General features: G+C 42.7%; 2 protein-coding genes and 1 pseudogene across 4 annotated transcripts; 2 read left to right on the plus strand and 1 right to left on the minus strand.

Annotated features, from left to right (window-relative positions):
* Positions 1 to 13224: 13224 nt before the first annotated feature.
* On the minus strand, positions 13225 to 117473 carry LOC148152280 (WD repeat-containing protein 54-like). The gene is made up of 7 exons (XM_087992203.1): positions 117407 to 117473; positions 115481 to 115537; positions 108181 to 108308; positions 55942 to 56042; positions 54080 to 54242; positions 53051 to 53125; positions 13225 to 13245 (listed from the first exon to the last, which is right to left on the minus strand). Exons 1-7 carry the CDS (start codon positions 117471 to 117473, stop codon positions 13240 to 13242), a joined length of 597 nt encoding a protein of 198 aa, XP_087848329.1. The 3' UTR covers positions 13225 to 13239.
* LOC148152281 (interferon-induced very large GTPase 1-like) lies at positions 14378 to 52160 on the plus strand. Of its 3 annotated transcripts, none has more exons than XM_087992189.1 (2): positions 14378 to 14395; positions 26556 to 36834. In XM_087992189.1, exon 2 carries the CDS (start codon positions 26791 to 26793, stop codon positions 33640 to 33642), a length of 6852 nt encoding a protein of 2283 aa, XP_087848315.1. In that variant the 5' UTR covers positions 14378 to 14395; positions 26556 to 26790; the 3' UTR covers positions 33643 to 36834. The 3 variants fall into 3 exon arrangements, 2 of the variants coding, with proteins under 2 accessions (XP_087848315.1, XP_087848321.1); XR_015758688.1 differs by lacking the exons at positions 14378 to 14395; positions 26556 to 36834 and adding exons at positions 20989 to 21046; positions 51718 to 52160; XM_087992195.1 differs by lacking the exon at positions 14378 to 14395 and adding an exon at positions 20995 to 21046.
* Positions 117474 to 125930: 8457 nt separating the features above from the next.
* The window catches only part of LOC148152282 (uncharacterized), a 24984-nt pseudogene continuing 6735 nt past the window's right edge, over positions 125931 to 144179 (plus strand).

The following is a 144179-nucleotide window of genomic DNA, read 5'->3' on the forward strand; positions in this document are numbered from 1 at the left end:
TAGTGAAGGGGTTAAAGCATTCCGAAAATACTAAATAGTGAAGGATTAAAGCATTCCGAAAATACTAAATAGTGAAGGGGTTAAAGCATTCCGAAAATACTAGATAGTGAAGGGTTAAAGCATTCCGAAAATACTAAATAGTGAAGGGTTAAAACATTCCGAAAATACTAGATAGTGAAGGGGTTAAAGCATTTCGAAAATACTAAATAGTGAAGGGTTAAAGCATTCCGAAAATACTAAATAGTGAAGGAGTTAAAGCATTCCGAAAATACTAAATAGTGAATGGGGTTAAAGCATTCCGAAAATACTAAATAGTGAAGGGTTAAAGCATTCCGAAAATACTATATAGTGAAGGATTTAAGCATTCCGAAAATACTAAATAGTGAAGGGTTAAAACATTCCGAAAATACTAAATAGTGAAGGGGTTAAAGCATTCCGAAAATACTAAATAGTGAAGGGTTAAAACATTCCGAAAATACTAAATAGTGAATGGGGTTAAAGCATTCCGAAAATACTAAATAGTGAAGGGTTAAAGCATTCCGAAAATACTAAATAGTGAAGGGTTAAAACATTGCGAAAATACTAGATAGTGAAGGATTAAATCATTCCGAAAATACTAGATAGTGAAGGATTAAAGCATTCCGAAAATACTAAATAGTGAAGGGTTAAAGCATTCCGAAAATACTAAATAGTGAAGGGGTTAAAGCATTCCGAAAATACTAAATAGTGAATGGGGTTAAAGCATTCCGAAAATACTAAATAGTGAAGGGTTAAAGCATTCCGAAAATACTAAATAGTGAAGGGTTAAAGCATTCCGAAAATACGAAATAGTGAAGGGTTAAAGCATTCCGAAAATACTATATAGTGAAGGATTAAAGCATTCCGAAAATACTAAATAGTGAAGGGTTAAAACATTCCGAAAATACTAAATAGTGAAGGGGTTAAAGCATTCCGAAAATACTAAATAGTGAAGGGTTAAAACATTCCGAAAATACTAGACAGTGAAGGGTTAAAACATTCCGAAAATACTAAATAGTGAAGGATTAAAGCATTCCGAAAATACTAAATAGTGAAGGGGTTAAAGCATTCCGAAAATACTAAATAGTGAAGGGTTAAAACATTCCGAAAATACTAAATAGTGAAGGGGTTAAAGCATTCCGAAAATACTAAATAGTGAAGGGTTAAGCATTCCGAAAATACTAAATAGTGAAGGGGTTAAAGCATTCCGAAAATACTAAATAGTGAAGGGTTAAGCATTCCGAAAATACTAAATAGTGAATGGGGTTAAAGCATTCCGAAAATACTAAATAGTGAAGGGTTAAAGCATTCCGAAAATACTAAATAGTGAAGGGGTTAAAGCATTCCGAAAATACTAAATAGTGAAGGTTTAAAACATTCCAAAAATACTAAATAGTGAAGGATTAAAGCATTCCGAAAATACTAAATAGTGAAGGGGTTAAAGCATTTCGAAAATACTAAATAGTGAAGGGATTAAAGCATTCCGAAAATACTAAATACTGAAGGGGTTAAAGCATTCCGAAAATACTAAATAGTGAAGGGGTTAAAACATTGCGAAAATACTAGATAGTGAAGGATTAAAGCATTCCGAAAATACTAAATAGTGAAGGGTTAAAACATTGCGAAAATACTAGATAGTGAAGGATTAAAGCATTCCGAAAATACTAGATAGTGAAGGGTTAAAGCATTCCGAAAATACTAAATAGTGAAGGGTTAAAACATTGCGAAAATACTAGATAGTGAAGGATTAAAGCATTCCGAAAATACGAGATAGTGAAGAATTAAAGCATTCCGAAAATACTAAATAGCGAAGGGTTAAAGCATTCCGAAAATACTAAATAGTGAAGGGGTTAAAGCATTCCGAAAATACTAAATAGTGAATGGGGTTAAAGCATTCCGAAAATACTAAATAGTGAAGGGTTAAAGCATTCCGAAAATACTATATAGTGAAGGATTTAAGCATTCCGAAAATACTAAATAGTGAAGGGTTAAAACATTCCGAAAATACTAAATAGTGAAGGGGTTAAAGCATTCCGAAAATACTAAATAGTGAAGGGTTAAAACATTCCGAAAATACTAAATAGTGAATGGGGTTAAAGCATTCCGAAAATACTAAATAGTGAAGGGTTAAAGCATTCCGAAAATACTAAATAGTGAAGGGTTAAAACATTGCGAAAATACTAGATAGTGAAGGATTAAATCATTCCGAAAATACTAGATAGTGAAGGATTAAAGCATTCCGAAAATACTAAATAGTGAAGGGTTAAAGCATTCCGAAAATACTAAATAGTGAAGGGGTTAAAGCATTCCGAAAATACTAAATAGTGAATGGGGTTAAAGCATTCCGAAAATACTAAATAGTGAAGGGTTAAAGCATTCCGAAAATACTAAATAGTGAAGGGTTAAAACATTCCGAAAATACTAGACAGTGAATGGTTAAAACATTCCGAAAATACTAAATAGTGAAGGATTAAAGCATTCCGAAAATATTAAATAGTGAAGGGGTTAAAGCATTCCGAAAATACTAAATAGTGAAGGGTTAAAACATTCCGAAAATACTAAATAGTGAATGGGGTTAAAGCATTCCGAAAATACTAAATAGTGAAGGGTTAAAGCATTCCGAAAATACTAAATAGTGAAGGGTTAAAACATTCCGAAAATACTAGACAGTGAAGGGTTAAAACATTCCGAAAATACTAAATAGTGAAGGATTAAAGCATTCCGAAAATACTAAATAGTGAAGGGGTTAAAGCATTCCGAAAATACTAGATAGTGAAGGGTTAAAGCATTCCGAAAATACTAAATAGTGAAGGGTTAAAACATTCCGAAAATACTAGATAGTGAAGGGGTTAAAGCATTTCGAAAATACTAAATAGTGAAGGGTTAAAGCATTCCGAAAATACTAAATAGTGAAGGAGTTAAAGCATTCCGAAAATACTAAATAGTGAATGGGGTTAAAGCATTCCGAAAATACTAAATAGTGAAGGGTTAAAGCATTCCGAAAATACTATATAGTGAAGGATTTAAGCATTCCGAAAATACTAAATAGTGAAGGGTTAAAACATTCCGAAAATACTAAATAGTGAAGGGGTTAAAGCATTCCGAAAATACTAAATAGTGAAGGGTTAAAACATTCCGAAAATACTAAATAGTGAATGGGGTTAAAGCATTCCGAAAATACTAAATAGTGAAGGGTTAAAGCATTCCGAAAATACTAAATAGTGAAGGGTTAAAACATTGCGAAAATACTAGATAGTGAAGGATTAAATCATTCCGAAAATACTAGATAGTGAAGGATTAAAGCATTCCGAAAATACTAAATAGTGAAGGGTTAAAGCATTCCGAAAATACTAAATAGTGAATGGGGTTAAAGCATTCCGAAAATACTAAATAGTGAAGGGTTAAAGCATTCCGAAAATACTAAATAGTGAAGGGTTAAAGCATTCCGAAAATACTAAATAGTGAAGGGTTAAAGCATTCCGAAAATACTATATAGTGAAGGATTAAAGCATTCCGAAAATACTAAATAGTGAAGGGTTAAAACATTCCGAAAATACTAAATAGTGAAGGGGTTAAAGCATTCCGAAAATACTAAATAGTGAAGGGTTAAAACATTCCGAAAATACTAGACAGTGAAGGGTTAAAACATTCCGAAAATACTAAATAGTGAAGGATTAAAGCATTCCGAAAATACTAAATAGTGAAGGGGTTAAAGCATTCCGAAAATACTAAATAGTGAAGGGTTAAAACATTCCGAAAATACTAAATAGTGAAGGGGTTAAAGCATTCCGAAAATACTAAATAGTGAAGGGGTTAAAGCATTCCGAAAATACTAAATAGTGAAGGGTTAAGCATTCCGAAAATACTAAATAGTGAATGGGGTTAAAGCATTCCGAAAATACTAAATAGTGAAGGGTTAAAGCATTCCGAAAATACTAAATAGTGAAGGGGTTAAAGCATTCCGAAAATACTAAATAGTGAAGGTTTAAAACATTCCAAAAATACTAAATAGTGAAGGATTAAAGCATTCCGAAAATACTAAATAGTGAAGGGGTTAAAGCATTTCGAAAATACTAAATAGTGAAGGGATTAAAGCATTCCGAAAATACTAAATAGTGAAGGATTAAAGCATTCCGAAAATACTAAATACTGAAGGGGTTAAAGCATTCCGAAAATACTAAATAGTGAAGGGGTTAAAACATTGCGAAAATACTAGATAGTGAAGGATTAAAGCATTCCGAAAATACTAAATAGTGAAGGGTTAAAACATTGCGAAAATACTAGATAGTGAAGGGTTAAAGCATTCCGAAAATACTAAATAGTGAAGGGTTAAAACATTCCGAAAATACGAAATAGTGAAGGATTAAAGCATTCCGAAAATACGAGATAGTGAAGAATTAAAGCATTCCGAAAATACTAAATAGTGAAGGATTAAAGCATTCCGAAAATACTAGATAGTGAAGGGTTAAAGCATTCCGAAAATACTAAATAGTGAAGGGTTAAAACATTGCGAAAATACTAGATAGTGAAGGATTAAAGCATTCCGAAAATACGAGATAGTGAAGAATTAAAGCATTCCGAAAATACTAAATAGCGAAGGGTTAAAGCATTCCGAAAATACTAAATAGTGAAGGGGTTAAAGCATTCCGAAAATACTAAATAGTGAATGGGGTTAAAGCATTCCGAAAATACTAAATAGTGAAGGGTTAAAGCATTCCGAAAATACTATATAGTGAAGGATTTAAGCATTCCGAAAATACTAAATAGTGAAGGGTTAAAACATTCCGAAAATACTAAATAGTGAAGGGGTTAAAGCATTCCGAAAATACTAAATAGTGAAGGGTTAAAACATTCCGAAAATACTAAATAGTGAATGGGGTTAAAGCATTCCGAAAATACTAAATAGTGAAGGGTTAAAGCATTCCGAAAATACTAAATAGTGAAGGGTTAAAACATTGCGAAAATACTAGATAGTGAAGGATTAAATCATTCCGAAAATACTAGATAGTGAAGGATTAAAGCATTCCGAAAATACTAAATAGTGAAGGGTTAAAGCATTCCGAAAATACTAAATAGTGAAGGGGTTAAAGCATTCCGAAAATACTAAATAGTGAATGGGGTTAAAGCATTCCGAAAATACTAAATAGTGAAGGGTTAAAGCATTCCGAAAATACTAAATAGTGAAGGGTTAAAGCATTCCGAAAATACTAAATAGTGAAGGGTTAAAGCATTCCGAAAATACTATATAGTGAAGGATTAAAGCATTCCGAAAATACTAAATAGTGAAGGGTTAAAACATTCCGAAAATACTAAATAGTGAAGGGGTTAAAGCATTCCGAAAATACTAAATAGTGAAGGGTTAAAACATTCCGAAAATACTAAATAGTGAATGGGGTTAAAGCATTCCGAAAATACTAAATAGTGAAGGGTTAAAGCATTCCGAAAATACTAAATAGTGAAGGGTTAAAACATTCCGAAAATACTAGACAGTGAAGGGTTAAAACATTCCGAAAATACTAAATAGTGAAGGATTAAAGCATTCCGAAAATACTAAATAGTGAAGGGGTTAAAGCATTCCGAAAATACTAAATAGTGAATGGGGTTAAAGCATTCCGAAAATACTAAATAGTGAAGGGTTAAAGCATTCCGAAAATACTAAATAGTGAAGGGTTGAAACATTCCGAAAATACTAAATAGTGAAGGGGTTAAAGCATTCCAAAATACAAAAAATGAAGGGTTAAAACATTCCGAAAATACTAAATAGTGAAGGGGTTAAAGCATTCCGAAAATACTAAATAGTGAAGGGGTTAAAGCATTCCGAAAATACTAAATAGTGAAGGGTTAAAACATTCCGAAAATACTAAATAGTGAATGGGGTTAAAGCATTCCGAAAATACTAAATAGTGAAGGGTTAAAGCATTCCGAAAATACTAAATAGTGAAGGGTTAAAACATTCCGAAAATACTAGACAGTGAAGGGTTAAAACATTCCGAAAATACTAAATAGTGAAGGATTAAAGCATTCCGAAAATATTAAATAGTGAAGGGGTTAAAGCATTCCGAAAATACTAAATAGTGAAGGGTTAAAACATTCCGAAAATACTAAATAGTGAATGGGGTTAAAGCATTCCGAAAATACTAAATAGTGAAGGGTTAAAGCATTCCGAAAATACTAAATAGTGAAGGGTTAAAACATTCCGAAAATACTAGACAGTGAAGGGTTAAAACATTCCGAAAATACTAAATAGTGAAGGATTAAAGCATTCCGAAAATACTAAATAGTGAAGGGGTTAAAGCATTCCGAAAATACTAGATAGTGAAGGGTTAAAGCATTCCGAAAATACTAAATAGTGAAGGGTTAAAACATTCCGAAAATACTAGATAGTGAAGGGGTTAAAGCATTTCGAAAATACTAAATAGTGAAGGGTTAAAGCATTCCGAAAATACTAAATAGTGAAGGGGTTAAAGCATTCCGAAAATACTAGATAGTGAAGGGTTAAAACATTCCTAAAATACTAAATAGTGAAGGGGTTAAAGCATTTCGAAAATACTAAATAGTGAAGGGGGTTAAAGCATTCCGAAAATACTAGATAGTGAAGGATTAAAGCATTCCGAAAATACTAAATAGTGAAGGGTTAAAGCATTCCGAAAATACTAAATAGTGAAGGGGTTAAAACATTCCGAAAATACTAAATAGTGAAGGATTAAAGCATTCCGAAAATACTAAATAGTGATGGGTTAAAGTATTCCGAAAATACTAAATACTGAAGGGGGTTAAAACATTCCGAAAATACTCAATAGTGAAGGGGATGAGGGAGGAATTAAACACAATAACTATCACTAGACTGGACACTGAACAAATCTTGACACCAAGGTGCTGTGGGCCATCAGCAGCAGCAGAATCAAACTCCAACCCAATCTGGCCTCTTGGCCCGGCATACTCTCAACTCTACTATTACCAGCAAGCTGGGGATCAATCCTGATTCAATCAAGAGTCCAGTATGGCATGCAATAAGCAGTATTAAGTTCACCTAAAAATGAAATGTGAACTTGGTAAAGCTACCAAACAGGACTACTTGCATAAACAGAAAGTAATAGATGGGACGGAGAGATCCTGCAGCCAATGGATCAGATCTATACTCCACAATCCTGTCACATCCAGTTGTGGACAAATTAAAACTCACATAATACCAGGTCACAGGGTGGCACGGTGGCACAGTGGTTAGCACTGCTGCCTCACAGCGCCAGAGACCTGGGTTCAGTTCCCGCCTCAGGCGACTGACTGTGTGGAGTTTGCACGTTCTCCCCGTGTCTGCGTGGGTTTCCTCCGGGTGCTCCGGTTTCCTCCCACCATCCAAAAGATGTGCAGGGTCAGGTGAATTGGCCATGCTAAATTGCCCTTAGTGTTAGGTAAGGGGTAAATGTAGGGGTGTGGGTGGGTTTTGCTTCGGCGGGTCGGTGTAGACTTGTTTAAAAAAAATACCAGTTCACAGTCCAACAGATTCATTTGCAAATACAAGCTTTTGGAGAGCTGCTCCTTTGTCAGCACTCTGAAAGCTTGTGATTTCAAACAAACCTGGTGGACTATAACCTGATGTCATGTGACTTTTAACTTTTTCCACCCCAGTCCACGCTGGCACCTCCAAATCATGACATCCAGTTGTGAACAATGCTGGAGGAGGCAGCTCCGTAAACATTTAAAAGTGCTTACCGGTAGCGGGCAGCGGTGTTTTTTTTTCTCTTTCTCTCTCTCTTCACAGAAAGAGCGGGAGCACCAGGGGGAAGTGACGACGACCAGAGGGGCAGCCGGGAAGGAAAGCGGTGAGTATTTATACTCACCCTTCGAAGCCGTCGGTCATTTCCAGTGCGAGCAGCAGCGAAGGTAAGACCGTTTGGTTTTAAAAGTGCTTACCGGTAGCGGGCAGCGGTGTTTTTTTTTCTCTTTCACTCTCTCTTCACAGAAAGAGCGGGAGCACCAGGGGGAAGTGACGACGACCAGAGGGGCAGCCGGGAAGGAAAGCGGTGAGTATTTATACTCACCCTTCGAAGCCGTCGGTCATTTCCAGTGCGAGCAGCAGCGAAGGTAAGACCGTTTGGTTTTAAAAGTGCTTACCGGTAGCGGGCAGCGGTGTTTTTTTTTCTCTTTCACTCTCTCTTCACAGAAAGAGCGGGAGCACCAGGGGGAAGTGATGACGACCAGAGGGGCAGCCGGGAAGGAAAGCGGTGAGTATTTATACTCACCCTTCGAAGCCGTCGGTCATTTCCAGTGCGAGCAGCAGCGAAGGTAAGACCGTTTGGTTTTAAAAGTGCTTACCGGTAGCGGGCAGCGGTGTTTTTTTTTCTCTTTCACTCTCTCTTCACAGAAAGAGCGGGAGCACCAGAGGGAAGTGATGACGACCAGAGGGGCAGCCGAGACCCGGAAGCAGTTAGTGTAAGCTTACCTGGGTAGGTTTTTTCCCCCTTTAAAAGCGCGAAGGAGAGGAACCCGAGGCACTACACGGGTAGTGCTCCCACCCGCCCTCCTCCTCTAACCTAATAATAACATCTGTTGTGGTAAGTAGGTAAGTGCTGAATTTTGCTTGTTGTATTCTTTAGACCCAGTTTTTTTTAAAATAAAAGTTAGCTTTAGAGGGATGGCAGTGAAGGCAGTGCAATGTTCCTCCTGCAACATGTATGAGGTGAGGGATGCCATCGACATCCCTGCCGATTACACTTGCAGGAAGTGCACCCATCTCCAGCTCCTCCAAGACCGTGTTAGGGAACTGAAGCTGGAGTTGGATGAACTTCGGATCATTCGGGAGGCAGAGGGGGTCATAGATCAGAGTTATAGGGAAGTAGTAACTCCAAAGATGGCAGATAGATGGGTGACAGTGAGGGGGACTGGGAGGAAGCAGCCAGTGCAGGGACCCCCTGCGGCCGTTCCCCTCAAGAACAAGTATACCGTTTTGGATACTTGTGGGGGGGATGACTTACCAGGGGTAAGTAACGGGGCTCAGGTCTCTGGCACGGAGCCTGTCCCCGTTACTCAGAAGGGAAGGGTGAAGAAGAGCAGAGCAATAGTTATTGGGGACTCGATAGTTCGGGGCACAGATAGGCGGTTTTGTGGGAACGAGAGAGGCTCACGTTTGGTATGTTGCCTCCCAGGTGCAAGGGTACGTGATGTCTCTGATCGTGTTTTCCGGGTCCTGGAGGGGGAGGGGGAGCAGCCCGAAGTCGTGGTCCATATTGGCACCAACGACATAGGTAGGAGGAGTGCCGAGGATGTTAGACAGGCTTTCAGGGAGCTAGGTTGGAAGCTCAGAGTTAGAACGAACAGAGTTGTTGTCTCTGGTTTGTTACCCGTGCCACGTGATAGAGATTCGAGGAATAGGGAAAGAGAACACTTAAATGCGTGGCTACAGGGATGGTGCAGGAGGGAGGGATTCCGGTTTTTGGATAACTGGGGTTCTTTCTGGGGACGGTGGGACCTCTATAAACAGGATGGTCTACACCTGAACCTGAGGGGCACCAGTATCCTTGGGGGGAGGTTTGCTAGTGCTCTTGGGGGGGGTTTAAACTAACTCTGCAGGGGCATGGGAACCCAGATTGTAGCTTCAGGGTGCAGGGCCTGGAGTGTAGGGAGGTTAGGAACATGGCATCAATTTCCAAGGAGGGTGCCTGTAAACAGGAAAGTGGCTTGAAGTGTGTATACTTCAATGCAAGAAGTATACGAAATAAGGTAGGTGAACTTGCAGCGTGGGTTGGTACCTGGGACTTCGATGTTGTGGCTATTACGGAGACATGGCTAGAACAGGGACAGGATTGGCTGTTGCAGGTTCCAGGATTTAAATGTTTTAGTAGGGTCAGAGGTGGGGGTAAAAGAGGGGGAGGTGTGGCATTGCTTGTCAAAGATAGTATTACAGTGGTGGAAAGGACGATGGATGAGGACTTGCCATCTGAGGTAGTTTGGGCTGAGGTTAGGAATAGGAAAGGTGAGGTCACCCTGTTAGGAGTCTTTTACAGGCCTCCTAATAGTCCTAGAATCATTGAAGAAAGGATAGGGAAGGTGATTCAGGAGATGAGTGACAGTAATAGGGTGGTTGTTATGGGGGACTTTAACTTTCCTGATATTGATTGGGAAAGCTATAGCTCAAGTTCGTTAGATGGGTCAGTGTTTGTTCAATGTGTGCAGGAGAGTTTCCTGACACAATATGTAGACAGGCCAACAAGAGGTGAGGCCATACTGGATTTGGTTCTGGGTAACGAACCAGGCCAGGTGTTAGAATTAGAGGTAGGTGAGCACTTTGGGGATAGTGACCATAATTCGGTGATTTTTACTCTCGTGATGGAGAGGGATAAGTGTGTACTACAGGGCAAGAGTTATAGCTGGGGTCAGGGAAATTATGATGCGGTAAGGCATGACTTAGGATGTGTGGCTTGGAAAAGTAGACTCCAAGGCAAGAGTGTAAATGATATGTGGAGCTTGTTCAAGGAGCAACTATTGAGTGTCCTTGATAATTATGTACCTGTCAGGCAGGGAGGAAAGGGTCGTGCGAGGGAGCCGTGGTTTAATAAGGAATTGGAATCCCTTGTTAAATGGAAGAGGGCGGCCTATCTCAAGATGAGACGTGAAGGTTCAATTGGGGCGATTGAGAGTTATAGGGTAGCCAGGAAGGACCTGAAGAGAGAGCTAAGAGCAGCAAGGAGGGGACATGAAAGGTCCTTAGTTGGTAGGATAAGGGAAAACCCTAAGGCTTTCTATAGGTATGTTAGGAATAAAAGAATGACTAGGGTAGGAATAGGTCCAGTCAAGGATAGTAGTGGGAAGTTGCGTGTGGAGGCGGAAGAGATTGGGGAGACACTGAATGAATACTTTTCTTCAGTATTTACTCAGGAACAGGGCATTGTCGTCGATGTGAATACTGAGTCACAAATAAGTAGAATGGATGGCTTTGAGGTATGTAGAGAAGAGGTGTTGGAAATCCTGGAAAAGGTGAAAATAGATAAGTCCCCTGGGCCTGATGGCATTTATCCTAGGATTCTCTGGGAAGCAAGGGAGGAGATTGCAGAGCCATTGGCCTTGATTTTTATGTCCTCTTTGTCTACAGGAGTAGTGCCAGAAGACTGGAGGATAGCAAATGTGGTTCCCTTGTTCAAAAAGGGGAGTAGGGATAACCCTAGTAACTATAGGCCGGTGAGTCTCACTTCTGTTGTGGGCAAAGTCTTAGAGAGAATTGTAAGGGATAGGATTTATGCACATCTGGATAGGAATAATGTGATCAAGGATAGTCAGCATGGTTTTGTGAAGGGCAGGTCGTGCCTCACAAACCTTATTGAATTCTTTGAAAAGGTGACGAAGGAGGTTGATGAGGGGAAAGCGGTAGATGTGGTATATATGGATTTTAGTAAGGCGTTTGATAAGGTTCCCCATGGTAGGCTACTGCAGAAAATACGGAGATATGGCATTGAGGGTGAGTTGGAGGTTTGGATTAGGAATTGGCTGGATGGAAGAAGACAGAGGGTAGTAGTTGATGGCAAAGTTTCTTCATGGAGTGCCGTCACTAGCGGTGTTCCGCAAGGATCTGTTTTGGGACCATTGCTGTTTGTCATTTTTATAAATGACCTGGAAGAGGGGTTAGAAGGTTGGGTGAGCAAGTTTGCGGATGATACGAAAGTCGGAGGAGTTGTTGACAGTGAGGAAGGATGTGGCAGGTTACAGCAGGATATAGAGAAGCTGCAGAGCTGGGCAGAAAGGTGGCAAATGGAATTCAATGTAGCTAAGTGTGAGGTGATTCACTTTGGGAAGAATAACAAAAAGATGGGGTACTGGGCTAATGGTCGGATACTTGGTAGTGTGGATGAGCAGAGGGATCTTGGTGTCCATGTACACAGATCTCTGAAAGTTGCCACCCAGGTAAATAGTGCGGTGAGGAAGGCATATGGCGTACTGGCTTTTATTGGTAGAGGAATTGAGTTCCGGAGTCCTAAGGTCATGATGCAGTTGTATAAGACTCTGGTGCGGCCGCATCTGGAATATTGTGTGCAGTTTTGGTCGCCATACTATAGGAAGGATGTGGAGGCACTGAAACGGGTGCAGAGGAGGTTTACCAGGATGTTGCCTGGTATGGAAGGAAGATCGTATGAGGAAAGACTGAGACACTTGGGGCTGTTTTCATTAGAGAAAAGAAGGTTTAGGGGTGACTTGATTGAGGTGTACAAGATGATTAGGGGGTTAGATAGGGTTGACAGTGTGAACCTTTTCCCACGTATGGAGTCGGGTATTACAAGGGGGCATAGCTTTAAATTAAGGGGGGGTAGATATAGGACTGAAGTTAGGGGTAGGTTCTTCACTCAGCGAGTCGTAAGTTCATGGAATGCCCTGCCATTAGCAGTGGTGGACTCTCCCTCTTTATGGGCATTTAAGCGGGCATTGGATAGGTATATGGAGGATAGTGGGTTAGTATAGGTTAGGTGGGCTTGGATCGGCGCAACATCGAGGGCCAAAGGGCCTGTACTGCGCTGTATTCTTCTATGTTCTATGTTCTATCCCAGCCTCAATACTGGGGGAACCAGCATAATACAAGGCTGAAGCATTCAGAACAATCTTCAGCCAACGTGCCAAGTGAATGAGCCAGCTCAACCCTCTCCAGTGGTCCATTGCATCACAGATGCCAGACTTCAGTGAACTTAATTCAACATGCATGATATCAAGAAACAGATGGAGGCACTGGATTTGGCAAAGGCTGCAGGGCCTGACAACATTCCAGCTAAAAGGACTGGAGACATTCTTCACACAAGTGCCAAGCAAAGATCATCTCCAATAAATGAAAATCAAACCTTCTCCCTTTACATTTAATGGTATCAACATCCAATCTCAACATAGTGCAGGTATGCCAGAGGAAAGATCACAGAAGCGCTTCACAGAAATAAAGGGGAGATGAGGATGCTCCCAAGCACTGAGGATGTCACCTAGACAGGGGACGAAATGTCCGCAACACAAATTCCCAGCTTGGCGAACAGAACCACAACAATGAGCACCCAAGCCTCACACCTTCACACAAACAAAGTACCTGCCAGATCTGCCTCTGCCAGTGCCTCTTCCTCGACCTCTTTTTCTGCAGCAGCTTTCTCCAACAGCTGGGTGACCATCTTTTTGGCTATTCCATTCTTCATTCCATTGATGAAGCTGTTCCTCTGGTGTGCTTTTTACGGCGTGATTTCTGCTGCCATTATGTCTTCAGGTTCAACCCTGCCAAGTGTGAGGTTGTCCATTTTGGAAAGACAAATAAGAATGCGGAATACAGGGTTAACGGTAGGGTTCTTAGTGAGGTGGAGGAACAGAGGGATCTTGGGGTCTATGTTCAAAGGTCTTTGAAAGTTGCCACTGAGGTGGATAGAGCTTGTAAGAAGGCCTATGGTGTATTAGCGTTCATTAGCAGAGGGATTGAATTCAAGAGTCGTGAAGTGATGTTGCAACTGTACAGGACTTTGGTTAGGCCACATTTGGTGTACTGTGTGCAGTTCTGGTCACCTCACTTTAGGAAAGATGTGGAAGCTTTGGAGAGGGTGCAGAGAAGATTTACCAGGATGTTGCCTGGAATGGAGAATAGGTCGTACGAGATAAGGTTGAGAGTGCTAGGCCTTTTCTCATTGGAACGGCGAAGGATGAGGGGTGACTTGATAGAGGTGTATAAGATGATCAGGGGGCTAGATAGAGTAGACAGTCAGAAACTTTTTCCCTGGGTACAAGAGAGTGTTACAAGGGGACATAAATTTAAGGTGAAGGGTGGAAGGTATAGGGGGGGATGTCAGGGGTGGGTTCTTTACCCAGAGAGTGGTGGGGGCATGGAATGCACTGCCTGTGGGAGTGGTAGAGTCGGAATCATTGGTGACCTTTAAGCGGCAATTGGATAGGTACATGGATTGGTGCTTAAGCTAGGGCAAATGTTCGGCACAACATCGTGGGCCGAAGGGCCTGTTCTGTGCTGTATTGTTCTATGTTCTATGTTCTATGTTCTAGGTGGTCTCAGTCCACTATGGACATTATGGATTTCAGTGAGACGCATAAGGTACTGGGACACTGTCTCACCTTCCCGTTGTTTGCACATTGCTATTTTGGTCATGTCCATTCGCACTGGGAATGCCCCCTACAGGCGGTTGCCAGCGCTGCAACAAAAGCATTAATGTCTCCGTTCTCTTCTGCTTGCGGGTTGGCTACTCTGGCATGGACACTTATGGCTGGCCAGTTATACTCCTCTTGGCCTTCTTGCTATGATCTGTTGTGGGTACGAGATGCTACCGGTGATTCAGCAGACCCTGAGGCAGCGGCCGCTGACTTGGGAACCTTCGTCAGGCGGATCGCGTAGGGAGGCTGCAGGTCTCGGAGGGCAGTCATCAAGGTCAGGGTCTGAAACAGACTTAAGACACTGTACAGCTTCGTTAGGGTGTTTGCCGTGCGCGTCTGCATGTGTGCTGGTGTTTGCACGTGTATTTGATTTATCGTTTACTTGAGATTTCCTTTCTCTGATATCAGCCTCAGCCTTGCACATATTATAAGCACTCCAATTCACAGGTTCTATTTTTCCCTTCCTTTTCTCCTTCGCTCTCTCCTCCAACCTCGACCTCAATATTTCCAGCTGCCTTTTCCTAAAACTTCCTCCCTCCGGAATACCACATTCCTTGATCCACAATTCTAACTGCTTCACAGACTCTGGGCCGTAATTATTGAGCATGTATTGTAGTTTTGATTGGCCATTCCAAGTCCTGTGTGGACTCTCCCTTTGTTTGCTCTTGCCAGAGCCCATTTTTAATGTAACTGGAAAAGTGTTCAGCTCTCTCTCTCTCTCTCTCGCTCGCTCTCGTGGTACCATTACCTTTTCCCTTTGACTTGCTTTTACCGCCGGAGGTCCCCTTTCACATTGGGTGTGTCCGCCTCAATGCCTTGGTTTTCGTAAACCAAGAGACCACGTACCTGGGACATCTTAGGCGAGTCTAACTCAGCCAGTGGTGGTTCCAAGTCTAAAACCACACTTAACCTTGCTGTCTCCTAAACACTCTTGAGAGGGCAAGCCCCTTCCCTTGGGGTTTTACTCTAATAGCATGCGAGAGTTCACTGAACCCTTTTCCTGCTGTATTTATTCTCTTAGAATGAGTCTCTATGCAGGATTACTTAACCCACGATTCTTACCCCGACCTTATTTGATTCGAAACCCCGGCACTAGGGCGATCCACAGATTCCCAGTCCTCTCACACAAAAGGGCCAATTCAGCGCTCAAGATGAAGTGAAAGACCTTCAAGGCGCTGGCACATGCGCCTCCTGGGAATCTTCAGAATCTCACCCAGTCACGGGGTCCCCAACCGAGCCCCCAGGTTTTCTGTCGTGGAAATTAAATCGACTTGACTCAATAATTAGCAAGAGCAAAGCAAGGGTCTTTATTAAAAATCTTGCAAGATTGACTCATTACACTAAGTCAGATGCCTCAATGCAATGAGTACCAAAAAATTACACAGATGCCTGCCTTATAGCGTTCCTTATCACACTCTCAAGGGCAGAGACTGGGGAAACTCAAGTTGTTATCCCCTCATCTCTAGGCCTAGACATAACAGTTCTTCAGCTTTCGCTGAGTTTGACTATCATAGGTCGAGTTGAATGCTTACAGAATTCAAACAGAGATAAGCTAACTGCAAACCTTCATCAAAGCATCGTTTACAAAGCTCAGGGTTGGAGGATCTGAGCTACAGGGAGAGGCTGAACAGGCTGGGGCTGTTTTCCCTGGAGTGTCGGAGGCTGAGGGGTGACCTTATAGAGGTTTACAAAATTATGAGGGGCATGGATACGGTAAATAGACAAAGTCTTTTCCCTGGGGTTGGGGAGTCCAGAACTAGAGGGCATAGGTTTAGGGTGAGAGGGGAAAGATATAAAAGGGACCTAAGGGGCAACTTTTTCACGCAGAGGGCGGTACGTGTATGAAATGAGCTGCTAGAAGATGTGGTGGAGGCTGGTACAATTGCAACATTTAAGAGGCATTTGGATGGGCATATGAATAGGAAGGGTTTGGAGGGATATGGGCCGGATGCTGGCAGGTGGGACTAGATTGGGTTGGGATATCTGGTCGGCATGGACGGGTTGGACCGAAGGGTCTGTTTCCATGCTGTACATCTCTATGACTCTGTGACTCTGTCTGTGCTCGACAGTGACAGAGGGTCTTTTCCTCACCTTTACCTATCTCTGCCTTTGTGTGCTTGACACTAATTGGGGAGGGGGCAGGGATGGGGTGAGGAGAGAGGGTGAATGGAGATGGGGAGAGGAGAGTGAAGCAGGGAGAGTGAAGGGAGCAAGAGTAGTGGGGGAGGTAAGATGGTAAGAAATCAAACAAACAATCCCAAGACAACTCAGCCTAACCTCCATAGGGAGCAAATTATTGGAATCTAATTCGAGAGATCATGCAAAGCTGCCAATCAGAAAGGCAAGGAATAAATCAATATCAAGCCGCATGGATATGTTCGAAGATGGTGTTTGATATTGATCGAACTAACTTGATCGAACTGTATGACGAGGTCACGATGAGTATTGATGAGGGTGATACAGTTGATGTGTTCTCTATGGATTTCAACAAGGTTTCTGATCATGTCCCACATGGCAGACTAGTTTAAAAAAAACACTTTAAAATCCCCCATGGGATCCAGGGGAATGTAGCAAGCTGGAAATAAAGTTGGCAAGTTGGTTTCATGGCAGAACGCAAAGGGTGTTGTTGATTGTTTTAGCAACAGGACGACTATTTCTAGTGGATTTCTTCAGGACTCACTCCTGTGGAATGGATTAACAATTGGCCTTAAACCCAGAGGGTATGATCATGACATTTGCAGGCAACACAGAACCGTGTGGTTGATGGTGATGAGGACAACTGTAGACTCCAGGATGAATCTGTTCTGCCCCGATCTGTGTACGCCATACACTCAGCCCTACCCTGTGCATGTAGATTATATCACTGAAATGAAAGGGGAACACAGTGGCACAGTGGTTAGCACTGCTGCCTCACGGTGCCAGAGACTGGGTTCAATTTCAGCCTCAGGTAAATGTCTGTGTGGTGTTTGCACATTCTCCCCGTGTGTGTGGAGGTTTCCTCTGGGTGCTCCCGCTTCCTCCCACAATCCAAAGATGTGCAGGTCTGGTGAATCGACCATGCTAAAATTGCCCCGAGTGTCCACAGATGTGTAGAATAGGTACATTAGTCAGGGGTAAATGTAGAGTAATGGGAGAATGAGTCTGGGTGTGTTGTTCTTCAGAGGGTTGGTATGGACTTGTTGGGCCAAATGGCCTGTTTCCACACTGCAGGGATTCCAAGTAATTCAATTGACTTCTTACTAATCACATGATTTCTGTGAATATAACTCAGTTCTAATCTATTCATACACTGGCATTACTGATTGGACATGGAGAAACAGAAAGTGAAAGTCCTCCTGTTTATATAAAGCCAAATGCATCTCAATGGAAAGGTCATTCCGACATCAAGAATCATCCGGTTCAGATATCATTGGGTAATTCTGCATCTTGTTCTTTACCATTTTCTGTTGTCAATTTCTGTATTTCCAATCCACCCTCTGTCTCATCTCTCCTGCTGCTTCCTCTTGCTCTTTCTGTGTGTGCTCAACTGTGTCTGAGGGTCTTTTTCTGATCTCCTCTTCCCTGTCTCGGTCTTTCTGCATTCGACTTAGCCTTTGGGAGCAGAGGGCTAGAGGGTGTGTGGAGAGAGGAAGGACAGAGATTAGGGGCAGATGGAAGAGAGGTGGGGAAAAGGGGGACAGAAAGGGGGTGCTGGGAGAGAGAGGAGGCAGTGTGCAGGGGAGAGAAGGGGCAAGAGGGAGAGGAGGAGAGAGAGGAGGGACAGGGATAGGGACAGAGAGGAGAAAACAAAGAGGAGAGCAGGGTGAAGAAGGGGGAGATGGGGAGAGTGCCGGGGATGGGGAATGGGAATGGGAGACGGGGAGGGGGCTGGTGTTCCTGGCCTGTGTGTCACTCCACTTCCCAACCTCCATGCCTGTGTTTCCCTTAATTTTCTGCCCATTCCATCCCACGTAGAGAGGGAAGCCAGAGGACAGAGAGAAAGGAAGGAAGGGAGGGGAAAGGAAGGTATGGGGGAGAGCATTTAAGGGGCTGGAGAGCTGAGAGGAGATGGAGAATGGGGAGAGAAGAGATAGATCAACAGAGGGAGAGAGGAGAGGATTGAGGGGGAGAGAAATAAAGGGGAGAGGAGGAGGCGGCTATCAAAGGAAGCTATGGATTATATCAGATTAAATGAATACATATTAAGTTGTTGGATTTAGTATTAAAGCTGATAATTATGATGTATATTGAATTCAGCAAAGAAGGCCCAGTAAACTGATCAATCAAAATTTGAATATAAATGGGGAAATCTAAATGAGACAATATTTAAAAAACTGCATAAGAGTCTTTGGGTAACAGGAAAATATTTTCTAAGATGAATGTGGATCCATCATGTGCAGAAACAGGAAATGTTATAATGGGGAATGAATAAATGGTGACTGAATTGATGGAGTGCCACAGAGGCTAGCACTGCTGCCTTACACCCTCAGGAACCCAGGTTCAATTCCACCCTCGGGTGATGCCTGTATGGAGTTTGCATGTCCTCCGTGTCTGCATGGGTTTCCTCACACAGTCTAAAGATGTGCAGGTTAGGTGGATTGTCCATGCTAAATTGACCTAACAGGATGGTGTTACAGGGATAGGATATTCTTCAGAGGGTCAGTGCAGATCTAAAACAAATGTAGGACAGATGTCCTTTATTAGAGGAGCCACACACCTTGGCAATACATCATAAACTAATTCATGGGGCTATGCACGCTTGAGCAACGAAGCTACGTGCTCAAAAAATGTGGCACACTGCTGCCTCACTGTGCCAGAGACCCGGGTTCAATTCCTGCCTCGGGTAACTTCTGTGTGGAGATTGCACATTCTCCCTGTGTCTGCTTGGGTTTCCTCTGGGTGCTCTGGTTTCCTCCCACAGTCCAAAGATGTGCAGGTTGGGTGAACTGGCCATGCTAAATTGCCCGTAGTGTTAGGTGAAGGGGTAAGTGTAGGGGAATGGGTCTGGGTGGGTTGCTCTTCAGAGGGTTAGTGTGGACTTGTTGGGCCGAAGGGCCTGTTTCCACATGTAAGTAATCTAATCTAAAAAAAATGCTCACAGTTGGGAAACACTGAGCAGGCAAACAGAGGCACCTTGAACAGATAAGCTACACTTTACCATTACCTCCTAGTGAGAAAGGAACTTAGCTATGTGCAGGAGGCTGCAAAACAGCACCCCCACTGCTACATGGAGAAAGTGAGGATTGCAGATGCTGGAGATCAGAGAGTGTGGTGCTGGAAAAGCACAGCAGGTCAGGCAGCATCCGAGGAGCAGGAGAATGAATGTTTCAGGCATAAACACCACACTCTCGACTTCCATAGCTACATGCCAAGCACTATAGTTCTTCTGGATGAGGGGCACTTCAACAAAATGATTCCTTAACTGGGAGGGAAGCCATGACCAAGAAAATGGCTTCCACAGAGTTAGAAAACACATTAGAATTCTGGGAGATGATGAGTAAAGATTCCTGAATAGTTACTGCAGATCCAAAGGAAGCATTAATGTCACCCCATCATTTATGAGGGTGGGAGAGAGGGAACAGGGATTGACTGATCTATTGGTCTTTCAATAACAGCAGGGGAATGTTGGAATCTATTAGAAGTGACAGGATTGGACAGAGTCAGCATGAATTTACAAAAGGAAAGTTGAGCTTGAAAATTTCCTGGAATTTTTTGACGATCCAACTAGAAGAATGGATGAAGGGACCAATGAATGTGGTTTATTTGGGCTTTCAAAAGATAAAGTCTCATATAGGTGGTGAGCGTGCAGTTAAAGGGCATGGGATTGGGATGCAGTGTGCTGACATGGATAGAGAACTTATTGGCAGACAGGAGAAAAAAGAATTTGGAAAAACAGACCTTTTTTCTGAGTGACAGGCAGTAACTAGTGGGGTACCACAGGGCTCAGTGCTTCAACTCCAGCTCTTCACAGGATGTACTATTGATTGGGAAAGGATTGGTGCAATGAGACACAGGTTGCTGAAAGTAAGCATGCAGATGCAGCAGGAGGTGAAGAAGATAGATGATTGTGACAGGGAATTCCAGGATTTTGACCCAGCGACAATGAAGGAAAAGCGATATATTTCCAAGTCAGAATGGTGAATGGCTTGGAGGGAAACTTACAGGGTGTAGTGTTCCCATGTATCTGCTGCCCATGTCCTTCTAGATTGAAGTGGTCGAGGGTTTGGAAGGTGCTGTCTAAGGATCTTCGGTGAACATCTGCAGTGAGTCTTGTCCAGTTGAAAATATATAACAAGTTGTGGTCAGTATGGATAATGGTCTCTCTCTGTTCCCATTTCAAACATATATATCAAAGTATATGATAGCCAGAGAAGCAATAGCCTCATGGTATTATCACTAAACTATTCATCCAAAGACACATCAAATATACCTGCATCAAATGTTGCTGCAACAGATGATGAAATTTAAATATAATTCTTTTGGCATTTAGTTTGGCACAACATCATAGCCAAAGGCCCAGTCCTGCACTGTATCATTCTATGTTGTATGTGATCAGAACTAAGAAGTTAACATTCAATAATTTTGATTTTTTGAAAGACAGAAGAGGTGGAAAAGTTGATGGGGCAGCACTGTTAATAAGAGATGAAATGAGAACAATTGTGAAAGATGACCTCGGCTCAGATAATCGAGGTATTTGGGGGGGAAGTAAGAAACAGAAAGGGAAAGAGCATTTTGGTGGGAGTAATGGACAGACCCCAAACAGTAGCCACTTTGTAGGAAAAGGCAATAAATAAATAAATAATAGACGCATGTGAAAAGAATAGAGCACTAATTATGGATGACTTTAATCACAGAATCCCTACAGTGTGGAAACAGGCCATTTGGGCCAACAGGGGAGGCAATGGCCTAGCGGTATTATCACTGGACGCTTAACGCACAGGCTCAGGTAATATTCTGTGAACCTGGATTCCAATCCCACCACTGCAGATGGTGGAATTTGAATTCAATAAATATCTGGAGTTAAAAGTTTATGATGACCAGGATTCCGTTGTTGATTGTTGGGGAAAAACCCCATCTGTTTCACTAATGCCCTTTCGGGAAGGAAACTGCCATCTTTGCCTGGTCTGGCCTACATGTGACTCCAGACCCACAATGATGTGGTTGACTCTTAACTGCCCTCAGGGTAATTAGGGATGGGTAATAAATGCTGGCCTAGTCAGTGATGCCCTCATTCCATGAATGAATTTTTAAAAGGTCTACACTAACCCTCGGAAGAGTAACCCACCCAGACCCATTCCCCTACACTATTACTCTACGTTTCCACTAACTAATACACCGAATCTACACATCCTTTAATACTACATGCAATTTAACATGGCCAATTCACCTAACTTATATATCTTTGGACTGTGGGAGGAAACTGGTGCACCAGGAGGAAACCCACACAGACACAGGGAGAATGTGCAAACTCCACACGGACAGTTGCCCGAGGTTGGAATCAAACCCAAATCCCTGGTGTTATGAGGCAGCAGTGCTACCCACTGAGCCACCAATCGTCAAGTTGCCTGGGCCAATCAAGTTGGAAAGGGGATCAATGACAAGAACTTCATAGTGAATCAGGGATTGCTTCCTCGAGCAATATGCAAGGGAGCCAAGTAGGGAGCAGGCTATCTATGATCTAGTAATGAGGAATGAACCATGTTTCAGAGTGAAAGGTCCCCTCAGAAGTAATGATATAATTTAATCCTCTGTTTGAGCATAAGAAACTAAAGTTAAATGAATGGAATTACAATGAAAGGAGGATAGAGTTAGCGAAAGTGAACTGGTTGGATAGATTAACAGGAATGACAGTGAGGATAAATTCAGAATCCAGGAAAGGAGGACTAAAAAGATAATAGAGAGTAAACTACAAGAGCAAACCAGCGAGGAGAATAAAAATTGTCAACAAGAGCTTCTTTATGTTGACAAAAACGAAGAGAGAGGTCAAAGTAAACATAGTCCTTTTAGAAAATGAAGCTGGTGAGACAATTTTCAGGGACATGGAGATGGCAGAGGAGTTAAATAGATGCTTTGAATCAGTCCTTAAGGTGGAAGATATACTTAAATTGATTTATTATTCTCACATGTATGTCGATACGGTGAAAGGTGCTGTTTTGCATGCTCTACGGGCAGATCATACCATACCAAGTACATCACGTTAGCAGAACAGAGTGCAGACTTCAGTATTACAGCCGCAGAGAAGGTCATAATCAGACAGCACAGAAACAGACTCTTTGGTCCAACCAGCCCATGCCAATCATGTTCCCAAACTAAACTAGCCCCACATTCCTGTGTTTGACCCATATCCCTCCAAACCTTTCCTATTCAGAAGCATGGCCAAACATCTTTTAGACATTGTAACTGTTCCTGCATCCATTAGTTTCTCTGGCAGTTCACTCCACACACGAACCACTCTCTGTGCAGAAACATTGCCCCGCGTGCGCCTTTTAAATTTCACCTTAAAAATAAGCCCCCAGTTGTGAACGCCCCACTTTAGGGGAAAAGACCCTTGTTATTCACCTTTTCTATGACCCTTATGATTTAATAAACCTGAATAAGGTCACCCGTCAACCTCCTACACTCCAATAAAAATTGTCCCAATCTGTCCTTTCTATTTTTATTATCTTAAGCCCACCATTGCTCACAGACTAGTCAAGCAACAGCCTGACATAATCATTCTTACAGATTCATACCTTATGGATAACACCCCAGACGCTGTCATTACCATCCCTGGATATGTCCTGTGCCACTGGCAGGACAGACCTAGCAGAGGTGACAGCACAGGGGGATTCAGTCAGGAGGGAGTTGCCCTGGGAGTCTTTGACATTGACTCCAGACCCGATGAAGCCTCATGGCTTTAGGTTAAAGGTGGGCAAGGAAACCTCTTACTGGCTCAGCTGATGAGTCAGTACTCCTCCATGTTGAACAACACTTGGAGGAAACACTGAGGGTGGCAAGGGTGCACAATATTCTCTGGGTGGGGGTTTTCAATGTCCACCACCAAGAGTGGCTTGGCAATAGCATTACAGATCGAGCTGGTCAGGTCCAAAAGGATATAACTGCGAGACTGGGTCTGCAGGTGGTGGTGAAGGAACCTGCAAGAGGAAAAAACATACTTGACCTCATCCTTACTAATCTGCCAGCTGCAGAACCATCTGACTATGACAGTATTGGTAAACGTGACCACCGCACTGTCCTTGTGTAGATGAAGTCCCACCTTCACATTGAGAATAACCTCCCTCTTGTTGGGTGGCACTATCATTGTGCTAAATGGGACAGAGTTTGAACAAATCCAGCAGCCCAAGACTAGGCATCCATAAGTGCTGTGGGTCATCAACAGCAGCAGAATTGTACTCCAGCACAATCTGCAATCTCATGGCCCAGCATGTCCCCCACTTAACCATTACCATCAAGTCAGGGGATTAACCCTGGTTCAATGGAGAGTGCAGGAGGGCATACCTGAAGGTGAGATATCTACCTGGTGCCAAAAAGCATAAAGAGTAAATGATAGATCTGAGCAATCCAACAACTAACGGATCAGATCTAAGCTCTGCAGTCCTTCCACATCCAGTTGTGAATGGTGGTGAACAATTAAACAACTCACTGGAAGAGGCAGTTCCACAAATATCCCTATCCTTAATGATGGAGGAGCCCAGCACATCAGTGCAAAGATAAGACTGATGCATTCGTAACAATCTTCAGTCATATCCATCTCAGCCTTCTCTGGTGGTCCCCAGCATCACAGATACTGCAAAGGCTTCCGGCCTTCTGGCAACAGTATTGAAGATGTGTGCTCCAGAACCTGCTGCTCCCCAAGTCAATCTCTTCCAGTACAGTTACAACACTGGTATCTACCCGAGAATGTGGAAAATTTGCCCAGGTATGTCCTGTACACAAAAAAACAGGACAAATCCAGCCCGGCTAATTACCACCCTTTAGGGTGAGAGAGGAAAGATTTAAAAGCATCAACTTTTCCTTACAGAGGGTGGTGCGTGCATAGAATGAGCTCCCAGAGGAAGTGATGGAGGCTGGTACAATTACAGTAGTTAAAAGGCATCTGGATGGATATATGAATAGGAAGTGTTTAGAGATATGGCTAAATGCTGGCTAATGGGACTAGATTAATTTAGGATATCTGGTCGGCATGGACAGATTGGACTAAAGGATCTGTTTCTGTGCTGTATATGTCTATGACTTTAAATATTAAGGAAATAAATCCGAACATTTGGAAAATCAAAATCTAATCCAGCAAAGTCAGAATGGAAATAGTGTCTTGACTAATTAAATTTTGGTGAACTTTCAACCAAAATGGATTGAGGGTAACCAATAAATATGTTGTATTTGGTCTTCCGCAAGGTATTCAACCAAAGTACCTCACAACATGTTAAACCATAAGAGCCAATGATGTTGCAGATAGTAAACCCACCTGAATAATGAATTGGTCAATGAGCAGGAAACAATGAGTGGGGATAAGGGGCTGTTTTTCACATTGGTGACCTGTGGCTGGTGGAGCTGCACAGGGACCTGCATTGTGAGTGCAGTTGTTTACAATCTCCATCCATTGACTTGGAGCATGTGAATGTACTGTCGTCACATTGGCAGGCAACACAAAAATATGTGGAAATGCAAGTTGCAAAAGGAATGAAAACAGTTTACAGAGAAATGTTGATTGTTAAAAGTCAGTGGGCAAAAGGTTGGCAAATGGAATATAATGTGAGAAAATGTGAAGTTGTTCATTTTGAAAGGGAGAACAAAAGAATACTTAAATGGAGAAGAATACAGAAATTTGCAACAGTGTTTTTGGGGGTACTCGCGCACAAAACACAGAAAGCAAACATGAAGGTGCAGGAGGTAATCAGGAAGGCCACTGGCATGTTGGTCCTTATTTCAAGGCGGTATAAGAGTGAGGAAGACTGACTGCAACTGTACAAGTTGTTAGTCAGACCAGATCGGGAATAGTAGGTCCCCCTTTTTAGGGAAAGGTAATGTTTCACTGGAGGCATTTCAAAGGATGTTCACTTGGATAATCCTGGTTTGGAGGGATTGTTTTATTAGCAAAGGCTAAACAGGTTGGGTCTCTACTCATTGGAGTTTAGAGGAATGAGAAATGATCTCATTGAAACACACAGGATTCTTAAGGGGCTTGACAGTGTCAATGCCGAGAGGACGTTTCCCCTCATTGGAGAGTCCAAGACCAGGGAGCACAGTCTCAGAATAAACTGGTGCCTACTTAGAACTGAGATGAGGAGGGATTTCTTCTCTCAGAGGGTTGACTGTCTTTAGAACTGTTTGCCTCAGAGAGCTGTGGGGGGCAGAATCCTTGTGTATATTTAAGGCTGCAATAGATTCTTGACCAGTTGGGGACTCAAAGGTTACAGGAAAGTGGATGTGAAGAATATTGATTCCTGAAGAAGGGCCTGTGCCCAAAACGTCGAATCTCCTGTTCCCTGGATGCTGCCTGACCTGCTGTGCTGTTCCAGCAATAAAGTTTCAACTTTGATCTCCAGCATCTGCAGACCTCACTTTCTCCGTGAAGAATATTGGGTCAGTTGTGATCCTATTGAATGACAGAGCAGGCAGTTTTGTGGGAGGGGGGGGGGGGGGGGCATGGTGGGGGGGAAATAGCCTCCTTTCCCTATTTATTATGGTCCTGTTGGATAAAAGAATCCCATTCTGTAAGAAATAAAAGCTCCCATGTCCTGTGAAAGCTCTATACGTTGACTAGTGACTTCAGAATTCATGCAATAGATACAATCCCATGCACATTACCTGTAATTCAATCCCTCTTCCAAGGGTTTCATGCACACCTAGTACTCATCATTGAAATGGTTTCAGAACTGGCAAATAAGAATTATTTTCTTTTCTAATTCAACTCTTAACTGTGTCTGACTATAGGTGTAAGAGTTGTCAAAGAAGATTGGGTTAAATATCGATAAAATTAGATTCTTTATAGTTTGTCTGTGTCCTGTTGAAGTTGAGATCTTAGTAACAATTTGTTAATTTTTGTTTAAGTTTTTAATTGTTGTCCAAAATGTGTAATTTGTCAACTCTAACAATTGAATAATTTTGAGTGTCTTTGAATGTTTGAATTTCACTGTGTTGTGAATCCAATGAGGGGGAGGTTGATTTGGTTTGGCTTGCTGTTCCCGTGTCATAACAATGTGGAAATTTATACGATATCTGAATGGGAGAGAATAGAGAAACGGGGTTTCGAATGATACCTTAGGGGTAACACTTAAATGGTCACCTATGGATCTTTTTAACTAGAAGCAATTCAGAAAATATTACATTTGACTGGATAAACAAGAAGCAGCCTCACACGTCTAACAATGAAATATTAACGTATTTCTGATCTTCTCAATGACAATTCAGTCCAGCCTGTTATTTTTGATTGTTCCATTGTTACATGTCCACAGCTATTCCCAAGCACTTGAAGACTCATTGTTCTGAACGTGTGGTAAGAGGAAAGGAGCAACCTACAAAGTGCACCAAAGAGAAACCTCAGACATGGAAGCAATGTTGAGCAGCAGGTCAATTTCACAATAAATTACAGGACAGGAAGTCAGACCAGTGATAAAGCACAGGACAGGATCCTGAATCTCTGGAAATCGAATTTCACCTCTGATCAAAAGGAAATTTATTTAAAAGGAAATGGGAGAGACTTCAGAATGTGGTAACTGGTCTGCAACTCAGCTGCTTGAAAAGGCATCTGGTGGACTGGCACTCAAAGGAATTTTTGTCAGTAAGAATGTGAATGATCTGTTAAAGACGCGGGAAAGACTGCTGGAAGTCCCAAAGACATGCTGTCTATTGGGTCCATCCATGAATCCTACTGAACACACTGAGAGTTTCACGTCTCACACTCATGCCGAAAATTCTAAGAAGTGTGTAGAACAGTTGGGTCTTGGTATCAGAAGCAGTGTTGAGACTAAATTCTGGAGCTTTGAACTGGATGTTAAGGGAGAGCATAACACTTCCAGCAGCAGTTCTAACAGCACAAAAACTACATATGTCTCTTTTTATAAGATGATCATTGTACCTATGGCCAGTGTTGAGTTAAACTGCAAGGATCTGAAACTGTCAGAAACTGCTGTCAACTCTCTGAAAGATGTTGAAATGAATCTGCGCTATCAGGAGTCAGATCATGTGAAAGATATTTTGTGCGAGCAATTCCTGGAACGATTTGGGTCACATGTAAACAGCAGCAATATTCACTTTGGGGGAAATTACTTGATAGAAACAGAAAGTGATAAATTGAAAACTCAAGAGAAAGAAGATGCTGAAGAAGTCATGAAAACATTGGTCAACACAGATTTACAAACTAGCGCGTTAGGCTTCGTCAGTGCCAGTGTTTCAGCGTCTGCGTCTCACTTTAAATCTAACGTTAACTCTACCTGCAAAAAGACTCTATTGGATAAAATAAGTGTCCGCATTACTAAGATCGGTGGCCCTGTTGAAGCATCATCGCTTCTAGACTGGAAGAAAGGCTTACAGGAACAGGATAGCACTTGGCGAGTCATTGATCGTGGCTCTGTACACAGCCTAGTTCCTGTCTGGAAAGTAATTCAACAGAACCACAGGACAGACTTTGACAATTATCAATTACTAACTGAAAGCTTGCAGAGATGCTGGGAAAGGAAAACTGGATTACAGGCTGAAGATACAGAAACTGGAAAAGTGACGGAGGTTAATACCAGTATTCAAGATCTGGTGCAGGAAGTAAGCAAATGGAACTCCATCTCAGAATCAGAGTTTGTTGCAGACTGTATTAGGAACATTTCCCAGTGTGCACACATTAAAGCCTCTTTGGGAAAACACTTCCCGATAGACACAGACAGACTGTGGTATTGTGAATTTATTTGTAAAAGCCCCGTTCAGGAATTCTTCAGTAAAGTTTTAAAATGCATTGCAGAGAACAGAATTGTGGGTGTGGATAAAATCTATCTAAAGGTTCAACTGGCACATCTGCTGCAGCCTCAAGAAATAATAAACAGCTTGGATTTTCCAAACATCTCATCAATCTTGCAACAACTGACTGACAATATCAGTGATGAGAAAGAATTAATCTTCTCCAGTTTTGAGGAAGCAAAGGAATACATTAAGAAACTGGAGAAAATATTCCAGGGGCCAGATGTTGGGAACAAATTTCAAAGTAAAGTTTGCAGTGAGCTGGGAAAATCATTGTTTCAACTACAACAAAGTAAAGATCAAGAGACATCTTTGCTCTTGACTGCACTTCTGCACCCACTATTCCACCAACCTAGTGGAATACTGATTCAGCCTCTAACAGAGGATGGCTGTAAATACCTGATCTCTCAGTTAGATCAAATCGAAACCTTCAGGCATGAAATGGAGACAATGCAGAAGGCACAATGCCAAGCCTTCCTGCTCCTCAAAGCACTGACTGCCAGAGTCACTGAGTCAGAATATAAAGATCCCAGAATAGTACTCGAAACAATGTTTGCAAAAATGGACAAAGAAGTATCGCTTCAAGTCCGTGAGGCAGTGATGACTCAGAATGGAACCTTTTTATCTGACATGGAACTTCTAAAAGAAACATTACTACATTTATCAGCCAACAAAGATGGACTGGAAGAAAACACACCATCAGAATATAGTGAAACATTGGAAAGATTCACATTCAGTGATGACAGAGAAAAGAACATCAACAAGCTCCCAGATTCTTTCTGTGAGTGGACTGAGCAATCAGGCATATCCCACAATGAGACACCACCTCAAATTGTGAATGACTTGGGATTACAAAATTACTATCCTCATAAGCTATCCCTAAATTTCACTCGGGAGATGAGCTGGGATAAACTGAGTGACAGTAAGCTGACTGAGTTAAAAGATGTCCCTTTGCGTTTCCTCCAAAAGATCCTCTCTGCCAATTCTGTTGCAAGGAACCTTGAATGGCCACTTGCTCAACAATCAGAAAGTGAGATCGATGCTGATGAAGATTTCAATGGTTTCTTTGAAGGAAATGAAACTGAGATTTCTGAGATTAATCCTCAAGATATCATTACTACTATCTTCCTTTGTGCAGATTACTTTCTACAACAGGAGCTAATGCTGAAGATGTCTCTATGCCAGTTTGCATTACCCTTTCTGCAGCCATATAGGGATAATTATTCTACAGAAAAGAAGAGGGATTCCACAGATGAACCTGGTGGCACCCTTCTCCTGTGGGCAATGCGATCTATTGTTAAAAAATGGTGCCCACAATCCCATATATCAAGTAACAGCTTTGTGCAAGAGCCAATTGTAACTGCAGCCATGCCAACCATTTCCTTCATCAGGATTGGAAGATGCAGTATCTCCAAATCCAAAATTCTCAATTTCACCTTGAGCCAGAAGCAGCAACAACAGAATATCTTCCTGCACTCGGGGATGGACTGTGGCCATGTTCCACGTGACATATCTGATGGACTAGCCGAGATTAGCTGGTACCTTCCATCTGGCAAAAAGAATTTGGACGTATTCCCCGAGGCTGCAGCATTCATTAACCTCCGAGGAGATGCTGAAATTTATCAGAGAAACACTCGGTTTCTTGCTAAAGTCTCTGCTGCTCTCTTTATATTCATTGATATCATTGGGGAAAAGGAAAGAAAATTCCTTACTTCTCTTGCACAGTCACCAGCCAAATTCTTTCTCATAATCAACTCACACAGCAATCAGCAAAAGATAACCCAACAGCAAACAAAGGAACTGTTCAAAGATCTACAGTTAAAACCTCAACAATGCATTGTTCGGACAAATTTAAATGATGCAAAGCTTGTGGAAAACCTTTGTTCGAGAATTGAACAAATGATTCTAACTCAGAAAGAGAAGACCTTTCTAAACCTGGAGCAAATGGCTGAAATTGCACGAGAAAGTGGGATTCAAATCGATGAACATCATCCCAAAATACAAAATGCTAAACAATTGGCCTCCAAAATACTGGAAGGGCTTAACCCTGAAGCCATTATTGAATACAAACAGAGGGTGTTACCCTTCCATGGGAAGCCCTGGCAAGATTGGTCTAAAGCTGAGAAAGAGAAGTCTCGCATGAAACTCCGTAAGAACAAGACTACAGAGGTATACAAGTATGAGCTGGAGCAAAAGCAGAAAAAAATCCAAGGAGATCTGATCAAGCAGAACTTGTCGAAAGAGATGCAACAATTCATTACAGAACTGTTTTCAACTTGTGCAGAAGAGAGAGCGCTTTTCCTACAATGGCTGAAGTTCAATCTGGACAGTAAATCAAGGGAGATAATGTCAAACTTATGCAGCGCTTATAAAACGTTTTTGAAAGACTCAAAGCAGAAGACAAGTGAGCTGAAAGATTTGGATCAGAAAATGTCTGATAGTTCTCTTGGACTTGAGCATTTCATGAGGGAACTGGGTCAGGTTTATGAGATTTCAGTGACAGCAAGTAATATTGGCTCCGAGAGAAAAATGAACAGGAATATATTGGAGTTACCAATAGTTGCAGCTGAACTGTTGCTGGAAGGGTTCCCGCTGGAGCTCATTGATGGAGATGTTTCCAACATACCGGTTCAGTGGGTCACTGCTGTACTGAAGGAAGTAGCTAAGAAGGTGGGCACTGCTTCCCGTGTGTTTGTGGTGACAGTGCTTGGTGTCCAGAGTACAGGGAAGTCCACACTCCTAAATACAATGTTCAGTTTGCAGTTTGCTGTGAGTAGTGGCAGATGTACACGAGGAGCCTTCATGCAGTTTCTCAAGGTCACAGGGCAACTGAAAAAAGATCTTGGCTGCGATTTCATGCTGGTGATTGACACTGAGGGCCTGAAAGCTCCAGAACTCGCAACCCTTACAGACAGTTATGAGCATGATAATGAACTAGCAACATTTGTCATTGGATTAAGCAATTTAACTTTAGTAAATATAGGGATGGAAAACCCCACCGAGATGAAAGATGTTTTGCAGATTGTTGTGCATTCCTTAATCCGCATGAAACTAACTGGAAAGCGGCCAAGCTGCCAATTTATCCACCAGAATGTTGGAGATGTGTGTGCATATGATCAGAACCTGAGGAGTCGTCAAAAACTGCTGGAACAACTGGATCAAATGGTAGAGGCTGCAGCTAAACTGGAGAAGGTGGACAAAATGAAATTCTCAGATGTGATGGAGTATGATGCTGATCAGAGCAACTGGTACATCCCAAGTCTGTGGCATGGCACTCCTCCAATGGCTGCAGTTAATACTGGTTACAGTGAGCAAGTCTTTGAGCTGAAGAAGCACATCATTCAATGTTTAGTAAAACGTAGCAAATCTGAAAGAGCTTTAACAATTCCAGACTTTATCAAGTGGATGCCTGGGCTTTGGGAGCAGGTGAAAAATGAGAACTTCATTTTCAGTTTTCAGAATAGTCTGGTTGCTGAAGCTTACAATCAGCTCTCCATGAAGTACAAAGAGTGGGAATGGAATCTCCGCAAGTTTGCACATTCCTACACATGTGAAACTGAAAATACAATAAAGAATGAAGATGGTGATCTCACCCAACTGCTCCCAAAATTGGAACTGGAGATCAGGAATACGATTGATGACAAAAAGCAGGACACACTCAATAATCTAAAAAGACATTTTGAAAGTGGTGCTGATAATGTGCAGCTGATGGAGAAATACAGGGAGCAATTCAAACAAAGCATTTCCATGTTATGTAGACAACTCCAGGATAATTTACTACAGAAATGTAAAGATACTATCACCAGGCAAGTGGGATTATCGAAAGTGGATGCTATCTGGGAAGAATTCAACAACAAGATTGAAGAACAAGTCAAGAAACTTTTACAAAATTGTAAAGAAATTCAGCAAGTGTTACATGATGAAGAACTAAAAGCTGCCTTTGAAAGAATGTGGCATGATACGCTCTCTAAATTGAACTATCAGCCCTGCAGTAAAAAAAACATTGAGGCCGAGATTGAAAATCTTCTGAGAGATGACATGGAAACACAAGGAAGAGTGATAAATGCAAGTCTGAAAGAGAAATGCCTGTCAAAGCACGGGAAGCAAACCTTTAAGATTCTGGAGAAACACATTAATGTGTCGAAGTGGAGGTTGATTAAAAACCTTGGTACAATTAATCCATCAGATTTAGAACAAGCAGGACTGATATCAAATACACTTGAGACCGAATGTAGGGAACAGATCAATAACATTGCAAAAATGGACATAGATTATGATATCAAATATTGTATTGAACTTTTGGACAACATAAACAAAAAAATCAACGATAATGATTCAGATTCAAAGTTTAGAATGAGTGAGATTTTCAGGGCAGAGTTTAAACTTCACATGTGTGGCTACGCTGCACCAAGATTCATGGAAATGCAATCCAAATTTATCAACAAACATGATCCACAGAAGCGGCTGGAAAGCAAAAAAGATCAATACTTTGAACTATTCATGGCGATTTACAAGGAGCAGGATCAGAATCAGCAACAAGCAGAACGATTTGTAAAATGCTGCTTTATGCCAGCTGTCAGAGATGCCACACTCAACAGCCTCAGCCTGAAAATAGTGGACGATATGAAAAAAAATGATCCTGAGGGGAAGTACACACTCCGCAATAACTTCATTGTCGCACTTCTGATCTATTTAAAACAAACTAACAGCTTCGAAGAATATTACCAGTATATTAATAACCTTGAGAATTTTGCATCCAACTGGCTTCACAAGCAGGTTATTGCACACTGCAAAATGCAATTTAAAGGAGAAATGAAATTTATACATCTAGCTAAGGAAATTGTCAAAGAAATCACTCAACAGGCCATTGAATTTGTCAGAGATGTATCACAGCAGAACATTTCTGGAAATGTTCAGGGCTTCCTTGATCTGTTTGTTAATAAGTTCAAAACAAAAATTGCGATGCCCAAAGAGGAGTTGAAATTTGTTTTATTCCAGACTGACAGCAATGCCAAGAAATTTGCAGAAGCAGTTCTACTGTCTATTGCAGAGGCAGAGATGCTCCTCCTCCATGAGGTGACAGGCTGGAATGTTGAAGCAAAGGTGAAAGAATTATCTGTAAAACCAAATAAGGAACTCTTTAAAGGCTTATTCAGTTGCACAAAGAAATGCCCTTTCTGTGGCGTTTTCTGTGATGCAGAGAGCCCTGAGCACCAGCAGCATTTCAGTAAACAGCACAGGCCTGAAGGATTAACTAGTTGTCAATGGACAGACAGCCAGCGTCTTGTGGTGGATGTTTGTACAACTTCAGTAGCAACCAATGCACAATTCTGCAATGGTGACACAAATGGTAAGTACGTACCCTACAAGGACTACCAAACAGTCAATGATTACTATAAATCCTGGACTATTCAAAAGGAACTCACTGCAGAGGCAACTTCCTACTGGAAAAAAGTTTTTTATACTTACAATGAGAAATTTGCTGAGAGATATGGAGCAAAATGTGCAGAAATTAGCAAATCCTGGGACATTGGATGGGATGAAATAAAGAAGCAGCTGATCAAAACATATAACACAAATATCGAATCCCTGTAGGAGCCTTTTCAATATCTTAGCAATGCAAACACCTTAAATCAATCAGAAATTAGAGAGTATATATGGAAATGTCAAGAAATGCATTACTGTAAAATTTCAAATGCCACAATGCTAAATTAAAACTTAGGAGAAATGTTTTCACTCACGTTTTATTAAGTATAATTAAGTTATGGAATGTTATTAGGGAAAGGAACTGGAGAGGACATTAGAAATTAGGTCAAGAAACAGCCAGATATATTTCTAACAGGAATTTGGGATATGACGAAGAGGGATTGAAAGATGTAGAGAGAAAGTGTTGAGGGATAGGGTGAGAGAGACCGAGGGACATGGAGAAGGTATTGAGTGACATGGACTGAGTAACTGAGGGACAGGGTGAGAAATATGTTAAAATTGTGGATTGGCCACGTCAACATTTGTAAGAAAGGTTTAATCTCACTGCCAATTCCTGATTCTCTTTCTTAAGAATAGAGCACTATATCAGACACACAATCAGCTTCCAGGTCAGTTTCTTCTCAGTTATGTATTAAATAGCTCTGAATGCATCAGTCTAAAGTGTAGGGAAATGATAGTTGCTTATGAATCTCTACCAAGAAAAGCTTACACAATGTAATTATATACTTAAATATTGTTAATATGTTGCAGGCTCTGCAAAGCCACATTATTCATATTTTTTATAAGTGAATTTGAAAAGATTCACAAATATTCAAACTGAAGCAGTAACAGGCATCTGCAGGTACAATGTGAGGCAGGAATCTGAGTAGATAGTTTCAGATTAGAAACCATTTCTAGTACAGAATGGGCTGAATAGCCAGTTTTGGTGCTTTAATTCTGAGCATTCAATGATTTATGTCAGTTCTGCCTGTAACCTCTATCTCTGAAACTGAAGAACCAGAGGATGCATGACCTTAATGGGCAGAGTTGGTTTTACTTCTGTTGACAACTAGAGACAAGGAAATTGTCACAGTGGGACAGGAACAAGTTCCTTTAGGAACTGCAACAGAACAAACACATAGATAAATTACTTCACTAGGAAATGCACCTTCGTGCCATCTGAATTCTCCCTCCACAGAAACTCTACAATCTACAAATCCACACACAGTATCTGACTTAGACAATAAGACCTTGGAGCAGAAGTAGACTATTCAGACCATTGAGTCTGCTCCATCATTAAATGGGATTATGGTTGAGTTGATAATTGTCAACTCCACTTTCCTTCCTTTTCTCCATCGTAATTAAAATAAATCTATCTCAGCTTTGAATATACTTCATAACCCAGGCTTGAGTGTCCTTTATGGTAAAGAATTTCACAGATTCACGACCCATTGAAAGAAAAAATGCCTCCACATCCTTGTCTTACATTTGCAATCCCTCATTCTGAGATTACGACTCTGGTCGTAGACTCTCTCGTAAGGGGAAGCATATCTTAGAATCATAGTATCATAGAATCCCTACAATGTGGAAATAGACCATTTGGCCCAAAACGTTCACACAGACCCTCCAAACAGTATCCCACCCTGACCCTGTCACTCTACATTTACTAGATTAGAATGGTGCTGGAAAAGCACAGCAGTTCAGGTAGCATCCGAGGAGCAGTAAAATCGACGTTTCGGGCAAAAGCCTTTCATCAGGAATACAGGCAGAGAGCCTGAAGGGTGGAGAGATAAATGAGAGGGGGGTGGGGTACATTTACCCCTGACTAATGCACCAAACGTACACATCCCTGAGCACTATGGGGAAATTAGCATGGTCAGTCCACCCAGCCTGAACATCCTTGGACTGTCATGTCTCAGCAGAATAATCTCTGAAAGGAATTTCTGCAAAGGTAGAGTCCGATAAAGAGGATAATAAGTGAAACCTGACAGTACTTGCTCCTCCTTATGTCTCCATTGTCTGAGTAGAATTGTGTGAAACAACCCAAGAAACCACTGGGGCCATTACAGCTTTGGATCATCTTCATACAGAAGGAGAAACAGCAGAACTAACATTGGGTTAACTGATGAGCAAGGGATTTGAACCAGGAAAGTGCTGATTCCTTGATGAGATGGCAGCACTCACAGTGAAATTGGAAGAACGTATAACGAGACATGTCATTTGAATAATGAAAAAGCGCTGCTTGCAATTGTCATTTTAACTGTGTGTTCTAATGACAATCTAGGTGTACTTTGTGTCCTCTGCTAATTACTGAGTACAATAACTCAACAACAGTGAAGATAGTCATTCGGCTAAAAATGTGTAGGTGCCTTCAAGTAATTAATAGTACTTTTAACGTTAATCATCAATTATTTTTAAAAATCACATAACACCAGGTTATAGTCCAACAGGTTTAATTGGAAGCACTAGTTTTCGGAGCACTGCCCCTTCGTCAGGTGGTTGTGAAGGAGCAGCCAGCGCTCCGAAAGCTAGTGCTTCCAAATACACCTGTTGGGCCATAACCTGGTCCTATGGGATTTTTAACTTTGTACACCCCAGTCCAACACCCGCATCTCCAAATCATCAAGTAATGATTGGTTACAGTGCTTGCAGTAAAATAGTAAATTTGATAAAGTTAAGCATTCTGAGTTAGTTCAGTCCATAGCTGGTTTGTAATAAAATAGAATAATGCAAAGTAACAGTATAACTCAGACAACTGTTGGTAGAAGTTTAAGACATTATAATGTATCACTGCAAGTTGGTGCAAAAAGTAACCTTGAATTCATGGAAAGACGGAGGGAGAAGAATAGTTAAGATTCAGAAGTTAGACTCCAGATCCTTGAAGTAATACCAGAGGCTAACTACTTACACTTTTACTTGGTTACAGTCATTGTATCAACAATAATAAATGATTTAAAACTGAAAGCTCAGAATCACAGCTATGTTACAGAAGAGGAGGAGGTTATTCAGCCCATCAAATCTACACCTTGAGCGCTTTATCCACTGCCAATCTCCCACTTTTTAGAATATTTTTGCAGTTATATTTATCAAAATAATCATCCAATGCCTTCTCCTGTTACCGTGGTGTATAAACTGAAGCCCAGCTCCTCAATACAAAAGCACCAAGAACTCAATGTTTATTGTTCTGGTATGTGTATTTGCCTTCAGGCATTACTGTGATGCTTTAATCTGAACTACAGTTGCATTTCCATGATATGATGTGAAATTAACATAGTGAACTGTTATTGCTTGAGTAGCTGTAATTGAATAAAGTAGATTTTAGCTGTACATGAATGGTGTCCTGTCAAATCCTTCACTGAGCTGAGCAAAGAATTCCCAGTTCCACACTATGTTTACAAAGGATTGTCTGTGCAGCTGAATCTTATTCCTTGATCCAGTTTATTTAAACATTGGTCATTATCAAAAATGCCCAAAATCCTGAAACCCATTTGCATTCTCATATCCCCCAGTCCATTACTGACTTGATATGCCCAAAACATCGATTCTCCTGTACCTCGGATGCTGCCTGACTAGCTGTGCTTTTCCAGCACCACACTCTTTGACTCTGATCTCCAGCATCTGCAGTCCTCACTTTCTCCTTCCTCTATTCCCTGCCTGTTCATGTGTCTGGCTAAATGTCTGTTAAATATTGCTATCATATCTGTGTCTACCAGTTCCCCTAGCAACATGTTCCAGGTCCCTCAGCCTCTGGGGCTCTAACAAAAACAAAGTTTGTCCAATCTCTTCTTATTTGACAATGGGTCCACCTTGATCTCCTCTGCAGTTGGGGTGAGTGATCCACCTTCCAGAATTCACCTCAGTCACTTCTCACTATTGCCCTCTGCTCATTATAATGCTGAGTCTGGGATCTACCAAGCTTCATTGCAGCGTTGACTCAAACATGGACCAAAGGGCTTAACTCCAAGGGGTGAGGAGAGAGTGACTACACTCCACTGAATGGGGCATCAAGGAACCCCAGCAAAATTGAAGTAATTGGTAATATGGGAGAAAGCCTCTCCATTGGTTGGAATAACACTGAGCACAAAGGAAGATGGTTTCAATTCATAGGATCACAGGCAAAATGATGCCATTCAGCCTTTTAGGTCCACGTGGTTCTCTGGGTATTCCATGTTATCTCCTCCACTTCCCGTACCCCTGCCCTTAAACCCCAGGCCTTCAACTGCAAAAAGGATAGAACCCCCTTGGTCCTCACCTTCCAACCCATTACTCTCTGGATACAGCACAATATCCTCCGCCATTTCTGCCATCTACAAACAGACCCCACCATCAGAGATATATTTCCCTCCCCACTCCTATTTGTCATCTGCAGAAACCATTCCCTCCTTGATTCCCTCATTAGGCGCCCCCACCAACCCACCCTCCACTCCCGGCACCTTCCCTTGTTGCAGCAAGGGGTGTAAAACCTATGCTCACACCTCCCACCTCAGCTCCGTCGAAGGCCCCAAAGGATCCTTCCATAGTCAACAGAGATTTCCCTGCACATCCAAACACCTCATCTACTGCGACCATAGCTCTCGATGTGGTCTCCTCTACGTTGGGGAGACAGGACGCCAACTCACGGAATGTCTCTGAGAACATCTCTGCGACACATGTAGCAAATAACCTCACACCCTGTGGCTGACCACTTCAACTTCCCCCTCCCACTCCTGGGCCTCCTCCACCGCCAAATCCAAGCCATTCGACATCTAAAGGAAGATGGCCTCATATTCCGCCTTGGGGCCCTCCACCCTCCGGGATCAATGTTGACTTCACCGGTTTCCCTTTTTCCCAACACCCCCCACCTTATCCCAGATCCAACCTCCCAACTCAGCACCGCCCTCTTGAACCATCCTACCTATCCCCCTTCCTTCCCACCTATCTGCTGCACCCTCCCCTCCGATCTATCACCATCACCTCCCACCTGTATCTCCCTATCACCTTTCCAGCACCCCACTCCACCCTCCTATTTATCCATCAACTCCCTTTCCCCCCACCCACATTCCTAATGAAACATCGATTCTCCTGCTCCTCGAATACTGCCTGACCTGCTGTGCTTTTCCAGCACCACACTTTTTGACCTCATTCTAACTTGTCACCAATCTGCTGCTGTTTCTCCAAATCCTGAACATTATTTCTATTTAAATATCATTCAACAGACTCTTGAATGCCTCAACTGAACCTACCCCTGTCACACTTTCAGGCAGTGCATTCCATACTCCAACTAATCACTGTGTGAGAAAAGCGTTTTCTCGAATTACATTTGCTCCATTTGCAAATCACTTTGAAGCCATGCTCCATGGTTCTTGATGTGTTTAAAAGTGGAAAAGGTTCTTCCCTGTCCACTCTGTCCAGACCCTTAGTGATTTTGAAAGCATCAATCAAAGTTCCTCTCAGCCTTCTCTTCTCCAAGAAAATCAGTCCCAATCAATCCTTGTCATTGAAGTGTGTCTCATCCCTGAAACTACTCTCACAACAGGGGTCACGGAGCTGTATAGTACAGAAACAGACTCTTCAGTCCAACTTGTTCATGCTGACCAGATATCCTAAATAAATCTAGTCCCATTAGCCAGCATTTGATTGATGTCCCTCTAAATCCATGTCTCTGACTCTATTTACGTACCCATCCAGATGCCTTTTAAATGTTGTAACTGTACCAGCCTCCACCACTTCCTCTGGAAGCTTGTTTTATACATGCATACCCTCTGCATGAAAACCTCGCTCCTCAGGTCCCTTTTAAATCTTTCCCCTCTCTCCTTAAACCTATCCCCTCTAGTTTTGGACTCCCCATCCTGGGGAAAAGACCTTGTCTATTCATCCTATACATGTCCCTCATGATTTTATAAGCCTCTATAAAGTCACCCCTCAGCCTCCAACACTCCAGGGAAAACAGCCCCAGCCTCTCCCTCATGCTCAAACCCTCCATCCCTGGCAACATCCTTGTAAACCTTTTCTGAATCCTTACAACATCCTCCCTATATCAGAGAGACCAGAATTGCGTACAGCATTCCAACAGTAGCCTAACCAATGTCCTGTACAGCCACAATATGACCTCCCAACTCCTATACTCAATGCTCTCACCAATAAAGGCAAGCGTACCAAATGCCTTCTTCAATGTCCTGTTTACCTCAGACTCCACTTTTAAGAAACTATGAACCTGCATTGCAAGGTCCCTTTGTTCAGCAACATTCCCCAGGACCTTATCATTAAGTATTTAAAGCTTGCCCTGATTGGTCTTTCCAAAATGCAGCATCTCATATTTATCTAAATTAAATTTCATCTTCCAAAGACTAAGAAGCTTACATGAAGTCACTCCAGGACTTACAACCAAGGTAATAAAGGAGGTTTGAAATAAAATTTTAAAGATGATATTCTGCTGCACTTTAGAGATGATACAATTCCATCAACCTCCCCAAAAAGAACAGTAACAAGAGAAGCTGAACAGTGGGGTTGGTTAATATAGAACACAATGACTTTATCCACCATGTACATCAACATATATGCTATACAGTATTCCCAATTCCTCCGCCGGATCTGCTCCCAGGAGGGCCAGTTCCATCACAGAACACACCAGATGGCCTCCTTCTTTAGAGACCGCAATTTCCCTTCCCACGTGGTTAAAGATGCCCTCCAATGCATCTCGTCCACATCTTGCACCTCTGCCCTCAGACCCCACTCCTCCAAACATAACAAGGACAGAACGCCCCTGGTGCTCACCTTCCACCCTCCCAACCTTCGCATAAACCAAATCATCCGCCGACACTTCCGCCACCTCCAAACGGACCCCATCACTAGGGATATATTTCCCTCCCCACCCCTTTCCACCTTCCGCAAAGACCGTTCCCTCCGTGACTACCTGGTCAGGTCCACGCCCCCCTACAAGCCACCCTCCCATCCTGGCACCTTCCCCTGCCACCACAGGAATTGCAAAACCTGCACCCACACCTCCTCCCTCACCTCCATCCAAGGTCCTAAAGTAGCCTTCCACACCCATCAAAGTTTTACCTGCACATCCACCAATGTCATTTACTGTTATCCTTTGCTCCCAATGCGGTCTCCTCTACACTGGGGAGACTGGATGCCTTCCAGAGCGCTTTAGGGAACATCTCTGGGTCACCTGCATCAATCAACCACACCGCCCTTGGCCCAACATTTCAACTCCCCCTCCCACTCTGCCGAGGACATGGAGGTCCTGGACCTCCTTCACCGCCGCTCCCTCACCACCAGACACCTAGAGGAAGAATGCCTCATCTTCCGCCTCGGAACACTTCAACCCCAGGGCATCAATGTGGACTTCAAGTTTCCTAATTTCCCCATCCCCCACCTCACCCCAGTTCCAAACTTCCAGCTCAGCACTGTCCCCATGACTTGTCCTACCTGCCTATCTCCTTTTCCACCTATCCACTCCACCCTCCTCCCTATCACCTTCATCCCCTCCCCCACTCACCTATTGTGCTACTTTCTCCCCACCCCCCACCCTCTCTCACTTATCTCTCCACCCTTCAGGCTCTCTGCCTGTATTCCTGATGAAGGGCTTTTGCCCGAAACGTTGATTTTACTGCTCCTTGGATGCTGCCTGAACTGCTGTGCTTTTCCAGCACCTCTCTAGTCTAGACTCTGGTTTCCAGCATCTGCAGTCATCATTGTTTTTACTTACCTGCTATACAGTTTTGTCATAGGCACACTAAAATAGATGTGACTGATATGCTTAGTCCCGAGACATCTAAATCATGCTCTAATGTGAGGTCCACATGAAATCCCTGCATTTGTTATTCATTCACAAGATAGATCCAGTGGCTAGGCTGGTGCTGGTGCTGGAAACAGGGACTGACATAGATTTGGCCGTGCAGACTTGACCAAGGAGCCTCTTCTGTACCGTATGATTCTATGATTCAAAGTCACTCAGTTCCAGGGCAGTTAGGGATGGGCAATAAATACTGGCTTAAATTAGGAATCCTACATCCCATGGATGAATTTGAAAAAGTGGATTTTTCCATCGACTTGGTTCTCTCACTGCTAGTTTGACAAAGATCCATCATTCAGGACCTGGCTAGCACAGTCAATATTCATTCTATTTACTTTTAGCGATGAACTTAAAGCCCTAAATCTACACTGTATTTAGTGCCTTTTCCAACCTCAGCATTCTTGCAAATAACATAGATGGTAATGGAAATGGCAGTAGGTGATAATTAGGCAGAAACTCTCTGACCCGTATTTAGCGTGAAACCAAGAGATTTCATTGGATAATGCAGGCAATGTTGAGGACTCCCAAAGCCACTCTCTCTTGACTGTATAGCATGGAGCCATTGCTTCTGGTATATCTGCCTGCCAGTGATAGGTAATTAATGCAACTCCTACTAAAGGAGAGAATAGTAGAACACCGAGAAATAAGAAATATAATAATGAATAGGCATTACCGTAACAGAAAAAGCAGACAATGGTAATGCAGTCAATGTGATTAATTTGAATTTACAAACAACTTCAAATAAAGAACCCCCCAACACATCAATTAATAAGGTCAATAAAGATGGAGTCACAGGACAAGTGGCAGAATGGATCGTGAATTGCCTTCAATACAGAAAGTAATGAATGGGAATCAATAGTACTTATTAACGTGGTAGGAGGAGAAGTGATGGTCTTCCAGGAGGATCAGTTCTGGACCACTGATGTTCACAATTTATATTAACAGCTTGGACTTTGGAGTTAAACACACAATTTCAAAATCTGAAGATGATAAATTGTGCATGAGAGGGGTCTAGGATACTGTGAAGGTCTGCAACAGATTACAGAACTTTAACACATTTGCAGAATGGACAAATAAGTGCCAAATAGAGTTCAATACAGATTGATGTGTCATATTACATGTTAGTAGGAAGAATGGAAAGTTCACTCGTTTTAAAATGCAAGTTTACGTCAGGCTGAGAAATAAAGAGATTTTGAAGTTATGACTCAATGACTAATTTTAATTTGACTATAGTTTTCAGAAACAGTTGCTTCAAGCCCTACAATGAGAGGGTGTGTCCGAGATGGACATAAATAAACCCTCCCACTGGTGCAGTACACAGCACAAACTTAACATTTTAAAACAAGCTGGAAAATCCATACGATTGGTAATGCTTATGGCAGGATTGGTCACATTTATTAAAAGCAGATAACTTATATATGCACATTGTCAGCTGAACAGTCTGAATACAAGATTGCCCAGAGTTATGCATATCTAGAAGAGCAAATGTTTTCTTTAATAAACACCGAAATATCTACAACCGAATATAAAAACAAACAGTTTTCAATTCAACTACAGAGCACTTTTAACAGATCCTTCCCGTTTGCTTCCTAATTAGCTCTCAAGATGTGGGTGTCACTACTGACAAGGCTGGTATTACTCCTCCATTCCACAGTTGCCAAGATGGAAGTGACCAGAATTTGATCTATTGATAAATGGTTTGGGCCTTAGATAATTTCAGAGGCAGTTAAGAATAATATTGTTGTGGATTTACAGTGAATATATCAGCCAGAGAAAGGAAGGAGAACAAAAGTGTCCTTTCCAAAAGACATTCAGAAAATAATTTCTTTCAAGTTACATAGTGAGAGTAGCTTTTAATTAATATTCTAAACTGCTGTGGTGCAACTTAAAATTATCTGTTCTCTTTCTAGTGTGAGATTACTAACTTTGTGACATAGCCAGTTTAGCTATTTTGTAACAAGATCAGTGATCATTCACAATGAGTTTCTGCCTCAAGTGGGGGAAAATTACAGAAATTATTTCTTTGCAGTAGTTTAAAAACTCCATGCCTATGGGAATCAAACCACAGAATCCCTGCAGTGTGGAAGCAGGCCTTTTGGCCAATCGAGGCCACACCAATCTTCCAAAGAGCATCTCAGCCAGACCCACACCACCCTACCTTACATCTTTCCCATTGCTGATCCACCTAGCCTGTACATCCCTGGATAGTATAGGGCAATTTAGCATGGCCAATCCAAATAACCTGCACATTTTTGGACAGGCAGATATGAGAGGCATATCACGTGACATTGTGATGGTTAGTCCCTGTTAAATTGCCTAGGTTCTGAAAGCCTGTGCTTTCCAGGCATTGTCCCCAGCTCGTGGTCTTTCGCACGATCCCATCCATCTGCAATTACACCAGGACATAACGAATAATCTCACACAGGTCATATCCTGTCACTGCAAAGGCGTTTCCTTCAGGGTCACAGAACTTGGCTCCACATATCTGCACATCAGTTACGCATTCCATGTGCTCATGTTCCACTTGACAAGGAAAAGTATCCTGTTATATTCTTGGCTCACAAGCTGGAGAGAACATTTCTTGCTCAGCAACAGAAATTTGCCTTCATACTCGATGAATCTCATAGCTTGCTGCTTGCTAGGTCCTTGTTACATCTAGCCTGCATGCAGTTGGCCCCTCTGTTACAGATGGCACTCAGTTACAGATCAGGCCTCAGTATTACAGATGGCCCTCAGTCACAGACCAGGACTCAGTGTTACAGATGGCCCTCAGTCACAGACCAGGCCTCAGTGTTACAGATTGCCCTCAGTCACAGAGTAGGCCTCAGTGTTACAGATGGCCCTCAGTCACAGACCAGGCCTCAGTGTTACAGATGGCCCTCAGTCACAGACCAGGCCTCAGTGTTATAGATGGCCCTCAGTCACAGAGTAGGCCTCAGTGTTACAGATGGCCCTCAGTCACAGACCAGGCCTCAGTGTTACAGATGGCCCTCAGTCACAGACTAGGCCTCAGTGTTACAGATGGCCCTCAGTTACAGAGTAGGCCTCAGTGTTACAGATGAAGCTCAGGCCTCACTAGGCTTCTCTTTTCCACCTTCACACTAAACCCACCCCATCCCATTTTTCTCTCCACCCTGGCCGTTCCCTTTCTTTATTCCTGATGAAGGGCCTTTGCCAGAAATGTAGATTTTACACCTCTTGGCTGCTGCTTGACCTGCTGTACTTTTCTAGCAACACTCTAATCTAAACTCTGATTTCTAGTATCTGCAGTCCTCACTTTTGCCTCAGTGTTACAGATGGCCCTCAGTCACAGACCAGGCTTCAGTGTTACAGATGGCCCTCAATCACAGGCCAGGCCTCAGTGTTATTGATGGCCCTCAGTCACAGATTAGGCCTCAGTATTATAGATGGCCCTCAGTCACAGTTTAGGCCTCAGTGTTGCAGAAATAGAATGCTGAGTGTCCGTCAGGAAAGATACACAGTTGAGAGGGCAAAGGGATGGGTGAAAGTGTGTCTGTTTCAATGCAAGAAGTATCAGGAATAAGCGTGCTGAACTTAGAGCATGTATCAGTACTTGGAACTACGATGTTGTGGCCATAACGGAGACATGGATTTTACAGGGGCAGGAATGGTTGCTGGATGTTCCAAGGCTTATATATTTTAAAACGAACAGGGAGGAGTGTAAGAGAGGAGGGGGACTGGCATTGTTAATTAGAGACAATCACATCTGCAGAAAAGCAGGTTTTTGAGGTGGATTTGTCTACTGAGTCAGTATGGGTGGAAGTCAGTAACAGTAAAGGAGCAGTCACTTTATTGGGTGTTTCTTATACAACCTCCTCGATAACAGCAGAGAGAGGGAAGAACAGCTTGGACAGATCTTGAAAAGGTGCAGATATAACAGAGTTGTCGTTATTGGTGACTTCACCTTCCAATTCCAAACTATTGTTTGGAAGCACCTTAGTGCAGATGGTCTGGATGGAGTCGATTTTGTCAGGTGTGTCCAGAAAGAAATCCTGACTCAATATCTAGATAAGCCGCCTAAGGGAGAGGTCATATTGGATTTGGTGCTAGGCAACAAGCCGAGCCAGGCCAGGTATCAGATCTCTCGGTCAGGAAGCATTTCAGTGACAGTGACCACAACTGCCTCACCTTTACCATAGCCATGGAGAGGGATAGGAACAGACAGTATAGGAAGGGGGAGGGGAATTTATACTGCTATTAGACAGGACCTGTAGAGTATAAATTGGGAACAATTGTTCTCAGGAAAGGCAGAACAGAAATGTGGAGGCTGTTTAAGGAGCACTTTTTGAGAGTGTTGTATTTTTTTTCCCACTGAAACATGGAATGAATGTTAAGGAGAAGGAGCTTCTTATCAAAAGGAAGAAGTAGATTGATATTAAGAAAGTGGATGTGCTGGAATGTCTGGGAAGCATCAAGATAACTAAGTCCCCCAGGGCCAGACCAGATATATTTAAGGTTACTAATGGTAAGGTCCTGGGGAGTGTTGCTGAACAAAGAGACCTTAGAGTTCAGGTTCATATCTCCCTGAAAGCGGAGTTTCAGGTAGATAGGATAGTGAAGAAGGTATTTGGTATGCCTTCCTTTATTGGTAGAGTGTTGAGTACAGGAGTTGGGAGGTCATGTTGCGGCTGTACAGGACATTGGTTAGGCCACTGTTGGAATATTGCGTACAATTCTGGTCTCCTTCCTATTGGAAAGATGTTGTGAAACTTGAAAGGGTTCAAAAAAGATTTACAAGGATGTTGCCAGAGTTGGAAGATTTGAGCTATAGGGAGAGGTTGAACAGGCTCGAGCTGTTTTCCCTGGAGCGTCGGAGGCTGAGAGGTGACCTTATAGAGGTTTACAAAATTATGAGGGGCATGGATAGGGTAAATAGGCAGTCTTTTCCATGGGGTCGGGGAGTCAAGAACGGGAGGGTATAGGTTTTGGGTGAATGGGGAAAGATATAAAAGAGACCTAAGGGGTAACTATTTCACACAGAGGGTGGTACGTGTATGGAATGAGCTGCCAGAGGATGTGGTGGAGGTTGGTATAATTGCAACATTTAAGAGACATTTGGATGGGAATATGAATAGGAAGGATTTGGAGGGATATGGGCCGGGTGCTGGCAGGTGGGACTAGATTGGGTTGGGATATCCGGTTGGCATGGATGGGTTGGACCGAAAGATCTGTTTCTATTCTGTACATCTCTATGACTCTCTGACTCTACTATGGGAAGTGAGGAATGACATTGCTGCAACTCTGGTGATGAGCTTTGCTTCCTCACTCTCCACATGAGTAGTACCCGATGATTGGAGGGAGGCGAATGTTGTTCCTCAGTTTAAGAAAGGGAATAGGGAAATCCCTGGGTATTACAAACCAGTCAGTCCTATGTCTGTGGTAAGCAAAGTACTAGAAAGGATTCTGAGAGATTAGATTTACGAGTATTTAGATAAACATCGTTTGATTAAAGATAGTCAGCATGGCTTTTTGAGGGGCAGGTCTTGCCTCACAAGCCTTATTGAGTTCTGTGAAGACGTGATGAGACAAGTTGATGAAGGTCGAGCAGTGGATTTCAGCAAGGCTTTTGGTAAAGTTCCCTACGGTAGGCTCATTCAGAAAATTGGGAGGTATTAGATACTGGGAAAATTGGCTGTCTGAATACAAAATTGGCTGGCTGAAAGAAGACAGCCAGTGGTAGTAGATGGAAAGTTTTCTGCCAGGAGGTCAGTGACCAGTGGGTGTCCCGCAAAGATCTGTTTTCTGCTCTTTGTAGTTTTTATGAATGACTTGAATGAAGAAGTGGAAGGGTGGGTTTGTAAATTTGCCAGTGACACAAAGGTCAGTGTCAACAGCTGTTGCAGGCTGCAACAACACTGACAGGATGCAGAGCTGGGCTGAGAAGTGGCCGATGGAGGTCTTCCTAGATACATGCAAAGTGATTCATTTTGGAAGGTTGAATTTGAATGCTGAATACAGGGTTAAAAACAGGATTCTTGGCAGTGCGGAGGAACAGGAGGATCTTGGGGTCTACATACGTGGATCCCTCAAAGTCGTTACCCAAGCTGATAGGGTTATTAAGAAGGCATATGGTGTTTTAGCTTTCATTAACAGGGAGATTGAGTTTAAGAGATGCAAGGTTCTGCTGCAGCTCTATAAAACCCTGGTTAAACCACACTTGGAATAGTCCAGTTCTGGTCGCCTCATTATAGGAAGGATGTAAATGCTTTAGAGAGGGTGCAGAGGAGATTTACCAGGTTGCTGCCTGGTTTGAAGGGCTTGTCTTATGAGGAGAGGTTGAGGGAGCTAGGGCTTTTCACATTGGACAGGAGGAGGAAGAGAGGTGACTTGATAGAGGTGTACAAGGTAATAAGAGGCATAGATAGAGTAGATAGCCAGAGACTTTTCCCCAGGGCAGAAAGGGATCATAATTTTAAGGTGATCGGAGGAAGGGGAGATGTCAGAGGTAGGTTCTTTACGTAGAGCATGGTGGGTGTGTGAAATGCACTGCTAGCGCTGGTAGTAGAGTCAGAGACATTAGGGACATTCAAGTAAAGAGACCAGGCCCCAGTGTTACAGACCAGGCCTCAGTATTACAGCTAGCCCTCAGTCACAGACTAGACATCCCTCTCCTCTCACCAAACACAACACAGATTTCTCCCTTTCGTTCTCACTCTTTCTGTGCAACTAATCTTCATCTCATCCACAGCCCAACAGGTTTTTTTTAATTTACGCAACAAATCAATCACAACACAGTTCTCTCTCTGTTTGCTTAGACCTCAATCAGAAACCAGCTTCCATGTACAGCTAGGCCTCACCCTAATCACAATACAGGCCTCTGTATACAATGCTGCAGATCTCGCATATAAAGTGTTGAAGGAGGTCTGGCAGCCTCTTGTGGAAACAGAAGCAATTGAGTTTCAAACACAATGGCGCTTCTCTGGAGTTGTAAAGTTCCAAAGAAAAACAGTTGGATGTGAAATGTAACTCTGTTTCTCATTCCACAGATTCTGCCAGAACTGCTTGAATTGTCCCATTTCCTCTCTCTGTACAGCTGAGGCTGCTGTCAGTACATATAGACCTCACATCAATCAATTACACTCCTGATGTATCCTATATATTCTTCCTATGTCAATCAAAATTTGCACATTCAACAAAAGTGGATGGAGAGTGTGTAGGTGAAAAGGAACAACAGTATTTTTATTGTGAACTCTGGGTGTCACTGGCTGGAATTGCATTCATTGCCCGTTCATTGGCCTTGCAAAGGTGGTGGTGAACTGCCTTCTTAAACCACTGCAGTCCATGTGCTGTAGGTATGGAGTTAAAGAGAGAGTTTCAGGATTTTGACCCAGTGACACTGAACAAATGGCGATATACTTCCAAGTCAGGATGGTGAGTGGCTAAGGGATGAACTTATGGTGGTGTTCTCATGTATCTGCTGTCCTTGCCTTCCTCAATGTAACTGCCCCATGAAGTTGGAAGCTGCTGTCTAAAGAGCCTTGGTGAATTTCTGCACCACATCTGCTGCTATTGCATGTTGGCCGTGGAGGAACTGAATATTTGTGGATGTGCTGCCAATAGATCAGGCTTTGTCTTCAGTAGTGTCAGGATTCTCCAGTTTTGTTGCAACTGCACACATTCAGGCAAACAAGCAGTGTTCCATTATGCACCTGACTTGTGCCTTATAAGTGGAAATAGGTCTCAGGATGCTGGAGGTAACTTCTTCACTGAAGAAGGGTTCTGAAGGAGGGTCACTGGACTCAAAACGTTAACTCTGCTTGCTCTCCACAGCTATTTCCATACCTGTTGAGACTTTCAAGCAATTTCTGTTTTTATTTGCCATTTTTGACTTATTCACTGTAGGATTCATAGAATCAAACAACACAGAAGAGGCCCTTTGGCTCCTCAACTCTCTACCACCAAAATTAAACGACTACCTACACTAGTCCCAGTTTTCTGCACTAAGCCCATGATTCCTCGCATCTGATTTACTGTGATCCACAGCGTTTATATGGTGAGTCCAGTTCAGTTTCTGGTTAATGGCAACCCCTGGGATGTTGACAGTGGGAGATTCAGTGATGGCAATGCCACCAAATGTCAAGGGGCATTAGTTACATTTTCGTTTGTTAGAGATGGTCATTTCCTGGTACTTGTGTGGTGAATATTACTTTCCACTCGTCAGCCTAAGCTTGGATATTGTTCAGGCCTTGCTGTCTTTGGACATGGACTGCTTCTGTATCTGAGGAATTATAAATAACACTGAACATTGTTCACTGATTATTGCACAACCTTCTTGTGACCTTATGATGGAGGGAAGATCATTGATGAAGCGGCTGAAGATGGTTGGATCTATAATATGACCCAAGGACCTCCCACAAAGATGGAAATTAGCTGGATGATCTCCAAAAATCACAATCATCTTCCTTTGTGCTTGATTAGATTAAATTCCCTACAGTGTGGAAACAGGCCCTTCGGCCCAACAAGTCCACACCGACCCTCTGAAGAGCAACCCACCCAGACCCATTCCGCTACATTTACCCCTGACTAATGCTAACACTATGGGCAATTTAGCATGGCCAATTCACCTAACCTGCACATCTTTGGAATGTGGGAGGACATCGGAGCACACCCACGCAGACACGGGGAGGATGTACGAACTCCACATAGACTGTTGCCCAAAGTGGGAATTGAACCCGTATCCCTGGTGCTGTGATGCAGCAGTGTTAACCACTGAGCCACCGTACCAACCCTTAGCAGACAGAGTTCCTTTGATTCCATTCAAAACTCATTTGGTCAGGACTACTTTAATGCCACAATTGGTAAAATGAAATCTTGATCTCAAGGCTAGCCTTTGTAGTATTCAGTGCTTTCAATTGTTACATGGATATCACATGGAGTGAATAAAATTGGCTGAAGACTAGTATATATGCTGCTGGAGACCACTGGCGAAGGCAGAGATGGATCATCCACCCAGCATGTTTGGCTGACATTCTTGCAAATGCTTTAAATTGATCTTTTGCACTGATGCATTGTGCACTTTACCATTGCGAATGAGGATGTTATGGAGCTTCCTCCAGTGAGTAGTTTATGACTGGATGTGGCAGGAACTCAGATCCCATGGTTATGAGAGTGCTTAGCTCTATTGCTTTCTGTTTTTGTTGTTTAGCACACATGTAGTCCTGTGATGTAGCGTCAGACTGACCTCATCATTACGTAGGTCAGATATTCCTCGGACATGCTGTCTTCCACTCTTCCTCAAACCAGAACTGAATATCTGTCTTTGCAGATTAGATGTGCGTACTATTTAACCAATGCTCATGGCCCTCAATAACTCCTTAATGGAAAGGATAAGGTCAGGTATGTTTTTCCCTCACCACCTGCTGCAGACCAGGTCTAGCAGCAATGCCCTTTAGGACTCAACCAGTTTGGTCAGAGATGATGTTGCCAAACAACACTTGATGAAGGACATTGAAATCTCCCACCCAGTGTATATTCTGCACCCTTGTCAGCACTTCCTCCAAGTGAAATTCAAAATGAAGGAACAGAGTCATTTGCTGAGGTTTTTTGGGAGGGGGAAGTGAGCAGCAGATTTCTTTGTCCATGTTTGACCTGATGAAATGAGATGATTCTCATGGCAACTCCCTCCTGACTGTAAGTTATTATGCTGCTATCTCTGCTGGTTCTGTCTTGTTGGTGGAACAGAACATACTAGGCATAAGTCAGGAATACTCCCCACTTGCCTGGATGGGTTCTGCTCCAAAGACCCCAGCTCAAGAACCTTCACACCATTCAGGACAAAGCAGCCCGCTTGACTGGCACCAAATCCACAAACATCCACTCCCTCCATCATTGATGCTCAGTAGCAGCAGTGTGGACTATCTACAAGATGCACTGTGGAAATTTGCCAAAGACTCTTGACAGCACCTTCCAAACCTAAAACCAACTTCCACTCAGGAGGACAAAGCCAGCAGATATATTAGAATGTCACTCAAGATCCCCTCCAAGCCCCTCCTGACTGACTTGGAAATATATCATAGTTCTTTCAGTGTCGCTGGGGTCAAAATCCTGGATTTCCCTCCCTAAAGGCAATGTGGATCTACCTACAGCACATGGACTAAAGCGGTTCAAGATGGCAGTTCACTCCCACCTTCTCAAGGGAAACTAAGGAAAGCTACACCTCACAAGTGAACAAAAAACAGTGCCAGGGAGGTGGTGGCGATGCTTTGAACATGGACTGCGAAATATAATTCCATGGTTATGACTATGTCAGGCTGAATCTGTGAGACAGCTTTCTCAGTATTTGTGCTGGCTCCCAGATGTCAGCAAGGAAAATTTTGCATGGTTGTCAGGGCTGTTTGTTATTGTCGTTTCTGGTGCCAGGTCATCGCCCATTCTTAATTTTTGGTCTTCTTAACATGGTGTAGATAGTACACACTGCTGCTAGTGGGCATCCCTGGAGGAGCAGGCAGCAGGCCCAGGAGGAGACAGTCCTGCACTTACCTTGGAGCAGCTGAGTGCTGATACGGAGCAGACTTGGGCTTGGAGGGAAGCAGGAATGGCCGTTGGACTGGGATCTGATGTGGGTGGTCAGACCACATGCAGAAGCCCTGTGCTAAGCTGTTAAACTGTAATGTCTATTTCAAATTTCCAATCTTACTGTAATGCCAACCCTTTAATGATGTCCTATTTTCAATTTCTTTGTCAACTCTGTAAGTAATGTAACTACTTTTAACCCTCTGCTGTATCCAAGAATTGTACTTAGTTACTTGTATCTAAGATGTCATCATAAGGCAGCAGACATTGGAAAAACCTTTCCCTGTCCTCCTGCAATGGAGTACATGTGACAATAAAATGATATTGACATTGACAATAAAACAATATCGAGGACGGACTGAGTCTTTGTGGATGAGGAGACAATTAATTGGGCTGCTTTGTCCAAGATGGTGTCAAGTTTCTGGAGTGTTGTTGGTGCAGAGAGTTTCCCCCACCAACTCCCACTGATTCCAGTTTTGCACAGGCTCCTAGATGCCACACCCGGTCAAATGCAGCCTTGATGTTAAGCAGTTTTGTCTATGTTTGAACCAAAGCTCGAATGAGGTCAGGAGTTGCTGTGGTGTTACGTGAATCCAGGTTTCCCACAGATTACCTCAATTTCTAGATTACAATGACCATCAAAAATACCACCGTGGCTTTTTGGCAGGTGCACGAGGCTGTTACCAGTTGTCACAGGGAAAAACCATGCGTTGAAAGGACAGAACTGCTAGATTGATGGTACACCCACAACTTCTTTCTCTCAGTGAGGTGGGAACCACACTTCGTCCTCCTCTTTCTACTTACTTCGCTCCAGCACTAACCACATTCTCAATATTATTTTCTCATAAAGCTGATTGGTGCTGAAAATGTCTCGGTAGTGAGGAGGCCCAAGGAACAGATGGACAGACCTAATTAATAAGCTGGGGAGGGAAGGGGAGAGTGGACAAATATTGGCAAGAGCCTGAGGCTACTACCAGTGGTCCTGTCACAAGAAGATCAAGGAACTCAAATACAGTCCGGGGTGCTTTACACGTTATATCAGTTGGAGAAGACAGCGATCTTCCCTGAAAACTAATCGAGTTGGATAAAACTGGTTGGACCGTTTGCAATACAGTGTTTGTGAGCTGGCGAGGAGCTTCTGCATGTACACTAATTTTAAACCTGGATAAATCTATTGTTTAATTTTGTTTAATGATGCACTTGTGGACATTAAGCCCAACTTACCTCAATGGTGTTGGACTCAGAGTTCCGATAAATCCTCCAAATCCTGAGAAAAGAATCCTCAGCTCCCGACAGCAGCTGTTTGGAAATTGAGATGTTACCACATGGTAAAGGGATCTCACAAATTATGTTGTAGATTATATCAATAAAGATGCAGTAGCAGACATTTAAGATGATATTTCAGAATGTGTAAAGTAGTGTGATGAAAAGGATCAGATTTTTTTTAGAACTTAGGTTCAAAACAGGGAAGATTACTTAAGAATATCTGGTCGGCACAGACGAATTGGACAGAGAGGTCTAATTCCATGCTAAATGACACTACGACTACAATTGAATACAAAAGTATGAACTGAATACAAAATATAGAGGGGACTGGTGAAACTGCATCTGGAATTCCATAGACAACACTAGTCTCCTTATTGAAGAAAGGATGCAACTGCATTGGAAGCAGTTTGGAGAAGATTTACTAGACCAACTCCAGGAATGGGTAAGTTGCCTTATGAGGAAAGGTTGTTCGAGGTAGGCTCATATCCACTGGAGTTGAGAAAAATAAGACGGACCTTGATTGAAAAATGTAAGATTCTGAGGAGCCTTGAAAGGGTGGATGTGAAAAGGAGATGTCTTCATATGGGGAAATCTAGAAATAGGGAATTACTATTTAAATGTAAATAGTCATTCATTTAAAACAGAGATAAGCAGAACTGTTGATAGAGGGTTGAGCATCTTTGGAACTTCTTTCACAAAGGATGATACAAGCAGAGTCTGCATCACTAAGGCAGAGGTAGATAAATTCTTGATAGGCAACGGAGTAATAGGTTATCGAGAATGGTGCAATAATTCGCATTAATCCAATTGAACTGCAGAGCAGGGTCAAAAGGTTGAGTGGTCAACTCCTAATTAGTATGTCTGCAAGTTCATATTTTGTGATGCAAACAATCCAACTCCTTCAGGGAGCAACATAGCAGGGAGAGAAAGTACACAGCCTGTCAGTGTCATGCAGGACAGCAGAGCTCCAAAGAAGCTTGTGGATACCTTGCCACTTTCAGATGCGAGGTCGAGAGCGCAGATCCAGCGTGCGTGAGCATTCACCTCCACATGCACTGTACCAGTCGCTGCATCATAAACCAGGATCTGGCCACTCCCATATCCTGCTGCAATGATCCCACTCCACATCTTCACAGATGAGCAAGTGCCTCTGGAAACAGGCAATAATTGGCTAGTTAGCACTGATGGTTCAGTAGTGAGTCTCAATCTACTGCAATGTGATTGATTCTTAACTACCTTCCTGGCAATTAAGGCTGAGCAATGAATGCTGGTTGAGCCAGGACCCACACCTCACAAGTGATTTAAAAAAAGCTTTTTCAAAATAGAAACATACAACTTTGGAACAGGTCATTCAGCTCCTTGAGCTTGCTCTACCACTCAATAAGCTGATGTTAGTGTGATCTTAAATCCCCTTTCCTATCTATGCCTGATACCCATTGACTTTCTCGTTCATCAAAGAAAAGTGCAGTGTGGGGGAATAAAGGTACATGCAGGCCAGGACGATGGGATTTTAACTCCGGGTAGCTGGTCCAGTATTTGAAATACTGAGCACTCCTAAAGTTAGAAATTAGAAATCCTACAGTGTGGAAACAGGCCTTTCGGCCCAACAAGTCTGTACCGATTCTCTGAAGAGCATCCCACCCACACTCACACCACTATCTTATCGCTGCAACCCTGCATTTCCCATGGTTAGCCCCACCTACCTTTACAGCCCAGTGATGATATGGGCAACTTAGCTAACCTGCAAATCTTTGGACTGTGGGAGGAAACTGCAGCATCTGGAGAAAACCCATGCAGACATGGGTCGAATATCCAAACTCCACACAGACAGTCACCCCAGGCTGGAATTGAACCCAGGTCCCTGGTGTTGTGAGGCTGTAGTGCTAACCACCAAGCCACTGTGCCGCATCAAATGTGTCAACTCTGGAAAGTTCAGATCCAGGGGCCCAGTGCGAACTCATAGCTGTAGTGGAACTGCATTCTGCATCAACGAAGCGGTTGTAGCACCAACTCATGGCTGTTGTGTCAGAGGTGAGTTTGGGCTCCCGGCACTGTTTGCGTCCAAAGCAAATTCATGGAAGCAGAGGCAGCTTTGGTGCCCAGTAGAACACCCACCAGCATCAGCAGCTGCTGCATTGGCAAGGTATGCTTGAAGTGGACTGGTGATGGCGGAATCGGGTTTGGGCTGGTGCAGTACCCAGCAGCAATGGTGGCATCTGCATTAGTGAGGTCCAGCAAGGATGCATAGTGGTAAGTAAACTGGTGGACAAGCAGAAGGCTGGAAGATCACAGGAAGCCAGGCAACATCAGGAGGTGGAGAAGTCAATGTTTTGGATATAACACTTCTTCAGGACTGGGGGTGGGTGGAAGGGGAGCTGCAGATAAAGTGGGGGCGGATCAGGCAGGAGGAATAGGTGACCACAGGCAGAGGGCACAACCTGGTTGGTCAATGGGAGGAATGAATCTGGTTGGTAGCTGTTTCATTGGCTTTTCGGTTTCAAAGTCTCTTCAAACCAAACTGGTGGAGGCTTGACAGCACCAAAGAGTGGCGACATTCATTCCAGCTGCGACAGTGAGGTAAAGGGGACTTGTGCCTCACTACCAGCCTCATGGCCCATGCTGGGGTGCTTAACAATAAGCAGTGGAAAGCAGTGCCTTTGTATTCTATGTTTTGGTTTATTTTTCCATGTTTTGAGATGACACCAGAGAGTGGTGACATATACAACATTTTTCACTGTATTTTGTAAAAAAATACACATGGCAATAAGTAAAACCAGTCAGGTTATTAATCAACTTTGTGATTCTCTATTACACTTATTGGAGTGAGACAAGACAAAGACATCACCTACCCATAAGCTGCCAACTTATGCATTAATTTAAAATCTTCCCCTGATTTCCAGATACACAGGACCCCAGAGTCATCTGCCGTCACCAGATCTGCAACATACTCCTATAGAATGAAACCAGCATCAATCAATCCCAGTAAAACATTCTATTATTGGATACTTGGGAAAAAAATGGGATATGAGAAAAACTCGGATTGTATTTGGAGTACCCCTGTGCAGTGAACCTTGCTTAAAGTGCCCCACCAGTCCTCTCAAACAGTGCACACTCAGAGTCAAAACGTGTGGTGCTGGAAAAGTACAGCAGGTCAGGCTGCAGCCAAGGAGCAGTAGAGTCGACATTTCGGGCATAAGCCCTTCATTGCCCGAAACGTTGACTCTCCTACTCCTCAAATGCTGCCTGACCTGCTGCTGTGCTTTTCCAGCACCACACTTTTCGATTCTGATCTTCAGCATCTGCAGTCCTCACTTTCAGATCCAATTCAGTGTCACCTCTCAAACACCTTCAGCAATGGCTTCACTTCCCAGAAAATAACATGCAACATACATACACAAAATCATATTATAGTAAAGACCACATGTTTAAAATTTCTTTTATGTCACAAAGGAAGGCGCAGCTATAAACCAAGGAGACTGTGCAAAGTGGCTGCAGTTTCAAAAGGTCTTGTTATTGGAACACTTTGTGAATCATATACAATTTGGTGTTTTTCTTGGGGCAGTGAGAATAATCAAATGCCATGGAACCAATGGGTTATGAACTAAGGAGCAACAATATTTTGATTGCCTCCTGACCAGGTGACCACAGCCTGTATGTGGCCAGTGCAGTGGAAAACACCTTGAGAAAGCATCAAAAACGACCTAGAGCTTTAGCTTTTGCAGAAGTACCAGGAAGTCCCCAGTAACAGCTAGTTTTCTTCCATTCACCTTTCTCTGCAAATCCTCTGGTGAAACTTCAAAGATTTTGGAAAGATACATTCTCAACTAGTGACAGAAAATGTGCATTGATGTGCAAACAACTTTGTGACAACAGTAAAGAATTAAAAGAAATGAATACAATCTGAAAGAAACAACTCAAACTCGTGAGATTCAGACTGATTCTACTGCACTGTGTTTCCATGATTTCTTCTCCCCACTTTTGATTATCCATGTTTTACCTGCCTGGAAAAAGAAGTTAAGTTAAACTGTAAAGACCTATGAGGTTATCAGTTTGTGTTTTGTTTCTACCATTTGGATAATTTGATTAATTTTTTGAAACAGATAGAAATGTTTAAAAATGAGACAATGACTATCAGCCATTTCCAAGAAATACCGAGACAAAACTAGGCTATGGTCATAGCCATTAATAGACAAAATAACCACTGCCCTTTGACATTTAGTGGTGTTACCATCACTGAATCCCCCACTATCAACATCCTGAAACTCAATTGGCAATGCCAGTTAAATACAATGGCTACAAATACAGCTAGGAATACTGCAGTGATTAATTCACCTCTTGAATTCCTGGACCAAATCCTGTCCACAAAGTACTAGTCACAAGTGTAATGGAATACTCCCCACTTAACTGGATGGACGCAGCTCCAGCAACACTCAAGAAACTTGGCACCATCCAGGACAAAGCAGCCTGCTTGTTTGACACTGCCTCCACAAGCATCAACTCCTTCCACTGCCAACGTTCAGTCGCAGCAGAGTGTACTATCTATAAGGTGCACTGCAGAAATTCACCAAAGATTCTTAGACTGCAGCTTCCAAATACAGGACCATGTAGATCTAGAAGCACTTCAGTAAGGTGTTTGATAAGGTACCCCATGGTAGGCTGATGGAGAAAGTGAAGTCACAAGGGTGTAGTAGTTAGATGGATAGAGAACTGGCTGGGCAGCAGCAGACAGAGCGTAGTAGTGGAAAGGAGTTTCACAAAATGGAGAATTGTGACCAGTGGTGTTATACAGGCTTCGTGTTGGGACCACTGTTGTTTGTGATATACATAAATAATCTCCAGGAAGGTAATGGTGGTCTGATTAGCAGGTTTGCAGATGACATGAAGATTGGTGGATTGCAGATAGTGAAGGGATAGGTCAGAGAATGCAGCAGAATATAGATCGATTGGAGAGTTGGAAGGAGAAAAGGCAGATTGAACTCAATCTGGGCAAATATGAGGTGGTGCATTTGGGAAGATCCAATTCAGAGTGAACTATGTGGTAAATTAGATTCCCTACAGTGTGGAAACAGGCCTTTCGGTCCAACAAGTCCACACCTACCCTCTGAAGAGTAACCTGCCCAGACCCATATCCCTCTGACTAATGCACCTAACATTATGGACAATTTAGAATGGCCAATTCACCTGACCTGCACATCTTTGGACTGTGGGAGGAAACCGGACCACCCGGAGAAAACCCACGCAGACAAAGGGAGAATGTGCAAACGCCACACAGACAGTCGCCCATGGCTAGAATCGAACCTGGGTCCCTGGTGCTGTAAGGCAGCAGTGCTAACCACTGTACAGAGATCTGAATGGAAATCAGGTCCATTGTACCCTGAAGAAGTGTTGGAGAAATTAGCCGAATAAATTAGAGATTACAAAGCACAGTTCGAAGTGAAATTGACAAATAGTTTATTAGTAAGGCGATATCGCGGAAGAAAAATTGACCAAGCTGAAATAGCACAGACAATCTGTCCAGGTAGCCGAGAATTCTCTTCTTCGAGCTGAGGATGAAGCCAGGTTTTATAGGAATCTTGTACAATGAGGTTAATTAAAATGGGGAAAGATACAATATATTTGGAAATTCAGTAATCCGGTTACAATTACGATAATTGAAAAACAGTTATTGGCAGAATGTCCTGATTGTTGATAAAATGCAACATCCTGACAGTATCAATGTGATCAAGAGATTCCAGTTCTCTTTGCAGGTAGGTGAGCATGCCTCCTTTGAACTAGTAAGGAGCTTCCATTGTCCTTCCTGGGAGCGATGTCCTGAATTATTTTCATTAGAGAGACAGAGTTGAGGGGGGACCTGACTGAGGTCTACAAAATCATGAGAGGTATAGAGAGGGTGGTTAGCAAAAAGCCTTTTCCCCCCAGAGTGGGGGACTCAATTACTAGCAGTCATGAGTTCAAGGTGAGAGGGGAAAAGTTTAAGAGAGATATGCATGGTAAGTTCTTTACGCAGAGGGTGATGGGTTCATGAAACGTTGACGTGGTAGAGGTGCACACAACAGCGTCATCTAAGATGTATCTGGACAGATACGTGAATGGGCAGGGAGCAGAGGGATACAGATCTTTAGAGAATAGGTGACAGGTTTAGATCGAGGAACTGGATCGGCGCAGGCTTGGAGGGCCAAAAGGCCTGTTCCTGCGCTGTAACTTTCTTTGTTCTTTGACAAGGGCAACAAGTACATGGAAACACCACCATTTGCAAGTTCCCCTCCAAGTTATTCACCATCCTGACACTCCTCTTAATGACGTTGAGAGTCAACCTACAGCATTTGGACTGCAGTGGTTCAAGGTAGCAGCTCATCACCACCTTCGCAAGGGCAACCAGGGACGTGCAACAATCTGGCCAGCCAGTGACGACCATGTGAGTAAACAAATGCAAACTCGTAATGTTATCGCATCTCTACTCTTTGCATTGTATGAACATTCCAGTTGAGTTAACACAAAGGAAAGTAGATAAAAAAGGACAAAGGAGACCATCAAAATCCAATTTGGTTTGCCTTGCTGCTAACGGCTCCAACAGTTATCTGACCCAAAATACAGTGGGTTAGGAGTGAAAGACGCAGGAACATAGGTAGCCACTCAGCCCATCAAGACTGCTCCACCATTCAATAAGATCATTGTTGATCAAACACTGCAGTTCCTTTTACACACCCCGAACCCAACATCCCTGTACACAAGTGGAAATCAGAAATCTATCAATCGCCACCTTAACCATATTCAACCTTCTATAGCCTCTCCATGATAAGAATTACAAACATTCAGAGTATTGAATGCAGGAGTTGGGAGATCATATTGCAGCTGTACAGGACATTGGTTAGGCCACTGTTGGAATATTGTGCGCAATTCTGGTCTCCTTCCTATCGGAAATATGTTGCGAAACATGACAGGGTTCAGAAAAGATTGACAAGGATATTGCCAGGGTTGGAGGATTTGAGCTACAGGGAGAGGCTGAACAGGCTGGGGCTGTTTTCCCTGGAGTGTCGGAGGCTTCAGGGATGACCTTATAAAGGTTTACAAAATTATGAGGGGCATGGATAGGATAAATAGACAAAGTCTTTTCCTTGGGGTCGGTGAGTGCAGAACTAGAGGGCATAGGTTTAGGGTGAGAGGAGAAAGATATAAAAGAGACCTAAGGGACAACTTTTTCAGAGGGTGGGACGTGTATGGAATGAGCTGCCAGAGGAAGTGGTGGCGGCTGGTACAATTGCAACATTTAAGAGGCATTTGGATGGGTATATGAATAGGAAGGGTTTGGAGGGGTATGGGCCGGGCACTGGCAGGTGGGACTAGACTGGGTTGGGATTGCTGGTTGGCATGGACAGGTTGGATTGAAGGGTCTGTTTCCATGCTGTACATCTCTATGACTCTAATTAAAAGTAAATTCTTCTCTTCTTGGAGATAATGTCATTTACTGTCATTAAAGACTACGCTGCACATTTTGGGTGAAGGACATCTCATCTAGGCTGGACAGGAAGCTGGAGAAGAGGGATCCAGTTGTTGTCATCTGGTACTACTTACTTGAGTGAATGCATAAAAGAAACTAATTCACTGCATAAATGGAGATTAATGGGTAATAATCATTATAGAGATATGGTCATATGGAAGTTGAAATTGAGAACTGAACATTCAGGGGTAGAGACCTTTTGAAAGAACTGGCAGGTAGGGAAGAATGGTGATATGGCATTCTTAGTACAGGATGGAATTAGTACAATAACAAGAAATAATCTTGGATCGGAAGATGTAGAATCCATATGGGAGGAGGTAAGAAAAAAATAAGGGAACGTTGTTGTAGTCATCTAGAGGCTCCCTAATAGTAGTCACACAGTGCAAGGGCTGATTAGGGATAGTCAACGTGGCTTTGTGCGTGGGAAATCATGTCCACAAACTTGATTGAGTTTTTTGAAGAAGTAACAAAGAAGATCGATGAGAGCAGAGCAGTAGATGCGATCTATATGGACTTCAGTAAGGCGTTCGACAAGGTTCCCCATGGGAGACTGATTAGCAAGGTTAGATCTCATGGAATACAGGGAGAACTAGCCATTTGGATACAGAACTGGCTCAAAGGTAGAAAATAGAGGGTGGTGGTGGAGGGTTGTTTTTCAGACTGGAGGCCTGTGACCAGTGGAGTGCCACAAGAATCGGTGCTGGGCACTCTACTTTTTGTCATTTACAAATCCATGATTTGGATGCGAGCAAAAGAGATACAGTTAGTAAGTTTGCAGATGACACCAAAATTGGAGGTGTAGTGGACAGCGAAGAGGGTTACTTCAGATTACAACAGAATCTGGACCAGATGGGCCAATGGGCTGAGAAGTGGCAGATGGAGTTTAATTCAGATAAATGTGAGGTGCTGCATTTTGGGAAAGCAAATCTTAGCAGGACTTGTATGCTTAATGGTCCTAAGGAGTGTTGCTGAACAAAGAGACCTTGGAGTGCAAGTTCATAGCTCCTTGAAAGTGGAGTCGCAGATAGATAGGATAGTGAAGAAGGCATTTGGTATGCTTTCCTTTATTGGTCAGAGTATTGAGTACAGGGGTTGGGAGGTCATGTTGTGGCTGTACAGGACATTGGTTAGGCAACTGTTGGAATATTGCGTGCAATTCTGGTCTCCTTCCTATTGGAAAGATGTTGTGAAACTTGAAAGGGTTCAGAAAAGATTTACAAGGATGTTGCCAGGGTTAGAGGCTGGGGCTGTTTTCCCTGGAGCATCGGAGGCTTATAGAGATATACAAAATTATGAGGGGCATGGTTAGGGTAAATAGACAAAGTCTTTTCCCTGGGGTCGGGGAGTCCAGAACTAGAGGGCATAGGTTTAGGATGAGAGGGGAAAGATATAAAAAAGATCTAAGGGACAACCTTTTCACGCAGAGGGTGGCACATATATGGAATGAGCTGCCAGAGGAAGTGGTGGAGGCTGGTACAATTGCAACATTTAAGAGGCATTTGGATGGGTATATGAACGAGTTAGGGAACTGGAACTGGAGTTGGATGAACTGAGGATTATTCGAGAGGCTGAGAGGGTGATTGATAGAAGCTACAGGGACATAGTTACGCCGGAGAACAGAGGTAGCTGGGTAACAGTTAGAGGTGGGAAGGGGAAGAAGCAGGCAGTGCAGGGTTCCCCTGTGGTCATTCCCCTAAAAAATAAATATACAGCTTTGGAAACTGTTGGGGGGGACAGCGTTGCAGGTGTAAGCTGCAGTGAAGGGGTCTGTGGCTCTGAGACTCAGAAGGGAAAGGGGGAGAGGAGGAGAGCGCTAGTTATAGGGGACTCTCTAGTTAGAGGGACGGACAGGCGGTTCTGTGGACATGGGCGAGACTCACGGATGGTTTGTTGCCTCCCGGGTGCTAGGGTCCGAGACGTCTCAGACCGTGTCTTCAGAATCCTTAAGGGGGAGGGTGTGCAGCCAGAAGTCGTGGTGCACATTGGCACCAACGACATCGGTAGGAAGAGGGGTGGGGAGGTCATTCAAGAGCTCAAGGAGTTAGGCTGGAAGCTAAAAGCTAGGACAGACAGAGTCGTCATCTCTGGGTTGTTGCCGGTGCCACGTGACAGTGAGGCAAAGAATAGGGAGAGAGTGCAGTTGAACACGTGGCTGCAAGGCTGGTGTAGGAGGGAGGGCTTCAGATATTTGGACAATTGGACTGCATTCTGGGGAAGGTGGGACCTGTACAAACAGGACGGGTTGCACCTGAACCAGAAGGGCACCAATATCCTGGGGGGTAGGTTTGCTAGCACTCTTCGGGGGGGTTTAAACTAATTTGGCAGGGGGATGGGATCCAGACTTGTAGTCCAGCAAGTAGGTTAGCTGTTTGTCAGGATGCCCAAGACTGTAGGGGGGCTGTGGAGAAGGTAGCACTGACAGGGACTACTAGCGGACACAGAGATAGGCTCAAGTGCGTATACATCAACGCAAGGAGTATCAGAAATAAGGTGGGTGAACTTAAGGCGTGGATCGGTACCTGGGACTACGATGTTGTGGCCATCACGGAAACGTGGATAGATGTGGGACAGGAATGGCTGTTGGAGGTTCCTGGTTACAGGTGTTTCAGTAAGATTAGCGAGGGTGGGAAAAAAGGAGTGGGGGGGGGTGGCATTGCTAATTAGAAATGGTATAACGGCTGCAGAAAGGAAGTTTGAGGGGGATCTGCCTCTGGAGGTAGTATGGGCTGAAGTCAGAAATAGGAAAGGTGCAGTCACCTTGTTGGGTGTTTACTATAGGCCCCCCAATAGCAGCAGAGATGTGGAGAAACAGATTGGGAAACAGATTGTGGAAAGGTGCAGAAGCCACAGGGTCGTAGTCATGGGCGACTTCAACTTCCCAAATATTGATTGGAAGCTCTTTAGATCAAGTAGATTGGATGGGGCGGTGTTTGTGCAGTGTGTCCAGGAAGCTTTTCTAACGCAGTATGTAGATTGTCCAACCAGAGGGGAGGCCATATTGGATTTGGTACTCGGTAATGAACCGGGACAAGTGGTGGGCTTGTTAGCGGGTGAACATTTTGGTGATGGTGACCACAATTCTGTGACTTTCACCTTGGTTATGGAGAGAGATAGGTGCGCACAACAAGGTAGATTTTATAATTGGGGGAAGGGAAATTACGATGCTGTAAGGCAGGATTTGAGGAGCATACGTTGGGAGCATAGGCTGTCAGGGAAGGATGTGGTGGAAATGTGGAACTTTTTCAAAGAGCAGATACGACGTGTCCATGATATGTATGTACCTATCAGGCAGGAAAGAAATGGTCGTGTGAAGGAGCCTTGGTTGACGAGAGAGGTTGAATGTCTGGTAAAGAGGAAGAAGGAGGCTTACATAAGGTTGAGGAAACAGGATTCAGACAGAGCAGTGGAGGGATACAGGATAGCCAGAAGGGACCTGAAGAAAGGGATTAGGAGAGCTAAGAGAGGGCATGAAAAATCGTTGGCGGATAGGATCAAGGATAACCCCAAGGCATTTTATGCGTATGTGAGAAACCAGAGAATGACGAGAACGAGGGTAGGTCCGATCAAGGACAGTAGTGGGAGACTGTGTATTGAGTCGGAAGAGATAGGAGAGGTCTTGAACAAGTACTTCTCTTCAGTATTTACGAACGAGAGGGACCGTATTGTAGAAGAGGAGAGTGTGAAATGGACTGGTAAGCTAGAAGAGATACCTGTTAGAAAGGAAGATGTGTTGGACATTTTGAACAACTTGAGGATAGACAAGTCCCCCGGGCCTGACGGGATATATCCTAGGATTATGTGGGAAGCTAGAGAGGAAATTGCAGTACCGTTGGCAATGATCTTCTCGTCTTCACTGGCAAAGGGGGTGGTACCAGGGGACTGGAGAGTAGCGAATGTTGTGCCCCTGTTCAAAAAAGGGAATAGGGATAACCCCGGGAATTACAGGCCTGTTAGTCTTACTTCTGTGGTAGGCAAAGTAATGGAAAGGGTACTGAGGGATAGGATTTATGAGTATCTGGAAAGACACTGCTTGATTAGGGACAGCCAGCACGGATTTGTGAAGGGTAGGTCTTGCCTTACAAGTCTTATTGAATTCTTCGAGGAGGTGACCAAGCATGTGGATGAGGGAAGAGCAGTGGATGTAGTGTACATGGATTTTAGTAAGGCATTTGATAAGGTTCCCCATGGTAGGCTTATGCGGAAAGTCAGGAGGCATGGGATAGAGGGAAATTTGGCCAATTGGATAGAAAACTGGCTAACCGGTCGAAGGCAGAGAGTGGTGGTAGATGGTAAATACTCAGCCTGGAGCCCAGTTACAAGTGGAGTTCCGCAGGGATCAGTTCTGGGTCCTCTGCTGTTTGTAATTTTTATTAATGACTTAGATGAGGGAGTCGAAGGGTGGGTCAGTAAATTTGCAGATGATACGAAGATAGGTGGAGTTGTGGACAGTGAGGAGGGCTGTTGTCGGCTGCAGAGGGACTTAGATATGATGCAGAGCTGGGCTGAGGAGTGGCAGATGGAGTTCAACCCTGCCAAGTGTGAGGTTGTCCAGTTTGGAAGAACAAATAAGAATGCGGAATACAGGGTTAATGGTAGGGTTCTTAGTCAGGTGGAGGAACAGAGGGATCTTGGGGTCTATGTACATAGATCTTTGAAGGTTGCCACTCAGGTGGATAGAGTTTGTAAGAAGGCCTATGGAGTATTATCGTTCATTAGCAGAGGGATTGAATTCAAGAGTCGTGAAGTGATGTTGCAGCTGTACAGGACTTTGGTTAGGCCACAGTTGGAGTACTGTGTGCAGTTCTGGTCGCCTCACTATAGGAAAGATGTGGAAGCTTTGGAGAGGGTGCAGAGAAGATTTACCAGGATGTTGCCTGGAATGGAGAGGAAGTCGTACGAGGATAGGTTGAGAGTTCTCGGTCTTTTCTCGTTGGAACGGCGAAGGATGAGGGGTGACTTGATAGAGGTTTATAAGATGATCAGAGGAATAGATAGAGTAGACAGTCAGAAACTTTTTCCCCAGGTACAACAGAGTGTTACAAGGGGACATAAATTTAAGGTGAAGGGTGGAAGGTATAGGGGAGATGTCAGGGGTGGGTTCTTTACCCAGAGAGTGGTGGGGGCATGGAATGCGCTGCCTGTGGGAGTGGTAGAGTCAGAATCTTTGGTGACCTTTAAGCGGCAATTGGATAGGTACATGGATTGGTGCTTAAGCTAGGACAAATGTTCGGCACAACATCGTGGGCCGAAGGGCCTGTTCTGTGCTGTATTGTTCTATGTTCAATGTTCTATGTTCTAGGTGGTCAGGAAGAAGATTGCAGGTTAGGAAGGTGGTGCTGAGTTCGAGGGTTGGGACTGAGACAAGGTGGGGGGAGGGGAATGAGTAAACTGGAGAAATCTGAGTTCATCCCTTGTGGTTGGAGGGTTCCTAGGCAGAAGATGAGGCGCTCTTCCTCCAGCCGTCGTGTTGCTATGGTCTGGCGATGGAGGAGTCCCCCATGTCCTTGGTGGAGTGGGAGGGGGAGTTGAAGTGTTCAGCCATGGGGTGGTTGGGTTGGTTGGTCCGGGTGTCCCAGAGGTGTTCTCTGAAACGTTTCGCAAGTAGGCGGCCTGTCTCCCCAATATAGAGGAGGTTACATTGGGTGCAGTGGATGCAGTAAATGATGTGTGTGGAGGTGCAGGTGAATTTGTGGCGGATATGGAAGGATCCCTTGGGGCCTTGGAGGGAAGTGAGGGGAGAGGTGTGGGCGCAAGTTTTGCATTTCTTGCGGTTGCAGGGGAAGGTGCCGGGAGTGGAGGTTGGGTTGATGGGGGGTGTGGACCTGATGAGGGAGTCACAGAGGGAGTGGTCTTTTCAGAACGCTGATAGGGGAGGGGAGGGAAATGTATCCCTGGTGGTGGGGTCTGTTTGGAGGTGGCGGAAATGACGACCGATGATACGATGTATATGGAGGTTGGTGGGGTGGTAGGTGAGGACCAGTGGGGTTCTGTCCTGGTGGCGATTGGAGGGACGGGGCTCAAGGGCGGAGGAGCGGGAAGTGGAGGAGATGCAGTGGAGAGCATCGTCGATCACGTCTGGGGGGAATTTGCAGTCTTTGAAGAAGGAGGCCATCTGAGTTGTACGGTATTGGAACTGATCCTTCTGGGAGCAGATGTGGTGGAGACGAAGGAATTGGGAATATGGGATGGCGTTTTTACAGAGGGCAGGGTGGGAGGAGGTGTAGTCTAGGTAGCTGTTGGGGTCGGTCAGTTTATAGTAAATGTCCGTGTTGATTCGGTCGCCTGAGGTAGAAATGGAGAGGTCTAGGAAGGGGAGAGAGGAGTCTGAGACGGTCCAGGTAAATTTGAGGTCGGGGTGGAAGGTGTTGGTAAAGTGGATGAACTGTTCAACCTCCTTGTGGGAGCACGAGGCAGCGCCGATACAGTCATCGATGTAGCGGAGGAAAAGGTGGGGGGTGGTGCCAGTGTTGCTGTTCCACATATCCTACAAACAGGCAGGCATAGCTGGGGCCCATGCAGGTGCCCATGGCTACTCCTTTGCTTTGGAGGAAGTGGGAGGATTGGAAAGACCATCATCTCCCAGGCCATCCATAACCTCATCACCTCAGGGGATCTCCCATCCACCGCCTCCAACCTCATAGTCCCACAACCCCGTACCGCCCGTTTCTACCTCCTGCACAAAATCCACAAACCTGACTGCTCCGGTCGACCCATTGTCTCAGCCTGCTGCTGCCCCACCGAACTCATCTCTGCATACCTCAACATGGTCCTGTCCTTCTTAGTCCAAGAACTCCCCACCTACGTTCGGGACACCACCCACGCCCTCCACCTCCTCCATGATTTTCGCTTCCCCGGTCCCCAACGCTTTATCTTCACCATGGACATCCAGTCCCTGTACACCTCCATCCCCCATCACGAAGGACTCAAAGCCCTCAGCTTCTTCCTTTCCCGCCGTACCAACCAGTACCCTTCCACTGACACCCTCCTTCAACTGACTGAACTGGTCCTCACTCTGGACAACTTCTCTTTCCAATCCTCCCACTTCCTCCAAGCCAAAGGAGTAGCCATGGGCACCCGCATGGGCCTCAGCTATGCCTGCCTCTTCGTAGGGTATGTGGAACAGTCCATCTTCCGCAGCTACACTGGCACCACCCCCCACCTTTTCCTCCGCTACATCGATGACTGTATTGGCGCCGCCTCGTGCTCCCACGAGGAGGTTGAACAGTTCATCCACTTTACCAACACCTGCCACCCCGACCCTCAAATTCACCTGGACCGTCTCAGACTCCTCCCTCCCCTTCACAGACCTCTCCATTTCTATCTCGGGCGACCGAATCAACACGGACATTTACTATAAACTTACCGACTCCCACAGCTACCTAGACTACACCTCCTCCCACCCTGCCCTCTATAAAAACGCCATCCCATATTCCCAATTCGTTCGTCTCCACCGCATCTGCTCCCAGGAGGACCAGTTCCAATACTGTAAAACCCAGATGGCCTCCTTCTTCAAAGACCGCAATTTCCCCCCACACGTGATCGACGTTGCTGTCCACCGCATCTCCTCCACTTCCCGTTCCTCCGCTCTTGAGCCCTGCCCCTCCAATCGCCACCAGGACAGAACCCCACTGGCCCTCACCTACCACCCCACCAACCTCCATATACATCGTATCATTGGTCGTCATTTCCGCCACCTCCAAACGGACCCCACCACCAGGGATATATTTCCCTCCCCTCCCCTATCAGCATTCCGAAAAGACCACTCCCTCCGTGACTCCCTCGTCAGGTCCACACCCCCCACCAACCCAACCTCCACTCCCGGCACCTTCCCCTGCAACCGCAAGAAATGCAAAACTTGCGCCCACACCTCCCCCCTTACTTCCCTCCAAGGCCCCAAGGGATCCTTCCATATCCGCCACAAATTCACCTGCACTTCCACACACATCATTTACTGCATCCGCTGCACCCGATGTGGCCTCCTCTATATTGGTGAGACAGGCCGCCTACTTGCGAAACGTTTCAGAGAACACCTCTGGGACACCCGGACCAACCAACCCAACCACCCCGTGGCTCAACACTTCAACTCCCCCTCCCACTCCACCAAGGACATGCAGGTCTTGGACTCCTCCATCGCCAGACCATATCAACACGACGGCTGGAGGAAGAGCGCCTCATCTTCTGCCTAGGAACCCTCCAAACACAAGGGATGAACTCAGATTTCTCCAGTTTACTCATTTCCCCTCCCCCCACCTTGTCTCAGTCCCAACCCTCGAACTCAGCACCACCTTCCTAACCTGCAATCTTCTTCCTGACCTCTCCGCCCCCACCCCCACTCCGGCCTATCACCCTCACCTTAACCTCCTTCCACCTATCGCATTTCCAACGCCCCTCCCCCAAGTCCCTCCTCCCTATCTTTTATCTTAGCCTGCTTGGCACACATTCCTCATTCCTGAAGAAGTGCTCATGCCCGAAACGTCGATTCTCCTGCTCCTTGGATGCTGCCTGACCTGCTGTACTTTTCCAGCAACACATTTTCAGTTCTGATCTCCAGCATCTGCAGTCACTTTCTCCCAGGTAATTAGAGACCAGTCAGCCTTACATCTGTTGTAGGAAAAGTTTTGGAAAGGATAATAAGAGGCAGGATTTATAATCATCGAGCACGCAACAATTTGATTTCAGATAGACAATAGGTGCAGGAGTAGGCCATTCTGCCCTTCGAGCCTGCACCACCATTCATTACGATCATGGCTGATATCCTCAATCAGTATAATGTTCCTGCTTTATTTCCATAACCCTTGATTCCACTATCCTTGAGAGCTCTATCCAACTCTTTCTTAAACAAATCCAGAGTCTGGGCCTCCACTGCCTTCTGGGGCAGAGCATTCCACACAGCCACCACTCTCAGGGTGAAGAAGTTTCTCCTCATCTCTGTCCTAAATGGCCTACTCCTTATTTTTAAACTGTGTCCTCTGGTTCGGGACTCACCCATCGGCGGAAACATGTTTCCTACATCCAGAGTGTCCAATCCTTTCATAATCTTATACGTCTCAATCAGATCCCCTCTCAGTCTTCTAAACTCAAGGGTATACAAGCCCAGTCGCTCCAATCTTTCAACATAAGATAGTCCCGCCATTCCAGGAATTGACCTCGTGAACCCAAGCTGCACTCCCTCAATAGCCAGAATGTCTTTCCTCAAATTTGGAGACCAGAACTGCACACAGTATTCCAAGTGTGGTCTCTCCAGGGCCCTGTACAGCTACAGAAGGACCTCTTTGCTTTTATACTCAATCCCTCTTGTTATGAAGGCCAGCATGCTATTAGCCTTCTTCACTACCTGCTGTAACTGCATGCTTGCCTTCATTGACTGGTGTACAAGAATACCCAGATCTCTTTGTACTGCCCCTTTACCTAACTTGACTCCATTTAGGTAGTAATCTGCCTTCCTGTTCTTGCCACCAAAGTGGATAACCATACATTAAACTGCATCTGCTATGCATCTGTCCACTCACCTAACCTGTCCAGGTCACCCTGTAATCTCCTAACATCCTCCTCACATTTCACCCTGCCACCCAGCTTAGTATCATCAGCAAACTTGCTAATGTTACTATTAATACCATCTTCTATATCATTAATATATATTGTAAAAAGCTGCGGTCCCAGCACTGATCCCTGCGGTTCCCCACTGGTCACCGCCTGCCATTCCGAAAGGGAGCCGTTTATCACTACTCTTTGTTTCCTGTCAGCCAACTAATTTTCAATCCAAGTTAGTACTTTGCCCCCAATACCATGCGCCCTAATTTTGCTCACTAACTTCAGATGTGGGACTTTATCAAAGGCTTTCTGAAAGTCCAGGTACACTACATCCACTGGATCTCCCTTGTCCATCTTCGGAGTTACATCCTCAAAAAATTCCAGAAGATTAGTCAAGCATGATTTCCCCTTCATAAATCCATGCTGACTCTGACCTATCCTGTTACAGATGTGTCGTAATTTCATCCTTTATAATTGACTCCAGCATCTTTCCCACCACAGAGGTCAGACTAACTGGTCTATAATTTCCTGCTTTCTCTCTTGCTCCTTTCTTAAAAAGTGGTACAACATTAGCCACCCTCCAATCCACAGGAACTGATCCTGAATCTATTGAACTCTGGAAAATAATCACCAACGCATCCACGATTTCTCGAGCCACCTCCTTCAGTACCCTGGGATGCAGACCATCAGGCCCTGGGGACTTATCAACCTTCAGACCTAAGAGTCTCTCCAACACCAATTCCTGGCAAATATAAATTCCCTTAAGTTCAGGTCCTTCAGTCACTGTTACCTCAGGGAGATTGCTTGTGTCTTCCCCAGTGAACACAGATCTGAAGTACCAATTCAATTCTTCTGCCATTTCTTTGTTCCCTGTAATATATTCCCCTGTTTCTGTCTTCAAGGGCCCAATTTTAGTCTTAACCATTTTTTCCCCTTTACATCCCTAAAAAAGCTTTTACTATCCTCCTTTATATTTTTGGCCAGTTTACCTTCGTACCTCATTTTATCTCTGCGTATTTCCTTCTTAGTAATCCTCTATTGTTCTTTAAAAGCTTCCCAGTCCTCCGTTTTCCCACTTATCTTAGCTATGTTATACTTTTTGTCTTATAACTTTATATGTTTCTTAACTTCCCTCGTCAGCCACGGCCACCCCTGCCTCCTCATAGGATCTTTCTTCCTTTTTGGAATGAACTGATCCTGCATCTTCTGCATTATACCCAGAAATACCTGCCATTGTTCCTCCACTGTCATCCCTGATAGATAACATAGTTTTGTCAAAGGCAGGTGATGTCTCACAAACCTCACTGAATTTGTTTGAGATGGTGACCAAGCATGCGGATGAGGTTAGGCCAGTTGACGTGGTGTACATAGAGGTAAAAATAATGACTGCAGATGCTGGAAACCAGAATTTAGATTAGAGTGGTGATGGAAAAGCACATCAGTTCAGGCAGCAACTGAGGAGCAGTAAAATCTATGTTTCGGGCAAAAGCCCTTCATCAGGAAGCAGTAAAATCAATGTTTTGGGCAAAAGCCCTTCCATGGGCTTCAGTAAAGCCTTCGATAAGGTTCCATATGGTAGAATGTTGGAGAAAATGCAGAGGTTTGGGATTGACGGTGATTGAACAGTTTGGATTAGAAACTGGCTTTCTGAAAGAAGGCAGCCAGTGGTATTTGATGGAAAATATTCAGCCTGGAGTCAGGTTACTAGTGGTGTGCCACAAGGATGTTTTGGGATCACTGCTGTTTGTTATTTTTATAAATGACTTATTCGCAGGCATAGGTGGATGGGATGATAAGTTTGCAGATGACACTAAAGTCGGTGGAGTCGGTGCAGTGTGGAAGAATGGTGCAGGTTGCAGGAGGACTTGGATAAATTACAGAATTGGGCTGAGAGGTGGCAAATGGAGCTAAATGTGAGGTGATTCACTTTGGGAAGAATAACAGGAAGGCAGAACACTGGGTCAATAGAAAGTATTGCGGATGTGCAGAGGGATCTTGGAGTCCATGTGCATAGATCCCTGAAAGTTGCCACCCAGGGTGATAGTGCTGTTAAGAAAGTATATGGTGTGTTAGGTTTAATTGGTAGAGGATTGAGTTCTGGAGCCGTAATGTCATGCTGCATCTATAAAAAAACGTTAGTGCAGCCACACTTGGAATATTATGTACAGTTCTGGTTGCCCCATTACAGGAAGGATGTGGAAAGCATTGCAAAAGGTGCAGAGGAGATTTACCAGGATGTTGCCTGGTCTAGAGGGTAGGTCTTATGAGGAAAGGCTGAGAGACTTGAGTCTGTTCTCATTCGAAAAAAGAAGGTGAAGAGGGGATTTGATAGAAATGTAGATGATCAGAAGATTAGATAGGGTAGACAGTGAAAGTCTTTTTCCTCGGATGATGACGTCAGCTTGTACGAGGGGGCAGAACTACAAATTGAGGGGTGATAGATTTAAAACAGATGTCAGAGGCAGGTTCTTTATTCAGAGTGGTAAGGTGTGGAATGCCCTGCCTGCCAATGTAGTAACTCAGCCACATTAGGGAGATTTAAACAATCCTTGGATAAGCAAATGGATGATGATGGGATAGTGTAGGGGGACGGGCCGAGAATAGTTCACCGGTCGGTGCAACATCGAGGGCCGAAGGGCCTGTTCTGCGCTGTACTGTTCTATGTTCTATGATGAACAATGGCAGAAAAATAGGTTGTGTCTCACAGCAAAGAAATAATCCAGTGAGGAAGTGGGATTCTAGAAAGGGGATAAAGTAACTATGGCTAACCAAGGACATTAAGACCATTACCAAATTGATAGGAAAAATATACTTTGTGGCAAAGATCAGTGACAATTATAGAATTGGGAAAATTTTAAAAGTCAACAAAAGATGACCAAGAAAATATTAAAGGAGAAAATAAACCATGAGAGCAAAGTAACAATTAAACACCAAGAGGTGATTTGAATATGTAAATTCAAGAGGAGAGCAATTAAACCCTATGACAATGAACCCAGTGAAATAATAATGGGGAGCCAGGAAATGGCAGAACAGTCGAACAAATACTTTGCACCAGCCTTCATGGTGGAGAATACTAATAACATTCCGAAAATACTAAATAGTGAAGGGTTAAAGCATTCCGAAAATACTACATAGTGACGGGTTAAAGCATTCCGAAAATACTAAATAGTGAAGGGGTTAAAGCATTCCGAAAATACTAAATAGTGAAGGGTTAAAGCATTCCGAAAATACTAAATAGTGAAGGGTTAAAGCATTCCGAAAATACTAAATAGTGAAGGGGTTAAAGCATTCCGAAAATACTAAATAGTGAAGGGTTAAAGCATTCCGAAAATACTAAATAGTGAAGGGTTAAAGCATTCCGAAATTACTAAATAGTGAAGGGGTTAAAGCATTCCGAAAATACTAAATAGTGAAGGGTTAAAGCATTCCGAAAATACTAAATAGTGAAGGGTTAAAGCATTCCGAAAATACTAAATAGTGAAGGGGTTAAAGCATTCCGAAAATACTAAATAGTGAAGGGTTAAAGCATTCCGAAAATACTACATAGTGAAGGGTTAAAGCATTCCGAAAATACTAAATAGTGAAGGGTTAAAGCATTCCGAAAATACTAAATAGTGAAGGGGATTAAAGCATTCCGAAAATACTAAATAGTGAAGGGGGCTAAAGCATTCCGAAAATACTAAATAGTGAAGGGTTAAAGCATTCCGAAAATACTAAATAGTGAAGGGTTAAAGCATTCCGAAAATACTAAATAGTGAAGAGGTTTAAAGCATTCCGAAAATACTAAATAGTGAAGGGGTTAAAGCATTCCGAAAATACTAAATAGTGAAGGGTTAAAGCATTCCGAAAATACTAAATAGTGAAGGGTTAAAGCATTCCGAAAATACTAAATAGTGAAGGGGTTTAAAGCATTCCGAAAATACTAAAAAGTGAAGGGTTAAAGCATTCCGAAAATACTAAATAGTGAAGGGGTTTAAAGCATTCCGAAAATACTAAATAGTGAAGGGTTAAAGCATTCCGAAAACACTAAATAGTGAAGGATTAAAGCATTCCGAAAATACTAAATAGTGAAGGGTTAAAGCATTCCGAAAATACTAAATAGTGAAGGGGTTTAAAGCATTCCGAAAATACTAAAAAGTGAAGGGTTAAAGCATTCCGAAAATACTAAATAGTGAAGGGTTAAAGCATTCCGAAAATACTAAATAGTGAAGGGGTTAAAGCATTCCGAAAATACTAAATAGTGAAGGGTTAAAGCATTCCGAAAATACTAAATAGTGAAGGGTTAAAGCATTCCGAAAATACTAAATAGTGAAGGGGATTAAAGCATTCTGAAAATACTAAATAGTGAAGGGGGCTAAAGCATTCCGAAAATACTAAATAGTGAAGGGTTAAAGCATTCCGAAAATACTAAATAGTGAAGGGTTAAAGCAATCCGAAAATACTAAATAGTGAAGGGTTAAAGCATTCCGAAAATACTAAATAGTGAAGAGGTTTAAAGCATTCCGAAAATACTAAATAGTGAAGGGGTTAAAGCATTCCGAAAATACTAAATAGTGAAGGGTTAAAGCATTCCGAAAATACTAAATAGTGAAGGGTTAAAGCATTCCGAAAATACTAAATAGTGAAGGGGTTTAAAGCATTCCGAAAATACTAAAAAGTGAAGGGTTAAAGCATTCCGAAAATACTAAATAGTGAAGGGGTTTAAAGCATTCCGAAAATACTAAATAGTGAAGGGTTAAGCATTCCGAAACTACTAAATAGTGAAGGGTTAAAACATTCCGAAAATACCAAATAGTGAAGGATTAAAGCATTCCGAAAATACTAAATAGTGAAGGGGTTAAAGCATTCCGAAAATACTAAATAGTGAATGGGGTTAAAACATTCCGAAAATACTAAATAGTGAAGGGGTTAAAGCATTCCGAAAATACTAAATAGTGAATGGGGTTAAAGCATTCCGGAAATACTAAATAGTGAAGGGGTTAAAGCATTCCGAAAATACTAAATAGTGAAGGGTTAAAGCATTCCGAAAATACTAAATAGTGAAGGGGTTAAAGCATTCCGAAAATACTAAATAGTGAAGAGTTAAAGCATTCCGAAAATACTAAATAGTGAAGGGTTAAAGCATTCCGAAAATACTAAATAGTGAAGGGGTTAAAGCATTCCGAAAATACTAAATAGTGAAGGGTTAAAGCATTCCGAAAATACTAAATAGTGAAGGGGTTTAAAGCATTCCGAAAATACTAAATAGTGAAGGATTAAAGCATTCCGAAAATACTTAATAGTGAAGGGTTAAGCATTCCGAAAATACTAAATAGTGAAGGGTTAAAGCATTCCGAAAATACTAAATAGTGAAGGGGTTAAAGCATTCCGAAAATACTAATTAGTGAAGGGTTAAAGCATTCCGAAAATACTAAATAGTGAAGGGGTTTAAAGCATTCCGAAAATACTAAATAGTGAAGGGTTAAAGCATTCCGAAAATACTAAATAGTGAAGGATTAAAGCATTCCGAAAATACTAAATAGTGAAGGGTTAAGCATTCCGAAAATACTAAATAGTGAAGGGTTAAAACATTCCGAAAATACCAAATAGTGAAGGATTAAAGCATTCCGAAAATACTAAATAGTGAAGGGTTAAAGCATTCCGAAAATACTACATAGTGAAGGGTTAAAGCATTCCGAAAATACTAAATAGTGAAGGGGTTAAAGCATTCCGAAAATACTAAATAGTGAAGGGTTAAAGCATTCCGAAAATACTAAATAGTGAAGGGTTAAAGCATTCCGAAAATACTAAATAGTGAAGGGGTTAAAGCATTCCGAAAATACTAAATAGTGAAGGGTTAAAGCATTCCGAAAATACTAAATAGTGAAGGGTTAAAGCATTCCGAAATTACTAAATAGTGAAGGGGTTAAAGCATTCCGAAAATACTAAATAGTGAAGGGTTAAAGCATTCCGAAAATACTAAATAGTGAAGGGTTAAAGCATTCCGAAAATACTAAATAGTGAAGGGGTTAAAGCATTCCGAAAATACTAAATAGTGAAGGGTTAAAGCATTCCGAAAATACTACATAGTGAAGGGTTAAAGCATTCCGAAAATACTAAATAGTGAAGGGTTAAAGCATTCCGAAAATACTAAATAGTGAAGGGGATTAAAGCATTCCGAAAATACTAAATAGTGAAGGGGGCTAAAGCATTCCGAAAATACTAAATAGTGAAGGGGTTTAAAGCATTCCGAAAATACTAAATAGTGAAGGGGTTAAAGCATTCCGAAAATACTAAATAGTGAAGGGTTAAAGCATTCCGAAAATACTAAATAGTGAAGGGTTAAAGCATTCCGAAAATACTAAATAGTGAAGAGGTTTAAAGCATTCCGAAAATACTAAATAGTGAAGGGGTTAAAGCATTCCGAAAATACTAAATAGTGAAGGGTTAAAGCATTCCGAAAATACTAAATAGTGAAGGGGTTAAAGCATTCCGAAAATACTAAATAGTGAAGGGGTTTAAAGCATTCCGAAAATACTAAATAGTGAAGGGTTAAAGAATTCCGAAAATACTAAATAGTGAAGGGGTTTAAAGCATTCCGAAAATACTAAATAGTGAAGGGTTAAGCATTCCGAAACTACTAAATAGTGAAGGGTTAAAACATTCCGAAAATACCAAATAGTGAAGGATTAAAGCATTCCGAAAATACTAAATAGTGAAGGGGTTAAAGCATTCCGAAAATACTAAATAGTGAATGGGGTTAAAACATTCCGAAAATACTAAATAGTGAAGGGGTTAAAGCATTCCGAAAATACTAAATAGTGAATGGGGTTAAAGCATACCGGAAATACTAAATAGTGAAGGGGTTAAAGCATTCCGAAAATACTAAATAGTGAAGGGTTAAAGCATTCCGAAAATACTAAATAGTGAAGGGGTTAAAGCATTCCGAAAATACTAAATAGTGAAGAGTTAAAGCATTCCGAAAATACTAAATAGTGAAGGGTTAAAGCATTCCGAAAATACTAAATAGTGAAGGGGTTAAAGCATTCCGAAAATACTAAATAGTGAAGGGTTAAAGCATTCCGAAAATACTAAATAGTGAAGGGGTTTAAAGCATTCCGAAAATACTAAATAGTGAAGGATTAAAGCATTCCGAAAATACTTAATAGTGAAGGGTTAAGCATTCCGAAAATACTAAATAGTGAAGGGTTAAAGCATTCCGAAAATACTAAAGAGTGAAGGGGTTAAAGCATTCCGAAAATACTAATTAGTGAAGGGATAAAGCATTCCGAAAATACTAAATAGTGAAGGGGTTTAAAGCATTCCGAAAATACTAAATAGTGAAGGGTTAAAGCATTCCGAAAATACTAAATAGTGAAGGATTAAAGCATTCCGAAAATACTAAATAGTGAAGGGTTAAGCATTCCGAAAATACTAAATAGTGAAGGATTAAAGCATTCCGAAAATACTAAATAGTGAAGGGGTTAAAGCATTCCGAAAATACTAAATAGTGAATGGGGTTAAAACATTCCGAAAATACTAAATAGTGAACGGGTTAAAGCATTCCGAAAATACTAAATAGTGAATGGGGTTAAAGCATTCCGGAAATACTAAATAGTGAAGGGGTTAAAGCATTCCGAAAATACTAAATAGTGAAGGGTTAAAGCATTCCGAAAATACTAAATAGTGAAGGGGTTAAAGCATTCCGAAAATACTAAATAGTGAAGAGTTAAAGCATTCCGAAAATACTAAATAGTGAAGGGTTAAAGCATTCCGAAAATACTAAATAGTGAAGGGGTTAAAGCATTCCGAAAATACTAAATAGTGAAGGGTTAAAGCATTCCGAAAATACTAAATAGTGAAGGGGTTTAAAGCATTCCGAAAATACTAAATAGTGAAGGATTAAAGCATTCCGAAAATACTTAATAGTGAAGGGTTAAGCATTCCGAAAATACTAAATAGTGAAGGGTTAAAGCATTCCGAAAATACTAAATAGTGAAGGGGTTAAAGCATTCCGAAAATACTAATTAGTGAAGGGTTAAAGCATTCCGAAAATACTAAATAGTGAAGGGGTTTAAAGCATTCCGAAAATACTAAATAGTGAAGGGTTAAAGCATTCCGAAAATACTAAATAGTGAAGGATTAAAGCATTCCGAAAATACTAAATAGTGAAGGGTTAAGCATTCCGAAAATACTAAATAGTGAAGGGTTAAAACATTCCGAAAATACCAAATAGTGAAGGATTAAAGCATTCCGAAAATACTAAATAGTGAAGGGTTAAAGCATTCCGAAAATACTACATAGTGAAGGGTTAAAGCATTCCGAAAATACTAAATAGTGAAGGGGTTAAAGCATTCCGAAAATACTAAATAGTGAAGGGTTAAAGCATTCCGAAAATACTAAATAGTGAAGGGGTTAAAGCATTCCGAAAATACTAAATAGTGAAGGGTTAAAGCATTCCGAAAATACTAAATAGTGAAGGGTTAAAGCATTCCGAAATTACTAAATAGTGAAGGGGTTAAAGCATTCCGAAAATACTAAATAGTGAAGGGTTAAAGCATTCCGAAAATACTAAATAGTGAAGGGTTAAAGCATTCCGAAAATACTAAATAGTGAAGGGGTTAAAGCATTCCGAAAATACTAAATAGTGAAGGGTTAAAGCATTCCGAAAATACTACATAGTGAAGGGTTAAAGCATTCCGAAAATACTAAATAGTGAAGGGTTAAAGCATTCCGAAAATACTAAATAGTGAAGGGGATTAAAGCATTCCGAAAATACTAAATAGTGAAGGGGGCTAAAGCATTCCGAAAATACTAAATAGTGAAGGGGTTTAAAGCATTCCGAAAATACTAAATAGTGAAGGGGTTAAAGCATTCCGAAAATACTAAATAGTGAAGGGTTAAAGCATTCCGAAAATACTAAATAGTGAAGGGTTAAAGCATTCCGAAAATACTAAATAGTGAAGAGGTTTAAAGCATTCCGAAAATACTAAATAGTGAAGGGGTTAAAGCATTCCGAAAATACTAAATAGTGAAGGGTTAAAGCATTCCGAAAATACTAAATAGTGAAGGGGTTAAAGCATTCCGAAAATACTAAATAGTGAAGGGGTTTAAAGCATTCCGAAAATACTAAATAGTGAAGGGTTAAAGCATTCCGAAAATACTAAATAGTGAAGGGGTTTAAAGCATTCCGAAAATACTAAATAGTGAAGGGTTAAGCATTCCGAAACTACTAAATAGTGAAGGGTTAAAACATTCCGAAAATACCAAATAGTGAAGGATTAAAGCATTCCGAAAATACTAAATAGTGAAGGGGTTAAAGCATTCCGAAAATACTAAATAGTGAATGGGGTTAAAACATTCCGAAAATACTAAATAGTGAAGGGGTTAAAGCATTCCGAAAATACTAAATAGTGAATGGGGTTAAAGCATTCCGGAAATACTAAATAGTGAAGGGGTTAAAGCATTCCGAAAATACTAAATAGTGAAGGGTTAAAGCATTCCGAAAATACTAAATAGTGAAGGGGTTAAAGCATTCCGAAAATACTAAATAGTGAAGAGTTAAAGCATTCCGAAAATACTAAATAGTGAAGGGTTAAAGCATTCCGAAAATACTAAATAGTGAAGGGGTTAAAGCATTCCGAAAATACTAAATAGTGAAGGGTTAAAGCATTCCGAAAATACTAAATAGTGAAGGGGTTTAAAGCATTCCGAAAATACTAAATAGTGAAGGATTAAAGCATTCCGAAAATACTTAATAGTGAAGGGTTAAGCATTCCGAAAATACTAAATAGTGAAGGGTTAAAGCATTCCGAAAATACTAAAGAGTGAAGGGGTTAAAGCATTCCGAAAATACTAATTAGTGAAGGGATAAAGCATTCCGAAAATACTAAATAGTGAAGGGGTTTAAAGCATTCCGAAAATACTAAATAGTGAAGGGTTAAAGCATTCCGAAAATACTAAATAGTGAAGGATTAAAGCATTCCGAAAATACTAAATAGTGAAGGGTTAAGCATTCCGAAAATACTAAATAGTGAAGGGTTAAAACATTCCGAAAATACCAAATAGTGAAGGATTAAAGCATTCCGAAAATACTAAATAGTGAAGGGGTTAAAGCATTCCGAAAATACTAAATAGTGAATGGGGTTAAAACATTCCGAAAATACTAAATAGTGAACGGGTTAAAGCATTCCGAAAATACTAAATAGTGAATGGGGTTAAAGCATTCCGGAAATACTAAATAGTGAAGGGGTTAAAGCATTCCGAAAATACTAAATAGTGAAGGGTTAAAGCATTCCGAAAATACTAAATAGTGAAGGGGTTAAAGCATTCCGAAAATACTAAATAGTGAAGAGTTAAAGCATTCCGAAAATACTAAATAGTGAAGGGTTAAGCATTCCGAAAATACTAAATAGTGAAGGGGTTAAAGCATTCCGAAAATACTAAATAGTGAAGGGGTTTAAAGCATTCCGAAAATACTAAATAGTGAAGGGGTTAAAGCATTCCGAAAATACTAAATAGTGAAGGGTTAAAGCATTCCGAAAATACTAAATAGTGAAGGGTTAAGCATTCCGAAAATACTAAATAGTGAAGGGGTTAAAGCATTCCGAAAATACTAAACAGTGAATAGGGATAAAGCATTCCGAAAATACTAAATAGTGAAGGGGTTAAAGCATTCCGAAAATACTAAATAGTGAAGAGGTTTAAAGCATTCCGAAAATACTAAATAGTGAAGGGGTTAAAGCATTCCGAAAATACTAAATAGTGAAGGGTTAAAGCATTCCGAAAATACTAAATAGTGAAGGGTTAAAGCATTCCGAAAATACTAAATAGTGAAGGGGTTTAAAGCATTCCGAAAATACTAAAAAGTGAAGGGTTAAAGCATTCCGAAAATACTAAATAGTGAAGGGGTTTAAAGCATTCCGAAAATACTAAATAGTGAAGGGTTAAGCATTCCGAATCTACTAAATAGTGAAGGGTTAAAACATTCCGAAAATACCAAATAGTGAAGGATTAAAGCATTCCGAAAATACTAAATAGTGAAGGGGTTAAAGCATTCCGAAAATACTAAATAGTGAATGGGGTTAAAACATTCCGAAAATACTAAATAGTGAAGGGGTTAAAGCATTCCGAAAATACTAAATAGTGAATGGGGTTAAAGCATTCCGGAAATACTAAATAGTGAAGGGGTTAAAGCATTCCGAAAATACTAAATAGTGAAGGGTTAAAGCATTCCGAAAATACTAAATAGTGAAGGGGTTAAAGCATTCCGAAAATACTAAATAGTGAAGAGTTAAAGCATTCCGAAAATACTAAATAGTGAAGGGTTAAAGCATTCCGAAAATACTAAATAGTGAAGGGGTTAAAGCATTCCGAAAATACTAAATAGTGAAGGGTTAAAGCATTCCGAAAATACTAAATAGTGAAGGGGTTTAAAGCATTCCGAAAATACTAAATAGTGAAGGATTAAAGCATTCCGAAAATACTTAATAGTGAAGGGTTAAGCATTCCGAAAATACTAAATAGTGAAGGGTTAAAGCATTCCGAAAATACTAAATAGTGAAGGGGTTAAAGCATTCCGAAAATACTAATTAGTGAAGGGTTAAAGCATTCCGAAAATACTAAATAGTGAAGGGGTTTAAAGCATTCCGAAAATACTAAATAGTGAAGGGTTAAAGCATTCCGAAAATACTAAATAGTGAAGGATTAAAGCATTCCGAAAATACTAAATAGTGAAGGGTTAAGCATTCCGAAAATACTAAATAGTGAAGGGTTAAAACATTCCGAAAATACCAAATAGTGAAGGATTAAAGCATTCCGAAAATACTAAATAGTGAAGGGTTAAAGCATTCCGAAAATACTACATAGTGAAGGGTTAAAGCATTCCGAAAATACTAAATAGTGAAGGGGTTAAAGCATTCCGAAAATACTAAATAGTGAAGGGTTAAAGCATTCCGAAAATACTAAATAGTGAAGGGTTAAAGCATTCCGAAAATACTAAATAGTGAAGGGGTTAAAGCATTCCGAAAATACTAAATAGTGAAGGGTTAAAGCATTCCGAAAATACTAAATAGTGAAGGGTTAAAGCATTCCGAAATTACTAAATAGTGAAGGGGTTAAAGCATTCCGAAAATACTAAATAGTGAAGGGTTAAAGCATTCCGAAAATACTAAATAGTGAAGGGTTAAAGCATTCCGAAAATACTAAATAGTGAAGGGGTTAAAGCATTCCGAAAATACTAAATAGTGAAGGGTTAAAGCATTCCGAAAATACTACATAGTGAAGGGTTAAAGCATTCCGAAAATACTAAATAGTGAAGGGTTAAAGCATTCCGAAAATACTAAATAGTGAAGGGGATTAAAGCATTCCGAAAATACTAAATAGTGAAGGGGGCTAAAGCATTCCGAAAATACTAAATAGTGAAGGGGTTTAAAGCATTCCGAAAATACTAAATAGTGAAGGGGTTAAAGCATTCCGAAAATACTAAATAGTGAAGGGTTAAAGCATTCCGAAAATACTAAATAGTGAAGGGTTAAAGCATTCCGAAAATACTAAATAGTGAAGAGGTTTAAAGCATTCCGAAAATACTAAATAGTGAAGGGGTTAAAGCATTCCGAAAATACTAAATAGTGAAGGGTTAAAGCATTCCGAAAATACTAAATAGTGAAGGGGTTAAAGCATTCCGAAAATACTAAATAGTGAAGGGGTTTAAAGCATTCCGAAAATACTAAATAGTGAAGGGTTAAAGCATTCCGAAAATACTAAATAGTGAAGGGGTTTAAAGCATTCCGAAAATACTAAATAGTGAAGGGTTAAGCATTCCGAAACTACTAAATAGTGAAGGGTTAAAACATTCCGAAAATACCAAATAGTGAAGGATTAAAGCATTCCGAAAATACTAAATAGTGAAGGGGTTAAAGCATTCCGAAAATACTAAATAGTGAATGGGGTTAAAACATTCCGAAAATACTAAATAGTGAAGGGGTTAAAGCATTCCGAAAATACTAAATAGTGAATGGGGTTAAAGCATTCCGGAAATACTAAATAGTGAAGGGGTTAAAGCATTCCGAAAATACTAAATAGTGAAGGGTTAAAGCATTCCGAAAATACTAAATAGTGAAGGGGTTAAAGCATTCCGAAAATACTAAATAGTGAAGAGTTAAAGCATTCCGAAAATACTAAATAGTGAAGGGTTAAAGCATTCCGAAAATACTAAATAGTGAAGGGGTTAAAGCATTCCGAAAATACTAAATAGTGAAGGGTTAAAGCATTCCGAAAATACTAAATAGTGAAGGGGTTTAAAGCATTCCGAAAATACTAAATAGTGAAGGATTAAAGCATTCCGAAAATACTTAATAGTGAAGGGTTAAGCATTCCGAAAATACTAAATAGTGAAGGGTTAAAGCATTCCGAAAATACTAAAGAGTGAAGGGGTTAAAGCATTCCGAAAATACTAATTAGTGAAGGGATAAAGCATTCCGAAAATACTAAATAGTGAAGGGGTTTAAAGCATTCCGAAAATACTAAATAGTGAAGGGTTAAAGCATTCCGAAAATACTAAATAGTGAAGGATTAAAGCATTCCGAAAATACTAAATAGTGAAGGGTTAAGCATTCCGAAAATACTAAATAGTGAAGGGTTAAAACATTCCGAAAATACCAAATAGTGAAGGATTAAAGCATTCCGAAAATACTAAATAGTGAAGGGGTTAAAGCATTCCGAAAATACTAAATAGTGAATGGGGTTAAAACATTCCGAAAATACTAAATAGTGAACGGGTTAAAGCATTCCGAAAATACTAAATAGTGAATGGGGTTAAAGCATTCCGGAAATACTAAATAGTGAAGGGGTTAAAGCATTCCGAAAATACTAAATAGTGAAGGGTTAAAGCATTCCGAAAATACTAAATAGTGAAGGGGTTAAAGCATTCCGAAAATACTAAATAGTGAAGAGTTAAAGCATTCCGAAAATACTAAATAGTGAAGGGTTAAGCATTCCGAAAATACTAAATAGTGAAGGGGTTAAAGCATTCCGAAAATACTAAATAGTGAAGGGGTTTAAAGCATTCCGAAAATACTAAATAGTGAAGGGGTTAAAGCATTCCGAAAATACTAAATAGTGAAGGGTTAAAGCATTCCGAAAATACTAAATAGTGAAGGGTTAAGCATTCCGAAAATACGAAATAGTGAAGGGGTTAAAGCATTCCGAAAATACTAAACAGTGAATAGGGATAAAGCATTCCGAAAATACTAAATAGTGAAGGGGTTAAAGCATTCCGAAAATACTAAATAGTGAAGAGTTAAAGCATTCCGAAAATACTAAATAGTGAAGGGTTAAAGCATTCCGAAAATACTAAATAGTGAAGGGGTTAAAGCATTCCGAAAATACTAAATAGTGAAGGGGGTTAAAGCATTCCGAAAATACTAAATAGTGAAGGGGTTTAAAGCATTCCGAAAATACTAAATAGTGAAGGGGTTAAAGCATTCCGAAATTACTAAATAGTGAAGGATTAAAGCATTCCGAAAATACTAAATAGTGAAGGGTTAAGCATTCCGAAAATACTAAATAGTGAAGGGGTTAAAGCATTCCGAAAATACTAAACAGTGAATAGGGATAAAGCATTCCGAAAATACTAAATAGTGAAGGGGTTAAAGCATTCCGAAAATACTAAATAGTGAAGAGTTAAAGCATTCCGAAAATACTAAATAGTGAAGGGTTAAAGCATTCCGAAAATACTAAATAGTGAAGGGGTTAAAGCATTCCGAAAATACTAAATAGTGAAGGGGGTTAAAGCATTCCGAAAATACTAAATAGTGAAGGGGTTTAAAGCATTCCGAAAATACTAAATAGTGAAGGGGTTGAAGCATTCCGAAAATACTAAATAGTGAAGGGTTAAAGCATTCCGAAAATACTAAATAGTGAAGGGGTTATAACATTCCGAAAATACTAAATAGTGAAGGGGTTAAAGCATTCCGAAAATACTAAATAGTGAAGGGTTAAAGCATTCCGAAAATACTAAATAGTGAAGGGGTTTAAAGCATTCCGAAAATACTAAATAGTGAAGGGGGTTAAAGCATTCCGAAAATACTAAATAGTGAAGGGTTAAAGCATTCCGAAAATACTAGATAGTGAAGGGTTAAAGCATTCCGAAAATACTAAATAGTGAAGGGGTTTAAAGCATTCCGAAAATACTAAATAGTGAAGGGGTTTAAAGCATTCCGAAAATACGAAATAATGAAGGGGTTAAAGCATTCCGAAAATACTAAATAGTGAAGGGGTTAAAGCATTCCGAAAATACTAAATAGTGAAGGGTTAAAGCATTCCGAAAATACTAAATAGTGAAGGGGTTATAACATTCCGAAAATACTAAATAGTGAAGGGGTTAAAGCATTCCGAAAATACTAAATAGTGAAGGGTTAAAGCATTCCGAAAATACTAATTAATGAAGGGGTTTAAAGCATTCTGAAAATACTAAATAGTGAAGGGGGTTAAAGCATTCCGAAAATACTAAATAGTGAAGCGTTAAAGCATTCCGAAAATACTAGATAGTGAAGGGTTAAAGCATTCCGAAAATACTAAATAGTGAAGGGGGTTAAAGCATTCCGAAAATACTAAATAGTGAAGGGGTTTAAAGCATTCCGAAAATACTAAATAGTGAAGGGGTTTAAAGCATTCCGAAAATACTAAATAATGAAGGGGTTAAAGCATTCCGAAAATACTAAATAGTGAAGGGGTTAAAGCATTCCGAAAATACTAAATAGTGAAGGGGTTAAAACATTCCGAAAATACTAAATAGTGAAGGGTTAAAGCATTCCGAAAATACTAAATAGTGAAGGGTTAAAGCATTCCGAAAATACTAAATAGTGAAGGGTTAAAGCATTCCGAAAATACTAAATAGTGAAGGGTTAAGCATTCCGAAAATACTAAATAGTGAAGGGTTAAAACATTCCGAAAATACCAAATAGTGAAGGATTAAAGCATTCCGAAAATACTAAATAGTGAAGGGGTTAAAGCATTCCGAAAATACTAAATAGTGAATGGGGTTAAAACATTCCGAAAATACTAAATAGTGAAGGGGTTAAAGCATTCCGAAAATACTAAATAGTAAATGGGGTTAAAGCATTCCGGAAATACTAAATAGTGAAGGGGTTAAAGCATTCCGAAAATACTAAATAGTGAAGGGTTAAAGCATTCCGAAAATACTAAATAGTGAAGGGGTTAAAGCATTCCGAAAATACTAAACAATGAAGAGTTAAAGCATTCCGAAAATACTAAATAGTGAAGGGTTAAAGCATTCCGAAAATACTAAATAGTGAAGGGGTTAAAGCATTCCGAAAATACTAAATAGTGAAGGGTTAAAGCATTCCGAAAATACTAAATAGTGAAGGGGTTTAAAGCATTCCGAAAATACTAAATAGTGAAGGATTAAAGCATTCCGAAAATACTTAATAGTGAAGGGTTAAGCATTCCGAAAATACTAAATAGTGAAGGGGTTAAAGCATTCCGAAAATACTAAATAGTGAAGGGGTTTAAAGCATTCCGAAAATACTAAATAGTGAAGGGGTTAAAGCATTCCGAAAATACTAAATAGTGAAGAGTTAAAGCATTCCGAAAATCCTAAATAGTGAAGGGTTAAAGCATTCCGAAAATACTAAATAGTGAAGGGGTTAAAGCATTCCGAAAATACTAAATAGTGAAGGGGGTTAAAGCATTCCGAAAATACTAAATAGTGAAGGGGTTTAAAGCATTCCGAAAATACTAAATAGTGAAGGGGTTAAAGCATTCCGAAAATACTAAATAGTGAAGGGTTAAAGCATTCCGAAAATACTAAATAGTGAAGGGGTTATAACATTCCGAAAATACTAAATAGTGAAGGGGTTAAAGCATTCCGAAAATACTAAATAGTGAAGGGTTAAAGCATTCCGAAAATACTAAATAGTGAAGGGGTTTAAAGCATTCCGAAAATACTAAATAGTGAAGGGGGTTAAAGCATTCCGAAAATACTAAATAGTGAAGGGTTAAAGCATTCCGAAAATACTAAATAGTGAAGGGGGTTAAAGCATTCCGAAAATACTAAATAGTGAAGGGGTTTAAAGCATTCCGAAAATACTAAATAGTGAAGGGGTTTAAAGCATTCCGAAAATACTAAATAATGAAGGGGTTAAAGCATTCCGAAAATACTAAATAGTGAAGGGGTTTAAAGCATTCCGAAAATACTAAATAGTGAAGGGGTTTAAAGCATTCCGAAAATACTAAATAATGAAGGGGTTAAAGCATTCCGAAAATACTAAATAGTGAAGGGGTTAAAGCATTCCGAAAATACTAAATAGTGAAGGGGTTTAAAGCATTCCGAAATACTAAATAGTGAAGGGGTTTAAAGCATTCCGAAAATACTAAATAATGAAGGGGTTAAAGCATTCCGAAAATACTAAATAGTGAAGGGGTTTAAAGCATTCCGAAAATACTAAATAATGAAGGGGTTAAAGCTTTCCGAAAATACTAAATAGTGAAGGGGTTAAAGCATTCCGAAAATACTAAATAGTGAAGGGGTTTAAAGCATTCCGAAAATACTAAATAGTGAAGGGGTTTAAAGCCTTCCGAAAATACTAAATAATGAAGGGGTTCAAGCATTCCGAAAATACTAAATAGTGAAGGGGTTAAAGCATTCCGAAAATACTAAATAGTGAAGGGGTTAAAACATTCCGAAAATACTAAATAGTGAAGGGGTTTAAAGCATTCCGAAAATACTAAATAGTGAAGGGGTTAAAGCATTCCGAAAATACTAAATAGTGAAGGGGTTAAAACATTCCGAAAATACTAAATAGTGAAGGGGTTTAAAGCATTCCGAAAATACTTAATAGTGAACGGGTTAAAACATTCCGAAAATACTAAATAGTGAAGGGGTTAAAACATTCCGAAAATACTAAATAGTGAATGGGTTTAAAGCATTCCGAAAATACTAAATAGTGAAGGGGTTAAAACATTCCGAAAATACTAAATAGTGAAGGGGTTTAAAGCATTCCGAAAATACTAAATAGTGAAGGGGTTAAAGCATTCCGAAAATACTAAATAGTGAAGTGGTTAAAGCATTCCGAAAATACTAAATAGTGAAGGGGTTAAAGCATTCCGAAAATACTAAATAGTGAAGGGGTTTAAAGCATTCCGAAAATATTAAATAGTGAAGGGGTTTAAAACATTCCGAAAATACTAAATAGTGAAGGGGTTAAAGCATTCCGAAAATACTAAATAGTGAAGTGGTTTGAAACATTCCGAAAATACTAAATAGTGAAGGGGTTAAAGCATTCCGAAAATACTAAATAGTGAAGGGGATTAAAACATTCCGAAAATACTAAATAGTGAAGGGGATTAAAACATTCCGAAAATACTAAATAGTGAAGGGGTTTAAAGCATTCCGAAAATACTAAATAGTGAAGGGGTTAAAGCATTCCGAAAATACCAAATAGTGAAGGGGATTAAAACATTCCGAAAATACTAAATAGTGAAGGGGTTAAAGCATTCCGAAAATACTAAATAGTGAAGGGGATTAAAGCATTCCGAAAATACTAAATAGTGAAGGGGGTTAAAGCATTCCGAAAATACTAAATAGTGAAGGGTTAAAGCATTCCGAAAATACTAGATAGTGAAGGGTTAAAGCATTCCGAAAATACTAAGTAGTGAAGTGGTTAATACATTCCGAAAATACTAAATAGTGAAGGGGTTTAAAGCATTCCGAAAATACTAAATAGTGAAGGGTTAAAGCATTCTGAAAATACTAAATAGTGAAGGGTTAAAGCATTCCGAAAATACTAAATAGTGAAGGGGTTAAAGCATTCCGAAAATACTAAATAGTGAAGGGGTTTAAAGCATTCCGAAAATACTAAATAGTGAAGGGGTTAAACCATTCCGAAAATACTAAATAGTGAAGGGTTAAAGCATTCCGAAAATACTAAATAGTGAAGGGGTTAAAGCATTCCGAAAATACTAAATAGTGAAGGGTTAAAGCATTCCGAAAATACTAAATAGTGAAGGGGTTAAAACATTCCGAAAATACTAAATAGTGAAGGGGTTTAAAGCATTCCGAAAATACTAAATAGTGAAGGGTTAAAGCATTCCGAAAATACTAAATAGTGAAGGGGTTTAAAGCATTCCGAAAATACTAAATAGTGAAGGGTTAAAGCATTCCGAAAATACTAAATAGTGAAGGGGATGCGGGAGGAAATAAACACAATAACTATCACTAGACTAGACACTGAACAAATCTAGACACCAAGGTGCTGTGGGCCATCAGCAGCAGCAGAATCAAACTCCAACCCAACCTGGCCTCTTGGCCCGGCATACTCTCAACTCTACTATTACCAGCAAGCTGGGGATCAATCCTGATTCAATCAAGAGTCCAGGATGGCATGCAATAAGCAGTATTAAGTTCACCTAAAAATGAAATGTGAACGTGGTAAAGCTACCAAACAGGACTACTTGCATAAACAGAAAGTAATAGATGGGACGGAGAGATCCTGCAGCCAATGGATCAGATCTATACTCCACAATCCTGTCACATCCAGTTGTGGACAAATTAAAACTCACATAATACCAGGTTACAGTCCAACAGATTTATTTGCAAATACAAGCTTTTGGAGAGCTGCTCCTTTGTCAGCACTCTGAAAGCTTGTGATTTTAAACAAACCTGGTGGACTCTAACCTGATGTCATGTGACTTTTAACTTTTTCCACCCCAGTCCACACTGGCACCTCCAAATCATGACATCCAGTTGTGAACAATGCTGGAGGAGGCAGCTCCGTAAACATCCCAGCCTCAATACTGGGGGAACCACTATAATACAAGGCTGAAGCATTCAGAACAATCTTCAGCCAACGTGCCAAGTGAATGAGCCAGCTCAACCCTCTCCAGTGGTCCATTGCATCACAGATGCCAGACTTCAGTGAACTTAATTCAACATGCATGATATCAAGAAACAGTTGGAGGCACTGGATTTTGCAAAGGCTGCAGGGCCTGACAACATTCCAGCTCAAAGGACTGGAGTCCTCCTCCACACAAGTGCCAAGCAAAGATCATCTCCAATAAATGAAAATCAAACCTTCTCCCTTTACATTTAATGGTATCAACATCCAATCTCAACATACTGCAGGTTACCATTGACCAAGAATGGAATTGGACTAGCCATATAAATACAGTTGCTACAAGAACTGGTCAGAGACTACAAATCCTGCAGTGAGTAATTCACTTCCTGACTCCCCTAATCTGTCCAAAAACTACAAGGCACAAGTCAGGAGTGTGACAGAATACTCCCCAATTGTCTGGATGAGTGCAGCTACAACAGGCAAGATGACTGACACCATTCAAGACAAAGCAAACCACTCAATTGGCACCATATCCACAAACATCCATTTCCTCCCTACTAATGTTCAGTAGCTGCAGTGTGTACCATCTACAAGATAAACTGCAGAAAATCACCTGGGATCCTTCAGCACCACCTTCCAAATCCACAAACACCACCATCTAGATGATCAAGAGCAGCAATTATATGGAAGCACCACCATCTGGAGGCCAGATACCATCCTGACATGAAAACATATCATTGTTCCGTCATTGTTGCTGGGTCAAAATTCTAGAACCCCCTCCTAGATTTACTTACACCAAATTAACTGCATATTTTCAAGAATGCAGCTCATCACCACTTTCTTAATAGGCATCAGGGATTTGAATAAATTCAGACGAAACCAATTATACTGACATCTCATGAATGAATATAAACAAGTGTCTTTTTTTTTTACAACCTTACTTCTGACTTAAGGCTAACTGGTCTGTAGTGCCCAATTTTCTTTATTACGTCCTTCTTAAATAATGGGGTTACATTTGTTAACTTCAAGTCTGCAGGAATCAATCCCAATCTAGAATTTTGCAAGATAATTACAGATGCATTGACTATCTCCACCTACTCTGGATATTGACTATCAAGTCCAGGGCACTTATCAACTTTCAGCTCTGTTATTTTTTTTTCAGTACAATCTTCTTACTATCACTAACTTTTTACAAATCCTCATTTTCCCTCGTCACGTTGATCTCCAGTTCCGGTGATTTCCTTACATGTTCTCCAAATGAATCATTTAGCTTTCTATTATTTCTCTATTCCCCATTATAAACTCTCCTAACTCCTGGTTACAATGAATTATTTGTTTTCGTTGTTATGAAGGTACGTAGTGTACCTTTAAGAGAGAGTGAATGTTGTTTTATACGGACAGCTTACAAGCACATGTCATATGACTAGCTAGCAATCTCAGACTGTACTGAAAATTGAAAATATGTAACAGTTGGCTGTGAAATGGATACCCGAGTTGGTTGCTATTTTGACAATTCGAATTTAACCAATCAGTTTACATTATGCTTCAGGATACTAAAACCCAATCGAGTTTGAATTCATTGTGTACCAACGTTGAACGAATGAGATGATCCGATATTGGCGGTATAAAAAACCAGGCATTTTTAAAGTTAGACAGTGTAACTTCCATCGAAACATTCTCTATCGAAGGTACCTTTGCCATATAAAACATCCTCATAGAAGACAACGACCCAGGGAGATCTTCAGCCGAAAGAAGAAAGACACCGATGACAACAGTCACTGTGTGGTTTTGAAATTAAATTCATGTAATTTTAAGAAGTGTTTTATTGGAACAGTATATTGTTATAGAGTTGGAGTTAGATAATAAGCAGTGAAGAGAAAGCTGAGGGCTTAGAGATGTGAATAGTTGTTTTTTTAATGTTCACTTTTAGAGTTAAAGAATAAATTGATATTATTTTCAAAAAAACAGTAGAATTTGGGAGATGTCTGTCACTCATATATTTTAACAGATTATGAGACAAGGTGAGCTTTTCTGGGTGTTTAGTTTAATTAACAGAGGGGTTCACTGCCATGTCATAACATTGTCTAAGACTTCCTTTTCACTCCTGTTTTGGCCAGGACATCAACTCCAATCACATTAGCTGAGTGCTTAACTTGGAAGTGCCAAACTTCCGACAAACTGGCTTCTTTGGATATGCAGTTTTTTAAACTTATTCCCTCCATCCACTAAGAAAACCAGAAGAGAAAGAAGCTTCTAAACTCAATCTCTCCCAGTTTGATTTTGAAACTCTGTACTTCAATTGTGAAGTAACCAATTACTGCACTTTCATCGGTAATTCAACTGCACTCAAGCCCCTGTGAAAGGGCTTCTGTCATTGCCAAATGAAAGAACTCCAAGTGACCTTGTCATATCAGATTCGTAAATTCACATAAACTAATTATGATCTCTTTGGATTTGAAGTAATTTCATGGATTCATACAGTGCAGAAAAGGCCCTTTAACCCATTGAGTATGCACCAATATAACTACCACCACAAGTACGCTCATCCCAGTTCCCTGCACTGGTCCCATATCCTTGAACGTTATGATATTTGAAGTGCTCATCTAAATATTTATTAAAAGTTGTAAAGTTTCCAGCTTCCAGTTTCCAGGCACTGCACTCCAGATCCTCACCACCTGCTGAACGAAAAAGATTTTTCCCCAAATGCCCTCTAAGTCTCCTGCCCCTTACCCTAAAACTATGCCTCTCAACCAAGAGGAACAGCTGCCCTCTATTCACCCTGTCCATACTCATATAATCTTATACACCTCAATCATACCCGCCTTTAGAACAGAGTCTTCTCTCCTCCAGAGAAAACAATCCAAACCTATCTCGTCTCTCCTGATAGCTCAATTTCTCCATTCCAGGTCACATCCTGGAGAACCTACTCTGTATGCTCCCCTGTGCTATCATATCCTTCCTGTAATGAGGTGACCAGAACTGCACACAGGTCTCCTGACCAACACTCTGTACAACTTCAACATTATCTCCTTGCTCATATATTCTATGCCATGACTGATGAAAGCAAGTGTCCCATAGGCCTTCTTAACTCTTCCATTCATGTGCTCTGCTGACTTCAGGCATCAGTGAATAACTACCCTTAGATCCTTCTGTTCCTATAAGCTGGCCAGTGTCCTGTCATTCATTAGACATTCCTTCATCATGTTTCTTCTTCCAAAATGCATCACCTTACACTTATCAGGGTTAAATATCATCTGCCACCGCTCTGCCCATCTTGTGAACCCATCTATATCTTCCTACAACTATCTTCTTCACTATTAACTACCCTATCAATCTTGGTGTCATGCAAATTTGCTTAACTTTCTCCCCACATTGTCATCAATATCATTTTTGAATATAACAACAATAACACTTTTAGTACTGATCCTTGTGGTACACCAATCTCCAGTCACTCAAACAGCCTTCCACCATTACCCTTTGTGACCTGTTACTAAGCCAGTTCCTGATCCATCTCGGGAAGTTTCCCTCAATTCCACGTGTTTCATCTTTCTCAATCAGTCTCCCATGTGGGACCTTGTTAAAACCTTTGCCAAAATCTGTATAAACTATATCGACTGAACTTCCCTCATCCATATATTCGATCACATTTTCAAAATGTTCTAACAAATTTACTAGGCATGACCTCACTCTGACATAGCCATGCTGACTAACAACATATCAATCTCTGTTTTTAAAAGATAATAAGAAAATACAATTTTAAAACACTTGTTACAAACTCAAATGACAAGCACACAAAACACAAACGCAGTTACCACTAAACCTCTTCATCTTATAACTAGATTAATTGAATGCTGGCCTTGTATTCCACTCCTTGATGACATAAAGAGGAACTAACATATGCCTCAGTTATGCAGAATTCTGGTCAGAGCCTATCCAGAGGACTATGTTAAGTTTAGGGTCCCACACTTTAGAAACCATATATTGACTTTGTAGGGGGTTACTGCACAGATTTGCTAGAATGATACTGGGCCAAACGTTAAGTTTTGAGAAAAGGTTACTTTAACAGCACTATGTTGCTTCAAATGTGGAAAGCTTTAGGGATGATCTAATAGGGATCTGATAGCTTGTTTATAACACGTTCATTCACAGAACTTTGGCATAAGGAGTAAACTGAGAATTTATCACACATCCCTAATTGCCCTTAAGGTGGTGATGAGCCCCTGTTTTGAATCACTTTAGTCCAATGGGTAAACGTCCATCCACAGTGCTGTTCGAGAGAGAGAGAGAGAGAGAGAGAATTCAAATGTTTTATACCGTTAATTTGTCCTGGATTATCATTTCCCTACTACTGAGGTTAAATTGGCTGGCCTATAGCTTCTGGGTTCACCCTAACAACTGCTTTTGATCAAAAGTGCAATATTTGGCATTATTGAGTCCAATGACACCAATTCTGTATCCAAAGAGGATTGGAAGATTATGGCCTGTGGCTCCACAATTTCTGCCAAAAGTAATAGGAACAGGAGTAGGCCAGATGGCCTCTTGAGCCTGCTGCCATTAAATAGGACCATGGCTGATCTAATATTCCTCATGTCCACTTTCCTCCTTTTTTCCCCGAAACACTTGATTCCCCGACTAATCAAGAATCTACCTATTTCTGCCTTTAAATGCACAATGACTCTGTCCCTACAGTTCTCAACTCTCTGAAAGAAGCAACTCCTTGTCACCTCAGTCTTAAATGGTGCCCCTTTATCTGGTCCCAGACTCGCCCATGAGGGAGAACATCCTCTCATCACTTACCCTGTCAATGCCCCTAAGAATCCTATACATTTCAAGGAGATTACCTCTCATTCTTCTAAACTCCAGTCAGAGTCGAAACCTGTTTAATGTTTGCTCATAAGGCAATCCCTCCATACCACAGATCATCCTAGTAAACCTTCTCTGAACTGTCTCCAATGAAATTATATATTTCCTTAAATAAGGGGACCCAAAATGTTCATAGTACTCCAGATGAGGTCTCACCAGCATCATGTAAAGTTACAGTAAGTCTTTCCGAGTCTCATCGTCCAACTCCCTTGAAATAAGGACCAACATTCCCTAAACAAAGAACAATACAGCACAGGAACAGGTCCTTCAGCTCACCACCAAGACTGCACTGACAAATGATGCCTATCTAAACTAAAAACGTTTTTCTGCTTAAACGTTGCTACATCCCCCAGTAATTGATATTGCGAATGAATGTATTAAAAAGCTATTAAATCTCTATTAGATCACCCCTGCAACATCTAAATTTGAAGGAACATAGTGCTGTTCAAGTAACCTGGGGAAAAAAGACTCCAACTTTTCATTTCTATCCATACCTCCTATAGTTTTGTGAACTTCTATCAAGTCACCCTTATCCTTGGACGTTCAAGTGAAAACAAACCAAGTTTGTCCAATCTCTCCTCATAGCTAATACCATCCAAACCAGGCAACATTCTAGTAAACCGTTTCTGTACCCTCTCTAAAGCCTCCACACCCTTCTGGTAGTATGATGATCAGAACTGTACGCAATATTCCAAATGTGGCCTAACTAAAGTCTGATACAGCTGCAACATGATTTGCTAATTTTTATAATCTATGTCACAACTGAAGAAGTCAAGCACGCTATATGCCTCTTGACCATATTATCCATTTGCGTTGCCACTTTCAGGAAACTGTGGACCTGTATGTCGAGATCCCTCTATTTACTGATGCTACTAAGAATTCTGCCATTGACTGTATACTTCCGTCCTGCATGAACATCTCCCGAAATGCATTACTTCACATTTGTCCAGGCTAAAACCCTTCTGCTATTTCTCCAGTCAAGTCTCTAGACTTTCTACATTGTGCTGTATCCTCTGGTCACCCTCCTCACCATCTGCAGCTCCCTAATCTTTGTGTCATCTGCAAACCTATTAACCAGGCCACTTACATTCTCCTCCATATATATATATATTACAAATAACAGGAGTCCCAGCACTGATCCCTGTCAAACATGACTGGCCCCAGATCTTCAATTTGAAAACATCCTTCCATTGCCTCTGTCTTCTATGACTAAGCCAGTTCTGTATCCATTCTACCAGCTCACTGCAGATCCCACACAACTTCAGCTTTTGCATCAGCCCGGTCAACAGACTTACTAAAGTCAATGTTGACAACATCTCCTCCCTGCCCTCATCAATCATCTTTGTCACTTCCTCAAAAAACTGTATTATGTTTGTCAGACATAACCTTCTCCAGACAAAGCCATGTTGCCTATCGCTACTAAGTCCATACTTACGCAAATGTGAGTAAATCCTATCTTTAAGAACTTTTTCCAATAATTTCCCTACCAATGATGCAAGGCTCACTGGCCTGTAACTTCCTGGATTATTCCTCTTGCTCTTCTTAAACAAAGGAACAATATCGGCTAATTTTCAGTCCTCTGGGACCTCTCCTGTGACTAAACTTTCATACAGGGCCTCAACAATTTCCTTGCTTGCCTCTCTCAGTATTCTGGGATAGATCTGAGCAAGTCCTGGGGACTTGTCTACTTTAAATGTTTTCAAAACACCCAACACCTTTTTTATATTGACAATGCCCTACAATATCAACATACTCCTCCCAAGAATCATCACTCACCATTCCTTCTCCTTTCTGAACACCAAAGCAAAATATTCGTTAAGGACCTCACCTACTTCATCCAGCTCTGCATATAAATTCCCGCCTTTGACCTTGAGTGGACCTATCCTTTCTGCAACTACTAACTTGCTCCATAGATATGTATAAAACACCTTGGGATTTTCCTTAATCCTGTTTGCCAAAGATACTTCAAGACCCATTTTTGTCTTCTTAATTCTTGGCGAGACTGAGGAGATACTATGACAACGGATAAATGGATACCGCACAACAATCACCATGCAAGGGCGCCTCCTCCCAGTCGGGGAGCATTTCAGCAGTTAGGGACATTCGGCCTTGGACCTTCGGGTGACCATCCTCCAAGGCGGACTTCGGGACTGGCAACCACGCTAAGTGGCTGAGCAGAGGCTGATAGCCAAGCAGAGGCTGATAGCCAAGTTCGGTACCCATGAGGATGGCCTCAACCGTGATCTTGGATTCATGTCACACTACAGGTGAACCCAATTCACTATACACTCACCCAAATACACACACATTAACAGACACTCTCTCATATACAAGCTCTCTCTCAAACGCACACACATACATATCCCACACTCACACACACACGCACCCTCTCACAGGCTTATGCCCCATCAAACTCACATAGAGTCATAGAGATGTACAGCATGGAAACAGACCCTTCGGTCCAACCCGTCCACGCTGACCAGATATCCTAACCCAATCTAGTCCCACCTGCCAGCACCCGGCCCATATCCCTCCAAATCCTTCCTATTCATATACCCATCCAAATGCTTCTTAACTGTTGCAATTGTACCAGCCTCCACCACATCCTCTGGCAGCTCATTCCATGCACGTACCACTCTCTGCGTGAAAAGGTTGTCCCTTAGGTCTCTTTTATATCTTTCCCCTCTCACCCTAAACCTATGCCCTCTATTCTGGACTCCCCAACCCCAAGGAAAAGACTTTATCCTATCCATGCCCCTCATAATTTTCTAAACCTCTATAAGGTCACCCCTCAGCCTCCGACGCTCCAGGGAAAACAGCCCCAGCCTGTTCAGCCTCTCCCTGTAGCTCAGATCCTCCAACCCTGGCAACATCCTTGTAAGTCTTTTCTGAACCCTTTCAAGTTTCACAACATCTTTCCGATAGGAAGGAGACCAGAATTGTACACAATATTCAAACATTGGCCTGACCAATGTCCTGTACAGCCGCAACATGACCTACCAACTCCTACACTCAATACTCTGACCAATAAAGGAAAGCATACCAAATGCCTTCTTCACTATCCTGTCTACCTGCGACTCCACTTTCAAGGAGCTATGAACCTGCACTCCAAGGTCTCTTTGTTCAGCAACATTCCTTAGGACCTTACCATTAAGCATACAAGTCCTGCTAAAATTTGCGTTCCCAAAATGCAACACCTCGCATTTATCTGAATTAAACTCCATCTGCCACTCCTCAGCCCATTGGCCCATCTGGTCCAGATCCTGTTGTAATCTGAGGTAACCCTCTTCGCTGTCCACTACACCTCCAATTTTGGTGTCATCTGCAAACTTACTAACTGTACCTCTTATGCTTGCATCCAAATCATTTATGTAAATGACAAAAGTAGAGGGTCCAGCACTGATCCTTGTGGCACTCCACTGGTCACAGGCCTCCAGTCTGAAAAACTACCCTCCACCACCACCCTCTGTCTTCTACCTTTAAGCCAGTTCTGTATCCAAATGGCTAGTTCTCCCTGTATTCCATGAGATCTAACCTTGCTAATCAGTCTCCCATGGGGAACCTTGTCGAACGCGTTACTGAAGTCCATATAGATCACATCCACTTCTCTGCCCTCATCAATCTTCTTTGTTACTTCTTCAAAAAACTCAATCAAGTTTGCGAGACATGACTTCCCACACACAACGCCATGTTGACTATCCCTAATCAGTCCTTGCCTTTCCAAATATATGTACATCCTGTCCCTCAGGATTCCCTCCAACAACTTGCCCACCACCGACGTCGGGCTCACTGGTCTATAGTTCCCTGGCTTGTTTTTACCGTCCTTCTTAAACAGTGGCGCCACGTTTGCCAACCTCCAGTCTTCTGGCACCTCACCTGTGACTATCGATGATATAAATATCTCAGCAAGAGGCCCACCAATCACTTCTCTAGCTTCCCACAGAGTTCTCGGGTACACCTGATCAGGTCCTGGGGACTTATCCACTTTTAACCATTTCAAGACATCCAGAACTTCCTCCTCTGTAATCTGGGTATTTTGCAAGATGTCACCATCTATTTCCCTGCAGTCTATATCTTCCATATCCTTTTACCACAGGAAATACTGATGCAAAATATTCATTTTGTACTTCCCACATTTTCTGTGGCTCCACACAAAGGCCGCCTTGCTGATCTTTGAGGGGCCCTATTCTCTCCCTAGTTACCCTTTTGTCCTTAATGTATTTGTAAAAACCCTTTGGATTCTCCTTAATTCTATTTGCCAAAGCTATCCCATGTCCCTGTTTTGCCCTCCTGATTTCCCTCTTAAGTATACTCCTACTTTATACTCTTCTAAGGATTCACTCGATCTATTCTGTCTATACCTGACATATGTTTCCTTCTTTTTCTTCACCAAATCCTCAATTTCTTTAGTCATCCAGCATTCCCTTTCACCCTGACAGGAATATACTTTCTCTGGATTCTTATTATTTCATTTCTGAAGGCTTCCCATTTTACAGCCGTCCCTTTACCTGGGAACATCTGCCTCCAATCAGCTTTCGAAAGTTCTTGCCTAATACCGTCAAAATTGGCCTTTCTCCAATTTAGAACTTCAACTTTTAGATCTGGTCTATCCTTTTCCATCACTATTTTAAAACAAATAGAATTATGGTTGCTGGCCCCAAAGTGCTCTTCCACTGACATCTCAGTCACCTGCCCTGTCTTATTTCCCAAGAGTAGGTCAAGTTTTATACCTTCTCTACTAGCTACATCCACATACTGAATCAGAAAATTGTCTTGTACACACTTAAGGAATTCCTCTCCATCTAAACCTTTAACACTATGGCAGTCCCAGTTGATGTTTGGAAAGTTAAAATCCCCTACCATAACTACCCTATTATTCTTATAGATAGCTGAGATCTCCTTATAAGTTTGTTTCTCAATTTCCCTCTGACTATAAGGGGGTCTATAATACAATCCCAATAAGGTGATCATCCCTTTCTTATTTCTCAGTTCCACCCAAACAACTTCCCTGGATGTATTTCGGAAATATCCTCCCTCGGTACAGCTGTAATGCTATGCCTTATCAAAAATGCCATTCTCCCTCCTCTCTTGCCTCCCTTTCTATCCTTCCTGCAGCATTTGTATCCTGGAACATTAAGCTGCCAGTCCTGCCCATCCCTGAGCCATGTTTCCGTAATTGCTATGATATCCCAGTCCCATGTTCCTAGCCAAGCCCTGAGTTCATCTGCCTTCCCTGTTAGGCCCCTTGTATTGAAATAAATGCAGTTTAATTTATTAGTCCTACCTTGTCCCTGCCTGCCCTGACTGTTTGACTCACTTCTGTTCTCAGCTGTACCCGTCTCAGATCGATCTCTTTCCTCACTATCTCCCTGGGTCCCATCCCCCCACCTTCCTCCCAAGCAGTTCCAGCAAATTTCCCTGCCAGTATATTAGTCCCCTTCCAATTTAGGTGCAATCCGTCCTTCACATACATACTTAGTGAAGCTTACACACACAAACACGAACAGAACATATGACTTTACAGTACTGTACAGGCACTTCGGCCCTCTATGTTGCGCCAACCTGAGCAATTAATCTGATGCCCATCTAACCTTCACTGTCCCATTATTATTCATATGTTTGTCCAATTTGAATGCCCTTAACATTGGCAAGTCTACTACTGTTGCAGGCAGGCCATTCCTCACCCCTACTACTCTCCGAGTAAAGAAACTACTCCTAATATCTGTTCTAAATCTATCACTCCTCAACTTAAAGCTGTCCCCTCATGTTACTTCACCATCCAAGGAAAACAGCTCTCACTGTCCACTCTATCTCACCCTCTGATTATCTTATATGTCTCGATTAAGCCACCTCTCAACCTTCTTCTCTCTAATGAAAACAGCCCTAGTTCCCTCAGCCTTTCCTTGTGAGATCTTCCTTCCACACCAGGCAACATCCTACTAAATCTCCTCTGAATCCTTTCCAAAGCTTCCACATCCTTCCTATAATGCGATGACCAGAACTGCACACAATACTCCAGGAGTGGTTTTACCAGTGTCTTGTGCAGCTGAAACATGACCTCGTGGCTCTGAAACGCAATCCCCATACCAATAAATGCCAACACACCATATATCTTCTTAATAACCCTATTAACCTGGGTGGCAACTGTCAGGACCTGGACACCAAGATCTCTCTATTCATCTACACTGCCAAGAATTTTACCATTAGCCCAGTACTTTGCATTCCTGTTACTTCTTCCGAAATGAATTACATCACACTTTTCCGCATTAAACTCTGTTGGCCACTTTTCAGTCCAGCTCTGCATCTTACCTATGTCCCTCTGTAACCCACAACATCCTTTGGCACTGTCCACAACTCTGCCTACCTTAGTGTCATATGCAAATTTACTAACCCATCCTTCTATGCCCACCTCCAGGTCATTTATAAAAACGACAAACAGCAGTGGCCTCAAAACAGATCCTTGCAGCACATCACTGGTAACTGAGCTCCAGGATGAACATTTCCTATCAACCACCTCCCTCTGTCTTCTTTCACCTCGCCAATTTCTGATGCAGACCACTAAATCACCTCAAATCCCGAAACTCCTTATTTTGTGCAACTCACACCCACACGCGCACACACTCATACATACTCACTGTCTCTCCTGTACACACACGTTTATGGGGTGAATCTGTATTTGCAGAATTATATTTTAATTTGCTCAAAAAATGCATAACCTACTGTCAATCCATGTATGACTCTCTAAATCCCACTTTAGAAATAGAACCACTCTGACTCAAGATTGGTACATCGACAGACTTTTTTTTTTATAGATATTTTTATTAGAAATTTAACATTTTTACAAGTTTCCAAAAATAAACAAAACTCTCAGATATAAACATTGATATACAATTAGCTCAAATATACAATAGCCAAAATTTGACAACAAAAAAAAACAAAACAAAACAAAACAACAAAAAAAAACCCAAAAATAAAACAACAAAAAAAAACAGACAAAACTCAACTATCTACTAATCTAACCTACAACTAACCAGGGTGTATATTTAAGTCTCTTACATGCTCGGGATGTGTTAACATCAGATATGATAAAACCCGTATTCATGCGGGATTCCTCCCCCGAGGGGCCGCGGACCAGCCAGGTTCGTAGTCTCAATTAAATAAAAGCCCTTGTTAGGATAGCCGAAATATCTGTATTTATGTAATTCAAAAAGGGCTGCCATATTTTATAAAATAATTCGGTCTTTCGGTGCACCATATTTGTAAGGAAGTCAAGGGGAATACATTCCATAATTAGTCTGTGCCAATTTGAAAGTCCAGGGGGGCCCTCCGCCATCCAGCTCATCAAAATATTTTTCCTTGCACAGAAAGAAAGAATAGAAAATAGTCTCTTCCCGTACGTGTCCAGGGAGGGAAAGTTCGAAAAGCCCAAGAGGAGAGATACGGGGTCCACTTTTATTTCCGTTCCTAAAATTTCTGTCAGGGTACTTGCTACTTTAGTCCAATATCCACGGATCTTATGACAGGTCCATAAGCAATGTACAAGAGTGCCCACCTCTATTTTGCATTTAGGACACATTGGAGATGCTCCTGCCTTAAATTTTGCCAATCGAACCGGTGCTATATGGGCCCTATGAAGTATCTTCAGCTGGATAGCCTGGGTTCTGTTACAAATAGTAATTCTTCTAGCATTTTCCCAGATATCATTCCACGTTTCTGTGGAGATTTCTAGTCCCAGATCCTGATCCCATGTTTTAAGTAGATTATCCATATCTCCCGATACTTCATCATGTAGCAAATGATAAATATTACTGACGGAAGATACCCCCACTGGTCGTAGGACACTACATTCTCTATCGGATTTATAAAGACTATCTAATAACGTAGTCTTCTTCTGTATAAAATCTCGAATTTGGAAGTATCGAAAGAGGTCTCCATTGGGTAATCCGAATTTCTGACGCAGCTGTCCGAAAGACATCAGGACCCCATCTTTAAATAAATCCCCAAGACATGAGATACCCCTGGCTCTCCAGAGTTTAAAAGTGGCATCTGTTAACCCCGGTTGGAATCCCCATGCTCCCACTATCGGTGCATAGGGGGATGTTTTATGTGAATTACCCTCATTTTGCCGCATTATATTCCAAGCCTTGATTGTATTCAGTATTATAGGGTTTTTACAGTGATCTGTAATGATTTTCCTCTTGTCTGAGAATAGAAGGTTAATAAGTGGGTATTTTACTTGAGAAGCCTCGATGTCCAACCAGATTGATTGTGGATCAGACAAGACCCAATCAGCTATATAACTTAATAGGGAACTTAATTGATATTTCCTAAAATCTGGGAAGTCCAATCCACCCCTTGCCTGTGGAAGCTGTAGCTTCTTCAGCTTAATGAGGGGTCGCCTATGGTTCCAGATAAAGGAACTCAGCCAGCCGTATAATTTACATAAAGCTGTCCTCGGTAGCATCACCGGAAGCATTCTCATAGGATATAGGAGACGGGGCAGGATATTCATTTTGATTAATGCTATTCTACCCAGCCAGGAAATTGGCAGGTCTCCCCATCGCTGGAGGTCCTGCCTTATCCTTTCCAATAAATACACAAAATTAGCCTTATACAACTGACCAAATACTGGAGTAATAAAAATGCCTAAATATAAGAAACCCTCCAGGGACCAGCGAAAGGGAAAAAGGGAACCGTCCGCTAAGCGGGGTATCACAGCAAGGCCACCCATTGGCATAGCTTCCGATTTTGAAAAATTAATTTTATAGCCTGAGAATGCACTAAATGTATTAATAACTTGGATTAAGCGAGGTATGGACATCAAAGGGTTACTGAGGAATAGAAGAACATCATCTGCATAAAGGGTAATTTTATGTTTACCTGTACCAATCCTTGGGGCCACTATGTTAGGATCAGCTCGTATAGCTTCTGCTAGTGGTTCAATTATTAGCGTGAATAACAATGGCGAGAGGGGACATCCCTGACGGCAGCCCCTACCCACACTGAAGCTATCCGAGCCTAATCCATTGGTAACCACAACTGCTTTGGGATCACTATACAATGTTGAGATCCATTTGGTAAACACCTGTCCAACACCAAACCTCTCCAATGTGTAAAACAAATATGACCATTCGACCCTATCAAATGCCTTTTCCGCGTCTAATGAAACCACTACTCCTGGTATCTTTCCCTGATGACAAGCTTGAATCATATTCAGAGCCCTTCTAACATTATTGGATGATCTACGGCCCTTAATAAACACCGTCTGATCCTCCTTTATAATATGTGGCAGTATCCTTTCTAATCTCAGTGCTAACGTTTTAGAGAGGATTTTAAAATCTACATTTAGCAAGGATATTGGTCTGTATGATGTACAATCTTCTGGGTCCTTTCCTTTTTTGAGGATAAGAGAGATATTTGCCTCTTTCAGCGAAGGCGGGAGACAGCCCTGACTATATGCATAGTTATACATGTCCATAAGTGGACCAACCAGTATTTCTGTAAATTCTTTATAGAATTCAGCTTGAAAGCCATCTGGGCCCGGCGTCTTACCATTTTGAAGGTGCCTAATTGCATCAACTATTTCTTGGGGTGTAAGAGGAGCATTTAGGACCGATACTTGTTCCGGAGTTAGGTCTGGAAAAGTCAAATTTTTAAAAAATGACTGCATCCTCTTCGCCCTATCTTCACAATCCTGTGATTTATATAACTCAGAATAGAATTTTCTAAAGGTCGCATTAATCTTTTTATGATCATGAGTCAAAATACCCGTACTTTCCTTGATAGACATAATCGTCTGAGGGGCCTTTTTTTTCTTTGCAAGAAATGCTAAGTATCTACCCGGTTTGTCGCCATATTCATATAATCTTTGCTTTGCAAATAATATTTCCCTCTTAGCCGTTTGAGTAAGTGTAGTATTTAGAGCTGTCCTAAGAGCTGTAATCCTTTGCAATTTAATAATAGAGGGTCTATCAGTGTATGCTGTTTCAGCCGCTTTTAAGCGGGCTTCAAGCAAACGCTGTTGTTCTCCCTTTAATTTCTTCTGGGTCGCTGAGTAGGAGATGATCAAGCCTCGCGTGTAAGCTTTGATGGTCTCCCACATCATTGATGGGTTGCTAGCTGTACCTGAATTAATTTCTAAAAAAGTTTTAAATTCTTGAGAGAAGTACTTTACAAATTTACTATCTTTCATTAAGAAGGGGTCCATACGCCAATGCCGAGGGGATGTCCCACTGTTCCTCGCCTTAGTTTCCATATATACAGCAGCGTGGTCAGAAATTGCTATATTACCTATTTTACAGGATGATATGGAATTTAAAAAAATTGAGGGGGCAAAAAACATATCAATTCTGGTATGACATTTATGTGGATTAGAGTAGAAAGAAAAATCTCTACCCTGTGGATGAAGACATCTCCATACATCTACTAATCCTAATTCTTTGTTCAGATCCATCAATTGTCTAGATCTGGGAGATACTCCTGCAGTACTCTTGGGAATCCTGTCTCTTTCCGGATCCATAATACAATTAAAGTCTCCCCCTATAATTATATGACGGGCATCAAAAGCCATCAATTTTGAGAAGGCTTCTGTTATAAATTTAAAGGGGTGTGCCGGGGGGCAGTACAAATTTAAAATCCCATATTCCTCTCCATTTATGAGAGCTTTAATCAAGATATATCGTCCAGATTCGTCTTTTATCTGCTTTAGGATTTTGAAAGGGAAATTCTTCCGAACAAGAATAACAACTCCCCTGCTTTTTGAGCTAAAAGAAGAAAAAAAGGCCTGATCAAATCCGCCCTGTCGTAATTTCAAGTGTTCTTTATCTGACAGATGCGTCTCCTGTAGGAGAGCTATATCAACTCTTTCCTTCTTAAGATTTGATAATATTTTCTTCCTTTTAAGTGGCGAATTACTCCCTTTGACATTCCAGGTGCACCACTTAACCGATTGATCAACCATAATCCTCTGGGCCAATCCGAGACCCCTCGGGAGGGGGAACCCTATCCAGAACATCCCGAGCATGGAACATGTAAAATTTACAAAAATAAACCCTCTTTAATACACCCACAACAATACAGTAAAAAACTATTTCTAAATTAAAAAAATATAAAACGTATCTAAGTGGAGACTTTCCCCCTTGTTCCCAGGGGGCATCACTTCCTCTCCAAAAATCCCTCATATCCTCTCCCAACCAATGCCCCACCCTTGACCCAGGCACTCCTCAATAAAGTGAGGAAAATTCAAATATAATACAAAGCTAGAGTTAACAGTGAGCACCCCACCCCCACCCCTACCAACACCTGGGTATATTTGGTAATGTTAATACCATATATAAACATATAACTATAAAATTACCAGTTCAACAAATAATAATTAAATATGATAATACAAAATAACGAAGGGAAAAACAACCCCGCTCCTAAAGACAGAGGTAAAATCGAATAAGGTAACCACCTCCCCCCACCAACATTAACCAAATCCCCCAACTTATATATACATATATATACATACACATACATATATATATATATATATATATACATACATACACATATACATACACCCCTCATATATACATAAAATAATAACAGAAAACAACTCCAAGGGGGGGGGGGGAGAAAATCAAATCCCTCCCCCCACCCCCCATAATAATATTAAGCAATAAGGTAAGAAAAAAAAAGGGAGGGGATATAAACCAAAACGGGTGGGGAAGGCAGACCAACATCCATTATGTCCTACAGTTTATCTAAGAGAGTCCAAGAATTCCTTAGCCTTTTCTGGTGATCCAAAGTTATATACAGAACCTTCATGGTTAAAGCGTAACATCGTAAGGGTAGCGTAAGGAGTACTGTACATTTAAGTCCCTTAAACGCTTCTTCGCCTTGTCGAATGCCTTCCTCTTTCGAACCAGAGCCGGGGAAAAGTCCTGAAATAGCATGATCTTGGATCCTTTGTAGATCATAGCTTGGGGGTCTTTTCCGAGATTTCTAGAGGCTTCTAGGAGTATCTGCCTCTCCCTGTAGCTCTGCAGCCGGAACAGGACCGGGCGTGGGCGCTGGTTCGAGCCAGGCCCGCGTATTGCTACCCGGTAGGCCCATTCCACCCTTACCTGGCCTGATCCAGCTTGCAGATTTAAAAGTTGTGGCAGCCACTGCTCCAGGAATGCTGTAAGCTGGCCTTCCTCTTCCTGTTCGGGAAGGCCCAGCAAACGAATATTTTTTCGACGACCTCGATTATCGAGGTCGTCAATATGATTTTCCAAGGTCCGGACTCGCTGCTCGAGAGTCCGGACCTGATCCACGGCCGATTGAGCGGTTGTCTCCGAGGTCGCGGCCTTTAGCTCCGCCCCTCCGACTCGGCGTTGAATTTCTTCAATTTCACGGTCGTGCTTCTTCAGCGCGGCCGACAACGACTCCCAACGGTTCCTGGATTCGACGATAAAGGCATCGATCTTCGAGTCAAGCTTGGAAATCATTTCTGCAAGGCTTGTTACTGTAAGTAAGTCCCCCGGGGCGGCTGTGGACGCCTCTGCTGCAGCTGGAGAGGGTGGGGGAGGGGTTCCTGCCTGCTGAGAGCTGCGGGCTCCCTTCCCTTTAGTCATTTTGACTTAGGATAAAGTTGCTTAAATGTAGCTTAAATGTAATATTACACCACTAATTCAGTTACTAAACTATTATAAATGATTTATAAATGATTTGGTGAGTTTGGTAGGGGGTAGGTGACCCACTGTGCCCAAGTCTTGGGAGGAGCACTATAGACTCAGTCTTACTGGGTCGCCGCCATCTTGGATCCCCCATCGACAGACTTTAACCTCACACTTTTAATACATTGTCTGAGCTGAGATGACACATTTTGTTGGAAAACCTGAAGTTATCTTGAGAATGTGACTTAAGAGGAGGTCTGGGATTTACATATTAATGAACCAAAACTAGCAAAACCATTCTAAAAGATGAAAGACTTCATCTAAGTTTGTTTAATGTATTTCAGTCGCATAACACTGTAACCTTTTGCTATAAATTCTGTGTCTTGTGGTCCTGTTCCACAACCACCTGAAGAAGAAGCAGCGCTTCCAAAGTTAGTGCTTCCAAATAAACCTGTTGGATTATAAATTGGTTTTGTGGGATTTTTAACTTGTTAACCCCAATCCAACACCAGCCCATCCAAATCTCCGAACTGTTTGCATTCCTCTCACAATCTGCCTTGCCATCTATTTTTGTGTCATCTGCAAATCTGGCTACATTCACATCCTCCAATTTATTAATGTAAATTGCAATGTGTGTAATGTACGATGTATGTTGCCCTTACTTTACACAGCATCAAATCATTCCTAAACGTTTCACATCTATGACTGCGCTGTCACCTTATTTTCAGAGCAATCACATGCGATGTCAGTGATGGGGTCTCTGTGCTGCTCAAGTACTTCAGACACAGTGATGTTCGTTCCTTTTGGGGGAATATTGAAGACCAGGACTGATCCCGTTGAGGTGCCTGTAATGACAGGAACACACACTCAGGATGTCTCAGGAATGCAGTAATTAGAGAACAAAGTGTAAAATGCCGCAGGTTGCAAATTGAGCCAACATTGAAGAATAAGGGGAATGCCTGCAGTTAACACAGTATCTGAAGAGACATTAACTAATTCAAAGTATTCACTTCTTTGCTGTTGATAAATGTTGTCTGATCTGCTATATATTCCCAACATTATCTTTCCATCATATTATTGAGTGGAACATAGTACGTGGAACAACTCAGAAGAAATACGGAGGGTGGCATGGGCACACAATGTACTTTGGGTGAGGAACTTCAAAATCCATCATCAAGAGCAGTTTGGGAACCAGAAGAAGATTCCAGTTGCCATTTCTTTTCCCACTCTACTGCCCAAGTCCTTCTGCAGCCTCCCTACTTCCTCATCATTACCTGTCCCTCCATCTATCTTTGTGTCATCTGCAAACTTAGCAATAACGTCCTCAGTTCCTTCTTTCAGATCGCTAATGTATCATGTATAATGTACAGCTGTGGTCCCAATATTGACCATTGCAGAAATCCACTGGTGACCGGCTCCCATCCTGAAAAACATCCATTCGTCATCATTCTATGCCTTCTGCCAATCAACCAATCTTCTATCCATGCCAGTTCCTTGCCCCTCATCTTATTCAACAGCCTCCAACACTGCACCTTGTTAAAGGCCTTTTAGAAATCCAATTAAATCATGACCACTGGCTCTCATTTGTCTAACTTGCTTATTACCTTCTCTAAGAAATTTATCAGATCTGACCTCTCCTTGATGAAACCATGATGACTCAGCCCCATTTTACTGTCCATTTGCAAATATTCCACAATCTCCTCTTTAATAATGGACTCTAAAATCTTACCAATTACCGAGGTCAGGCTAATCAGAGTATAATTTCCCTGTCTTCTGCCTCCCTCTCGTCTGGGTGGAGGGTGTGACATTTGCCATTTTCCAGTCCTCTGGGACCCTTCCTGACTCCAGCAATTCCTGAAAGATCACCACCAATGCTCTACCATCTCCTTCAGAACTCTGGAATGCAGTCCATCTAGTGCATGTGATTTATCCACCTTCTGACCTTACAACATCCCCAGCACTTCCCTCGTGATGGCCACTACACTCACTTCTGCCCCTACTCTCTTGAAGTTCTGCTGTTACTGGTGTCTTCCATCATGAAAAACGATGCAAAGTTCCTTTAGTATTTCCTTGCTCCACTTTACTAGTTGTCCAGTCTCACTTTCGAGCAGTCCAGTGTTTACATTTGCTTCTCTCTTACCTTTTAGATATCTAAAGAAACTTTTGGAATCTTCTTTGTGAACCCTCCTCTGTGTCCAGTTCTGGTCATCCAGTTATAGGGTGGATATTAAGCTGGAGAGGGTTCAGAAGAGATTTACCAGAATGTTGCCGGGTATGACAGGTTTGAGTTATAAAGAAAGGCTGAATAGGCTGGGAATTTTTTCACTAGAGTGTAGGAGGTTGAGAAGCGACCTAATAGAAGTTTATAAAACAATGAGGGGTATAGATAGAGTTAATGGTAGTTGTCTTTTTAAGAGAATGGGGATTTCAAGAGTAGGGGACACATTTTTAAGGTGAGAGGAGAGAGATTTAAAAAAGACATGAGGGGCAACTTGTTTTACACAGAGGGTCATTCACGTATGGAATGAACTTCCTGAGGAAGTGGTGTATATGGGTACAATTACAATATTTAAAAGATATTTGGATAAGTATATGAAGAGGAAAGATTTGGAGGGATATGGGCCAGGAGCAAGCAGGTAGGATTAGTTTAATTTGGGATTGTTAGGCATGGACTGGTTGGACTGAAGGGTCTGTTTCCGTGCTGTATGATCCCATGACACTATGACTAGCTAGCTTACTGTCATAATTCATCTTCTCCCCCTTGTTGCTTTTTCAGTTGTCCTCTGCTGGTTTTAAAAGCTTCCCGTTAATCTTCACCACATTATTTTACTTATGATTTTACTGTCCCTGACTTCCCTTGTCAGCCATGATTACCTTGCCCTCCCCTTAGTATGTTTCATCTTCCTTTTCTGCTGTGCCTCCCAAATTGCTCCAGAAACTCCTGCCATTGCTGCTCCACCATTTTCCGTATTAGGCTCCTCTTCCAATCAACTCTGGCCAGTTCCTCCCTTATTTCTTTGCAGTTACCTTCACTCTATTGTAATACCGTTATATCCGATTTCAACTTCTCCCTCTCAAACTGCAAGGTGAACCCTATTGTAGTCACTGCCACCGAGGGATTCTTTCACCTTAAATTCCCTAATCAAGTCTGCTTGATTATAAATCACTACATTCAGAATTGCCTGTTCCCTCATGGGTTGTACCACAAGCTGCTCCACAAATATCAGCTTGTAGACGTTTCCTTTTTTCAGGATCTGCGACCACTCTGATTTTCCCTGTCCACCTGCAAACTGAAGTCCCCTATGATTATTGTAACAGTGCCTTTCTTTTCTATCTCCTCATTTAGTTTCTGCCCCATATCCTGACTACTGTTTGGAGGCTTGTACCTAACTCCTATTAGGGTCTTTTTGTCTTTGCAGTTCCTCAACTGTACCCACACAGTTTCTATACTTTCTGACCCTAAATTCCTTTTTGCTATTGATTTAATTTAGTTTCTTACTGACAAGCGAACTGTGCCCCCGTATCCTTGGATATTTAATTTTCAGCTTTGATCCCCTTGTCGCCACATCTCTTTGATGCCCATGACATTTTTTACCTACTAATTTCAATCTGCGCTACAAGTTTATGTACCTTGTTCCATCAACTGCGCTCATTTCAGTACAACACTCCCCACCCCTTCTCATAGCTATCCCTGAAATTAGATTCCTGACCCTTTCCATATGTTCATTATTATTATTTGTTCTGGAAACTTTCATAACCTCTCCTGAGCCTTCCAGCCTTTAACTAATTTAAGGTCCTTAGTGACCACCCCATTTAGCCTTTCCACTAGGATCCTTGACCCAGGTCAGTTCAGGTGGAGCCATTCCCAACATTTCAGTTCTCCCTGTCCCAATACTGACATCAGTATCCCACAAAATGGAACCTATCTTTCCTGCACCATTCTTTAGTCATGTGTTTACTTCCTTAATTTTCTTATCTCTATGCCAATTTGAATGTGATTCTGATCCAGAAATGATAAACCTTGATGTCCTGTTCTTTAGTTTTGTTCTCTTGCTTACTTGGTCTCAACATGGACTACAACAGCTGGATCCACACCCTTGCTCCAATAATCCTTTCAAGCCTATTCCCGATGCCCCTTACTTCATAGAACATAGAAGAATACAGCGCAGTACAGGCCCTTCGGCCCTCGATGTTGCGCCGATCCAAGCCCACCTAACCTACACTAGCCCACTATCCTCCATATGCCTATCCAATGCCCGCTTAAATGCCCATAATGAGGGAGAGTCCACCACCGCTACTGGCAGGGCATTCCATGAACTCACGACTCGCTGAGTAAAGAACCTACCCCTAACATCTGTCCTATACCTACCCCCCCTTAATTTAAAGCTATGCCCCCTTGTAATAGCTGACTCCATACGTGGAAAAAGATTCTCACTGTCAACCCTATCTAAACCCCTAATCATCTTGTACACCTCGATCAAGTCACCCCTAAACCTTCTTTTCTCCAATGAAAACAACCCCAAGTGCCTCAGCCTTTCCTCATACGATCTTTCTACCATACCAGGCAACATCCTGGTAAACCTCCTCTGCACCCGTTCCAGTGCCTCCACATCCTTCCTATAGTATGGCGACCAAAACTGCACACAATACTCCAGATGCGGCCGCACCAGAGTCTTATACAACTGCAACTTGATCTCAGTACTCCGGAACTCAATTCCTCTACCAATAAAAGCCAGTACGCCATATGCCTTCTTCACCGCACTATTTACCTGGGTGGCAACTTTCAAAGATCTGTGTACATGGACACCAAGATCCCTCTGCTCATTCACACTACCAAGTATCCGTCCATGCCCAGTACCCCATCTTTTTATTACTCTTACCAAAGTGAATCACCTCACATTTAGCTATATTGAACTCCATTTGCCACCTTTCTGCCCAGCTCTGCAGCTTATCTATATCCCGCTGTAACCTGCCACATCCTTCCTCACTGTCTACAACTCCTCCGACTTTCGTATCATCCGCAAACTTGCTCACCCAACCTTCTAACCCCTCCTCCAGGTCATTTATAAAAATGACAAACAGCAATGGTCCCAAAACAGATCCTTGCGGAACACCGCTAGTGACGACACTCCAAGATGAACCTTTGCCATCAACTACTACCCTCTGTCTTCTTCCAGCCAGCCAACTCCTAATCCAAACCTCCAACTCACCCTCAATGCCATACCTCCGTATTTTTTGCAGTAGTCTACCATGGGGAACCTTATCAAATGCCTTACTAAAATCCATATACACCACATCTACCGCTTTCCCCTCATCCACCTCCTTAGTCACCTTCTCAAAGAATTCAATAAGGTTTGTGAGGCACGACCTGCCCTTCACAAAACCATGCTGACTATCCTTGATCACATTATTCCTATCCAGATGTTCATAAATCCTATCCCTTACAATTCTCTCTAAGATTTTGCCCACAACAGAAGTGAGACTCACCGGCCTATAGTTACTAGGGTTATCCCTACTCCTCCTCTTGAACAAGGGAACCACATTTGCTAGCCTCCAATCTTCTGGCACTACTCCTGTAGACAACGAGGACATAAAAATCAAGGCCAATGGCTCTGCAATCTCCTCCCTTGCTTCCCAGAGAATCCTAGGATAAATGCCATCAGGCCCAGGGGACTTATCTATTTCCACCCTTTCCAGAATTTCCAACACCTCTTCGCTACATACCTCAAAGCCATCTATTCTACTTAATTGTGACTCAGTACTCACATTGACAACAATGTCCTGTTCCTGATTGAATACTGACGAAAAGTATTCATTCAATCTCTCCCCAATCTCTTCAGCCCCCACACGCAACTTCCCACTACTATCCTTGACTGGACCTATTCCTACCCTAGTCATTCTTTTATTCCTGACATACCTATAGAAAGCCTTAGGGTTTTCCCTAATCCTACCAACGAAGGACCTTTCATGTCCCCTCCTTGCTGCTCTTAGCTCTCTCTTCCGGTCCTTCCTGGCTACCTTATAACTCTCAATCGCCCCAATTGAACCTTCACACCTCATCTTTACATAGGCCGCCCTCTTCCATTTCACAAGGGATTCTGCTTCGGTACTAAGCAGACAACATTTCTGATCCTGCTTACAAAGGATGCTATCTACATCCCTAATTATAGAGTCTCCCATTACTACCACTTCTTTGTTTGCTCCCCGCTCTCAATTGTGATCATTCCGTACCATGTGCAGTGGTCAGTTTGCCTATTCTCCTAATAGTCATTTTTCTCATCGTCACAGGCAGCAAATACCACATATCTGACACTGAGGCTCCTCTAATGCTAAGTTCAGGATCCCTTTACCTACCTGATGTGTAGTCACACACTCCTGTCCCAGAACACTAGCCAAATTTGAAGGACTTAGAGTCATAGAGATGTACAGCATAGAAACAGACCCTTCAGTCCAACCCGTCCTTGCTGACCAGATATCGCAACCCAATCTAGTCCCACTAGCCAGCACCTGGCCCATATCCCTCCAAACCCTTCCTATTCATATACCCATCCAAATGCTTCTTAAATGTTGCAATTGTACCAGCCTCCACCACATCCTCTGGCAGCTCATTCCATACACGTACTACCCTCTGCATGAAAAAGTTGCCCCTTAGGTCTCTTTAATATCTTTCCCCTCTCACCCTAAACCTATGCCCTCTAGTTCTGGACTCCCCGACCCCAGGGAAAAGACTTTGTCTATTTACCCTATCCATGCCCCTCATAATTTTGTAAACCTCTATAAGGTCGCTGCTCGGCTTCCGATGCTCCAGGGAAAACAGCCCCAGCCTGTTCAGCCTCTCCCTGTAGCTCAGATCCTCCAACCCTGGCAACATCCTTGTAAATCTTTTCTGAACCCTTTCAAGTTTCATAACATCTTTCCAATAGGAAGGAGACCAGAATTGCACGCCTAACCAATGTCCTGTACAGCCGCAACATGACCTACTAATTCCTACACTCAATACTCTGACCAATAATGGAAAGCATACCAAAAGCCTTCTTCACTATCCTATCTGCCTGCAACTCCACTTTCAAGGAGCTATGAACCTGTACTCCAAGGTCACTTTGTTCAGCAACACTTCCGAGGGCCTTACCATTAAGCATACAAGTCCTGCTAAAATTTGCGTTCCCAAAATGCAGCACCTCGCATTTGTCTGAATTAAACTCCATCTGCCACTTCTCAGCCCATTGGCTCATCTGGTCCAGATCCTGTTGTAATCTGAGGTAACCCTCTTCGCTGACCACTACACCTCCAATTTTGGTATCATCTGCAAACTTACTAACTGTACCTCTTATGCTTGCATCCAAATCATTTATGTAAATGACAAAAGGTAGAGGGCCCAGCACTGATCATTGTGACACTCCATTGGTCACAGGCCTCCAATCTGAAAAACCACCCTCCACTACCACCCTCTGTCTTCGATCTTTGAGCCAGTTCTGTATCCAAATGGCTAGTTCTCCCTGTATTCCGTGAGATCTAACCTTGCTAATCAGTCTCCCATGGGGAACCTTGTCGAATGCCTTACTGAAGTCCATATAGATCACATCTACTGCTCTGCCCTCATCAATCTTCTTTGTTACTTCTTCAAAAAACTCAATCAAGTTTGTAGGGTCTGACCGCCTCCTGAAACACAGATTGCTAGGCAAAAAGGAGCTCTGTTCCTCCTTTATTCTTGTTTCAAATATACCAAACTGTTCATGTCAAAAGATTTTAAAGACATATTCTGAACGCACATTAACAAAACTTCAGACAACCCTATACCGTCTCAAAACTCAAATATTATACTAAAACTAAGACCTTCCTTTCATAACAATATAAAAATAAATCAAAGTTGAAGCCACACATCACTTCACTAAGGTACCCAAGTTATCAAATATTAATAGCATAACATGAACATTCATCACAAACAACACTCACTAACTGAACCATAGGAGCGGATCCCTCTGTCATACCTTACTTGCGATTCCAGCTCAGTACTCACCCACACAGATATAGTTGCTCCTTGTAGCTGCAATTCCTCGTGCAAACACAGCCTCTGCTGGGAAAAGGAAAAAGGCAAAAAATTGAATTTTCCTCCATCACAGTTTCTTGGGACAGGAACGACCTACTGCAAACAATTGCAGTACATTACATTACATTTCAAATCCATCCAGTGACTGTCAATCCTTCCGTTAGTTCAAAACCTTTTATATCCAATCATTAGGATACTAGGAACTAGTAAAACCAGAGGTGGCATGATAGCTCAGTGGTGAGCACTGTTGCCGCACAGTGCCAGGGATCTAAGTTCAATTATAGCCTCAGGTGAGTGTCTGTGGAGTTTGTACATTCTCCTCATATTTGCATTGGTTTCCTCTGGGTGCTCTGGTTTCCTCCCACAGTCTAAAAATGTACAGATTAGGTGGATTGGCCATGCTAAATTGCCCAGTAGCATCCAGGAATGTGTAGGTTAGGCGGATTAGCCATGGAAAATGCAGGGTTACAGAGATATGGTAAGGGGGGGGTTGTAAGTCTGGGTGGGATGCTCTTCGGAGAATCAGTGTTGGTTTTTTGGGCTGAATGGCCTGCTTCAACACTGTAGGGAATCTGTGATAAGAAAGGAAGATTCAATTGTATTGTTGTAGTATCGTACATTACCTCAAAACATCCCACGTCGTACGATGGAGAAGTGACATTTCAGAGGGGAGTACCGAGGAAACATTGCTCTGGTTGAGAGACAGTATTTTTTTTAAAAATGTCATTTAGGGGATGTAGGTTAGACTGGCAGAGCAAGCATTGTGTGTTATTCACAAATCTATTTGCCCTTGAACTGCTGCACTCCACATGTTGTAGGTTGACCTACAATGTCCTTAGGGAGGGAATTCTAGGAATTTGACCCAGCAACAGTGGAAGAATGGAGACATATTTCCAAGTCAGGATGGGGAATGGCTGGGGGCAGGGAGATGCAGATGGTGGCATTCCAATGTACTTACTGTCCTTGTCGCCCTAGATGGAAGGTACTGTTTAAAGATCTTTGGTGAATTGCTGCAGTACATCTTGTAGCCAGGTCACACTACTGCTTTTGAGGCAATACTGCACTCTTGAAGGTGGAGTCTGTCAACAGCACATAAAAGATTCCAGGGGACTATTTGAAGACGACTCGGGCAATTCAGAAAAACAGAAGAAGCTTATGCCCGAATGCTGCAGAACTTGGAACCAATGCTCAACTGTTCCAATATAATAAGTGCTGTAGCCAAGAGCTTCATTCAGCCCTTCCGTGAGAAATGTATCCAACAACTGAAAATATTGTCAATAAAACCTTGCATAGTGCTCGGCATTGTGATGATGCTGCCCCTTTAACAAGGATGTTGTCCTTGGTTTTTGTTTCAAGAGGGGTTGTAAAGACAGAGGTTCCAATATGTCTGGAATACCTACTTGAAAACAGTGGCAGGGTTGTGGCCAGTTCTCCCAGTTCAGATTTTCTTCTAGTTTGTTTTAGTATTATCTGGGGACCTAGCGAAGCAGCTACTGTGAAAAGAGGTTCTATGCTTCAGCAAAATGATCCCTGACTGACTTTTCTCTGAAATCTTACTGTCTGTAAGAACTATGTTTGAATTTACCTTTTGCCAAGAGGTGTGTTTATGGGATGTTGCAAGGTTTGGAACAGCTTTGTTAAGTTGCGATAGTGTCGTTTGGGTTTTCAACTAAGTTGTTATTCTAAATTCGGTTTCCTTTTGTTTGTGTTTCATCTGTAGTGTTTAAATAAATTGTTTTGCTTCAAGCCAAGTAGTTTGATCATCTGCATCATTCCTGGAATATCCACCTTACATCTGCCTAAAAGAACAAAAAAAGTTAAGGTCTGGACTACCTTCTTAAAATGTTTTGCGGGAGTCTGGCCTAGTCCACAACAGCATAAAGCTTTTACTGGTACCTGTTGGTGCTTCTGGGGTATCCACTGCATGCCAATACACCATGATGGAGCCATCTGACTCATACATCTGTAAAGATATGTGCAGTGAGTTTGCTGGAAACATTTACACATCCATTGCATTAAATATTACATTGCAATGGATCAATCCAACACATAAAAACTGCACAATCACACAATAGCAATGATCAGAATCATGAAGCCTGTTATACGGGATGGCAGTCAGAGAGACACATTGACAAGAAAGAGAGAACAAAAGTTTCAAAGCTAAATTTAATGTACAAGAAGCTTGGTAACCAAAACAACCTATAAAATTCTCTACGACAGAAAGCAGCTGATGTCAAAAATATTGAAAGTTTCAAATGAAGAATTAGATATAATTCTTAGGGCTAAAGGGATCAAAGGGTATAGACAGAAAGCCAGAAGAGGATACTACGTACAATAATCAGCCACGAGCTTATTATAGAATCATACCAGAGATGGGGGGTAAATACCCCAGTGATACAGAGAGCGGGTAAATACACTAGAGAGGAAGGAAGTAAATACCCCAGAGATAGAAGATAAATAACCCAGAGAGTGAGAAAGAGATAGAGGGATAAATACCTCAGAGTGATGGGGGTAAATACCTCAGAGAGAGAGAGAGATAAGGAGATAGAGGGTAAATACCCCAGAAAGAGGGAAAGAGAGGACTAAATACCCCACATAAATAACCCAGAGAGAAAGAGAGAGGGGGTAAATACCTGAGAGAGGGGTAAATACCTGTGAGAGAGAGGTAAATACCCCAGAGAAAGAGAGAAGGTAAATACCCCAGAGAGAGAGGGGGTAATTACACCAGGGAAAGAGAGGCTAAATATTCCAGAGAGAGAGGAATAAAAAACCCTTATAGAGAGAGGGGTAAATACTCCAGACTTAGAGGGTATAAATTCTCCAGATATTGGAGAGACAGGTAAAAAGCCCAGAGATAGAGAGGAGTAAAGTACTAATTATAGATGGAGAGTGGTAAATACTCCAGAGATAGCAAGGGGTAAATGTCCCAGAGTTACAGAGGGATAAATACACCCAAAGTTAAAGAGGGGTGTATCTACTCTTAATAGTGATGAGGGGTAAGTACACCAGAGATTGAGAGATGGGAGTAAATACCTCTTACAAATAGAGGGGTAAATATCCTGAGGCTTAAAGAGGGGTAAATACTCTCTTATAGATAGAGGGGTGTAAATACAACCATTGTGAACAGGAGAGGGGTTAATTACCCCCTTATTGATAGAGAGATGGAATATACTCCCACAGATAAAAAGGGCTAAATACCTCTTAGAGAGGTAAATATCCCCAGAGATAGAGGGGTAAGTGCCCTCTTGTAGAGAGAGTGGTAAACACCCCCAGAGAGTGAGGGTGGTGTAAATACCACAAATAGATAGAGATGTAAATTCCCATCTCCCCCCCCCCCCACCCCGAAGAGAATAACTAACCCTCAGAGACAGTCACCCAAAGCTGGAGTCAAACCCTGGGATTGTGAGACAGCAGTGCTAACCACTGAGCCACCATGCCATCCATACCCCCTCAGATTGATTGACGGGTTCATTTGTGGGCTGTGCATGTTGCTGGCTGAGCCAGCATTAATTCCTGTCTCTGGTTGCCCTTGAGAAGGTGGTGCTGAGCTGCCTTCTTGAACCCAGAGAGATAAATAGGTACATATCCCAGAGCTAGAGAGAGAGAGAGAGAGAGAGACCAAAGGGGTAGCCATGGGCACACGTATGGGCCCCAGCTATGTCTGTCTCTTTGTTGGCTACGTAGAGCAGTTGATCTTCCGTAATTACACCGGCACCACTCCCCACCTCTTCCTCCGCTACATTGATGACTGCATTGGCGCCACCTCGTGCTACCGCGAGGAGGTTGAGCAATTCATCAACTTCACCAACACATTCCACCCTGACCTTAAATTTACCTGGACCATCTCTGACACCTTCCTCCCCTTCCTGGACCTCTCCATCTCCATTAATGACGACCGACTTGACACTGACAATTTTTACAAACCCACCGACTCCCACAGCTACCTGGATTACACCTCTTCCCACCCTACCTCTTGCAAAAATGCCATCCCGTATTCCCAATTCCTCTGCCTCCGCTGGATCTGCTCCCAGGAGGACCAGTCCACCACAGAACACACCAGATGGCCTCCTTCTTTAGAGACCGCAATTTCCCACGTGGTTAAAGATGCCCTTCAACGCATCTCGTCTACATCCCGCACCTCCGCCCTCAGATCCCACCCCTCCAACCATAACAAGGACAGAACGCCCCTGGTCCTCACCTTCCACCTTACCAACCTTCGCATAAACCAAATCATCCGCCGACATTTCTGCCACCTCCAAACAGACCCCACCACCAGGGATATATTTCCCTCCCCACCCCTTTCCGCAAAGGCCGTTCCCTCCGTGACTACCTGGTCAGGTCCACGCCCCCCTACAACCCACCCTCCCATCCTGGCACTTTCTCCTGCCACCGCAGGAACTGTAAAACCTGCGCCCAGACCTCCTCCCTTACCTCTATCCAAAGGCCCTAAAGGAGCCTTCCACATCCATCAAAGTTTTACTTGCACATCCACTAATATCATTTATTGTATCCGTTGCTCCCGATGCAGTCTCCTCTGCATTGGGAAGACTGGGCGCCTCCTAGCAGAGCGCTTTAGGGAACATCTCCGGGACACCCGCGCCAATCAACCACACTGCCCCGTGGCCCAACATTTCAACTCCCCCTCCCACTCTGCCGAGGACATGCAGGTCCTTGGGTAGGGAGGGAAATATATCCCTGGTAGTGGGGTCCGTTTGGAGGTGACAGAAATGTTGGCGGAGGATGCGGTTAATGCGAAGGTTGGTAGGATGGAAGGTGAGGACCAAGGGGGTTCTGTCCTTGTTACAGTTGGAGGGGTGGGGTTTGAGGACGGAGGTGCGGGATGTGGATGAGATGCATTGGAGGGCATCTTTAACCACATAGGAAGGGAAATTGCGATCTGTAAAGAAGGAGGCCATCAGGTGTGTTCCGTGGTGGAACTGGTCCTCCTGGAAGCAGATACAGTGGAAGTGGAAGAATTGGGAATACGGGATAGCATTTTTGCAGGAGGTAGGGTGGGAAGAGGCATAATCCAGGTAGCTGTGGGAGTCGGTGGGATGGTAAAAAATGTCAGTATTAAGTCGGTCGTCGTTGTTGGAGATGGAGAGGTCCGGGAAGGGGAGGGAGGTGTCAGAGGTGTCTATTACTCACTTCTCTCAAGGATATTTACCCTCTCTCTATCTCTGCGGTATCTAAATAGAGGGAAAGAGAGTGAGAAGAGGGCCAATACAAGAGGGAGAGAAGAGGTGGGAAAAATACAAGCGTGAGAGAGAGAGAGGAGAGGGCAGTTCTTGGGGGTATAGGCTGGTGTGATGATGGGGCATTATCAATGAAGTGAGGGGCGGAAGATGTGTGTGTGTGTGTGTGTGTGTGGTACGCACATGAGTACTCGCAGGGGGGCAACACCCACAGACACTGCAATTGGAGAAACTCAGCAGGTCTGGCAACATCTGAAATAAAGAACAGTAAAGCACAGGAATAGGCCCTCCAGACCACAAAATCTGCACCAACGTAGCGCCTTTCTAAATTAAAAACCAAATGCCTCTACGTGGCCTGTATCCTGCTATGCCCAGTGGTGCTGGAAGAGCACAGCAATTCAGGCAGCATCCGAGGACAGGCAAAATCGACGTTTCGGGCAAAAGCCCTTCATCAGGAATAAAGGCAGAGAGCCTGAAGCCCGAAACGTCGACTTTGCCTGTCCTTGGATGCTGCCTGAATTGCTGTGCTCTTCCAGCACCACTGATCCAGAATCTGGTTTCCAGCATCTGCAGTCATTGTTTTTACCTTGTTTTTACCTCCTGCTATGCCCAGCCTATTCATATATCTGTCAATATACCTCTTAAACATTGGATCAAATAATGCCCAAATCTGCAACCTATTTATATCCTGTTGTACCCTCCTCACTATCTGCAGCCACTCCCCCGCCGCACCCCAAGTATTGTGTTATGTGGAAACTTTACATTTTCTTCTAAATGATGTATACATCATATAACAGGGATCCAGCACTGATTCATGAAAAACATCGCTGGTCACAGATCTCCTTCCACTGCTAATCTCTGACCAAGTTCTGTATTTATCTTACCAGTTCACTATGGATCCCAGGTGACTTCACTTTCTGCATCAGCCTGCCGGGAGGGACCTTGTCAAAGGCCTTACTAAAATCCTTGTAGACGAGATCCACTACCGTGCTCTCATCAATCATCTTTGTTACATTTTCAAACATCTCAATCAAGTTTAGGAGACACGACCTTCCCCATACAAAGCCATGCTACCTATTGCGAATAAGTCCATAATCTTCCAAACGTGAGTAAATCCTATCCCTAAGAATCTTGCCCAATAACATCCCTACCACTGATATAAGGCTCGTCAGCCTGTAACTTCAAGATTATCCCTGTCGCCCTTCTTTAAAAAAAGGAACACCATTGGCTAATCTCTAGTCCTCTGGCATCTCTCTTGTGATTTAAAGATTGCAAATATTTGACACAAAGCCTCAGCAATTTTCTCCCTAGCCTCCCTCAATATTCTGTGACAGATCCCATCAGGTCCTGGGGATGAGTCTATCTTAGTGTTTTTCAAAATACCCAACACTTTTTATTTTGATATGACCCAGTATATCCACATACCCCTCTTTAAAGTCACCATCCACCAAAGGGGCTGCACTGCTGCCTCACAGCACCAAGGACCCAGTGCGTGTATGGAATGAGCTGCCAGAGGAAGTAGTGGAGGCTGGTACAATTGCAACATTTAAGAGGCATCTGAGTGGGTATTTGAATAGCAAAGGTTTAGAGGAATATTGGCCAAGTGCTGGCAAATGGGACTAGATTAGGTTAGGATATCTGGTCAGCATGGACAGGTTGGACAGAAGGACAGAGGTTGGACAGATGCTGTACACCTCTATGACTCTCTAAGTTAAAATCAGCCACCTTAACAACCTGACTGAAAATAACAAATGCTGGAGATCACAGCGGGTCAGACAGCATCCGTGGAGAAAGAGCAAGCTAACATTTCAAATCAAGATGACTCTTCATCAGAGCTAAGTGGGCAGCATTTATAGTATATTTGATATGCTGTTTTTGCTGTAGTTGGCGGGTGGGGTTGCGGAGTGTGGCAGTGGTAGGTGTAGAATGCTGGTAGAGTAAAGATGTTGATAGTTCTGATTAAGTGATCAGAATGTGAGCATGGCAGAACACTGGTGTGTGGAAGTGCCAGACTGGAAAGAGAAGACAGTCCCACTGGGTTGGTGGGGAGCGGAGAGAGGACATGGTGACAAAGAATATAACAAGTAAAGCTAAAAGAATGGGAAGAAATGGGAGTGGGTTCACAACCTGAAGGTGTTGAACTCAGTATTAAGTCCAGAAGGCTGTAAAGTGCCTAGTCTGAAGATGAGATATTGTTCCTTCAGTTTGCACTGTGATTCACTGGAACACTGCAGCATGCTGAGGACAGACAAGTGTGTATGTGACTAGGACACTATGTTAAAATGACATAAATAGGAAGGTCAGGGTCCTGGTTGCACACAGACCAGACGTGTTCTGCAAAGCCATCACCCAGTCTGTGTTTGGTTGCTCCAATGTAGAGTAGGCCACATTGGGTGCAGCAAATACAATACATAAGATTAGAGGAGGTTCGGGTGAAACGCTGCTTCACCTGGAAAGACTGTTTAGGCCCTTGCAAAAGGGAGGAGGTGAAGGGTTGGGGAATTGGAAAGGAGACTGGTGGCGTTGGTGATTGTGGAATGGACTCAGGTGGCCCAGAGAGAATGATCCCTTCAAATGCAGACAGGGGGAGTGTGGGGAAAATGTGTTTGGTTGTGGCGGAATGCTGGAGCTGTCTGAAATGGTGGAGAATGATCCTTTGAATGTGGAGGCTGGTGGGGTGAAAAGTGAGGACAAGGGGTACCTGAGAGTGATGGGAAGGGGCAAAGAGTCCTACAGCATGGAGACAGAGCCTTTGGCCCAAACTGGTCCATGCCAACCAAAATATCCGTCCATGCTAACCTCATTTCCCTGCACTTGGCCCATATCCTTCTAATCCATGTATTTGTCTTTTAAATGTTGTTAATATACCCACCTCAACCACTTCTGCTAGCAGGTCATTCCATGTGCATACCACCCTCTGTTTAAAAACAATGCCCCTAAGGTTCGCTTTTATTCTTTTCTCTAACCTTAGACTGATGCCCTATATTCTGTGATTCCCAACCTTGGGAAAAAGATTGAGTGGATTCACTCTATCCATGCCTCTCATGATCTTATTCGCCTCTCTAAGGTCCCTCCTCAGTCTCCTATGCTGTAAAGAAAAAAGTCCTAACTTGTTCAACCTCTCCATTTAACTCAGACCATTGAGTCCAGGCAACATCCTTGAAAATTTCTTATGCACCCTTTTCCAGTTTAATAACATCCTTCTTATAACAAGGTCATCAAGGGCAGCCTCACCAATGTCCTGTATAGCTGTATCATAACTTCCCAACTTCTATACTCAATGCCCTGACTGATGAAGGCCAGTGTGTCAAAAGCCTTCTTCACTGCCCCGGTCACATGTAACTCCACTTGCAGAGAACTGTGAAACCTGAACTCCATTGTCCACTACACTACCTGTCTGTTCTTCCTCTTAGCCTTATTGAGCTTAGTCTCTAACATCTCAGTCGTTTCACTTGCTGACCTACTGCTCTGATTCCCATCCCCCCACCACAGCAGTTTAAACCCTTCTGAGTGACACGAGCAAAGTTAACTTGAAAGAAAGCAGAGTTAACTTGAAACATTAAACATTAACTCTGCTTTCTTCCCTCAGATACTGCCAGAGCTGCTGAGTTTCTCCAGCAATTTCTGTTTTTGTTTGAGATGTTCAGCATCCGCAGTTCATTGGTTTGTAGGGACAACACCCAGTGGAGAGGAGGGTGCGCTTCCTGGGAGGGTGGTGGAGAAGAGTGAGCCAATACCAGTGAAAAGAAGGAACAATACTAGGTGGGGAGAGTGGGATCATACTCCATTGGCAAATTTGGGGGGCGAAGGTGCATTATCTGAATGAGAGTATGAGCAATTTCCCGGGAGAGAGGGGCAGAGAGTTGAGTAATACCTAGATGACTGCCAGAGGAAATGGTAGATGCAAGCAGTTACTGCCTTTAAAATACATTTGGACAGGTACATGAATAGGAAAGGTTCAGAGTGATATGGAACAAATGCAGGCAAATGGGACTAGTTGAGTTTATGAAAACTTGGTCAACATGGAGGATTTGGACCGAAGAGTCATACAGCTTGGAAACAGACCCTATGACAGTGGACAATACCTGGGGTAGAGAGAAGGTGATACTCCGGAGGGAAGCAATACCTGGGGTAGAGAGGGGCTCAGCAGTGACACAAGGACTGCACACTAAACCAAATCAACCTCATTGTTACTAGATTCGTAACACCAGCAGAAACCTGAACCAACATGCAGCTACAGAGAACAGTAACCTTCTAACTATACTGCCATATACTACAATTTCATTCATTTTTAATACAGACCCCACACCCCACACTGACTTGAATAAGATGCTTTGACCAGTTTGCTCATCCACCCTGCAAACCTTCCCTATGGGCATTGTGGATCTACCTACAGCATGTGGACTGCTGCAGTTCAAGAAGGCAGCTCACCACCACCTTCTCAAGGGCAACTAGGGATGGGTAATAAATGCTGGCCTAGTTAGCAACCACCACGTCCCACAATTGCTTATAAAGAAAATGCTCTCATTCACATAAATTACAAAGACATCAAAGGGAAATGGGCAAAGAGGGAAGACAAATGTAATGTTGGCTTTTATTTTAAGGGCAAAGCGTATAAAAATGTAGTTTTGCTAAAGCGATAGAAAGCACTAGAGTCATACAGCATGGGCACAGGCCCTTTGGTCCAACTCATCCATACCAATCAGGTTTCCTAAACTGAAGTAGTTACATTTGCCTATTCTTGTACCTATGCAAATGTCTTTTAAATAATGTAATTGTTCCTGAATCCACCATTCCCTCTGGCACCTTGTTCCACATACTCACCACCCTCTGCCTGAAAAAGTTGCCCCTACCCCTTCAGGTCTTTGTTAAATCTTGCCACTCTCATCTTAAACCTATACTGTCTCATTTTGGACCCACCGTTGGAATACTGTGAACAGTTTAGGATCCCATATTTAAGGAATGGTATACTAGCATTAGAGATGGAAATGTGTTGCTGGAAAAGCGCTGCAGGTCAGGCAGCATCTAGGGAACAGGAGAATCGACGTTTCGGGCATTAGCCCTTCTTCAGGGCTGCGCTTTTCCAGCAACACATTTCCATCTCTGATCTCCAGCATCTGCAGACCTCACTTTCTCCATACTAGCATTAGAGGCAGCCCAGAGAAGGTTCACTAGACTAATGTCACATATGGAGGGACTGTCAGAGTAGAAAGGTTTCCCCTTGTGGGACAGTCTAGGAGCAGAGGGTGTAATCTCAGAATAAGGAGTCACACAATGAAGACAGCAGGATTTCTTCTCTCAGAGGGGGAGTGAACCTGTGGAGTTCCTTGTTGCAGAGGGCTGTTGAAGTGGAGTCATTAAGCATATTCAAGGCTGAGCTGCAGGTAATTCTGGGATAACGCTTGTTTCGTCAGCGCGATTTGGCTATACCTTTACCGAAGAACTGGGAACGGTATTTTGGAGAATGCTTACCTCTGTTTGCAGTAGTGTGGTTCCAGAAGGGATTGGTTCACGAGCTTCATTGTGTGCAGCCTCTATTGTCAGCTGCCAACAGAGCAGCTTTCTGTGAGAGGTACTGTACAGAGAGCAGCTTTCTGAGATTTTTTAAAATGTACTATGTAAATTTACTTCTGTTTTGTTAATAAATATGATTTGAACCTTCATTCAGGCTGTGCTATACTTTGTGTTAGACTTTTGGGTGATTTTTGAGCGATCGTGAGAGTTTTGTTTTTGGTGGTCTGCCCCTAACCTCACTTTTCCCATGGGGCGCATTATTTCTATTCAGTGAGGTTTTGCTGGAACGCAACAACGGTTATTGGGGAAAAGCAGGATCTGAGCATTATCAGATCTCACTGAATAAATGGAAAAGTCGATGTGTGTGGACATTGAAGCATTCTTGGAGGTTTTTAAACAAATTTTTTATTCTTTCAAACAAAGGGAACGATGTCACGTTCTGCGGCACAGAGGTCTCGTCTAGAGAAAGGCCGGACCGTGTCAGCAGCTGTGAGCACTCCAGCGTCTGTGGTAGAAATCATACCTGGTCGCTTCACGGAAAATGACTGGCTCTCTATGGTTAGCACTGAAGATGCAGAATGTCAAATTGGGGACATCATCGATGACATTGTGAATCAAGTATTGGATGGTTGTTACAGAGTATACATTGAAAAACAGGTAAGGCTGATGGAGGCTAGGGTGAGCGCGGGTCACGGTGTTAATGTGCCTAATGGATAGTCCCTGTGGGATAATCTGCGAGGTGCAGGATGGTGTTAAGGGACTTGGTGGTATAGAAGGGGGTGTGGCGGTGATAGTGATTTGATGTTTGGAGGAACCCAGTGACTTTCAAACTAATGGAGAATGGTCCCAATGTTTGGCTGTGGAGTGAGGATCTTCGCAGTGCCTGTCTAGGGAGAGGGGATGGTTAGACCACGTGTTGATGAAGTGGGGATAGTCGCATTGGAGAGAGGAGACTGTCGCAATGTCTGTCCGGGGAGTGAGGATGGTCACAGTGTCTGTCAGGGATTGGGAATGGTTACAGTAACTGGGGAGAGGGGGATGGTCGCAGTGTCTTTCTGGGGAATGGAGGATGGTCACAGTGTCTGTCTGGGATTGGGAATGGTTGCAGTAACTGGGGAGAGGGGGATAGTCGCGGTGTCTGTCTGGGGAATGGGGAATGGTCACAGTGTCTTTCTGGGGAGAGGAAATGGTCGCAGTGGCTGTCTGGGAAGTGAGGATAGTCGCAGTGTCTGTCTGGGGAGAGGGGGATGGTCACAGTGTCTGTCTGGGGAGAGGGGATGGTCACAGTGTCTGTCTGGGGAGAGGGAATGGTCACAGTGTCTGTCTGGGGTGTGAGGACAGTCGCACTGTCTATGTGGGGAGAGGGGATGGTCACAGTGTCTGTCTGGGGAGAGAGGATGGTCACAGTGTCTGTCTGGGGAGAGGGAATGGTCACAGTGTCTGCCTGGGGTGTGAGGACAGTCGCACTGTCTATGTGGGGAGAGGGGATGGTCACAGTGTCTGTCTGGGGAGAGAGGATGGTCACAGTGTCTGTCTGGGGAGAGGGAATGGTCACAGTGTCTGCCTGGGGTGTGAGGACAGTCGCACTGTCTGTCTGGGGAGAGGGGGATGGTCACAGTGTCTGTCTGGGGTGTGCGGACAGTCGCACTGTCTGTCTGGGGAGAGGGGATGGTCACAGTGTCTGTCTGGGGAGAGGGGATGGTCACAGTGTCTGTCTGGAGAGAGGGGATGGTCACAGTGTCTGTCTGGGGAGAGGGAATGGTCACAGTGTCTGTCTGGGGAGAGGGGATGGTCACAGTGTCTGTCTGGGGTGTGAGGACAGTCGCACTGTCTGTCTGGGGAGAGGGGGATGGTCACAGTGTCTGTCTGGGGTGTGAGGACAGTCGCACTGTCTGTCTGGGGAGAGGGGATGGTCACAGTGTCTGTCTGGGGTGTGAGGATGGTCACACTGTCTGTCTGGGGAGTGAGGATGGTCACAGTGTCTGTCTGGGAAGTGAGGACAGTCGCACTGTCTGTCTGGGGAGAGGGGATGGTCACAGTGTCTGTCTGGAGAGAGGGGATGGTCACAGTGTCTGTCTGGGGAGAGGGAATGGTCACAGTGTCTGTCTGGGGAGTGAGGATGGTCACAGTGTCTGTCTGGGGAGAGGGAATGGTCACACTGTCTGTCTGGGGAGTGAGGATGGTCACAGTGTCTGTCTGGGGTGTGAGGACAGTCGCACTGTCTGTCTGGGGAGTGAGGATGGTCACAGTGTCTGTCTGGGGACAGGGAATGGTCACACTGTCTGTCTGGGGAGTGAGGATGGTCACAGTGTCTGTCTGGGGAGAGGAAATGGTCACACTGTCTGTCTGGGGAGTGAGGATGGTCACAGTGTCTGGGGAGAGGGAATGGTCACACTGTCTGTCTGGGGAGTGAGGATGGTCACAGTGTCTGTCTGGAGAGAGGGGATGGTCACAGTGTCTGTCTGGGGAGTGAGGATGGTCACAGTGTCTGTCTGGGGTGTGAGGCTAGTCGCACTGTCTGTCTGGGGAGAGGAAATGGTCACAGTGTCTGGGGAGAGGCGATGGTCGCACTGTCTGTCTGGGGAGAGGGGATGGTTACAGTGTCTGTCTGGTGAGAGCGACCCCAGCGAGTTTGGAGGGCCGTTCAATTCAAGTGCTGTCCCCTTGTCTCACTGCCCCATTCATACCGATCCTTCTCATTTCCTTGTCCTTTCCTCAGCTGCTGCCATTCACCATCAGTCAGGCGAAGGATGCCATCCTGCAAATTATTGAGTGGCAGTGCCTGATGTATGATCCAGGAGAGCGAAACGTGGCACTGGATCCAAACTGGCAGGAAGATGATGAACCCGTTGCTTATCTCACCGATTCCTGGGCTCAGGGCTCAGTGCCAGTGGTGAGGAAAACTTCAACACCAACTCAGGTGGAACAGGTAGAATAGACCCAGATCAAAGTTGCTGTTCAACAACAATTACATCGTTGTTTTGTTCCTGAACTGACAATGCAAAGAATTTCAGTAAACATGAACATGGAGTTGTTGGGCTGTTGAAACCCAACTGGTTCATTGGTATCTTTTGAGATAGGAATCTCGTGGCTGAAACCTTTAGCTGGTCTGGGTCTATGTTATATGTGACTCCGTCCCGGCAGTGTGGTTAAATCTTTACTCTCCTCAGAAATGTTTCTGCAAGGCGTTTACTTGTATGCAAAACCAATACGAGATGTCAGCCATGTCAGTGAGATTTGTATGTGGTGTTTGACTTTCAAAGAATTCCCCTTGAGTTCAACCGATCGTGGAATTAAACTTTGATGTGCTGGAGACCAAAATTATAGCAGCCCATTGGTGGTGTAAGCTGCACCAAGTTATAGAAGACCCTGCTTTCAGCACCTAGATCTTAATTTGGGAATTTTATCCAAACCATCATTGCCTCCCTCCTTCTGTTTCTAATATTCCTGCTTCAACTTTTGAAGATCCTTGAACTGGTTTTGTATAATGCAGGCTGCTTAATATGCACAGTCTCTCACATTGCAGGCTTAGCTCAGCATAGCTGATTGTCATTGCTTTTAAAAGACAATGGTCTGGCATGAGGTTTGACTTCAGAGTGAGGGTCCAATTGTGCAGTGTGCCCTGTTGTTTTGAGCATGTATGCAGTGACCTCTCAGTACCTGAAGTTATCATGAACTGGGACAGTTATAGATTCATAGAGTCATAAAGATGTTCAGCACAGAAACAGACCTTTCAAGTCCAACTCATCCATGCCAACCAGATATTCTAAATAAATCTAGTCCCATTTGCCAGCATTTGGCCCATATCCCTCTTAACCCTTCCTATTCATATACTCATCCAGATGCCTTTTAAATGTTTCACTTGTACCAGCCTCTACCACTTCCTCTGGCAGCTCACAGAGTTCAGACTGACCCACCATCCGTCACTCATCAGATCCCCACTCAGCAATATTAACTTCACCCTCTGTGACCCCCCTGCCCCAACTCTCCATGACTCCTTCTCTCCACCCTCAGAAAACTCTGCTCCTAACCTTCAGAACTCCATACACTGAATGCTGTCTTGAGACTCCAATCGACTCTCTCCAAGACTCCCTCAACTCTCAACGTGACTCCCTCTGTTCTCCCAGTAACTCCCTCTGCTGTTCCCATGACTCTCTCTGTGAGGGATAGGAAATATTTGCTGAGCCTCGCCAGGACTCCCTCAGTACTGAACCTCCGACAGTGCCGCACTCCCACAGTATTGACCCTTTGACAATGTAGCACTCCCTCAGTACTGACTCTCTGACAGTACAGCACTCCCTCAGTACTGACCCTCTGACAGTGCAGCACTCCTTCAGTACAGACCCTCTGACAATGTAGCACTCCCTCAGTACTGACTCTCTGACAGTACGACACTCCCTCAGTACTGACCCTCTGACAGTGCAGCACTCCCTCAGTACTGACCCTCTGAAAGTGCAGCACTCCCTCAGTACTGACTCTCTGACAGTGAGGCACTCCATCAGTACTGACCCTCTGACAATGTAGCACTCCCTCAGTACTGACTCTCTGACAGTACGACACTCCCTCAGTACTGACCCTCTGACAGTGCAGCACTCCTTCAGTACTGACCTTCTGACAGTGCGGCACTCCCTCAGTACTGACTCTCTGACAGTACGGCACTCCCTCAGTACTGACCCTCTGACAGTGCAGCACTCCTTCAGTACTGACCTTCTGACAGTGCGGCACTCCCTCAGTACTGACTCTCTGACAGTACGGCACTCCCTCAATACTGACCCTCTGACAGTGCAGCACTCCTTCAGTACTGACTCTCTGACAGTGAGGCACTCCCTCAGTACTGACCCTCTGACAGTGCAGCACTCCTTCAGTACTGACTCTCTGACAGTACGGCACTCCCTCAGTACTGACTCTCTGACAGTACAACACTCCTTCAGTACTGACTCTCTGACAGTGCAGCACTCCTTCAGTACTGACTCTCTGACAGTGAGGCACTCCCTCAGTACTGACCCTCTGACAGTGCAGCACTCCCTCAGTACTGACTCTCTGACAGTACGGCACTCCCTCAGTACTGACCCACTGACAGTGCAGCACTCCTTCAGTACTGACCCTCTGACCCTCTACATTGCACCTTCTGTTCTGACGTGTCGATAGTGGAACAATCCCTCAATATTGACCCTCTGACACTGAGACACTTCCTCGGTTCTGACCCAGTCCTGACCCTCTGACAGTGAGACACTCCCTCGGTTCTGACCTAGTCCTGACCCTCTGACAGTGAAGAGTTCCATTAGTACTGGTCCTCTAACAGAGCATTGCTCCTCCAGTATTGACCCTCTGACAGTGTATCACTCCCACAGTACTGATCCTCTGACAGTGCGGCACTCCCTCAGAAACAGCCCCCTGACAGTGCACGGCTCCCTCAGTGTTGAACTTCCAACAATGCAGAATTCATTCAGTACTGACATTTGACAGTGTAGAACTCCCACCATCCTCCACTCTGACAGTACGGCACTCCATCAGTACTGACCCTCTGACAGTGCAGCACTCCCTCAGTACTGACCCTCTGACAGTGAGGCACTCCCTCAGTACTGACTCTCTGACAGTGCGGCACTCCCTCAGTACTGACCCTCTGACAGTGCAGCACTCCCTCAGTACTGACTCTCTGACAGTGCGGCATTCCCTCAGTACTGACCGTCCGACAATGCATCACTCCTTCAGTACTGACCCTCTGACAGTGCAGCATTCCATCAGTACTGTCTCTCTGACAGTACGGCACTCCCTCAATACTGACCCTCCGACAGTACGGCACTCCCACAGTAGTGATCCTCCAATGGTGTGGCACTCCCTCAGTACTGACCCTCTGACAGTGAGGCACTCCCTCAGTACTGACCCTCTGACAGTGAGGCACTCCCTCAGTACTGACTCTCTGACAGTGAGGCACTCCTTCAGTACTGACCCTCTGACAGTGAGGCACTCCCTCAGTACTGACTCTCTGACAGTGAGGCACTCCCTCAGTACTGACCCTCTGACAGTGAGGCACTCCCTCAGTACTGACCCTCTGACAGTGCAGCACTCCCTCAGTACTGACCGTCCGACAATGCATCACTCCTTCAGTACTGACCCTCTGACAGTGCAGCACTCCGTCAGTACTGTCTCTCTGACAGTACGGCACTCCCTCAATACTGACCCTCCGACAGTACGGCACTCCCACAGTAGTGATCCTCCAATGGTGTGGCACTCCCTCAGTACTGACCCTCTGACAGTGAGGCACTCCCTCAGTACTGACCCTCTGACTGTGTGGCACTCCCACAGTACTGACTCTCTGACAGTGCGGCACTCCCTCAGTACTGACCCTCCAACAGTGCAGCACTCCCTCAGTACTGATCCTCTGATAGTGCAGCACTCCCTCAGTACTGTCTCTCGGACAGTGCAGCACACCGTCAGTACTGACCCTCCAACAGTGCAGCACTCCTTCCGTAATGACCCTCCAACAGTGTGGCAATCCTTCAGTACTGACCCTCCAACAATGCAGCACTCCCTCTGTAATGACCCTCCGACAGTGTGGCACTCCTTCAGTACTGATCCTCCGATAGTGCAGCTTACCTCAGTCCTGATGCTTCGTGCTGTCTGCTCAAGAATAATGATTACTGATGGCAGTCATATGAAATGACTGGAATTGAGGCAGAGAGATGAAAGTATTTCAACGTCCATATTTGTTTTGAATTAGGAAATCTATGATGAGGCTTCTCGAGATACCATCTGTTTGGTTATGGAGGATCAAGGACACTCTTATGATCAGTTCTTTGGCCGCAATGCTAAATCGGAATGTGGGAGCACTCAGCAGGAACATGGCGGTGTGCAGCCTCTACCTTCAATCTGCAAAGAGCTAATGGGCTATCACCTGGATTCTGAAAAGGTAATCAAGTGCCAAAACAGAACTCTGTGCTAATTTGCACATTGGTACTGTCAATTCAGTCCTTAAGAATTTTTGACATACTACCTGAACAGTGTGCAAATTAGCATAGGATCAAACAGAGCAAGAATTGAATGCAATGCGCAGAGAGGTGAGCAGAACACTCAGTTCATGTGGCATTGGCATTAGCATCAGAGTGAAGAGAAGCTGTCGATGAGATCCAATTAACAATGTTGTGGGTGGTTTGTGGAGGGAAGGGGAATTTCATAAACCTCAAGTAAAAAGTTAACTCCATAGACTCCAAATGGTATAAAAACTATCAGAGGAAGAAACAAATCATCGAGGGCCGAAGGTACTGCGCTGTCATGTTCAAAGAAATTAACAGTAGTAGCCAGTCAGTGAATTGAGCTATCAGGGAAAATGGTAAAAACTTAAATTTAGTCTATAGAATCATCAGATGTTGGAGCAGAAGGAGGCCAATCAGCCCATTGAGTCTGTACCGCTATTCAGTGAAATCAAGGCTGGTCTGATCATCCTCAACTCCACTTTCCTGACTTTCCCCATAATACTTGATTCCATTCCTGATGAAAAATCTATTTATCGCAGCCTTGAATACACTTAACAAACCAGCCACAACACATCCATGCGGTCACGAATTACACAGCACCTATACATGACCTCACACTGAACTGTGAGCGCAGTAGTGACCTATACACGACCTCCCACTGAACTGTGACCGCAACAGTGACCTATACACGACTTCACACTGAACTGTGACCACAACAGTAATGTATGCACGACCTCACACTGAATTGTGACCACAATAGTGACCTATACACGACCTCACAACGAACAGTGACCTATACACGACCTCACACTGAACTGTGACCGCAATAGTGACCTATGCACGACCTCACACTGAACTGTGACCGCAACACTGACCTATACACGACTTCACACTGAACTGTGACCGCAATAGTGACCTTACACAACCTCACACTGAACAATGACCTATACATGACCTCACACTGAACTATGACTGCAATAGTGACTTATACACGACCTCACACTGAACTGTGACCACAATAGTGACCTTACATGACCTCACACTGAACAATGACCTATACATGATCTCACACTGAACTGAGACTACAATAGTGACCTATACACAATAGATAATAGGTGCAGGAGTAGGCCATTCCGCCCTTCGAGCCTGCACCACCATTCAATATGATCATGGCTGATCATCCTTAATCACTGTCCTGTTCTTGCCTTATCTCAAGGCGACCTCACGCTGAGCTGTGACCGCCATAGTGACCTATACATGACCTCACACTGAACTGTAAACGCCACACTGACCTATACACGACCTCACACTGAACTGTAACCGCAACATTGACCTATACACGACTTCACACTGAACTGTGACTGCAACAGTGACCTATACATGACCTCACACTGAACTGTGACCGCAATACTGACCTATACACGACCTCACACTGCACTGTGACCGCAATAGTGACCTATACATGACCTCACACTGAACTGTAACCGCATCAGTGACCAAGACACAACTTCACGCTGAACTGTGACCGCAATAGTGACCTATACATGACCTCACACTGAACTGTGACTGCAACAGTGACCTATACACAACCACACACTGAACTGTGACTGCAATAGTGACCTATACATGACCTCACACTGACCTGTAACCGCAACACTGACCTATACACGACCTCACACTAAACTGTGACCGCAACAGTGACCTGTACGCGACCTCACACTGAACTCTGACTGCAAGGGTGACCTATACATGACCTCACATTGAACTGTGACCGCAATAGTGACCTATACATGACCTCCTACTGAACTGTGACCGCCGTAGTGACCTATACGTGACCTCACACTGAACTGTAACCGCAACACTGACCAATACACGACCTCACACTGAACTGTAACTGCAACACTGACCAATACATGACCTCACACTGAACTGTAACCGCAACACTGACCTATACACGACCTCAGACTGAACTGTGACCGCAACAGTGACCTATACACGACTTCACAATAAACTATGACAGCAACAGTGACCTATACACAACTGCACACTGAACTATCAGTAAATGTTGATATTGCCCAGACTGTGAAGCTAGAGGTGGTTTTACAGACTTGGAGAGGTGGTGCAAAAGTCCCCTGACGACAATGCACTTACCAATGCATATGCCCCAATGATTTAACCAATGGAATACCTGGTCCCAGTGATCTCTTTGTTTGCCACATCCATCACCTCAGCACAACGGCTGTTCTTGCTCTGACGCCTTACATCATTGTTGTTCTGCTAGCTTCCTCCTCAAAGGACAGAATTCATGGTGCCTGATGATGTCTGGTTGGTTGACCTGAATCCTAACATATTGAAGATACTATAATCATTCCAAAGATTTCGGAAAAGCAGTTGATATTCGGAGGAAATGGACCAGAAGCCAAGCTGAAGGAAACCCCAGGAGCAGGGTCTGTCCCTAATGGGAAATAGGGAGTGTGAGAAACCATCGAGAGAGCTGGGACCCACAGGAATGGCCAGAGCAGTGTCGGCAGTGCCTCTGGGCTTGGAGGCCCGACGTGTGGACTCCTGAAGTGGCAGCGAGGTTTCGGCTGTAGTAACGGTGGTGAGGGGACTCTTGGCTACAGTAGGCCTGGATGTGGACTCTTTCGGCAGCAGCAGGTCACTGAGTGCAACCGTATCAGTGCCTGGAACAGGCGTCCCAACTGCGGTTGGCCCAGAGCGGGCATCTTGCAGAATTCCTAGAGCTGTGTTGGGGACCCAGACCAAGGAAGCTGAACTCTATTTAAGCACTTTACTTTTATTCTTTTGTGAGAAACAAAGCTCATGTATCAATAAGTTTCAGTCCGAGTCAAATGCTGAAGCAGCAAACTTTTATTGAAAAGTTCTTGCAAGACCGGTCTAACAAGTAGGCACACCGATCCAAAAATTACTCCACAATTTATACAATTTAATTGAGCCTCTCTTGGTACTTCCCCGTTTACTTAATTGGCCTAGCATATTACGTGTCAAACCTATCACTATTCCTTATTGTGTTCTGCCCCTGCCTAGCTGCGCTCCGCCCTTGTTTACTTCTCCCACTACTTTAAGCCTGGCGACCCTTACTCTTATTTGTTTTATCCCTTATTTGCAGCTAACTTGGCTCGTTCTGATGCCTACGTGGAGGCAATATGCCAAGGTGACATAATTCAATGTTCTTTCCCTCCTTACCTATTTGTCTGTAACATATTCCATTGTTTGCATGCACGTTTTAGCTAACTCAGCTCTTGGCTGAAAAAATTATACAATTGGGTAAGTTAGTTCATTACCTTGCAGAAGCAATTATGTATTCCCTTTATATAGTTTCATCTTTGTATGCACGTTTTAGCTAACTCAGCTTTTGGCTGAAGCAATTATACAATGGTGTAGGTTAGTTCATCACCTTGCAGAAGCAATTATGGCTGCAGAAACAACACTGCTTTACCTATATCCCACAATTTCATACCTCAAAATTGTGCATCACTTTTCGCTGTTATCTCTCTCAATATATGTGACAAATCATTCATTCAGATTCATTGCCATCTGAGAGGAGAAATTCTTCCTCATCTCTGTGTTTAATGGGCGAAACCATAATTCTGAGTTTATACCCCCTCGTCCTAAATTCTCAAAATGGGAAATGACCTCTCTCCACAGCTCCCTGTCGAGCCTCCGGAGAATCTTAAATAGAAGCCAGGGGCAGGATTATGCCATTCAGCCCCTCAAGCATGCTCCACCCTCCACCAGGATCATGGCTGATCCTCGATCTCAATGCCCACTTTCTCCTTTGATGCCTTTAATATTTAAAGATGTATCTATCTCTCGTTTGAATATTCTCAGTGACCTGGCCTCCTTTAGTAACAAATTCAATAGGTTCATTACCCATTAATTGAAAACATGTTCTCTCTTCTCAGTCCTAAATAGTCTACCCTGTATCCTGAGACTGTGTCCCTGGTTATGGACTTCCCTACAACGGTCTACTCTATCTAGTCCTGTTGGTATTTTCTTCATTTCAATCAAATCCCTTCACATAGTTTTAAACTCTAGTGAATATCGACCCTGTCAAAACAATTTCTCCTCATAAGATGGTCCTGCCATCAGTCTAGTGAACCTCCACTGCCCTCCCTCTAGTACACATGTCATTCAGTCATAGAGATGTACAGCACGGGAACAGACCCTTTGGTCTAATTCATCCATGCCATCTTGATATCCTAAATTAATCTAGTCCCATTTGCCAGCATTTGATCCAAATCCCTCTAACCCTTCCTATTCATACACCCATCCAGATGCCTTTTAAATATTGTAATTATACCAGCCTCCACCACTTCCTCTCACAGCTCATTCTGTACATGCACCACCCTCTGCATGGAAAAGTTGCCACTTTACGTCCCTTTTAAATCTTTCTCCTCTCACCCTAAACCTATGCTCTCTAGTTTTGGACTCGCCTACACTGGGAAAAAAAGACCTTGACTATTCACCCTATCCATGCCCCTCATGATTTTATAAATCTCTATAACGTCATCCCTCAGCCTCCGATGTTCCAGGGAAAACAGTCCCAGCCTATTCAGACTCTCCCTATAGTTCAAACCCTCCAACCCTGGCAACATACTTGTAAATCAAGTTTCACATCTTTCCGAAAGCAGGGAGACCATAACTGAATGCAGTGTTCCATAAGTGGCCTAACCAATGTTCGGTATAGCCACAACATGACCTCCCAACTCCTATATTCAATTCACTCACCATTAAAGGCAAGCATACCAAATGCCTTTTTCACTGTCCTGTCTACCTGTGACTCTACATTCAAGGAGCTATGAACCTGCACTTCAAGGTCTCTTTGTTCAACAACACTCCTCAGGACCTTACCATTAAGTGGATAAGTCCTGTTCTGATTTGCCTTTCCAAAATGCAGCACCTCACATTTAGAACAAAGAACAAAGAAAATTTACAGCCCAGGAACAGGCCCTTTGGCCCTCCAAGCCTGAGCCAATCCAAATGTACTGTCTAAACCTGCCGCCCAATTTCTAAGCATCTTGTATCCCTCTGCTCCCCACCTACTCATGCATCTGTCCAGATACATCTTAAATGAATCTACCGTGCCTGCCTCTATCACCTCTGCTGGAAATGCATTCCAGACACCCACCACCCTCTGTGTGAAGTATTTATCTCAGTTAAACTCCATCTGTCACTCCTCGGTCCATCTGATAAAGGTCCCATTGTACTCTGAGATAACCTTGTTCACTGATCACTGTACCACCAATTTTTGGTGCCATCTGCAAACTTACTAACTATACCTTCTATATTCACATCCAAATCCTTGCAGTACACGACTGGTCACAGGCCTCCAGTCTGAATCCTCCCACCACCACTCTTTATCTGCTACCTGCTAGCCAATTTTGTGTCCAAACGCCTAGCTCTCCCTGGATTCCATGTGATCTAACCTTGTTAACCAGGCTACATTGCAGAACCTTGTGAATGCCTTACTGAAGTCCATAGAGGTCACATCAACCTCTCTGCCCTCGTCAATAACCTTTGTCACTTCAAAAAACTGAATCAAGTTAGTGTGACATGATTTCCCACACACAAAGCCATGTTGACTATCACTCATCATTTAACCTTTAGAGAATCCTTAACTAGGATTCCCAAGTTCCTTTGTGCTTCAGATTTCAGAAGCCTTTCCTCATTTAGAAAATAGTCTCCGCCTCTATTTTTCCTACCAAAATGCATAACCCCACACTTTCTCACGTTGTATTGCCTCTGCCACTTCGTTGCCCCCTCACCTAGCATGTCCAAGTCCTTCTGCAGCCTCTCTGTTTCCTCAACACTACTTGTCCCTCAACCAATCTTTAAACCATCTGCAAACTCATCAACAATGGCCCTCAGTTCCTTTGTCCATATTGTTATTGTGAAAAGTTGTAGGCCCAACACTGATCCCTGCAGAACTCCAATAGTCACTGGCTGCAGCCTAAAAAAGACCCCTTTATTCCCACTCTCTGCCTTCTGCCAGGCAGTCAATCCTCTATTCACACCAGTATCTTGTTCCTAACACAATTAGCTCTTACCTTGTTTTGCAGTCTGCTGTGTAGCATCTTGTCAAAGCACTCCACATAGATCACACCCACTGGCTCTCTTTTGTCTAAATTGCTCATTACCTCCTCAAAGAATTCTAATGGATTTTTCAGGCGTGACTTCCTCTTGATGAAGCCATGCTGACTCCTCCCTATTTTACCATGTAATTCCAAGTACTCTGCACTCTCATTCTTAATGATGGACTCCAAAATCTTACTAACCAGTGGATAGTTTCCTGTCTTCTGCCTCCCCCCACTTCTTAAACAGGGATGTTATATTCTTTCCAGTCACTTTCCAGTCCTCTGCGACCCTCCCTGACTCCAGTGATTTTTTTGAAAAATCACCACCAATGATGCCTCTGCAATCTCCTCAACTGGCTCCTTCAACTTTGGGCTGTAGTCCATCTGGTCTGGGTATTTATCTGCCTTCAGATCTTTCAGTTTCCTCAGCACCTTCTCTTTAGTGATAGCCAGTGCACTCCCTTCTGCCTCCTGACTCTCCACCATTTCTTTGTTCTCTATTGCTACTTTATCCAGCCTCATTTTCCGTGGTCCAATGTCCACTTTTGCCTCTCTTAACTTTTAGATATCTAAAAAAAACCTCTTGTAATATTTTTATTACTAGCAAGCTTACTCTCATTTCATTTTCTACCCCAGTATTGATTTTTTTTTAGTTCTCCTCTGCTGGCTTTTAAAGACTTCCCAATCCTCTGATTTCCCACTAAACTTCACCACATTGTTTTGCTTTTACTTTTACCTTTGTGAGGTCCCCGGCCTCCCTTTTCAGTTACTTCATCCACCCTTAGTCTGCTTTTTCCTTCCTTGGGATGAATTTCTGCTGTGCCTCCCAAATTACTTTCAGAAACCTCTGCTATTGCTGCTCCACATCATCCCTGCTAGGTGGCCAGCTCCTTCCCAACGACTTTGTAGTTATCTTCACTTAATTGTAATACCGTTACATCTGATTCACTCTTCTCTCTCAGTGCAGGGTGAGTAGTATCATTTCATAGTCACTGCCCCCTTGGGGTTCCTTCACCTCCAGGTCCCTAATCAAGTCTGCCTCATTACACATCATGACATCCAGAATTACCTGTTCCCTACTGGGTCTACCACAAGCTGCTCCACAATAACATCTTATAGACTTTTCATAAGTTCCTTTTCTTGATATCCTCTACCAACCTGATTTTCCCAGTCCACCTGCGTATTGAAGTCCCTCATGTTTTTTGTAATTGTGCCTTTCTTATATACCTTTTCTATCTCCTGATTTATTTTTCTGCCCCACATCCTGAGGACTTTTAGGACGCCTGTACACAACTCCCACCAGGGCCTTCTCATTAGTTCCTCAACTCTGCCTAAACAGATTCTATACCTTCCAGCTCTATATCATTTCTTGCTATTGGTTTAATTTAATTTCTTACTGACAAGATAACTCATCTCCTCTATCCATGTGCCTGTCCTCTCGATAGGATGTGGATCCTTGGATATGCAGTTCCCATCCAGAATCCCGTTGCAGCTATGTCTCTGTAATACAACATCAATTTCAGTCTGCACTATAAGCTCATTTACCTTGTTTCATGTGCATTTAAGTACAACACTATCAGTCTTGTGTTGACTGTCCCTTTCTCATTTTTGTCCCTTATCTGCTGTGCCTGAAGGTAGATTCTATAGAGAGATGGGGAACTTCTTCAACCCAACCCAATCTAGACCCACCTGCCAGCACCCGACCCATATCCCTCCAAACCCTTCCTATTCATATACCCATCCAAATGCCTTTCAAATGTTGCAATTGTACCAGCCTCCACAACATCCTCTGGCAGCTCATTCCATACACATACCACACTCTGTGTGAAAAAGTTGCCCCTTAGGTCTCTTTTATATCTTTCCCCTCTCACCCTAAACCTATGCCCTCTAGTTCTGGACTCCCTGACGCCAGAGAAAAGACTTTGTCTATTTACCCTATCCATGCCCCTCATAATTTTGCAAACCTCTATAAGGTCACCCCCCAGCCTCTGACGCTCCAGGGAAAACAGCCCCAGCCTATTCAGCCTCTCTCTATAGCTCAAATCCTCCAACCTTGGCAACATCCTTGTAAGTCTTTTCTGAACCCTTTCAAGTTTCACAACATCTTTCCGATATAAAGGAGACCAATGTCCTGTACAGCCGCAATATGACTCCCAACTCAATACTCTAACCGATAAAAGAAACTATACCAAACGCCTTCTTCACTATCCTATCTACCTGGAACTCCACTTTCAAGGAGCTATGAACCTGCACTCCAAGGTCTCTTTGTTCAGCAACACTCCCTAGGACCTTACCATTAAGTGTATAAGTCCTGCTAAGATTTGTTTTCCCAAAATGCAGCACCTCGCATTTATCTGAATTAAACTCCATCTGCCACTTCTCAGCCCATTGGCTCATCTGGTCCAGATTCTGTTGTAATCTGAGGTAACCCTCTTCGCTGTCCACTACACCTCCAATTTTGGTGTCATCTGCAAACTTACTAACTGTACCTCTTATCCTCGCATCCAAATCATTTATGTAAATGACAAAAAGTAGAGGACCCAGCATCGATCCTTGTGGCACTCCACTGGTCACAGGCCTCCAGTCTAAAGAACAACCCTCCACCACCACCCTCTGTCTTCTACCTTTGAGTCAGTTGTGTATCCAAATGGCTAGTTCTCCCTGTATTCCATGAGATCTAACCTTGCTAATCAGTCTCCCATGGGGAACCTAGTTGAATGCCTTACTGAAGTCCATATATATATCACGTCTACCGCTCTACCCTTATCAATCCTCTTTGTTACTTGTTCAAAAAACTCAGTCAAGTTTACGAGACATGATTTCCCACACACAAAGCCATGTTGACTATCCCTAATCAGTCCTTGCCTTTCCAAATACATGTACATCCTGTCCCTCAGGATTCCCTCCAACAAGTTGCCCACCACCGACATCAGGTTCACTGGTCTATAGTTCCCTGGATTGTCCTTACCACCTTTCTTAAATAGTGGCACCACGTTAGCCAATCTCCAGTTTTCCGGCACCTCACCTGTGACTATCGATTATACAAATATCTCAGCAGGAGGTCCAGCAATCACTTCTCTAGCTTCCCACAGAGTCCTAGGGTACACCTGATCAGGTCCTGGGGATTTATCCACCTTTAACCGTTTCAAGATATCCAGCACTTTCTCCTCTGTAATCTGGACATTTTGCAAAATGTCACCATCTATTTCTTTACATTCTATATCTTCCATGCCCTTTTCCACAGTAAATACTGATGCAAAATACTCAGTATCTCCCCCATTTTCTGTGGCTCCACACAAAGGCTGCATTGCTGACCTTTGAGGGGCCCTATTCTCTCCCTAGTTACCCCTTTATCCTTAACGTGTTTGTAAAAACCGTTTGGAATCTCCTTAATTCTATTTGCTAAAGCTATCTCATGTCCCCTTTTTGCCCTCGTGATTTCCCTCTTAAGTATACTCCTACTGCCTTTATACTCTTCTAAGGATTCAGTCGGTCTATCCTGTCTATACCTTATAAATGCTTCCTTCTTTTTCTCAATTTCTTTAGTCATCCAGCATTCCCTACACCTACCAGCCTTTGCTTTCACCCTGACAGGAATATACTTTCCCTGGACTCTAGTTATCTCATTTCTGAAGGCTTCCCATTTTCCAGCTGTCCCCTTTACCTTTGAACATCTGCACCCAATCAGCTTTTGAAAGTTCTTGCCTAATACCGTCAAAATTGGCCTGTCTCAAATTCAGAACTTCAACTTTTAGATCTGGTCTATCCTTTTCCATCACTATTTTAACTCTAATAGAATTATGGTCGCTGGCCCCAAAGTGCTCCCCCACCTCAGTCACCTGTCCTGCCTTATTTCCCAAGAGTAGGTCAAGTTTTGCACCTTCTCTAGTAGGTACATCCACATTCTGAATCAGAAACTTTTCTAGTAGGAACTTAACAAATTCCATCTAAACCCTTAACACTATGGCAGTCCCAGTCTATGTTTGGAAAGTTAGAATCCCCTACCATAGCCACCCTAGTATTCATACACATAGCTGAGATCTCCTTACAAGTTTGTTTCTCAATTTCCCTCTGGCTATTATGGGGTCTATAATACCATCCCAATAAGGCAATCATCCCTTTCTTATTTCTCAGTTCCATCCAAATAACATCGCTGGATTTATTTCGGGGAATATCCTCCCTCAGTACAGCTGTAATGCTATCCCTTATCAAAAACGCCACTCCCCCTCCTCTCTTGCTTCCCTTTCTATCCTTCCTGTAGCATTTGCATCCTGGAACATTAAGCTGCCAGTCCTGCCCATCCCTGAGCCATGTTTCTGTAATTGCTATGATATCCCAGTCCCATGTTCCTAACCATGCCCTGAGTTCATCTGCCTTCCCTGTTCGGCCTCTTACATTGAAATAAATGCAGTTTAATTTATTAGTCCTACGTTGTCCCTGCCTGCCCTGACTGTTTGACTCGCTTGTGTTCTTAACTGTACCACTCTCAGATTGATCTCTTTCCTCACTACCTCCCTGTATCCCTCGTTGCATTAGAGCCAGTCTCAATACCAGAAACTTGGCTATTTGTGCTACGTTCCCCTTCGAATCCATCACCCCCTACATTTTCCAAAATAGCATACTTTTTTGAGGGTATAGCCACACTCCTGCACTAGCTGCCTACCTCTCTTACCTTTTCTGCATTAACCCATCTATGTGACTGTGTCTGAGACTTTCCCTCCTTCTTATAACTGCCATCCATCTATTGCTGTTTCAAATTCCTCATTGCTTCTGTCTCTCCAACTGATCCATTCAATCTGATAAGATTCACAACCAACAGCATTTATTGCAGATATAATCCACAGTCACCCGTTTTAAACTCCCACATCTGACAAGAAGCACATATCAC

Source organism: Chiloscyllium plagiosum, unplaced genomic scaffold (genome assembly GCF_037043375.1).
Source record: "Chiloscyllium plagiosum isolate Xiang-an unplaced genomic scaffold, Cpla_swu_hap1 HiC_scaffold_1, whole genome shotgun sequence".
NCBI lineage: Eukaryota > Metazoa > Chordata > Chondrichthyes > Orectolobiformes > Hemiscylliidae > Chiloscyllium > Chiloscyllium plagiosum.

What these genes read in the sequence shown, in the direction of transcription:
- LOC148152281 (XM_087992189.1), top strand. Translation starts at nt 26,791, where the DNA reads ATGGGAGAGACTTCAGAATGTGGTAACTGGTCTGCAACTCAGCTGCTT.
- LOC148152280 (XM_087992203.1), bottom strand. Translation starts at nt 117,473, where the DNA reads ATGTATGAGTCAGATGGCTCCATCATGGTGTATTGGCATGCAGTGGAT. An exon ending in CATAAGTTGGCAGCTTATGG is followed by an intron (nt 54,243 to 55,941) that starts GTAGGTGATGTC and finishes GCCTGTTTCCAG; the next exon opens with AGGCACTTGCTCATCTGTGA. An exon ending in TCGCATCTGAAAGTGGCAAG is followed by an intron (nt 53,126 to 54,079) that starts GTATCCACAAGC and finishes ATTTCCAAACAG; the next exon opens with CTGCTGTCGGGAGCTGAGGA.